Raw genomic sequence first — 144,179 nt, forward strand, 5'->3', positions numbered from 1 at the left:
ATGTCTTTTCAGAGGACAGTTTAAGCCATTCACATTTGAGAGGATTGAAATTTGAGGTAGATTCCCATTCATATTGGGTGAAATCCTGTTGTTTTTGTGTTACTCCGTGAACCATCATGAAGTCTAAGTTCTAGCCTTTAACGCTTGAATGATTTTACTTTGAAGAATGTTCAGTGTGTAATGCAGGTCTGAGTACTTCTTGTAGGGCTGGTCTGGTCTTTGCAAATTCCATCAGTGATTTCTTGTCTGGGAAGGACTTTATTTCCCCCTCATAGATGAAACTTAATTTTTCTGGATAAAGAATTCTAGGTTGGGCTTTATTCTGTTTTAGAAGTTTAAGGATAGGCACCCAATCCCTTCTGACTTGTAAAGTTTCAGTTGAGAAATCTGCAGTTATTCTAATAGGCTTTCCTTTGTAGTTTATTTATTGCTTTCATCTCACTGCTCAGAAAATTGCTTCTTTCATGTTTACTTTGGTCACCCTAATAACTACATGACGTGGTGATTGCCTTTTCACATTAACTGTCCCAGGAGTTCTGTGCACTTCTTGTATATGGATATCAAGATTTCTGGCCAGACCTGGGATATTTTCCTCTCGTATTCCATGAAATAAGTTTTCCAATCTATGTGAATTTTATTTTTTCCTCTGGGATGCCAATGATTCCAATATTTGGCTTCTTTATATAATCCCACATTTCTTGTATGTTTTAGTCTTGTCTCTTGTTTCTGTGTTCTTTTTCTTCATCTGATTTGTTTACCACATAGGTATTATCTTCAAGCTCTGAGATTCTTTCCTCTGCATGATCCATTCTATTCTTGAGGCTTTCCACTGTATTTTGAAGTTTCTTAAATGCCTCCTTCATTGCCAATATTTGTTTGGCTTTTCCTTAGTATTTCAATTTTGTTGGAGAATTTTTCTTTCATTTCCTGAATTGTTCCTGTGGTTTCTTTATGTTGGGATTCTATTTTCTCTTCAATTCCATCGAGTTTTCTCACAATCTATATTTGGAATTCTTCCTCTGTCAGTTTAATCATATCGTGTAAGTTGGTACTAATTGATGGAGATCGAATATTTTGGGGAGGAGGTATCTTTTCTCTCTGATCTTTCATGTTTCTTGTGTTCTTTTGCTGATTCTTTCTCACCAGGCTACTTTGTCAAGAACTGGAGGTGCTGGGACTGGTTTATGTACTTAATTCTGGGACTCCAAAGGGACATTCCTTGGCAGTGCTGGGGAGATGTGCTCTGGTCCTGTATTGTCTTAGAGGAGTTTTACCCTGTTGGTTATCTCTGACCTCTTGTCTTCACCTTCTGCTTATAGAAATTATTAAGTCTGGATCCCTTGCTTATACTCCCAGGAGTTGGATCACTCTTGTGTGTGACTCCACTAGCAACCACTAGTTTGAGGTGGAAGGCACTGTGTTGGGCTATGAGGTTACTCTCTCTCTTGTTGCTTGTAGTTTGCGTGGAGGAGTAGGTTATCAAGGTATTCCAATACCTTTGTATTGAGCTCTAAACCCCCAAATGGGATACACAGGTGCCTCAGTCTTTGGGGAATGTCATGCCACTCCCAAGCATTACTTGAGCCCTGTTACCACTTTAGGTGGGGTGAGAAGAGCAACAGGTATTGGTGAGCCTAAGAGAGTATACTTCAGAGGTTGCTTGATCTGCAGCTAGGGGAGAGCTGCTGACATGTTATTCAGGGCTCTTTCACCACTCTTGTGGAACAGCTCCTGATGGAGGGTGTCAATTGGTGCAATTGCTAAGGACTCTGGTCAAGATTTTCCTTCCCAGACCACAAGCCCTTCAGTTGTCGACAGCCTGGGCGCCAAGGGCAAGCCCAGGCTTGTTATGGTCTTATCAGATGATCAAAACAAACCTGCTGTACCAAGTCAACAATCTGTCCCCTTTTGCTTAGTTCCAAGGTCCTACAGACTCGCTAGTCATACAGGGAAAGAAACATTTCTCCTTTCTCCCAGGCTGGGGGAGGGACTTTGGCTGAGACTGCCACAAGTCCCAAGCCCCAAAATGTCTTTTCTCCTTTCTTCCCTCCTCCAAGGGTGTGGTCTGCCCTGCCAAAGGGAAAGATAACCCACCGGACTGGGGGAAGGGCACTTCCCGGGGCTACTAGGCATCTCAGCCCAGGAAGTGGCTACCCTCATTACTCCACCCCTCCAAGGGCGGGGTTTGTCTAGTTGATATGAAGTACACGGCTCAGGGCTACTGGGGAAGCCCTGCCCAAGGCCACTGAGGTTCACAGACCAGAAAATGGCCTGCCTTGCTACTCTGCCCCTGCAGAGGAGGGGTCAGTCCCTTTCGTATGAAACACTAGTGGTCTGGTCACAGCCAAGGGCCATCTGCAACTCCAGTGGGTCTCAGCCCACAAAGCAGCCTCCCTTCCAAGGATGGGGTCTGTCCCTTTGGCAGGAGGCACCCCCGACCAAGTTACAGCAAAGAGGCACCGCGGGTCTCACCTCAAAAAGCAGCCTTCTTCACTACTCCGCCCTTCCAGGGGTGGAGTTTGTCCTTTGGTGCAAAGCACCCAGGCGGTTGAGTCACAGCAAGGTGACAGTGCCACAGTGGGTCTCAGCTCGAAAAGTAGCCTCCTTCACTAGTACAGCCTTCCAGGGCAGGGTCTGTCCCTTTGGTGCAAAGCAGCCCAGGGGCGGAGATGAAGCAAAGGGGTGGTAGCAGACCTGCCGCCAGTTTCAGCTGGAAAAGAGGCCTCTTTCACTACTCCGCCCAGGGGTGGAGTCTGTCCCTTTGGCGCAAAGCAGCCTGCGGTCAGGTTGCAGGAAAGTGGGGTTGGGGGTGCAGCTCAAAAAGTGGCCTCCTTCGCTACTCCACCTTTCTAAGGCAGAGTTTGTTCTTTTGGTGCAAAACGCAGGCATCTGGGGGGATAGGGGTCCGCCCTAGACCACTTGGAGACTCACCCAAGATAGTGACCTCTCCCCCTTTTCCGCCCCTTCAAAGGCAGAGCTTGAGTCGCCAGCACAAAAAGACCAGCGCAGGGTTGGGAGGGAAAGCGGCTTCTCTCCTTACTCCCCTCCTCCAAGGGCGGGACCTGCTATGCCAGGCAGGAGCAGGGGCATTGCCTGAGTCCATTGCCTGGGCAACACGCCTCAGTGATCTTAGGCTACAGACACCCAAAATGGTGGCTGCCTACCCACTGAGAGCGACTGCACAGCCGGTAGCCGGGCTGGGTTTGGCACGCTGTCTCCAAGATCCACCTGATGAGACCACTGCTTCCCTAACACACTGACTTACGACTAATCAGTAGAAAGGATCTGTACTCTGTCCCACCCTACACCAGCCAAATCTTCGGCAAATTCTGAGGGCAGAGCCTCCTTTATGGCGTTCACCTCCTTTGTTCTGGTCCTGGCAGTCTCCTGAAGTGAGAAGCCTGTCTCCAAGCTCTCTCCCGTGGAACCAGGAAGTGTCCACTCGGACCAGTCCCTCCCCCACCCAAAGCAGACCCAGCACAGCGCACTGGAGAGTTCAAAATGTTTCCCACTCCTATCTCTACTCCGCACAGCCTGTTGGCCCATGCTACCACTTCTTACTGACTTCAGGCCCTTCCCTGCCTACGTGGGTGTGGAGGTCAGTCGCCCTCCTGTGGGTCAGACCGCACCGCCCTGGCTGGCTGATGGGCGCAGCCATCCCACACTCTATTCCCTATTGTATATCTCATACTCTCTGGACTTTGTGGTCGATTCTCCAATTCACCTGCTTTTTGTCCCAGCGCTGCTTGTCTCTTGCTGCTTTTCTGCAGAGTCATGAAGCTGATCCTGTGGGAGAGCAATTCCCTCAAGTGTAGTTGTCCACGTTCTTCACCTCCTACTCTGGGAGCAGAGAGCCAGGAGGTCACCCCTAATCTGCCATTTTTCCTACCTCTCCAGTTGTCAGCTTTTGAGGAAAATCAGAGAACGCTAGGAGAAACTATGTGACCTCTCTTTAAAAATATGCAATATGCACACGACTTCACATGCAGTAAGAGGTTCATGCATCCTCCAAAAACTCCAAGATGCCCAAACTAGAACCTTACCCTGGGATATAGCTGCACACGAGTCACATGAAATTCTAGGTTCTTCAATAAATATTTTGGGTTACTCTATACAAACTGTCTTTAATATATATAATGATATGAATTTCCTATAATAATTAGTTGGCATCCACAAAAACTCTGGGCAAGGTCAAGTTAAGAAACATCATCTATCCCAAAAGGCTACTTCCTTACTGTTTAAAAAAGATTTAATTTCTAATCACCAAGACTAAAGTTACTAATATATAAAAACATGAAGAATCTTAGATATACGAAATTATCAAAATAGGGAGGTTCTTAAATGCAAAAATGTTTCCCACAGATTCATACCAAAATTGAAAATATAGATGTTCAACTTAAGATGGGATTATGTCCCAATAAACCCAACATGAAGTGAAAATATCTTAGATCAAAAATGCATTTAATACACCTAATCTACCAACCACCATAGTTTTGCCTAGTCTACCTAAAACGAGCTCTGAACACTACATTAGCCTACAGTTGGGCAAAATCATCTAACACAAAGCGTATTTTATAATAAAATATTGAATTCTCTCATGTAATTTATTGAATGCTATATTGAAAATGAAAAACAGAATAGTTATATGGGTACTCCAAGTATGGTTTCTACTGACTGAGTTGCTTTCACATCATCACAAAGTTGAAAAAGCCCAAGTCAAACCACTTAAGTTGGGGACCGTCTGTACTATTAACATTTAAAATTAGAAACTACCTGAATTTTAACAACTTTAAATATAACATAATATAGCACATATTTTATATAAGGGTGCAAACAGAGCATCTTGTGAAAATTGAAACAAATCTTTTATTAGACTAACAAATTTACCTGAACTATGTATTTCAGCAATCTCAATAGCTAAAGTTTACACAGTATTTGCTAACTGGATTTTGTGGACTGATTAAGACTTTACCTAGCACTGTATCATTTCCATATCAAAAAATATGCTACAGATTCACACAATTTAGTAAAAATTATGTTTTAACAAGTAGTTTTATAATAAAACTTGACAAAAGTTCAACTTACTTAATGTTAAGGTTAAAAAAAATCTGAAGTAGCTATCACATTACGTAGCAGAAAAAAACTCCCAAAAAGCCACTGTCCAGGAAGAACAAGGAGGACATCAAGATGTTCCAAGCAATTTCCTGAATAGCAGGAAATGAAAGGCTAGTGATACTGAGTTTTTGATCAGTTTACTTTCTTTTTCTGAATAGACTTACTCATTATTAACTGATGAAAGATAACAAACATAATATTAAAAACTAAAATCTAATGGCTCTACCGTCATTATTGTCAGTGCTCAACTAGGAAAAAAGTTCATTTGGTTCCCTAACTTTCTTGGCGGGGGGAAATCTACCCACAGGACCATTTTAGAACTGCACAAGTTTTTCTTTACACTAGTATCAATTGTAGTAAGTTGCTTTACTCAGAAAATTTTATCTTCCAAGGCAACACTATGCTCACTTCCACACTGATGAAAAATGCTTTCAGTTATAAAAAGGATCATGCAAAGCAGATAAAAACATAGACTGGGGAAAGAAAGCCCTATTTAACAAATTTTGCTGGGAAAATTGAAGAGCCACATGCAGAAGAATGAAACTTCTCTCCCTAGCTCTCACAATACACAAAACTTAACTCAAGATGGATTAAAGACTTAAATGTAAGACCTGACACTATAAAAATTCTAGAAGAAAACAGGAAAAATTCTTCTGGACGTTGTTTATGACTAAGACCCCAAAAGCAAAAACAACAAAAACAAAAATAAATGGGACTTAATTAAACTAAAAAGTTTCTGAACAAAATAAGAATAGACAACCTACACAACTGGAGAGAATATTAGCAAACTATACATCTGACAAGGACTAATATCCAGCATCTAAAAGGAACTCAAATTCACAAGAAAAAAATAACCCCATTAAAAAGTGGGCAAAAGACATGAACATTTTTCAAAAGATATACACAAGGATGAAACAATGCACAACATCACTAATAATGAGAGAAATGCAAATTAAAACCACAATGAGATACCACCTTTTGGTCATTATTAAAAAGTCAAAAGACAGATGTTGGCACAGATACAGTGAAAAGGGAACACTTATACACTATTGGTGAGAATATAAATTAGTACAACCTCTATAGAAAATAGTACAGAGACTTCTCAAAGAACTAAAAGTAGACCTACCACTTCTGGGTAGTGATACAAAAAGGATAAGTCATTATACCAAAAGGATACATGCACTCATATGCTTATCACAGCACAATTCACAATTGCAAGATATAGAATCAACCTAAGTGTCCATCAACTGACAAGTGGCCATATATACACACGCACACATATAGACAAACATACACCATGGAATACTACTCAGCCACAAAAAAGAATGAAATAATGTCTTTTGCAGTAACTGGGATGGAAGTGGAGGCCGTTACCCTAAGTGAATTATCTCTCGAATGAAAAAACAAATACCACATGTACTTATTTATAAGGGGAGCTAAATGATGGGTATACATAGTCATATAGAGTGGGATAATAAACTTTGGCGACTTAAAAGTGGTGGGTGTGGGACATGGTGAGGAATCAAAATTACCTACTAGGTACAATGTATACTATTTGGAAGATGGGTACACTAAAAGCCCAAACTTCACGACTATATAATTTATCCATGTAAAAAAACAAACAAATAAAAATTTGTACCCCTACCATCTATTCCAATTTAAAAACATAAAAATAAAAAACAGGTCATGTTTCTCATTTCCATAACTCATTCAAATGCTTACTTGATTCACATAAAAATATGAGACGTACTGGGGTTCATGTTGGATTTTTTTCTTCTGATAAAGAACAGACTATTTCTAAGCATAATTTAACTGAAAACACTACTTCAAATTTATTTTAATAATATATACAAGAGTTAACAAATTACAATTAAAATGTAATCAGTTATGTTAATTCTATATAACTTAAAATCATGCAATACTGCATGGTAAAAACAACAGCTTCGTTCATATACAAAAAAATATTGAGACTCCTGATAATATCTTGAAATGTTGACATAAGCTTTTTGCAAAGAGTATTTTATAAAAATTTAAAGACCTGATTAATCAGTTAATGCATTATTAGGAAAGATAATAAACATTATTAATAAAATGAGGATACAAGCAATTAATTGTAAAATTACACCAGGTACAGATCTGAAGGTAGTTCTCATGAAATAAATGCTAAGAAAATAGTTTTGAAAAAGATCTCATATTGAAGCCATGTATTAATTTTGGCAAACCAGGTTATATAAATCAATAGTCAAGTTTATTCAGTTAAAGAAAATATGCCTAACCTTTCTTATACTCATAAATAAGTACTTATCATCTTTATATACAAGTGAAGAAAAGTTCAATGTAAAAAATATACTGCCGATCCACTTAATGGTTGAAATAGTTCTTTATCTACACATTAAATTGCATTGATGAAAATGTCCAATTTAAATCACATTCAACCAGCATAAATATTTAAGCTGAGCATTGCTGTAAACAATAGGAAAAAAACCAATCCTTTTTGAAAATTTCATTACTAGGTAACAATTTCTCAGCTTTGAATGCGATAAAGGCTCAATATTTAATTTAATCAAATTCAAGACCCACTAAACTTAGAGTAAACAAAGTGAATGTTTTTCAAAGTGCATAATTTCCAACTCATCCACTTGTAATATTTATCCAATTCCAGTTCATCATCAAGAAAATAAAATGTACTTGGCTATAAAAATACTAAGGAATGTTATCGAAAAGGAAAGGCTATTTGGTAGAAGTAACTACAAAAATAATTAGTTTAAATCTTTGTAAAGCTTTAATGCAAGAACATCAGTACATTTTCTTTCCATAAACCTTAAAGCATGATCAATACCAAGATTTTAAATTTCCAACTTTCAAGTACTTGAAAAGGAATCGCAACAAAGTGTCTCTTCAAAAAAAAAAAAAAAAAAAAAAAAGCAAGAAAAATGATCATGCAGGTGTTAATCTGCTGACATCTGAGAACACTGATATCTGTGTTGGGCTGTCATCTCTGGCTCCACTGGCAGTAAGTGTAGGCAAAGTGTTACTCTGAAATGCAGATGTAGGATGTGCCAAGCCACAATTTTCATCTTCGCCAGTGTCTGAATCTGGTGTTGTAACTTCACTGTCCTGAAGCCCCAGGATCTCACAGACTGCTTGTGGCAATTCCTGGATATGAAAAAACCAAACACAAAACCATCACCCACTAGAGAAGAAAAATAATCACAAAGTAATACTTCTCTTTAAAACTGCACTGATTCCAGAATCTCAACACTTGTTCTAAGAGTATAAATGTCATGTACCCTTCTCACAACTTTCTTATTCACTCCAAATGAAATTCTAACCACCTTTTCTTTTTTTTTGTAAGTGGTTCCTAGACATCTTCCAAATTAGCTACTCTTCATTTCACCCCAACACTTCCACAAACATGGTTTTCTAATATTTGGCATTTATCTCTTTCTCTTCTTCATAATAATATTATATCTTTTTTTTTCTTGTACACCAGTCTGTAATTTTTAATTAGAATGAGCTATCAGACATTATATCTTATTTATAGTTATCTTTCTCTCTCAGTAAATAAAAGTTCCTTAAAGGTAAAAAGTATCTGGCTGACATATTTTAGAATACAACAGCTATCAAATAAATATTTGTAGAACTGGATCAACTGTTTGGATCCACGAACAAACGATACAAGGACCAAACAAGAATTCTCATAATAATTAATGCAAGAGCCACAAGCAAGGCACAGTGGCAAGTGTCTGTGGTACCAGCTACTCTGGCTGGGAGGCTGAGGTGGGAGAATCACTTGAGCTTAGGAGTCTGATGCCAGCCTGAGCAACATAGTGAGACCCTGTCTCTTTAAAAAAAAAAAAAAAGCAAATGCCAAGCCCCAAACCACCAGAAGTATACTTATCTAGCTTGAATAAAATAAATGTAGTAACATAGACTAAATACTATTCATTTAATTATTTCTGATTAGCATCTGTCTTTATTTGGAGATACTATATATTTAATATGAGAGCCAATTCTGTATTCATTAGTTTGTGTAATATATCATTGCTTGGTTAAATTCTATAGCCTCTTTAATTGTTATGGAAATATTTTCATTACTTTTACATTTTGCTTTATTATTAAATGTTTCCTATCTGGCATAATTAGTCAACTGTTTTCAATTAAGTGCTTTAAATCTATAATGGTAAAGCAAAAGGGCAGCCAATGATTTGTGTCTGCCCTCAACTTGTTAAAACTGCCATTTATTTTACTTCTAAGAAAAATTTTTCTTGATCTCAACCCATCGAAAACAAACAAAAAATCTTGCAGTTATCTGAAACACTTTACCTTGCATTTTACCATCTGTAGAGAAATTGCTTCTGCCTTGCACAGTGTATCTTCCACATCAATTTTCATGGACAATTCATTGATATGCTAAAAAGTATCAACAATATAAAATGATAATTGAAACTGAAAGCATTATTACATTCTACTATACAATTTATTACCAGTTATATTTCACTGCAGATAAAATCCTTAAAATAAAAATACTCATATAGCCGGGCGTGGTGGCTCATGCCTGTAATCCTAGCACTTTGGGAGGCCGAGGCGGGCGGATTGCTCAAGGTCAGGAGTTCGAAACCAGCCTGAGCGAGACCCCGTCTCTACCAAAAATAGAAATAAATTAATTGACCAACTAAAATATATATATACAAAAAATTAGCCGGGCATGGTGGCACATGCCTGTAGTCCCAGCTACTCGGGAGGCTGAGGCAGTAGGATCGCTGAGCCCCGGAGATTGAGGTTGCTGTGAGCTAGGCTGACGCCACGGCACTCACTCTAGCCTGGGCAACAAAGTGAGACTCTGTCTCAAAAAAAAAAAAAAAAAAAAAATACTCATATATTACAAATATGGAGGAAATTCAATATATCTTTCATTACATTATTTCAAGTTTTAAAGCTAAGAATAGTTAATAAGCTCATGGAACATTAAATCCAACAGCTGTCCCAAGTCAGCTATCTCAAAGTTGTAAACAAAAGACAATTCCTTTTTCAAACACTAAAGTACATAAAAGAGCATTTGTTGAATTTCCTTTTCTTCCTAATTAGCCAGGTGAAAATAACTGGCTAATATGTATTTGCTGAACTTTCATTCTCACAGAGTCAGTCCTAGCACTAAGTGTTATTGATGCAATTTAAGTTACTCATGAGATTCAATAATGATCTAAGGAAATGTTCTGTATATCAGGACCACCAAATTGAGGGAAAAGCCAAAATACTAAAATTTAAATTAAAAGAATAACTACCTTAAGTATTTCATTGAAGCCATAATGCTTTTCCATTATTTGTTGCTTCTCTGATTCCAGAATAGCACAACAGACAAGAAGATGGAAATTTTTGCATGGTAGTTCAGTCCACATTACCTATTTAAAAAAATAGAACTATTTAGTAAACTATATCAATTCTACAATATTCTCCTCATAGATACAATGCTGAACACTGAATGACTTCTATGCAAAGCAGAAGTTGCCTATATGGGGTAGTCCACTGTTTTTCTAGCTATGAAATGAGGGGTAGTAGAGTCTTACCTACAAAGTTAACTATCATCAAGTTTAACATTATGTGAAATATACTGTATTCTAAATGAGGTTCTTTAGATAACTACAGTAAGCAAATCACTGAGTCTAACCAATATGATACATGTTATTATAAAGGAGCCACACCCACAAGGTTAAGTTTAAGGTGTAAGGGTTAGAGACATTTTCAGTGTTTTCTGAACCTTCAGTTTCTCACTTGTAAATCTTCAGTCCCTGAAAAAAACAATAAGCCTAAATCCTAGAAATAAAAAAAAGATTCAGTTATACAGTACATGGGCTCAATAACACCCAAAGATAGTTCCACATTCCAAAGATGTAAAACACATATTATATGACTCAGATTATCCCTGAATGTGACAAAAACTGAACCAACTACCCCAAATTTACACTCAAATATATAAAATGTTTAATGAATAGTTACAATTCTTAAATATAGATAATACCCTCAAATTTAGGGCCTTAATTTCCCCCAGGTTAATGTAAATAATAATATCTTTTCTGGAAAGATAAAAAGACCCACACAAACAATAAATATTATTAGAACATACCTCATATGTTTTTAATGTCTTTCAAAAAGAGTAAATCAAGTTGAACAATTCTCAAACTAAATCTAATTGTTGAAAGTTTAAATACAATGCAATTCACTTCAAAGGTTTCAATAAAAGTTTAAATGTATTTAGTAAACACAGATTAAGACATTATTCTAGCTATGTTGTAATAATATTCTTAATTCATCCTTTAAAGAAATTAAAATACTGAAAAACATTTAAGTATGGTTCCAGGTAGAGGGCATGTGGGTTTTACTCCTAATTTCAGAATACAGGAAATGAGCATAAAGCAAAGATCCTTCAATCAGCATATCCCCTTCTCTACTGGAAGCAGTCATCAACTGTATAGGAAGAGATTTCCAGCTGTAAAAGCCTCAGAGGGCACTAGGGTTCCATCGTATATAGGTGTGCTTATTATCCAAATGGACTGTCTCCCCAGTCTTTCCTTGGGAGAATTTCTATTATCCCTTAGTTTTTATAAAGATAAGGCTGCAATCAGTCATTACGCCAATATTCTACTACAAACCACATTGATCTGTTATTGACAGATACTTCAGAAGAAAATACAAAATGATTTTCTGTTTTTCATTAAAAGTTACCCTGGGTTAAAAAAATGGATGTACACCAAAAACATGATAATGAGTTCTCTCCACACCAGATGTGGCAGAGTGCCTCTCATAAAGTCAAGTCTCCCCAAAAAAGAACACAAGCAGCAAATGGTCTAAAGAACTTGTTCTAGAATTCCTCTTGGACCCAAATCTCATAGGGATTGTGATTAGAAAAAGCAACTCCAAAAGACCAGATATTCAGTTTGAGATTTGAGATCACTAATTTTTAAAGATAGGCTACAAATCCATCAAAATTTTGGAACATACTTGCCTTAGAAATTTCAGTTAGGCTATCATAATCCATTTATACTCTACAGAATAAACTGTTTCTTTTCATAATATTATATTTGTATAATAATTTAAGAACTCACCTCCCACAATCGAAGAATATCTAGAAAACTAAATTCCCTTTTAAATCTTATTAAAAGCCATCTGAAGCAAAAATAAAGGTAGCCGGAGTCCTGAGATTCTATACAAAAGAAAAAAAATACAAATAGAGTTTACTTTTATGCTAATTAGGTCAAAATACAGTGACCTTTCTCAAAATCAAATTTTTCTATGCTTCTTAGGCAACTGAAAGTCTAAAAATTTGCTTTGTAATAATTCAAGGAAACATCTGAAATTTGTAGGCTCACTTTTCTTTTCTAGGCTCACCACCAAATAAAAAACACATTTTATGAATCAAATTTTTGAGACAGAATTATAAAAGATAACTATCTTTGTAAAAGTCCCACACTTTCATTCTTCAAAGGAACAGCAGTAGAGTATGCATTTCTTTAAAAGAGTTCTTTACATTTTTTTCCTGTGCATTGCCCTATAATTTGCTTAGTATAGTTTAGACTCATTAAACTTACCTAAGTAACTGCAAAATCCACTGTCCAACAATCGAAGTAACGTACTCAGTTGAATTAGCTGGGTCTTCATGCCTTGCATTTGTTCTTCAAAATTTTGATGCTTTAAAGGGAAATAATTGTTAAAATACAAGTAATATTTAATAAATACTTATCATACATATTCATTGATAACTAAAACATGATGTCGGAGGACAAATGTTAGACTTATACCACATTGGTTATCTTAAAAAATACATAGTTAAAAAGCTAAAACCAACACTAAAAAGGGGGTCTCAAACTAAGGATTATTTTTTTCCCTCTATTCATCTGATTTAAATAAAGAAGAATGCAGGCATAGCAAATGGCTGATACACTTATTTTTTACAAAGCATTAAAAACTTGGTGAAAGGAACAGACATTTTGGAGATAAACATTTATCAAATTATTTCCATCATTAAAATTAACTTTAGTTTCAACATGTACTTCATTTTAAAGAATTACTTCTTATGTTTGATGACATTAGGGAATCTGTAAGTTCAGAAACATTATTTGGATTTCATACTTTAATTCTCTCACAAGTGCAAAGACTATATGACATGTGATATTGCAACAGACTTGACTATAGGAGCAGATAGTGAAATCCAGCTGTCTTCTATTAAACCAAACATTTTTAAAAATGAAAAATGTAAAACAATCCCTCTTCTCAGTACATTTTTTTCATTTGGAAAAGTTACTTTTCATTAAAAAAATGTAATGTATGTTAAGGTGGAATAGGTTTGTTATTTTTTAATGAATAAATATTTATAAATGTCTCAGTATTAATTTTTCATATGATAAATATCAATAGATACAACTCACACAAACAAAAGCTCTTCAGGGTCCTCTATACTATGTCTATAGAGACTATAAAGGCATCCTGAGATCACAGAGTTTGAGAATTGTTGGGGTTTATTTACATGCTCTTAACAATCTTTTTTTTTTTTTTTTTTGAGACAGAGTCTCACTTTGTTGCCCAGGCTAGAGTGAGTGCCGTGGCGTCAGCCTGGCTCACAGCAACCTCAATCTCTGGGGCTCAGCGATCCTACTGCCTCAGCCTCCCGAGTAGCTGGGACTACAGGCATGCGCCACCATGCCCAGCTAATTTTTTGTATATATATTTTTAGCTGGTCAATTAATTTATTTCTATTTTTGGTAGAGACGGGGTCTCGCTCAGGCTGGTTTCGAACTCCTGACCTTGAGCAATCCTCCCGCCTCGGCCTCCCAGAGTGCTAGGATTACAGGCGTGAGCCACCACGCCCGGCCTACATGCTCTTAACAATCTTTAAAGTTGAGTAGTTTCCCTACCAATACTTGAGTCAAAGGACCAAGAGGCACCAAATGCTTTGAAAGGCTGCTTAAATGATTCTGATCCCTCTAACTCATTTGCCCCACACCCCTCCACGGTAACCTATGGCCCTAACCCTTGTGAAAAGTTTTAGACTACAATAGTGCTTTAGAAGAATTAACAGACTAGAAACCTTTTTTTTTTGAGACAGAGTCTCACTCTGTCGCCATGGCTAGAGTGCAGTGGTGCCATCATGGCTCACTGCAACTTCAAACTCCTGGGCTCAAGAGATCCTCTTGCCTCAGCCTCCCAAGTAGCTGTGAATATAGGCACATGCCATGATGCCCGGCTAATTTTTCTATTTTTAGTAGAGATGGGGTCTTACTCTTGCTCAGGCTGGTTTGAACTCCTGAGCTCAAGCAATCCTCCCGCCTAGGCCTCCCAGAGTGCTAGGGTTACAGGCATGAGCCACCACGTGTGGCCTAGAAACAATTACTCTTGATTAAAAAAAAATTAAAGGCTGCTAATTCTCAATAAGCTGCTTCGCTTTAATGAATTAAAAACTAGTTTTTTAATAGACTATCTCAAGGCTTCAGGATATAGTTTCTCCACATTTACCAGCAGGACCTGTAGGGGAAAGGCAGAATTAACTCTCTTAGGATAATTTTTGTTGTGACACATCCAAAGACTAGAATTGGTTTGGAAGTGCCAACATGACAGCCACTGCTATATCCATTCTAATATAAAAAAGAAGCACTCAGGCCGGGCGCGGTGGCTCACGCCTGTAATCCTAGCTCTTGGGAGGCCGAGGCGGGCGGATTGCTCAAGGTCAGGAGTTCAAAACCAGCCTGAGCAAGAGCGAGACCCCGTCTCTACTATAAATAGAAAGAAATTAATTGGCCAACTGATATATATATATAAAAAAAATTAGCCGGGCATGGTGGCGCATGCCTGTAGTCCCAGCTACTCAGGAGGCTGAGGCAGAAGGATCGCTCGAGCCCAGGAGTTTGAGGTTGCTGTGAGCTAGGCTGACGCCAAGGCACTCACTCTAGCCTGGACAACAAAGCGAGACTCAGTCTCAAAAAAAAAAAAAAAGGAGAAGCACTCTCACAATGACAGACACCAACTGCAAAAAAGCAATTATTACTAGAGAAGGTAAAGTGGGATCAACAATGGATATACAAAGGGCTTCAACTGTATATGCAAATAAATATATGCGTACGCACATATATAGAGAGATGTGGAAAAGAAAGAGTGGGACCAAAACTATATGGCAAAATGAATAATGGGCCGAGGGTGGTGGCTTGTGCCTGTAATCCTAGCTCTCTGAGAGGCCGAGGTGGGTGGATCGTTTGAGCTCAGGAGTTTGAAACCAACCTGAGAAAGAGTGAGACCCCATCTCTACTATAAATAGAAAGAAATTAATTGACCAAGTAATATATATAGAAAAAATTAGCCAGGCATAATGGTGCATGCCTGTAGTCCCAGCTACTCGGGAGGCTAAGGCAGGAGGATTGCTTGAGCCTAGGAGTTTGAGGTTGCTGTGAGCTAGGCTGATGCCACGCACTCACTCTAGCCTGGGCAACAAAGCGAGACTGTCTCAAAAAAAAAAAAATGAATAATGGATATAAGTTCATTAGATCATTGTACTTTGTGAATATTTCCATAATAACAAAGTTAATGCCTAGACCTACATTAGATGTAAATATCAACAATAGTAAATTTATGGACATTAGGTTCAGCCATCACAAAAGTAGTAAAAACTAACATGAAGTAAAGCTGTAAAATAAAAAAAAGGAGTTAAGAAGTAGCAGCACAGATTTAAGGATGCCAAAACAATAGCAATGCAGTGAAACATAATCAGATTATTTTGATTGCCCTCAACCAAATATTATTTTAAAAAATATTATTTTTAAAATTAGTAGGCAATATACTAAGAGATCTTTTTAGAATAAAGACTAGAAAGCTCCCCAGAACATACTCAATGGAAAAGGCAAACACAGAACAGTTACTGTGAAAAAGATAGAACAAAGAAATTGAATCTTTTTCACACACAAAAGATGACAAGTAGACTATAAAGTATATATTACACATGTTCAGAAAGTAGTCTTTATATATGAGACCTAAATACATGAACACATATGTATGTATATATGCATATATGCATGCGGCATGCCGACATGTTTGAACATGTCAATATTGGCTTTGTTTTAATGAAAACTATTATTGCAAAAGAAACTAAGTCCAGCATGTTCACGTTAGTTTTTTTTTTTTTTTTTTTTGGAATACCTATTATAAACATTTAAATTAAGCACTGGGGAAAGATTCACGTGTTTATTCTACAAAAATCTGTTGAACAACCTCATGTCAAGCATTAGGAAAATTCTTGTATGCTACCACCAGTGTAACAAAGACAACATCCCTTCATTAAGGAACATACTAGCTCTAGTGAAAAGAGGATAAAAAACAAAAACACAAAGAATGCAGAAAACAGTTTTTATGTAATTAGTATGAGTTGTACAGACCTTTATAAAAATGTCTCAGGTTTCTACAGTACTTGGTAGTAATTGGAACTAAGAAGGTAGGCAAGTCAATCAATCATAAAGGTAAGGAAGACAAACTATGATATTACCAGATTATAGCAATTGATAATCCTTTCAAATAATCCAAAAACATTAATTTAAGGCAAAGGACTAAGTTGAATATTTATGAATTTAACAGTAAAAGAACATTTTAAACTATCAAATCTTACCAAATATACATTTGAAAAAAACTAAAGAGAAGTGAGGACAAGTTGAAACCATGGACAAGAGACTTGAGGAACAAAGTGACTGTAATCAACATAAGTTAGGGTATAATTTAAAATAACTAAAAGAGTGAAATTGGAATGTTCTTAACACAAAGAAATGATAAATGCCTGAGGTGATGGATACCCCAATTATCCTGATTTGATTAATTCACATTGTATTCCTGTTTCAAAATATCACATGTACCCTATAAATATATACAACTGTTATGTACCCATAATATTTAAAAATAAATTTTTTTTAAAAAAAGAGAGACTTGAAGAAATAGACAAAAGTGTGAAAAATTTAAAGAGGAAAGAAAAATAGGCAAGCAAAAGGGGAAGAAGAGAAGTAAAGAAAAAAGAGAAGGGTACCACTTCCAAATTTCACATTAGTATCCCAGAAACCCTGAGTTAAAACCTATTATTACAGAAAAATAGTTTATATGGTTACAGATCCAAAATCTTTATTATCCCCTTGCAAGCAACCCATTTCAATATCTGACATAAAGGCTCAGCATCGTGTATATTAGTTTTATTTTGAAAAAATACAGTGACCTATGTAGTTAGATCTTTGGATTTCATATGCCTTTATCTACTCTTATCCCCAATACTTTTTTTTTTTCTAATAGATTGCTTGAGAAGACTTTTCTTATTCCCTTGTTAATACTCTCTTTGCAATGTTATCCTAGAACTCTGTCTCAAAGATATAGCACCGATAATAGATAAAATGTTACTAATATGTGTATTTAGGCATAGTTCAACTCAAATGATCACACACTTCTGGAAAATAACAATGAATTACTAAGAATGTGTCAAGAGTTACGAATAATTCAAACACATCTGGAGAAAAATCAGTTACTATAATAACAAAATCCAAAACATTCATAAAAGGTAAGGATATTACTTGGCATGACTAAGCTTTATCTCTGAAACAGATAATATGAAAATTCAACTACTTCACAAAACTGAATTCATCTATTTCATCAATGTTCTATAATGACTCATGGCTCTTCTGCAGAATATAGCATTTACCAATATTAAAATCTTGATTATTCCCTGTACTACAGGCACATATCTACTTTTTCTATTAAAAACAATGCCAGTATTTCTAAACCTCTTGAAAAGCTATTTTAAAAAAAAGTAAGTAAGTCAAGAGGCACGGAGTAATTTTTTAAGTTCCATCATAGTTGGCTAAATTTAAAAATCAATCTTATATTAAGACTATACATCCAAAATTGTCAAAATCAGTTTGATTAAAGGAAGGAATCCCTGTTCTTACCATTTGGTCCATGTAAGAAGCAAAACACCAAAAGGCATCCACTTCATTTTCCATCACATATAAAAGAGGAGAAAGTAAGTCACTCATTCCTTGTACATATCCTAAAAAGAATAGGAAAAAGAAGGTCTCTGAAAACCTAACCTTTATGTATCCTTCTTGTGCATATCATCACCATTTCACTTAAAATTATATCTTCCTTAGGATTCAGAAACAGGCAAATATTGATGTTCACCAAGAAAAGAACATAAAGAAGGAGGAAGTCCAGTAATCAGGTGAGAAAGATGAGTTGCTTTAGATTGAGACGTCAAGCAGATATATAGCTTCCACTATGTGTCTTAGTGTAGATACCACTACAAAGAATGGGTAATATAAAAAAATAATGTGCAAGACCATCAGAAGAAAGAAGACAAATGAAGAGAGAACCCAGAGGAAGATAAACTGTAAGAGTACATGCTCAAAAGGAGATTTGAGAAGGAACAGTCAGAGAAGTAAGGAAAAAAATCAAGAGAGAAGAATGTTGCAAGAATCAAGGAGAAGAAAAGCCCAGAGTGGTCAACAGTGCCAAGCTACTATGAATGAGCCAAGGAAAATAAGAACTGAAAAGGGTCCAACTGCCTTAGCAATCAGACCACTGGTAACCCAAACAAAAGGAGTCACAAACAAAATTATGAACCTCTTCTAAATAGTCATAATCTATATCCCTGTCTCCTTTCTTTTCTTGTTACTCTCAACCAATGCTAGCAACTGGGTTTAATCCAATTAATATTTTGTATCTAAAGTGACCACTTTAACTACCTTTCTCTGGATGTTATTATAATTTCTCTACTGTGACACTAATTAGAGCCCTTGATTGAAAGAAAAATTAGAAAGTTAAGGAACCAGACCCCTAACTTAAAAATAAAAAGTGTTAGTTTTTCTTTTCACCTGAACATGTCAAGCTTCTCGAGTTTTTTGTTTTTTTATTATTTCTCTTTTATAAAACCCTCAATTTCCTTGCTTTACAATGTGCTTTCACACTTAAGAACAGATTTTGAATCAACAAAGAGATAAGAGCTTGTATTAAGCCTTTTCACTTACACATTATTATTCAACTTTGTAACTTTTATACATTTATTAAAATTATAGAGATTTTTTAATGGTAGCTTAGGAAGACTGTGAAAATACAGTCTTTCATTTCTAAAGCTTACATTTTTATTCACCCAAATCTCATCTGCATGGAAGCCATTTAAGATATATTTAAAAGGGAGAGGGAATATTTCCATTAGAAATGATACACAGTTATACATCACTCTGCCTGTTTCAGAAGAAAACTTTAAAAAGTTTCTTATCACCAGAACTTTCCTACCTAGAACTGACACAATGAAATCAATGACAAATATAAAGCCTAAGTCAATTAAAACATGAAGGAAATCTAATCTGAATTCAACAAAGTGCAAAAGAGAATTACTTTACTAGGTCTGACTGCGTATGGTCTATGACAACTATTTCAAAGTGTACTATTCAAAAGATTTACAAAGCACCTTTCCTCTGGAAAATGTGCTTTATTATTAAGTTATAACGAATAAAAATTTCTAAGAAGCTAACTTAATACTTTAAGTCTTCAGCTTTCATATGGGATCACTACCACATTTCTTCTGTAAGTCTTAGCTGAAGCAAGTAGTCAAATTAATCTTCATGTTCTAGCTGCCTTTAATCTATTTTATTTTATACATGATGTTCTGTGGAGTATGTCATGGGTTGTGAGGGTGGAATTAATGTACAAATTCCTTTTAATTAAAGAAAGATTAAAGCTGTCTAAATTAGCATTCAGTGACACTCAGATTCTGCACTAGTGCTGACTGGTGCACATCTTAATCAGCATTACTACAATTGCTAAAGTAGTTTCCTAAAATTACTTTCATAGCAAATTTGTTTCAGTGGGAAGGTGTGAAAAATGAACTCCTTATTACCCTAGTGTACATTTTCTTACACTAAAATGAAAAATTTAATCTACATACAGGTCAATTTTCCAGGTAACTGAAGCTTATCCCCCTCTTAGAGTATCATGCATAAAAAATAAGATCTTGGGGGTTGGAAATCATTAAAAAAAAAAAAAAACAAAAACACTCTCTTGCCTTTGTACACACAGCATTTTGAGTATAATTTAACCTTTTTATTGATTATTCAGGATCATCATAATCCATATACACTGTAAAGGAAAAAAAAAAGACACCTCCCAGAGACACTTCCTAAAGTATAGTGCATTTGCATTCACTAAAAATCACTCATCCTTAAGATCTTCTTACTGCTTTTGATAATTTTTGTCTCCTTCCTCACTACTGACAAGATTGTATTCAATGCAAATATACCTGTACCTCATCTATAGGTTAAGAGGCCAAATAACTCAACATGATAGAATCACAGATAAGAAAGAGTAAATTTACAGCCAAGGTTGCTCTGCCATGAGTAAAGGGCAAGAAATGGGGTCTACTGCTTTTATAAAGAGTATCTTAGCTTCACATAAGGCCAGCATTATTAGTGGGAACCTTGACTGTTTCAGATAACAAAAGTGCCTGGGCTGGGCATGGTGGCTCACACCTATAATTCTAGTACTCAGGGATGCTGAGGTGGGAGGATGGCTTGAGCTCAGGAGTTCAAGACCAGCCTGAGCAAGAGCGAGACTCCGTCTCTATTAAAAATAGAAAAAAATTAGCCAGGCAACTAAAAATAGAAACAAAAAATTAGCCAGGCGCAGTAGTGAGCACCTGTGGTCCCAGCTACTCGGGAGGCTGAGGCAGGAGGATCACATGAGCCCAGGAGCTTGAGGTTGCTGTGAGCTAGGCTCGGACAGAGTAGAGTCTCACTCTGTTGCCTGTTATCACAGCACTCTAGCTCAGGCAATAGAGGGGGACTCTGTCTCAAAAAAATAAATAAATAAAATAAAGTGCTTGGATAGAAAGAGCATGGCATTAGTGTAGACAAATGTAAATGGCAAGTTATCTAGTTAGCTGGTTTGAGACAATGCCCTAATAAAACTGAGCATTCAGAAACTCCTGCTATAGAGTATATGTGAATTCCTAACTCAAAATTACCATCTGAGAGAATGGGGCACAACGCCTCCTGTTCCCAAGGCCGATGGTCCTATTCCCTATAGTAGTAACAGAAATTAAAATGGCAACAGATTGGGGTGCTAAAGGTGTAGAGTTAAGAATGCCAGCCTGCAATAAAGACCTGGGTCTCTACTGCCAGACCAATTATTTACTACTTGTGCAACCGTGAGTCACTCTCTGAGTCAATATAACCTTCCTCATAAACTTGGGATTATTTCCCCACTTCTTCAAAAGGCCGATATTAGAATTAAAATAATAATCAAATCAAGTATGACAGCACTCTGTAACCTAAAAAGCACTCTACGAATATTCTTTCAATGATTCAATTTGAAGAAGGATTTGTTCTGTAAATTTGGATTTGGTCAAAAGGGCACACTCAATAATCCAGAAGGCCACACGTGGCCCGAAGGCTGTAGATTCCCCTAAACTTACATATAGAAAGCCAGTAGGAATTTACATAGACAAAAACAGGCAAGATGTATCCATAATTCAAGGTTCATTTGGATTTAATGTGCTGGGTATTCAGTTGCCTTCTCCAAAAGATATCTCAAGCTCTACTAAAGTCATCTGGAAAATATCTATTTCTACTGTCCTCTAGCTGGGAACTACTCGCTTGGCAAGTAACTGAGAAACTTTTCTATTATTCATATTTATTTAAAGGTTGATGGTTAGGGAATTTGTTGGTCCTTTAAAGAACAACTCAGTTCTCTTGCCCCTTAAGATACTGGCCCCTTAAGTTTTCTACCCCTTGGTATTCCTTCCCCATGCAATTTCCTACTTCTACCTCCAGCACTAGTCCTTACAATCCAGTCTTGGTAGAAAGACTTATCAAGAAAAGAGAGTAAGGTCTATATGCCCTATAAAATTTTCTGTAGTGTTTGTCTAAGATTTCAAATCAGTATTTTTCTTCACAAAGGAAAAAGCATATCAAATAATGGTTCCTAAACTTTCTCAATTCACAGCATCCTTACTGTCTCAGTAATTTTTTCTAAGGCATTGCTAGTCTCAAAGAAATAACTAATAGTTCCATTTATTAAGCAGTTAGGTCCAAGCAACGTAAGTATTTATGTCCTATGAACTTAGAGCACTGCACCACTCTTCAAACCTTGAAATTCAACTAGATACCACCATCCTCATTTCCTGTTCCTCATTTATTTTTTCATAGTACATGCTTATCACAGCAAGGCTAATAAAACCCAACTTTGCAAAGATATAACTTCATCAAAAGGTATATCGTGATCTAATGTTAAAACCTTTAACTATTTCAGCAAGTAGTTAGAGCACTGTACTACAGATATCACTATAATTCCCTTAAAAATTTAAAATATTCCACAGTGCCCTGTGACTTTGCTACAGCAACCCAGGGCTCCCTGGTTGGGAACAATAGCCTTAGGTTTCCAGTCCCCTGTAGAACAACCCCTATAAAAATTAGGCCACATGGCTGGGTGTGGTGGCTCACACCTGTAATCCTAGCACTCTGGGAGACTGAGGTGGGCAGATTGCCTGAGGTCAGGAGTTCGAAACTAGCCTGAGCAAGACCCCATCTCTACTATAAATAGAAAGAAATTAATTGGCCAACTAATATAAATAAAAAATTAGCCAGGCATGGTGGCACATGCCTGTAGTCCCAGCTACTTGGGAGGCTGAGGCAGGAGGATTACTTGAGTCCAGGCGTTTGAGGTTACTGTGAGCTAGGCTGACGCCATGGCACTCACTCTAGCCTGGGCAACAAAGTGAGACTCTGTCTCAAAAAAAAAAAAAATTAGGCCACAGAGCTATAACCTATGTCTAACTGGTTAATAAATTTAAATTCTAAAGTAAATATATTTACATTTTTTTAAATTAAGACTTTTCCTAATTTAAATAAAAACAGAACTTACCTAAGTCAAAATCATACATACAGTAGGTCATCAAAATGTCATGAAGCAAAATCAACCCTGGATTATCTTGGCCTTCATAAAACTTGTTTGTTCTATCTGTTCTGTTAACATCTTTTTCTGAAAAAGAAAATCATCACATATTTAAAAGCCTTTCAAAAAACAGATTTTATGAAGCTCACATCTTAAAAGTACAGAATTATTTTTCTTGCCATTAATTTCACTTTCTTGCTAAGTTTTATTTCATGAAAGAAAAATTCATCAAATTCCATTTCAAACATGCAATAAAGTAACATTTTTGAATATTTTTCAAAAATCAGTCTACCTCCTCATGGGCAGATTTTTCAATATTTTTGAATTTTTATCTAAACATAGAAACCTTTTAATTACATAGCAGAAAACATTTTGAATAAATTAAAAGTAATACTAAGTCATAATTCACATTAGTGATAAAAATGCCAGTCATTAACGCACATGACAATAGTACTTGAAAACAATAAAAAAAGATATTATCCAATCAAATGTAATCAAAGATATTTGTTTCATTCACAATGACATCATTCATTATAAGAAGTATTATCAACTTCTTTATCATTCATATTCCATAATCATCTTTAGGACAAATTACTTCCTTATTTTCATATATACAGCATTCAGTTTAGATATCATTATAAGCAGTTGATTTTAACTTTATAAAAATTAAAATCCACATTTTGCTAGAAATGACTTCACAACATTAAAAACACATTTTGAAACATTAGCATCAGTGTGTGCAAGGATGTACTGACAATTCAATTCCCAAATACTAATGTCTATTAAGTGCAGACTTTATAACTAAGAAGGCATTCCCCAAACTTGAAACCCTCAGTAAATTAGGAAGAAATAACTTAAAGAAACTCAAAATGATTAATATGCTCTATAATCAATTCTGTTTAAAAGCTATGACTGCTGTCACCCTTATTAAACTGAGTAATTTGAAAAATTTCACAAAACTCTTTACAAAGAGATGACAATATGGAAGATGATATGAGCTTAGACTCTATAAGAGCATTTAAAAAAATTATTAGAACAATGGTCTAGTTTCCTGTACATTACATCTGATTTTCAAAAAGCATGTCAATATCTATCAAATTGTGGATATGTTTCTCAAATAAGAAAAAGCAATACCACAACCACTCATGCTATAAATATAAAATTTCAATTAAAAATATCAAAATGTTTCAATGTCATTTCATAGCTGATAAAGAGGTAATTAATTTTATTAACTCAAGCACAATTTACATAGTCATAATGCCAATATAGAATATTTGCCTTAACAGGTATTTTAAATATAGTAAAAAGTTATTTGTACCCTCATGAACTATGAATATTTCTTTCTTTTTATATAGAAAGTTAGTAATGACAAGCCAGGCAAAAAACAGAAAAGAGATCAAAAATGATATGTAAAAATGATATTCTATAAGGTATTTCTAGAAAGAAAATGAGTTAACTTTTTTTTTAAAAAAGCCCTAGTTAAATCCAACTCTCCATATAATTGGATGTAGCTCAAAAGGCTGAAGGAAAACACAACCATGCTGACTGACCCCATTTTATATTCACCATCACTAACCTTGAGTGAACCCTTAATGCTGCCTGGCAATCATGCTCTATTTCCCCATCCAATCACACTCCTTATTCATATAACTATTTTACATCTCCTTTCTCCTTAAGCTTGTATCTTCCCCCACATCCCAGCTCTCAGGTAAGAATCTGTTTCTGAGAAAACAGGAATTATCTAAAGAGAACTTCCGTAAGTTCCCACTATCCTAACCAAATAACTGTATTTGAGTCTCTCTTCTCTCCTACAATTATAAATGAGTTTCGATCATCATGGCTAAGACCAGCCCTTCCTCTTGTGCTTGAGATCCATTCCCCAGATCCACCCTATCCAAGGACTCTAGTAATTCTTATTTCCCTCTCCAGTTTTGTTATTTTTTCCTCTCTACTGGACCACTCCTATAGCATTCATACTATTGTTTCTTTCATCATAAAAACCTTTCTAAACCCTACTTTTCCCCCTACCTGATGCCCCCTTTTCTTTCCATCTGTTTAGAGCAAAATTCCTTCAAAGAGCTGTATGTATTGTCTCCAAGTCCTCTTCTTCCACTGTCTCTTGAATTCACGCTAATCAGGCTATCACCCCCACCAATCCATCAAAATTCCTCTTTAATTAAAATCTTCAGTGATCTCCTTACTACTCTAGGCAATAGTCAATTCTTCATTTTACTTGACTTCACAGTCACCCTTTCTTTTTTTTTTTTTTTTTTTGAGACAGAGTCTCACTTTGTTGCCCAGGCTACTAGAGTGAGTGCTGTGGCATCAGCCTAGTTCACGGCAACCTCAATCTGCTGGGCTCAAGTGATCCTACTGCCTCAGCCTCCCGAGTAGCTGGGACTACAGGCATGCGCCACCATGCCCAGCTAATTTTTCATATATATATTTTTAGTTGGTCAATTAATTTCTATTTTTAGTAGAGATGGGGTCTCGCTCAGGCTGGTTTCGAACTCCTGGCCTTAAGCAATCCGCCCATCTCGGCCTCTCAGAGTGCTAAGATTACAAGCATAAGACACCACACCCAGCCCCTTTCTTGAAATATTAATACTTTCTTCACTTGTGTTTTAGGAGATCAAATGTTTATGTTTTCCCTCTTTGTTTCTGGCTCTTTTTTCAGTCACCTTTTCTGATTTTTCTTACTTTTTCCTACTTATAAACTAAAGTGCCTCAAGGCTCAATTCTTGGGTCTCTTTTTTCCTAACTATATTTAACTCCCCTGGCAATTTCACCTAGTTTCATAATTCAGTTTCACATAGTCTCATACCATTTATGTTGATGACCCCAAAATTCATCTCCAGCCCCTACCCTGAATTCCAGCACTATATATCCACCTCTACATATTAACTTGCAGATATCCAACAGGCATCTCAAAATGAATGTCCAAAACCAAACTTCAAATATTCCCTTCTAAACTTCCTTCTCTCATAGTTTTTTCCATCTTAGTAAACAAATTGCAACTCCATTCCTCCAGCTGCTCGCCCTAAAAACGTGGGAGTTATCCTTGAGTTTTGCTTCCCTTAACTGATGTTAAACCTTCAAAATACATGTAAAAACCAACATTAAGATCTCTGGCCCAAATCATTCCACAACCTACCCAGAATAACTCCATTCCAGTCACACTGGTTTCCTGCTCTTCTTCAAACATGCAGAGACCTTGAGGGAGAAACAAGTCTAGACCTTTCCTGCTGTTCATTCAGAATGCCCTTCACCAAGATAGTTGCATAGCATATAACCCCTACTTCTTCAAGTATCTATTCAAATCTCACCCACTCAACTGTTAGCCCCCTGGATCAAGCAACCATCATCTCTCACCTGAATTATAGCAATAGCCCAAATGTTCTTTTTCTTTCCCTCAAGTCTGCCCTCCTACAACAATTCTCCAGAAAGCAGCCAAAGTGATTTTAACATAACTCAGATCAAGCCACTCTTCTGCTCAAAATCCTCCACTAGCTTCCCATCTCACTTCAGAGTAAAGCCTTAAGTCTTTACAAGAACGAAGGCTCTATGTGATCTACATCTAGTTGTCCACCATTCCCTTTCTGACCTTATCAACTCATTCCAGCCACACTCACCTCCACGCTATACTTCAAACGTGGAAAGGTCCTAAAGCAGAAAACAAGCCTAACACTTACTGTTCCTTTCAGCTTGGAATGCCTTTCACCTATGTATCTGCATAGCTCAACCCCCCCCTTTTTCAAGTTTCTACTCAAATATCAATTTCTTGGTAAAAACCTTCCCTGGTTGCCCGAGTTAAAACTGTAACATTGTACACAAACGTCCTAACCATCTTCCTTGCCTTATTTTTCTATTTATCATTTATCACTAACATACCACATGTTACTTACTTATCTTGTTTACTGTCTGTTCTTTCCCACAGAAATGGAAGCTTCTTGAGGGCAAGAATTTTGCCTGTTTTGTTCACTGATGAATCCCCAATGCCTAGAGAAAAGCCTAGTACATAATAGGCACTAAGTAAATATTTATTGAATGACTGAATATATGAATGCTTAAAATAATCAATGTGATTATCAAAAAGATCCCCTGGTGATTCCAATGTGCAGCCAAGGTTAGAAACTACTGCTCTAAAGACTGAGATTCCTGGGCCTTCTTAACTATCTCCTTTTCCCCTGGGTGACATCATCTATTTCCATAATTATTTATACTGATAACACCCAAATTTATATCTCCTACCAGACCACTCCAGACTATTCAACTAGCTACCTGACATTCCATTTGTATAGCTCACCTAATGTATATATAATACCTAATTCAATTTCACCATATCCAATTCTGTTCATCTAAGTGTGCAACTCCTACCAACCACCTAATTTCAAGACACTGAGTCCTATCTTTGATTTCTCTTTCCCCTTCACACCCCACATTTAATACATCAGAAAGTCTTCAATTTCATCATATCCAATTCTGTTCATCTAAGTGTGCAACTCCTACCAACCACCCAATTTCAAGACACTGAGTCCTATCTTTGATTTCTCTTTCCCCTTCACACCCCACATTTAATACATCAGAAAGTCTTATCAATTCTATCACCAAAATATAACTTAAATCCACATACTTCTCTACATCTCCACTACCCCCTCTCTTGCTTGGACTTCTACTAACGCATCTCCCTATTCCTACTCTTATCATGACTCAAAATTCATTATCAGACAGCAGTAAAAAATGATTTCAAAATATAAACAAGATATTCTTATTTTAAAATGCTTCAGTAGTTTCTCATCATACTTAAAGTAAAATCCAACTTCTTGTCATGATCCACAAGACCTACAGTTTACTGTATAGCTTTGTTTTTAATAAAGTAAACTAATATCCCCCCTCAAAAGAGCTTTTAGTAATCATTCCTAAAAAATACTTCTAGAAAAAGGTATTATACAAAAATAATGCTTTAAAACTAATTTATTTTATATATTTCTACTGGTAGAAAGCACAGTATAGTTGAAAGGCCACTTAATTAAGAATTATATCTGAATATGAATGAGTCTGGGCTATGGAACTAACTGGATAGATGCCTTTAAAACAATTTACTTTTCTGCGTTTCAATTTTATCTGCTAAAAATGAGCAAATTAGACTCAATTCAAATGATACTATGGGATTTAAAATACCTAAATCTTTCTATCAGTCTCCAGGAAAGGTTGAGAAGATCACATCATCATTATTGCTTGATATAAAGGGAAGAGGATATGGCACGTGGAAAGAAAATTTTTAAAACACAGAATTATTTGACCTGTAAGTTCCCTTCCAGTTCAAATATTTTATGTTCAAGCAGGATGAAAATAGTCCATTATCATTTTTCCTACTGAAACTGAAAATGCAAGAAATTTCAGTTGGAAACTTTAGATAGAACTCCATGACTCAGGATCCCTAACCTTTTGCCTTAACCAGAGGAAGGATACAATTTATACTGGTATAATTTATTTTTCAGAAAAATTAAGTTCTTTTTCAATCAAAAGTAGTATTGCCAAAAAGATCTTAGCACTTGTCTTTATGTCTACAAAACCTATAAAACTAGTCTATTACATTGGGCTTTCTAAATATAATTTAGAGAAATCCTTCTTCCATGAGAGGGTGGTGGTAGTGATAGTGATCATAACACACGCCAATCTTTATTTATGAAGCTATAGATAAACAAATTCAAATACCACATAAGAAGTGCAAAACTAATTTCCACTACTATCCAAAGATATCCTAAAATCACATAGAGACACAGTAATAAGATAGTTAAGAACACTAAAGCTGGACTCTCAACATTTATTAACCATGTGACCCTGGACAAGTCATTTATGCTCTCAATGCTTCAGTTTTCTCAATTGAAAATGAAGATTATGAACTGAAACTTGTCAGGTAAACATGTATGGCAGCAACTATGCTTCCTTCAATAACTTATACCAACATGGTCTTTATTGTAAGACCTATACAACACAGTACTATTTGGAAATAAGTCTAATGCTTTTAAGATAAAAGTCTATCAAGTATTTTTTTTTTTTTAGAGAATAGTTATCCCCAGGGAAATAGTTATTTTATTTTGAAATGCTAACAAAAATTTACTATGTAGAGTCATTTATTTAACTTAAAAAATAAAGTATATGCATATTTAGGAAAGGTCTAGAGGAATATAAACCAAAGCCTATTAAACATAATTATCTCTGGGTGACAGAAATAAAACTAATCTTTATTTTCTTCTTTTGCTCATCTACAGTACCCCTAATTTTTCTATAATAAACACAAATTAATTAAATTCACATTTTGGAACTGAAAATTAAATATATCAGTACTTATAAATATACTGACTGAATTCATATGCCTACTGGAACAGGAACAATCAAGAACATTAAACACATTCCAATGTACTTTCTAATTATGATGTGTCTTTTGAATGCTAGTGCTATAGTATGTATCTTCACTTCTTTAATCTTATCAACAAGTAAACCCCTCTCTTGCATTTCCAAAGTTGTTAAGAAAAAATTACCAATAAGACTTCTATAATCTCTTAACCTCGAATTTCTCTTCTCTTGTTCCTCGCTGACAGACTTCCACTGTAGTTTCATCCTGAAGTATTCGTCACTATGGAAAACAATATGACACCAAAGAAAGCTATTTGAAAACTTTATTTTTAACATTTAACTGGATTTTTCTATAAATAGTATATCAAAGTATTTATGATACTAGTTGGGATATAAGTTTATAAACATGATAGTGAAATGTTTAAAATTATGACTAATGAGTAAAAACAAAGGGGAAAAATAACCTTATACATGTCACAAAGTTTATGTGATAAACTTAACTACTAGAATAATTCTAGGCATGCTTTAACAAAAACATTTACCTCAATCTTTTAAATTATATCTAAAATTATTCTAATCATATTTTAACCACTAAAGTTTCTGAATAATTATAAATACAAATCTAAATGGCTTCTTTTAAAATGTGACATTATAGTTCCATTTTCCAACCAGTTTATCACAGAAACTTATTAATGTAAAAATACCTTAGAAGGATTGGTAAACTAGTTGAAAAAAAAAAATTGTCAGAGAACAAGCACATAATGATTAAGAGTAGCTTTAAATCAAAGGCCCTAGGCCGGTACGCTGGCTCACGCCTGTAATCCTAGCACTCTGGGAGGCTGAGGCGGGCGGATTGCTCAAGGTCAGGAGTTTGAAACCAACCTGTGCGAGACCCCGTCTCTACCATAAATAGAAAGAAATTAATTGGCCAACTAATATATATATATATATATATATATATATATATATATATATATATATATATATATAGGAAAAATTAGCTGGGCATGGTGGTGCATGCCTGTAGTCCCAGCTACTTGGGAGGCTGAGGCAATAGGATGGATTGCTTGAGCCCAGGAGTTCGAGGTTGCTGTGAGCTAGGCTGATGCCACGGCACTCACTCTAGCCTGGGCACCAAAGCGAGACTCTGTCTCAAAAAAATAATAATAATAAAAATAAAAAATAAATAAATCAAAGGCCCTAGACTGACAACTGGAAATAAGATGTATACCTGGAAAGCTAGTCTGTTTCTTTTCTTTTCAAGTCTGAGAAATAACTTAAAATAGAAATATTCTTCCAATAAAGAATGATCAGTTTGTTATAAGAGCACCAGGAAAATAATTTAAAGGCAATTAATCTAAAGAGCAAATACACCTCTTAAGAGCCAATTTTTATAACTTCATAATAAACTGTAAAAATGCATCAAGATGAATGAGATATACTTAAAAATGTATGTGTAAATATTAGTTATCTTTCAAGCATGCAAAGGCTTGTACAAGAGAACTGGAATTTTTTAAATCTTTTTACAAGGCTGGGCACGGTGGCTCACGCCTAGCACTCTGGGAGGCCGAGGCGGGAGCATCGTTCAAGGTCAGGAGTTTGAAACCAGCCTGAGCAAAAGCAAGACCCTGTCTCTACTAAAAAAAATAGAAAGAAATTAATTGGCCAATTAAAAATATACAGAAAAAAAATTAGCTGGGCATGGTGGTGCATGCCTGTAGTCCCAGCTACTCAGGAGGCTGAGGCAGAAGGATCACTTGATCCCAGGAGTTTGAGGTTGCTGTGAGCTAGGCTGACGTCACGGCACTCTAGCCCAGGCAACAAAGTGACTCTGTCTCATAAATAAATAAATAAATAAATAAAGTCTTTTTACATATTCACCAACATAACTGCAACAAAGTCCTTCTAATAAGTGTTTCTGGTTTGAAATAATTACAACATTCATACTTTTTAAAATGCAATGACGACAATAAAATTACTTTCTCACTCTCTGGTCTATTACAAATGCTCATGTAGAAACTCTATATTAATTCGTATGGGTGGGTTACTTGAATTTCTTTGATGAACACACAAAAGACTATTACTTACGTTTTTTGTTTTTGTAATTGAGTTCTTTCCTCCTTAGTACTGTCCCAAGGAAAATAACCCAGAAGAAATTTCCATGCTTGCTTTCTCAATGCATGACTAAGTCCCTGAAGAAAGTATGCATATTAAACACATTAATAAAAAAGGCAGTAAGTTCACAAAACCTACATATAAACAGGAAAACTAATATTTAAGAGGTAGTTTCATCCATTCAAATAGTTCAATTCAGTGAATACTATCTTGTTCTTACTTCTAGATTCTACAGATGTAAGCACCTGCCAGAAAGCTTAAATAACGCAAAGTATACAGTAGATTGTATAGCAGTTAGCGGGACTGATGAGTCTTTCCAGGCTAGACCTTACTAAACAGTGAATGCCACTAGGGTGTGCACCTCCTTCACATAAACCACAGAACTTCAAGTAAGGAAGAATATCCTCTGCTAGGCCTAAAGGTATACCACTACCTATTCCTCCCAGGAGATCACAAGCACCTCACTCTGTCCCATTCAATCCAGGAATCTTAAGACATCATTCACCAAAGAAATAAAAAAGTTCATTCTTCCCGTTAAAAAAAACCCATAAACTACAACCCTGAATACTAGCAGTTTATGATACAATCCATAGTAAAGTGTTTAAATTACCCCTCTAAATATCATCTGCTTCATATTGTCTACATTTAAAATTCTTCCTTCGGAATCAATGTTCTTAGTCCATTCTTCCAGTGATACTGGCTCTCTCCTTTGAACAACAGGTCTGTCTCCCAAATCAATCTAAAATAAGAAGATAAGCAAAACAAGTACATCTTTAACCAGTGAAATGAAATCAAGTGAATAGAAACTAAATCTAAAATACTATTTTTTAGACATGAGTTCTAATACTCCCACTGAACACACAACTGGGTTACAAATGCAGAAACAGGAAATCCCACAGACTAAAAACATTTGTTGGCCAGGTGCAGTGGTTCACACCTGTAATCCTAGCACTTCAGGAGGCAGAGGTAAGAGGATCACTCGAGGCCACGGGTTCCAGACTAGCCTGAGCAACATAGTGAGACCCCATCTCAAAAACAAAATAAAAACATTTGTTACTTTTAAAAAAAAAAAAAAGGTTCTTTGCTATTTTGGGTTCAATTACATAAATACAGAACATTCAACAGGTAAATTCTATCAGAAACCTTCAAACTGTATTACTGTGGTCCGCACACCCAGGATATGGACCACTACCAGCCCGTGGCCTGTTAGGAAGGTAGAGGTGAATGGTGGGCAAGTAAGCAAAGCTTCATCCGTATTTACAGCTGCTCCCCATCAATTGCATCACCGCCTGAGCTCTGCCTGTCAGATCAACAGTGGCATTAGATTCTCACAGAAGCATGAACCCTACTGTAAACTGGGCGTGGGACAGATCTAGGTTATGCACTTCTTATGAGAATCTAATGCCTGATGATCTCAGGTGGAGCTTAGGCGGTGATGCAAGCACTGGGGAGTGGCTGCAAATACAGATTATCATTAGAAGAGAGGTTTGACTGCACAATAAATGTAATGCCCTTGAATCATGTCAAAACCACACTCCCATCCCCTGGCCTGGTCTGTGGAAAATCGTCTTTCAGGAAACTGGTCCTTCATGCCAAAAAGGTTGGGGATAGTGGCTATATTATTTAAAAAGAAAGAATATGTAAGTATTCCATTAATCATATGCTAAAATTAGCCTTTCTTCCAAACTAAAGTTTATAATTCTCAGAACTGACTCATAACCATTAGCTCCACTTGGCATTTTCTACAGCTTTTAATTCAATTAATAGATGTTCGTAATTTAAAAATATTAGGTCATTAAATATGAAATGTCCAATTTCCTTAAGTGCTAAGTTTGACAGCTGACATCTCTGACATTTCACTTTGACACTTCTAGTTTTATTTTTATTGTGAAGGTATTTAATACAACCTCAGTCTTTCAAACACACGTTTGGTTTGTGATTATCTTTAAAAGTTTTTTTAGAGTAATTTTTGTGAAACCATGGGTAATTCAAAAATTCTCATTATTTTTCAAATAGAAGTACCACTGAAGAACCTACCCAGCACAGATAGTTCAAAATATCAACAAAGTGTTTGGCAAGAATGTAGCTAATGAACACACAGTATGTCAATGGTTTCAGAAGTTCTGTATGGTGATTTTATTCTTGAAAATGAGCCACATGGGTAATCTGAGACTGAGGTGGATAATGATGAGCTGAAAGCTGTAGTGAAAGAAAATACATCTCAACCTGCACATGAATTAGCAGCAAGGGTTTGACGTTACTATTCCAACATTATTGGACCATTTGAAACAAACTGGCAAGGTAAAGAAGCTAGATAGATGGGATCCGCATGAATTAAACGAGCATCAGAAAAGAAACCATCTCAAAGCTTGCTTCTCTTTGCTGTCACAACATTAAAGGAGAACCATTTCTACATCATATTGTTACGTGTGATGAAAACTGGATGCTCTTTGACAATCGCAAGCATTTGGCACAATGGTTGGATAAAAATGAAGTGCCAAAACATGGTCCAAAACTAAATATTCATCAAAAAAAACTAATGGTATCTGTTTGGTGGTCCAGCACCAGCATTATCCATTACAGCTTCATGAAACCTGGTCAATCGATTACAGTGTCTACTGCAACCAATTGGACGAAATGATAAAGATGCTTGCAATTAAGCAGCTGAGGTTCATCAACAGAGATAGGACAATCCTACTACAACACTCAACCACATTTTGCACAAACAATGCTGCTCAAACTATAGAAGCTGGACTTGGAAACTCTCTGTCATCTACCATATTCACCAGACCTTGCTTCAACTGACTATCACTTCTTCCAGGCTTCAGACCTTGCAAGGAAAAATATTCGATTCTCAACAAGCTGTGGAAAATGCCTTTAGCGATTTCATTGCCACTCGCTCTCCAGGCTTCTTTGCTGCTGGCATAAACAAGCTACCGTTAAGGTGGCAAAACTATGTTGACAGTTTAGGCACATACTTTGATTAATTGTACAGCTTCTTGTTTGAGATATAATAAACTACACTTTTGACTCAAAATTGGACATTTCATATTTAACGACCTAATACCATCTGAAAGATAAACCCGTTTACAATTTAGATATTTATGATTTTCTAACTATGTGCAAGCCTAGAATTGTAGCAAATTCAAAAGTCTTGTTGAACATAAAGATTTGCCATAATTGAAAGCCAAAACCCATCTCATTTAAAAATGTAAAGATTCACATGAGAAGGAAAGTCCTAATGTACTATCCTGATTAGCTATCACTGATAACTACTGAGCAAACACACAGAGGAGGAACAGAACTGAGTGGCAATAGGCAAGGCTCACTCTTAGCTCACTGCTACATGCTAAATAAAACAACCTGTTCACTATTATCAAAAGGTTAATCAAAGAAAAGAATCCCAACATTAATAGAGAAAATGTAAGATGGAGAACAAATCAAGAATTTGGTGGCAGGACAAGCATTGATTGTCAGATATATAGCAAAAAGTTGTAAGACTAGATTATGGGAAAGAAGTAGACAGCACCAAAATTGAATTTCTATAGTGTCCAGTACAAATCTTCCTGTTAAAATATCAGAGCTGTATTAATATAAATCTCTACTCACTCTTGTGATGACTTCAAATCCTGGTTCTTCTTGTTGATTTATCTTTAGACCTGGAATAGCATCACTAAGAAAATCTGCCATTTCTGAAGGTGGTCGTTGATGTGTAGAGGGATCATTGCCTCTCAAACTATCAAAAATGTAGTTTGTGACTTTGGAAAATCCTACCATAGTTGCTGTATAAGGATCCTTTTTAATTTTCTATGTAGTAGGAAGAAAAATATTAGCATTATTAATTCAAATAAAGAATAAAAATATTTCATCACAGGAAATAAAGCAAAGTTTTTTAAAAGGGGGGAAATCAGAACTAAAACAGAGTGTTCTAAGATTATCTTAAAATTTTATTTTCTTTCTTGGAAGAAAAATTTAAATTTTCTAAGCCAACCTTTTCATTTGGTTAAAATAGCATAATAAATGGCAAGTTAATGCTACTGATTGAATTGCAGATAAGCAAATGATTGCAGGCTTCAATCTGCATACATCAGAAATATATGCAGTGCTTACTTTCCAGTGGTGAATGGCCCACAACAGCTTTCTTCTGTCTAGCAGTCCTGCCTTCACAAAAAAAAATATTTCTTGAAGTGTGCACTACCACACTAGTCTAATACAAAATATCTGATGGTTAAATTTAAAAGCTCACAATATTTAAATATTGGCTGACATTTTAATCTAATTATATGAAGAGTAAATCTTGCTGACAATAACAATTTGTTCTGAAACACTGGTGTCCTTGAAAACAGCAAATGGTTTTTCTACTGATACATCCTAGGATTACTTCTGAAGTCCAAACTGCTTGCTCATATTTAGCAAAAAGTTATTTATTAAAAATAACTGATTATTTTGACAAGCAGAAAAACTGTACCCTCATTTTCTACTTAGTTTTTTTTTTTTTTTTTTGAGACAGAGTCTCGCTTTGTTGTCCAGGCTAGAGTGAGTGCCGTGGCATCAGCCTAGCTCACAGCAACCTCAAACTCCTGGGCTCGAGCGATCCTTCTGCCTCAGCCTCCCGAGTAGCTGGGACTACAGGCATGAGCTACCATGCCCGGCTAATTTTTTTTTTATATATATATCAGTTGGCCAATTAATTTCTTTCTATTTATAGTAGAGACAGGGTCTCACTCTTGCTCAGGCTGGTTCTGAACTCCTGACCTTGAGCAATCCACCCGCCTCGGCCTCCCAAGAGCTAGGATTACAGGCGTGAGCCACCGCGCCCGGCCTAGTTTTTTTTTTTTTTAACTCTTTTGTCCTTCTTCCTAAAAAGTTCCCTCTTTACCCTGTTAATCTCTACATCTTTAAAACCAAGGAGAGAGCATCTGGGACATAAACACTTAAACACTTGTTAAATGAATAAGTGAATAAAGAAATGAATAAACCATTTCAGTTTGTGTAGTATTCTAAGTAAAAATAAACACATGTTCATTTCTGACTGTGTTATGTGCACATGTTTAGCCAAATACAAGAACATACCCAAATACTTTTAGAGGAATTAGATTATCATGACCCCAAAACAACCTACTTAAAAGTAAAATATTTAATCAGATTTTTGACTGATTTGATCATTAATTAATTCAAAGTGGCTTACCCTGCGACTCTTGGCCTAATCAATGAAATCTATGATAATAAAATCTATGATATGAAAATCAATGAAATCTATGTACATCAGTCGATGTACAAATTTTATTGTACATTGACTGATGTACAATTTCAGTACAATAAAGAGAAAAACTGTCTTCAGAGAGTAACTAAGAACCAAAGAAGCTTCTGAGTCTTGCAAATAATATGAACATATTATTTCTATAAAATTACAGAGAATAATTCCATAAAGATTACACACACACACACCTCATTGTGTACTTTGAGAAGATGAGAGGTAGGGGGTATACAAAATGGAGTTAGATTAATAGATTATTACAGGATAGATTTAAGAAACATACTTGTATTAAACCATATGCAGGTTCATCAAGAAGATTTTCAAATGACTGTGAAAGACTCTTATTCTGACAATTCACAAGAAGTGTTCTTTTATCCTGTGAAGATCTGTAATTAAAAAAGTAGATTTGTAGAAAATACTAGCACCCTGCATCAATTACTACCTGAATAATTACTAATAAATAATTTTTCATACCAAAAAAATTTTAATGTGCAGTTCTAGAAAGTTCCAAGAATACAATATTAGCAAATATTTAGTAACTTTTTAAAATGACCTTTGAAACTATACTATATGAAACATGAAATACAAAATTGATACTAAATTTTTATATAACAAACATAAAACAAAGTATATTTTTATCCCAGATAAAGCCAAGAGGAAGAAATTGTAATGAACCCAAATTCTTGACCAGAATTACAATAGAAAAGCCTTACAATGTATCTAATTTTATTATCATAAAAAGTAAAAGAAACCCAAAACACACTTTAGGATTCATCAGTATATAATATGTACAATATAGAAAAATATATCTTATTTTGAAATGCTTTCCAACTTCATTTCATAGCTTGGTAGTATTGCAATATAAGATGTTAAAAATATAAGATAAAATATATTAGTTATTTGGTAAAGATCATCAATCATGCTAACCATAATTATAAATACAGACATATGAGCATATTTAATAAGATTATTAGGTACATGTCAGATAACAGTATTTTTATAGTTCTTGCTTATTAAGCTCTGGAACCAAGTCTCTCTCTACATTTCTTAATAACTACAGAATAAATAAAATGTTTTCTATATAGACATCTAATTTCAAGTAATCAGATGTATTATCCAGTCTTTTTCTATTCAGTAAGTTTTACGACTTAGTTGTAATATATCTACAACTTTTCTATGTTTAAAATAAAAATCAAATGTGTTATTTTGCTGCTATATACCTCTAGTTTATTATAATGTTTGAGATAAGATCTTTAATAATAGTTATCTCTTCTCAATTCTAACAAAACAGGATGCAACAGTAACAGTAGAGGGGATATGAAATCCAAAACAGATCTCATTCTTACACAGTCAGAAACAGCACTCGATCTCTACGGTGACAACAATAGCTAATAAGCTCCTTGGCTTTTTAAAAGGAGCTGAGGTTGAGTCATTTGATGAAGGAAAAAATACGTTTTAAAACATTTACTTTTCATTAAACACATTTTTCTGAACATTTTGAGGGGTTGTATTTAATATGAAGACCTACATATTCTCTCACAAAGTATTTTTGAAATGATAGCTCAACTTTTAAATGTAGCATCAGAAAAGTAGCTAATATAGGAATAATTTTTTTTCCTAGCACAGTACTGCTGGCACTGTGACTATTAGTTTGTTTCTAACAATAAATTAAGTCAAATTATTTCTTTGAAATACAAATACAAATGATCATGGGCATGAAAATACTGCCTATTCATGTAGAAGGGGAGTCAATATGCAATCTTTAGCTACCTGGGCTCAGAGAATTCTATGACTTCATATCTAAAACAGTGGCCACTAAACAGGAGATGGAAAGAAGAAATGACTGCCTTACCAACAAGCAACTATAAATACTTTACTTAAAAGGAAATATTTTATTTTTTTAAACTAAACTCTGTGATAGAGATTGGGAAGGTCTACCTGGAGAAGAATATGAAGAAATTTAGAACCTGACTCTCCCAAAGGAAATCAACATAACATTAAAAAAAAAAAAGTACAATCTTTCCATCTGTCATGTTACCACACTGATTTAATCTATAAATACGTATTCTGGGAAACTGATGTCTCACGCCAACATTATTCAAAACTTTCAAACTCATTGCAATAGTAAGGTGAACTTTTAATGATGTTAATACCACCATTCTATTAAAACCTACTATACAGTTTAAAAAACATGGTCTAATATCATAACTATAGAAGCATATCTCCTGCAAATTCTGAACTCATTCCCAGGCTTTGGGGTACAGCTCTCCTAAAGACCTCCAAAATAAATTCAGAAATTACAAACTGAACAATGTTTGTGCACTGAGATATACCAGTAACTATTTTATATTGATATTGAGAATGACCAATATGTAAAGTTAAAGAAGTAAATAAAATAGTATTGCAATGGATAATAATAAAAAATGTGAATAGGTTAATGTTTACAATATAGAAATTTTATATCTAAACCTTAATCATTTAAATAGTTGGTGCTGTGTGATAATATAATCAATTTGGCTTTTCAGGAGAAGATATAGATTTTTTTTTTTTTTTTTTGCTGCTTGGATAGCTATATATTAATGTAAAAATAGCCCAATAAACAAAATAATGTAATGGAATCAACAGGCCTCATTCTAAGCCAACATTAAGCCTCATTCTAGCAACCAACTTTGTTCAGAAAGGTAAGAAAAATGTACTTCTTTTACTCAAGTGAATACCACATTTTTAAATCATGACAAATTAAAGAACATTTACAAACATCAATGAATATGACAATTTGTTTCCCTGGTAGATAAGAATATCACCTGAGAAATACTAAGCCTCAAGAAAGTAACCTATTTTGCACTGGCTAGATCCAGTTGGTGAGATTGAAAAATGTTATTATGTTTGACTGGTCTAGCCGAGCCTCTCTTCCTGGCTCTTGTACAGCTACCCAATCAATCCCTAGATCACTGGCAATCTTTGCCCCTCCTTATAGTAAGACTTTGCTCCTGTAAGAGGAAGGTCTGCTTTTTAGGAAGAAAAACTTAATTCATTAGAGAACATATTAGAAAGACAATACAGCAATAGATGCAAGCCATGTTCCTCAATTTAGCATAATCAAAATAAAAAGACAGTTATCTTGGTTTTGAACTCGGAATAAGACATCTTTGACCACAGCCATATGACTCTGGAAACATCATTTTGCTTAGGATAACTGCTCCAGGGACAGGAAACGAAACCCCCATAGTTGACACTCTAGTAGAATTAAAAAATTGGGGATAATATTTGAAAACTTTCATTTCTTTGAACTTAGAAATCTGGGAATTCCATTCACTTGGATCATAACTAACAAGAATAAGGGCCTTTAAAATTCTCCTTAAGAATATGATAGTGGGAGATGACTTACACAAATTTGAGACTTTTTTTTATAGTAAAGTGTCTTTATTCTACTACTTGGACTCATTATATAACCTATGGTGAGCTATAATGGCACAATATAATTGGGCATAATTTGTGACAAACAAAAAATAGGGAGCACTTATTTTCAGCCTAGAGTAGAGGGGCCTTGCACTGTTCTTATGCATTTCAGACCATTCATGGGCCAAAATCAAACTGCTCCCACCCAGTGTCACAGGAGAATACACAAAGGAAAAGTGACTGATATTAGGGGAGTAGTTTTTGAAGTAGTCACTTCAGAAGAATGGCCACATCCTGGATGACCATAAACTTAGTAACTAAGCTCAATGAAAAGAGAATAAAGCATAGGAAGGTCAGTCTCCTCTGCTAGCTTTTTCTCTCTGACTAGATCATTAAAGGTTGCAATTAATCACTTATGCTCACATCTAGCCCAACTTTATCCTTCCCTTAGCTGATTTCATTCTCTCCCAGAATTTCAATTACTACTGCACATGAAAAACTTCCAGATTATCCTTTTATATGCTCTTATATAGTGCCATATGTCTTATTCAGAGCACTTACTACAGCTGAAATTTTACATTTATTTAACTGATGCTTGTCTCTCCCACAAATACTACTAAAGTCCATGAAGGCAGGGGCCATGTTTTATGATTGCTGTATCTTTCCAGCATGTAGCATTGCTGCATCTAAGACATAGTAGGCCTTCAAAAAAAAAAAAAAAAGAAAGAAAAAGAAATACTTGAATAAAAAAAAGAAATGGACAGAGGAACATCATTCCTAGGTTTTCATGTTTCCAAATGGAAATAAGCACTTCTCCTAAAGAACTCTCCTTCCCAGTGACTTATCTGCTGAGACTGGAAAAGAGGAAGGTGCATTTCTGGCATAACTCCTTCTAAGCTCTCTATTTCTCTTAGATCTGTTTCCCAACAGAGAAAGTGCTTTCTGTTCTTATTCACATCCTAAGTGGTCTGTCCTCAGTAGAGAGGCCTGTGGTTACCCAGCACTGACAATAACTGGGTGAGTTTAAAACAAATTTGGGATAAATTATTACGATGTCACATGTCTAAGCCTCACTAAAAAATGGTATTTTTGTCATCTCTGATTCTTATGCTTATTTCATTGTTTGTAAATTCAGAAAAAGAAACAAGGTTGCACTTACTCATGAAAACACCATGAAAACACACTGAAGGTACACAATACCCCTGTAGCTGCTTAAGTGGCTGTCAAGGCTATCCTTGAACCCATCCAGGATAGAAAACTCTTATCTCCTGAGCTAAAACCTGTCTCCTAATTTCAGTTTGGAGTCATATAAAACATAATCCACAACTTATTTTTCACAATAACTTTTTCAAAGTTATTTGTCAAATTGATAATTATGATGCCATTTATTCATTCAACTATTTACTATGCATCTCTTAAGTACCAGGTATGTGGCTAGGAACTAGGAAGAAAATGGAAACAAGGTATCTATCCTTACAAAGTTTACATTCTAGAGTAAAACACCAAAGATGTACACAGACAAAATTATTTATGCTAAGTGCTATTATGCTAAGTGCTAATTAATTATGCTAAGTGCCATGAAGGAAGCAAACAAGGGAATGAGATAGGGAGAAGGAATGGAGGTAGGAACCTACATTAGATGGAAAAGGGGGCAGCCTGGAAAGCCTCTCTTAGCAAATGACATTAAACTGAGATCTCAGGGAGCAGAAGAGTAGGAGAATAATCCAAGCAAAAGAAACAGTATGAACAAAGGACCTTAAGAAAGAATTTAGGGGATTTTAGGAACTGAAAGAAAATCATGTGGCTAGAATGCAAAAGAGAATAGCATGAGATGAAGTTTAAGAGAGAAACAGCTAAAACAGGGCAGGACTTTGCTGACCATAGTAAGAAGTGTCAGTTTTATTTAATGCTGCACTGAAATGTCTCCTCTTTATGGTAAACTCCCATATCCTTAAATATTTTTGTAAGACCATTCTGATCCCTATCTTACACTGGTTATCTCTTCGACACAGTATAGTTAGTCCAGCACATTTAAAATGCAGTGCTTAAATCTAAGCCCACTTCTCCAAAGTATGATCTTAACTGTAAAGAGGGGCTACCACTACCCACATCCTAGATACTATCCTTTAATCAACAAATTCTCAGAACAAATGAGTTCTTCTGTGAGTTACTGATACTGAGCTTATACTAGGGTGCTAAAATCCCCAAGTCTTTAATGCCTACTACTAGAAAGCCATAACTTTCTGTTCTAATCATGACACTGCCTCTCCTGGAATCTACTTAACCTTTGCAAATGGTAGCCTATTCATGGGTTCTCACTTCAAGATCCAAGATCCACACACCACCAACCAGATCTGACTTTCTTACACTTACTGGTACTGAATAGCATGTGTAATGCCAGCCAGAAGCGATCAATATAGTAAGGGAGGACTTCATGCCACAAAATACATAGTCAAAATCTTTCAATTTGTGGATCACTCCTAGCCTTATACAATCTAAATTTGGGCAATTTGACAAGTGAGGACATTATTAATGAAGTTAACAATCATCCCTGCAGTTACCCTAAGCAAAAAACCTCAACTTCTCCCTTCTCACCTCCACATAACCAATCACAAAATCTAATCCTAAGTACTTTTCCAATACTTCTAATCTTTCCTGTCACTCTCCTAGTTCAGGCCATCTTAATCTTATCTGGATGACTGGAACAACCTGATAACAGGACTTACAAAATTCTTTATGCTCTGGCCTTTACTCAGCTCTTTGGCCTCATCTTTAACTTAGTACCCTCCCCTCCCCATAATTTGCAGACCTGAATACTGAACTACTTTGTCCTGTGCTCACATTATGTTTGTGCTCTTTCCTCCATCTAAAACATCCTTTCCTCTAAATATCTTCCCTTGCAAGCTAATGTTCACTCATTTTTCAGGTCTCAACTTACACGCTACCTTTTCCAGAAGGTCTTCCTTGAACCCCCAGTCTGAATTAGGTACTTCTCCTCCCTTCCTGAGAGCTTCCAAAGCACTTTGCACTTCTTCCATCTTAGTTCTTAAATTTTAATTGCTATTCACCTGCCGGAATCCTTCACAAGACCATAAATCCTCAGAGTTCCAGGAACATGCCTGTTTTGTTCACTGCTGAATATCAAGCAATTAGCACAGTGCTTGAGATATAACAGATACTCAAAAAATATTTGCTAAGAGTAAGAACGAGTATGTACAGATGTGCATAGGTAAATAAATGTACATCAAGATTTTTGGAAAGTGAGAAGGCACTGTCTAACTCAGAAATAATATTATAAAGAACTTAGACTTGCCTGACTTAAAGTTGCAACACTACAAATAAAACTGTATATTTAACAGAAAATACATAATAAAGGGTAGACTAGGTAAATATATAATACATAAATATTAATGCATCATTTAAATGTATAAAAAATACTGGACTATTCTTTTATTTATAACAGTTATAAGATGTTAAGTCTCAGATTCAAATTACTAAAATGGTAAAATTTTATTCAGTCATTGATCCAAAGAAGTCAATATCCCAGAAAAAACAAAGTTGCTCATGCCCTCATATGCACATAGGTCACTGATGCCCAATGACAAGTAAAAATAATTTGCCTTGGGATTAATACAACAAACCAATTTCAATAAGTAGAAAATAATTTGATACTTACTCACACAATACCACATATTTTTCAAGAGAGTCAATCAGTAGTTTGCTATCTCCTTGGTGAAAGTGTAGAGCAGGGAGGACGACGTCATCCTTTAGACAGAATACCAAATACGACCAGCCCATACCCTCTTTATTTTGCTTGATTGATTTCAGGTCTGTCAAACTGAACAGGAATGACCATTTGCTTTTCCCATTTCTATGACTTGGAGCATCTTAAAAACAAGAAAGTGGGGCAAAATATTTTTGTTCACCTTTTTAAAAGGTACTGACAGTGCTCTTCATGACTGCCTAACAGAAATTTGTTGAACCTGGAGAATCATTACAGTACTCATATTACTATGGCTTCCACCTATATTAGAAATGGTAACATCCATTTTCTTAAAAAGAATGATTTTTAAAATAATTATCCTATTGCATATAAATTTTAAAAATGTTATCCCTATGTGTAAAACATATGCTGTGTCCAAAAAGTGACCATGGGTTTGGAAAAGCAGGCAGGGTGGGTTCACATTGTAGCACTACCATCTTACCAAATGAATGATCTGGGGCAAATAATTTAATCTCTGAGCTTCATTTACTTCATCTGTAAAATGGAGATAATTATACTTACCTCCCAATATTATTCTAAGAATTAAGAGAAAATACTTGCCAACTAACTAGTATAAGCCAAGTACATAGCAGATGCTTCATAAATGTTAATCTTTCACACTCCTTTCAAATAAGAATAGCATAATTCTCTTGGAGAGTCATTTTTTTAAAAAAACTACTTCTTCACTTCCTTTTGTAATTGTTTTGAGGAGATTACACTGACAATGAAGGTAAACATACTAACATAAAAAATAACACCGAAGTGAATATACAGATATTTTATTTGCAAAAGACCAAAGAACAGTGGAGAATTGAGGATGAAAAGATAACTAAGTTGTGAATATTTCAAAGACAATGAACACATTCAATCTTCTTGCTAAATTAACATTCTATTAAATCAGGACCTCAGTTCAAACTATAGTTATATAAAATACAGCATTTCCTAAGTTTGTGGCCTGTTTATAGAAGCTAAAATCCTAGGTTTGTCAATATTATCATAATTACTAACAAGCAACTTTAAGATTAACTATTTTTTAAAAATTAAAAAAAGGAAAAATGTTATATTTCTTCTCACTAATGACACTAATAATTCACTTCTAATCAAAAATGTCATTTTATTTTAACAATTTAACTCAGATATAGGCACATCATGTCTCTGAAATTTTTTTAAAAACCCCTTTTCTCTAATGATATTTCTTAAGAAGTGTTACACTATCTTGTTACTCAAGCCTTTTATTAATTCCATCCCACACTATCAATTTCACAAAGATAAACTACATATAAGACAGTTGCTTATAAGACTTGATCGATTTGTGAATGGGTAAGAGCTGAAAAAAAAAAAAAGACTTGATCGAATAAATAAATTTATCAATGTTGACCTGAATGTATATCATCTTTCTACATAGTTAGGAACATATAGCTCCATAATCTCCAATAAGATTTCCTAAACTGCAACACAGAAAGCTATAGCTTACAGAAACCTCTCTCTACAAGGAACGCAGGCACCATCAATGTTTCATGGACACTTTAATAAGTATCATTTGAAGAAGTCCAGAAAAGCAAAAGTAACTTATCTATATACAATTACCTGCCTAACTTCCACACCAGTTTAGATGGTGAATTCATATGTAAGACAGATACTAAATAAGTACCATATGTGTACTTGACTACTTTGTATAATGTTTCACTGGTATTTATATTATAGAGCTTATAACACCACTATAAACTGATACCAAGTGAGAACAAGTCTAGAATTCCAACTATCCATGAATCACTTAAGTATGAATATACTTGGATTACACAGAAAGGATATATACTATTAGCTTAGTTGGAAAGATCAAATATATTTTCAAAGAAAAACTGCAATGAAAAACTAGACATAGACAATTTTTAAAATTAAATTTTTCAAATGCACAGAGAACTTAATCTTAAATAAATACAAGAAAATCATGGAGAATAGAGAATATGAAATACTACATGTAGGCTATATAGGTTAGGAGTTTGTGCACATTTAAGAATAAAGATTTTATATAGATTTTCCCTTATTAATGGAAGAGACATATTAACATACAAAAGAAAATGCTTCACATTTCTTCACTTAAAGCCTCTGACAAACGTGAGAAAAATATTACAAATCAATTCTGCAAGTCCCTCCACTAGACTAAGCTTCATGAGAACAGGCAATTTATTTTGTTCACAGCTGTATCTTCAGTGCTAGAAAAGTAGCTAGCATATAGTAGTAGGTATTCAAAGATGTGACTAAATGAATTAACAACCTAGCACTAAGTCAACATAAAAATAGTCTGCAGGCCGGGCGCTGTGGCTCACGCCTGTAATCCTAGCTCTTGGGAGGCCGAGGCGGGCGGATTGCTCAAGGTCAGGAGTTCAAAACCAGCCTGAGCAAGAGCGAGACCCCGTCTCTACTATAAACAGAAAGAAATTAATTGGCCAACTGATATATATATATAAAAAATTAGCCAGGCATAGTGGCACATGCCTGTAGTCCCAGCTACTCGGGAGGCTGAGGCAGAAGGATCACTGGAGCCCAGGAGTTTGAGGTTGCTGTGAGCTAGGCTGACGCCACGGCACTCACTCTAGCCTGGACAACAAAGCGAGACTCTGTCTCAAAAAAAAAAAAAATAGTCTGCAAATTGTTTTGTTGCCAACAGCTAACCACAAAAAATTGGTTACAAAGGAAAATTAACAGAAGTCAGTCAAGAATTAGTTCAAATTTTCCTCCTTTCTACTTAAGGGTAAAGAAAATTAATTAGTTCTAAGGAACTTACTACATCACCAAAAATATGTAAAAAGTATCTCCAACATACTGACAGGAGAACACTGAATATAATAAGTATAATCAGTAAGTATCCATATGTCTTGAATAGAATTAACATCAAGGACATCACATTCTATTTGGATAGGTTTTCAGAACATGACGGCAGCCTGCTGTTTTGGGAAGAAATATTTCTAAAACATTTAAACTGGTATATAAAAACAAAGAATTCAGCAGTAGAAAGTGATGAAGTAATGAAATATAAAGTTAAATGCTTTAAAGAAATACAAAGTTAAATAAGTCTTTGATAGTCAAGTTTTTAAAGGTTTGCCCCAAGCTTCCTTTGTGCCTCACCAAAAAAAAGAAAAAAGTACAAAGTAAAAAATGTGAAGGTTAGAAGACAAGAAAAATAAACGAAAGTTTTTCTTTGAAAAAAAAATTTTTAATATAAAAGAATGCTTCATAATGGCATAAATTTGAAACCTTTGAATATCTAAGCTTGAGAGTTCAAGTTTTCTACTCTGACCACACATTAAAATCACCTGAAGACCTTCTGGAAAACATATATGCCCGGGCTCCAACTCCAAAGTGTGATTTTTGGGATTTTGTTTAAAAACCTAACCTACCCAGTGGGCACCCAAGGCTCAGAACCACTAATCTAAAGAGATCTTTATTGTCAGATTATGCTTTTCTCATCCATGTAATGCTTCCTTATTTTATGAAATTCTGAAAACTCATTCCTTTGCTCATTCCTATAGCCTATTGTCTTTAAGAATTTAACAATATTAAGCAACAAACAACAACAAAAATCAATTCACATAAACCAGTCCTGAGGATCTTTTCTAGAGAAGTCAAATGACCTCACATACCAAATATACTAAAATCCTGTGGTTTCATCTTTCCTTGATATTTTGCATTCTGGTTCTGGTAAGAACCTTCCATTTCAGTAGAAAAGGAATGCTCTAAAAAAAAAAAAAAAGGAAGAGGAAGAGGAAAAGAGAAAGAAACCCATTTGTGAGAAGACTGTTTCCAAAAGATTGTGAATTACTATTTACTTCTCAATTGCCACTCTTTCCTAAAAATGATAAAATACAAAGTACAACTATTATATATGGGAATGATTCCCCAGGCCACACATGAAAATTAACTTCACTTATTAACAATGCTTATACATAAATGTAGCAATACCTACTCCCATAAGTTTTGTCTTTTTGAACAGGAAGATATGGGTAATTCCTAAATTCAGGCCAAAATCACTGAGAGAGAAAATATCCTTTTGTTATAGGACAAAGGATTAAAAAAAAAAAGACATTTTAACTCTATACAAGTATTAAATAATTTAAAAACAGATTACAAATAGGCTGGCCACATCATAGATGGGATAGCTAGATCATATATAGGGTAGTATATGTGTTCTATGGCATATGAGCTATAACTCTTACATGAACTAGCATATACAATAAAGTCAGGCTGTTATCTTGTTTTTTGGGTTTTTTTTGTTTTTTTTTTTACTAACTACATATAGATAGCCATCACATAGCAATATAGATTTAAATACAGTATGCATAGCTTAACAACAGGGATACATTCTGGTAAATGTGTTATGAGAAAATCGGAGTGTACTTAGACAAACCTAGATGATATAGCCTACTACACACCTAGGCTATATGGTATATAACCTATTGCTCCTTGACTACAAATTTGTGTAGCACCTTACTGTACTGAATACTTAGGCAATTATAACACAATGCTAAATATTTGTGTATCTAAACATACAAATGGTAACGCACTGTACTATGATGCCACAACAGCTATAAAGTCACTAGGCAATAGGAATTTTTCAACTCCATTATGATCTTATGGGACCACTGTCATACATGCAGTCCATCATTGATTGAAACGTCATTATGCGGCACATGACTATATATACAGAAAGGGAAATAGACTCTGAACGTATAGAAAGGGAAGACTGCAATGAGCCATCAAGATCCTAGTAAACACTGAAACTAGAATGGCACAGTTTAGTAGTATACTCCATCTTCCCCAGTACTTTAGGATGAAATAATATGAATTTCTTAAATTCTACTACATTAAAAAAAATGTGCATGTAAGACAGCCAAACAATTTTTTAAAGAAATGGAGTCACTATGTTGTCCAGGCTGGACTCAAACTCCTGGGCTCAAGGGATCCTCCAGCCTCAGCCTCCAGAGTAAATTGGAACTACAAATGACTAGCTTGAAACAATTTTAAAAGTGTTTCTATTTTTTGCCATTAATAAATACAGAATACAACAAGTATTTTTAAATGCTTTTTTGAAGCAACAACAAAGAGAGAGATGAAAAAGGAATATAACTAAAATATGAGAGTTATACGTATTAATGTACCAAGTATCTTTTTTCCAACTGCAGAACATTAAAGAATTTTCTTTGCACTTTTGTTTATTAGTATATTAAATCATAGCAAATCAATTTAAGATTTCAAAAGATTTAATTCATACCTCCATTGGTATGTGGTTTCTTTTTAAATGAAACTGTATTAACCATGTCCCACTCTGCTTCGTAACTGTTCAGACGTTCCGATCCTCGAAGAGTTCTTTCTTTTGGGGCCTGGGTCCATTCTACAACTGAACTGGAGTCCTAAAATAATTATAACATATAAAATATTTAAAATCTAAAACTAGAATTTAATTTCAATCCATAACATCTTCTCAGCTTCTATTTAAATTAAGTTTGTAGGTTGTGGAAGAGGACATCACTGGCGAGAAAACCAAACACTATTTCCTATCCTTTTTTACCTTGAGCATTTTTACCATAAAAAGCAAGAAAAGCTTGCCCAGATTCTCTTGCAGTTAGGGTTGCCAATGAAATATAAGAAGAAGTCAACTCAGACCTTTTGGAAATGTTTTTGCTTTCATGATAAAAGTCACATCCCTTTTCCCTTTTTTCCTGCTTTGAATGCAGCCATGATGCTTAAAAATATGGCAGCCATCTTATGACCACAGAGAAAAAGCAAGAGAACCACTGCAAAAAGCTTCAGACTTTTAGTTATTTGAGGAAAACAGCCAATCGCGGCTATTTACTTAAGCCACTATTGGTTACATATTTTCTTACTACCAAAATTAGCTAAAAGCCACCGGGCATGGTGGCTCAGGCCTGTAATCCCAATACTTTGGGAGGCTGAGGTAGGAAGACTGGTTGAGCCCAGGAGTTTGAGGCTGCAGCAAGCTATGATTATGATACTGCCCTTCAGCCTGGACAAGAGAGTGAGACCCTGTTTCTATTTAAAAAAAAAAAAAAAACTTAAAAGCAACACATCTACTGTATAGTTCTACAGAACTTCCAATTTTAAAAGAGAATAAAGGCAAAAGTCTAAAATACAGTATTAATAATTCTGCTAAATCACAAAGTTTAACTTCTATACAATAAAAGATACCATATATAAGTTAAAGACTTGGAGAAAATGTTTCTAAAATATATAACAGATAAAAGAAAAACATCCAAACTACAAAACAACTTCTACCAATTTATTTAGAAATAGACAAATATAAAAACAGAAAAATAAGCAACTGGTATGAGTAGGCAAGTCAAAGAAGAAATGTAAAGTAAAAAACAGAAAGACAGCCAACTTCAGTAACAAAAAAAGCAAGTTAAAATAAGATTTCTATTGTTTTTGCCACATTCAATTGAACAAAGATAATATCAAATATGGAAGACAGTATGAGGAAATAAACTATCTCACACTGTTGATGACAGTGCTCATTACTACTGACTCTACGAGAGCAATTTAGCCATATTTACTAAAATTCAAAATACACATATGTTTAACTACAGCAACTCTTGTTTTCATCATCTACCCTAGAGAAAAACTCACACATGTACACAAAAAGATACTTACAAAAATTTTCATTGCAGCATTGTTTGTAAAATAGCTAAAAACTGGAAATATCCTAATATGTATCAATGGAAGAATGAGTAAATAAGGAGTAGCTATGAAATACTAGGCAGTAATTTAAAGACTGATATATGTTAAAATTTTTATATAACCAATACATAATAGTAAATACAACAAAAAAGTTACAAAACAATATATGTAGTACAATTAAAGGCATCATATGCAATTAGAAACACACAGAGGAAAACAAGGTATTTCTGCACATATAAAACGTACAGATAAAGGTCTGGGAAGATATTCACTAAACAAGGACATGTGAAGGAAAAGGTTCTTGTCAAGTAGGACTATAACTTCACATTACTTGAATTTTTGCAAAAGAAATGTATTCATGTATTCCTAGTCTAATTCTTTTTAAAAAGAGAAAAAGAAAATTAGTAGGAACAGGAAGATATTTAGTATTTTAAAAGCACAGGAAAAATTAAGAAATGGAAACAGACTGAAAAATAAGGGTGAACAGTGAAGGAATGAAATTGTAAAGTGGAGGTTTTTTTCTTCCAGGTCCTTCCTTAAATGTCATTTCTCGGGGAGCCCTCTTCATTTGCCCTTTTTTTTTTTTTTTTTTTTTTTTGAGACAGAGTCTCACTTTGTTGTCCAGGCTAGAGTGAGTGCCGTGGCGTCAGCCTAGCTCACAGCAACCTCTCAATCTCCTGGGCTCGAGCGATACTTCTGCCTCAGCCTCCCAAGTAGCTGGGACTACAGGCATGCGCCACCATGCCCGGCTAATTTTTTAAATATATATCAGTTGGCCAATTAATTTCTTTCTATTTGTAGTAGAGACGGGGTCTCCCTCTTGCTCAGGCTGGTTTTGAACTCCTGACCTTGAGCAATCCGCCCGCCTCGGCCTCCCAGAGAGCTAGGATTACAAGGCGTGAGCCACCGCGCCCGGCCATTTGCCCAATTTTTGAAAAAGCAACCCTCACCACCATCCCTACCATCAGTAGTAAGGAAAGCTAAGAAGCATCTACATAACCATCCCACCTCCCTCCAACCTCTATCATCTTCCCTACTTTGCCACACAAAAGGGCTCAGAATTGGTAGGTCATGTCAGTAAGCAGAGAAATTAGGATAAAGGTCAAGCTGAAAACAGGACAACTAACAAAAGTCTAGAAGGCTGGAGTTTTTATTAATTACAGAAGGTAAAATAGTATCTTCTGAGCATACTGAGCAAAGGAATAATATATTGAAAACAGGAAAATTAAATGAAAGTCTATCTATATAATGAAGTTGGCAAGATTCCAGCTCTTTTCCTCCACTCAGTTGCCAGGAACACTGGCATCCAAGCTTACCCTTTCCAGGATGGAATCTGCAAATCCGTCTCAAATCTGACTTGTCCAAAAACACTTGGATTTTGACATTAGGGATTCCCCAGGGAAACAGCCTAGCCACATACCCTACGTAGAGTCTCACTATTACTAGGCCTATCCATACCTATAGAGAGTAAATCACTTTTGTGTAACTGCTGATAAATTTGTTTAAATCTAAGCACTACACTACAAAAATCACCAAATACCAAAGACAAGCGTCTATACAAAAGACAGAGTCCAAATCAAAGACAAAGGGGAAAAACAGGCCACTTAGAGGAAATGGACTACATAGGGAGATGAAAACATCTAGTACCCTTAAACTCCACAGAAATAAAAAGAGATATTACAACACAAAGAACAGAATGTCATTTTTTTTAAAAAGGGGGAAGGAGACACTCAGAACAAGAAAGATGTCTTAGAAATTTAAAATAGAGCAAAAATGAAAAAGGCACAGAAGATTGGAAGGAAAAGTTGAAAAAATTTCCTAGAAAATAGTACAAAAAAAATAGAAAATAGGAAAGAAAAGATTTAAAAATTTCTAGAAAGTCTGAAGAGTTCAGGAAAGAAAGAAAACAGAAACTAGAGAGGAAGAAATCATTAAAATAATTCAATAATATTTTCCAGAACTAAAAGACATTGTTCAATATTAAAAGAACCCATCAAGTACCCAGCACAATGGATTAAAAAAAGACCACAAAGGCACATTACCAAAACATATAGAACATTAGAAACAAAGAGGCAATCACAAAAGCTTCTGGAGAGGTAACAAACATAAAAAAGATTGGGAATAAGAACGTATTAGAGGCCGGGCGCGGTGGCTCACGCCTGTAATCCTAGCTCTCTGGGAGGCCGAGACGGGCGGATTGCTCAAGGTCAGGAGTTCGAAACCAGCCTGAGCAAGAGCGAGACCTCGTCTCTACTATAAAATAGAAAGAAATTAATTGGCCAACTAATATATATAGAAAAAATTAGCCGGGCATGGTGGCACATGCCTGTAGTCCCAGCTACTCGGGAGGCTGAGGCAGGAGGATCGCTTGAGCCCAGGAGTTTGAGGTTGCTGTGAGCTAGGCTGACGCCACGGCACTCACTCTAGCCTGGGCAGCAAGTGAGACTCTGTCTCAAAAAAAAAAAAAAAAAGAACGTATTAGAGGCCGGGCGTGGTGGCTCACGCCTGTAATCCTAGCTCTCTGGGAGGCTGAGGCGGGCGGATTGCTGAGGTCAGGAGTTCGAAACCAGCCTGAACAAGAGCGAGACCCCGTCTCTACTATAAATAGAAAGAAATTAATTGGCCAACTAATATATATATGTATAAAAAAATTAGCCGGGCATGGTGGCGCGTGCCTGTAGTCCCAGCTACTTGGGAGGCTGAGGCAGAAGGATTGCTTGAGCCAGGAGTTTGAGGTTGCTGTGAGCTAGGCTGACACCACGGCACTCACTCTAGCCTAGGCAACAAAGCGAGACTCTGTCTCAAAAAAAAAAAAAAAAAAAAAAGACCGTATTAGACTTAACATCAATAAACGAAACTAAACAAACCTAGGGCAAAACTTCAAAAAAAAAATCTGTGGGAAATTTACTTTCAAACTATTATATAATTCTTTGCCAGTCAGGCTTAAGCCAAGAAAACTAAAAAAAAAAGATTTTCTTGTTCTAGGAAGCAAAGGAACAAACCAAACAAGAGGTTGGCATAGTATATAGGAAACAGGGATTAAAATATGGGAAAGAAAACCCACCCAGCATAATTGCTGCACAGCAAACCAAGAGAGTAATCATTCCAGAATAAGCTTCTCAGAAGGCTTTGGGAGAAATATTTCTAAGACAATGAAATAGAAGATGATCTATTCCTTTAAATATTTTGAGAAGAAATACAAACAACTGAGTAACAGTTTTAAGGTGATTCAGAGATAAAATAGAGCTAAATCCCTACCACATTTCATGGTAAGAAGTCAATACATAACTTGTAAAAAATAGTAGCATTAGAATAATGTTATTTAGATATAGAACTGTAACTAACAAAAGAAACAGCTACAAGGTTGTTTTTTATTTTTTTATTTTTTTTTTTTTTTTGAGACAGAGTCTCACTCTGTTCCCCAGGCTAGAGTATCCTGGCATCAGCCTAGCTCACAGCAACCTCAAATTCCTGGGCTCAAGCAATCCTCCTGCCTCAGCCTCCCCAGTAGCTGGGAATATAGGGATGTGCTACCACACCTAACTAACTTTTTTTTTTTCCTAATTTTAGTTGCCTGGCTAATTTTTAGTGGAGATGGAGGTCTCACTCTTGCTCAGGCTGGTCTTGAACTCCTGATCCTTTAATGAAAAATCTTTCATTAAAAATGAAGAAAAAGTATTGAACAGAGACATAGGAAAAGAATAAAAGCATAAAAGAATTGAAAGTACAACCATTTAATAAAAATATGTTCCCATTATAAAATGGTATTTCCTGTCTCACACCATATACAAAAATTAACTCAAAATGGATCACAGATCTAAACATAAGAGCTAAAAGTATAAAACCCTTAGAAGAAACAGCAGTAAATCTTCATAATCTTGGATTAGACAATGGTTTCCTGGAAATAACATGAAAAGCACAGGCACCAAAAGGTAAAAAACAAACTGGACTTCATCAAAATTAAAACCATTTGTGCTTCAAAGGACACCACTAAGAAAGTGAAAAGACAGCCTACAGAGTGGGAAAAAAAATGTTTGCAAGTTACACATCTATTAAGAGACTTATATCCAAGAATATATAAAGAATTCTCACAACTCAACAATAAAAAGACAAATAACCAAATGGACAAAGGATTTAGAACAGGCATTTCTCCAAAGGTATAGTCAGCCCTTATATTTGTGGGTTCTGTATCCATGGATTCAACCAACTGTGGATCTAAAATATTTGGAAGAAAAAAATTCCACAAAGTTCTAAAAAGCAAAAATTTGCCATACACCTGGTACTACACTGAATCAAAAGTGAAGTGTAGGCTGGGCGTGGTGGCTCACACCTGTAATCCTAGCACTCTGGGAGGCTGAGGCAGGTGGACTGCTTGAGGTAAGGAGTTCAAAACCAGCCTGAGCGAGACCCCGTCTCTACTAAAAATAGAAAGAAATTAATTGACCAACTAAAAATATATTTAGAAAAAATTAGCCAGACATGGTGGCGCATGCCTGTAGTCCCAGCTACTCTGGAAGCTGAGGCAGTAGGATCGTTTGAGCCCAGGAGATTGAGGTTGCTGTGAGCTAGGCTGATGTCATGGCACTCACTCTAGCCTGGGCAACAAAGTGAGACTCTGTCTTGAAAACAAACAAACAAAAAGTGAAGTGTAGGCAGGCACTGTGGTAGGTATTTAAGTATCCTAGAGATGATTTAAAGTATACAGGAGGATGTCCGTATGTTATATGCAGATACTGTGCCATATTGTACAAGGGACCTGAGCACCCACAAATTCTGGTATCCAAGGGGGGTCCTGGAACCAATCCCCCACTGATACTGAGGGACAACTATACACACATGGACAATAAGCTCATGAAAAGATGTTTAATATCATTAGTCATTAGGAAAATATTATTATAAATCAAAACCAAATGACATTACTTCAGTTATGGATTGAATTGTGCTGTTCTCCCATCCCCAAAAAAGATAAGTTAAAGTGCTAACCTGCAGTATCTCAGAATGTGACCTTACTTAGAAATAGGGTTTTAACAGAGGTAATCAAGTTAAAACGAGGATGGGCCTAATCCAATATGACTAGTGTCCTTATAAAAAAGGGGAAATCAGCCAAGAGCAATAGCTTATGCCTATAATTCTAGCATTTTGGGAGGCTGAGGGAAGATAGCTTGAGGCTAGGAGTTTGAGATGAGCCTAAGCAACATAGCAAGACCCCATCTCTACAAAAATATTTAAAAAAACAATTAGCCAAGTGTGGTGGTATGCATCTATAGTCCAAGTTACTCTGGAGGCTGAGGCAGGAGGATCATTTGAGCTCAGGAGTTTGAGGTCACAGTGAGCTATGATGATGCCACTGCACCCTGGCCTGGGCAACAGAGCGAGATCCCATCTCAAAAAATAAAAATAAAAAATAAAAATAAAAAGGGAAAATCTTAACACAGAGACAGATATGCACAGAAGGAAGATGATGTAAAAACACAAAGTGGTTGCCATCTACAAACCAAGGAACACCTGAAGCTAGTAGAGAGGCAGGAAATAGATTCTCTCTCTCTCTCTCTCTCTCACAGCACTCAGAAGAAACCATTTCTGCTGACACCTCTATTTCTGACTTCTAGCCTCCAGAACAGCGAGACAATAAATTAGTATTATAAGCCATCCAGTTTGTGCTGTTTTCTTACAGCAGCCCTTGGAAACTAATACAACTTCATATCCACTAGGGTTTACTATTAATAAAACTAAAAAGACAATAACAAATGTTGATGAGGATTTGGAGAAATTGGAATTCTCATATATTGCTGGTGGGGATGTAAAATAGTACAGCTGCTTTGGAAAAGTCTGGCAGTTCCCCAAATGTTAAACAGAGTTAAGGGATCAAATAATTTCACTCCTAGGTATATATACTCAAGAGAAATAAAAACATGTCTACACAAACACTTGCACATGAATATTCAGAGCAGCATTATTTATAATAGCCCCAGAGTAAAAACAACCAAAATGTCCATCAATTGATGATAAAATTGTGGTATATCCATAAATGCAGTATTGTTCAGCAAAAAAAAAATTAATTAATTAAGTGCTATAACACAGATAAACTTGAAAACATTATGCAAAGTGAAAGAAGCCCATCACAAAAGACCACATATTACATAATTCCGTTTATATGAAATGTCCAGAATAGGCAAATCCTTAGAGACAGAAAGTAGATAAGTGGCTTCCAGTGACTGAGAGTAGGTGGAAATGAGAGGCAACTGTTAACAGGTAGAATTTCTTTCTTTTGGGGAGTGATGAAAATGTTCTAAAATTAGATACCAGTGATGGTTGAACAACTCTGTAAATATACTAAAAATCACTGAATTATTTACCTTAAGGGATGAGCGTTATGATATATATTTCAATAAAATTGCTGTTTTAAAAAATGGTACTCCCGGCCGGGCGTGGTGGCTCACGCCTGTAATCCTAGCTCTCTGGGAGGCCGAGGCGGGCGGATTGCTCGAGGTCAGGAGTTCGAAACCAGCCTGAGCAAGAGCGAGACCCTGTCTCTATTATAAATAGAAAGAAATTAATTGGCCAACTAATATATATATAAAAAAAAAAATTGGCTGGGCATGGTGGCACATGCCTGTAGTCCCAGCTACTTGGGAGGCTGAGGCAGAAGGATTGCTTGAGCCAGGAGATTGAGGTTGCTATGAGCTAGGCTGATGCCATGGCACTCACTCTAGCCTAGGCAACAAAGTGAGACTCTGTCTCAAAAAAAAAAAAATGGTACTCCCTTAGTCACAGATTTTTTTCCTTAAATACCTTTCCAGCATAGAAAATACTAGAAGAATCCAGTGCATCATCCAATGGTCTCCAGTCCACAAATACTTCAGCATCCTAGAGAGAGAAAACATGAGTTATATTCAATATAGAGCAATATTTACTTTCTCTAACTACTTATTTTTATTCCCTGAGCCCAAAATAAAATTTTAGCCCCCTTAAATACCAGCATTTTAAGTATGCCAATATCATACATAAACCATTATTTGACAACAAATGTTGTGATTTTAAATTCTGTCTAGTTTTCATTATGAAAAATTTTATTACTATACTCTTACATAAGTTTTAAAATATTCTATGTCACTTTACTGGTTTATCTAAAGTACAGACGATCCTCAACTTATGATTGTTCAACTTAAATTTTTTGTAATAGGACAGTGTGAAAGAAATACACAATCAGTAGAAACCATACTTTGAGTACCATATAAACATCTATCACTTTCAGTGAAGTATTCAATAAATTACATGAAACAGTCAACACTTTATTATAAAACAGACTTTGTGTTAGATGATTTTACCCATCTATAGGCTAAGTGCTATGAGTACGTTTAAGTTAGGCTAGGCTAAACTATGTTATGTAGGTTAGATATGTTAAATGCATTTGCGCCTTTCGATATTTTCAATTTACAATAGGTTTATCAGGATGCAATCATAAGTTGAGGAACTCGTGTTTTATTTCGAACATCATTTCCATGTTAAATTTACAACCACTATTCAATGACATAATTGTATCTTACACATAAAATTTAACTTTCTGATAATTCCCCAAAGACGAATCACTACCATAAACCATTATTATAAAAAATCACTTACTAGAAACTTACCTTTTCTAAAACACGTAATATTCCTGATATCAAGCTGTCTTGGTCGTTGGTCTTTCCACAAGATGAGTGAATATATACCCCTTCCTGTTCATATATAACCTGAAACAGCAAAAATAAAATTAATCACACTATTTTTATTCAGTACTATTTCAAATTTGTAAAAAATATTAAGAAGTGTTTTCTTATAATGCCTGGCCAAATTTCTAATTATTTCATATATAAATGCATTATTTTACACCTCAGTGTACATATAGGAATAACATTTATCGGGTGTCGGGCAGGTGGGAGGGTGGATAAGGGGATGGGTATATACAAACACAATGAGCGAGATGTGCAACATTTGGGGGATGGTCACACTTGAGGCTCTGTCTCAAGGGGTGAGGGGGGCATGGGCAATATACGTAACCTTAACACTTATACCCCCATAATACTCTAAAATTAAAAATTAAAAAAAAGTTCAAAAAAAAATACCAGATTTAGGAACACTCAAACAAATATAAACCGAAAGAAAGTTATGCATGAACTTGTTTTTCAGATTAGAGATAATCACAATCTTGATCTTCTCCATAAACAATAATATCAGACTAATTACTAATTGCTATGTGTCTCAATATATAAATTCCACTTACAATTTATATTTTTTGCTGGTGGCACGCACCTACTAGTCCCAGCTACTCAAGAAGCTGGACTTGAGCCCAGAAGTTCAAGGCTATAGTGCACTATGATAGCACCTGTGAATAGCCACTGGACTCCAGCATGGGCAATACTGTGAGACCCCATCTCAAAAGAACAAGAAGAAGAAGAGGAGGAGGAAGAGGAAGAAGAGGAAGAGGAGGAAGAAGAGGAAGAAGAGAAAAAGAAAGAAATTTAACATTTTTAAAAATTTATATTTTTCATGAACATTAAAGAAAATAATAGATTCAAACTGAAAATGGACCAGAAAATATCTAAGAATAAGAACATATGAAAGACAGGAGGAATCAATACTTTCTAACCATTCCTTATCATAGTACATTTTAACTGTAAGATCATTTGGGTGTATTTTTCTAACAGTTACAAAATTCAGGGAATAATAAGGGAATTTTAAAGAGCAGTGATGACAATAAAAAATGTTTTAAAAAAGAAAAGTGATGATGAGGACTTCTAGGAATGACTAGTGTAAGCTAGTTCAATTTCACAAATACTAAATGCTTCTATATTTAAAAGCACATAAAACATTAAAACTATATGAAGATGATTAAGAGTAATCCTTGAACAAAGTCTTATGGGAATATAGGAGAAACTTAGTTCCTAAGTAATTTTAAACATTTAAAACTCAGCTTTATTTTCTATAGGTATGATGTTATAAATTAAGATTCCATTCCTGAGACCAATTTCAAACCATTAAAAAAAGTTTTTAATTATAAAAATAAGAGGAAAATAAAATAGTCACTTCTAGACCTAAGTGCTTTTGATAGGTGAGTTTGGAACACAGTGTATTTTTCTATTTATGTAGACCTTTTATTAATATGATCACATTACTATTCAAAATAGCACAGGCCAACAACACAAGACAAATACCACCAGAACCTATTACTCCCTCATTCATAAATGTAAATGGGCAAGTATCTTCCTGTTTTTAGCTAATATTTATGAAACACTTACACACAATGAAATCTATATGCTATAACAACCCTTACAATAACCCTAAACCATAGATTGTATAACATTGTTGGGATAAGAAGCCCATTTGTGGGAATAAGAAAACTGAAACGAGATTAAATATAACTTGCCCAAGTTCAATGACAAAAACAGTAAGGTGTGGTATTGAGATTGAAACCCAAGGAGTCTGACAACAGAAAACTGTGTTCTTAGCCACTACACTATAAAGCTTCCACATTACCTTTACTGTTTCTCCCATGCGTTTGTAACGTTAATCAAAAATCAAACAGACATGTGAGCTACATATGCTTCACAGGACCCTGGGCTCAAAACTAGTCTGAGTTAGATACAACTCACATGGCAGTTTATCTGTTAAATCCTCTCAGGTATGCTGAATGAGGCAGACCATATCTTATTATCTCCATCTCCATTTTAAGGAAGAATCCAGTAACTTTACTCAAGACCATATACCTATCAAAGGAAGGTGTGGATTTCAGATTTCCTAACACCTCATCCATTAAATCTCAACTATTACTGCTTCAAGAAACTACCAGAAAATTTCCACATGACTTCCCTAGAGAAAAATAGTTTCTGAAATTGCTTAAATGCAGAAAATAATGCTGCTTCAGAACTTAAAACCAATTTTTAAATGTCTTTAAATTTATAAGCCAATGCAGCAGCATTTGGCCTTTAAACAAAAACCAACAATGACTCTCCCATCTGAACTCCTAAACATTCCACACAAGAAGCTTAGTCCCTTTTATATCATCTTGGTTTGAATCATTCAAGTACTAGAGTGCTTCGATCACTTTTTTAAGGGAGTGATTTTACTTAATACAAAAATCACAACTCTACAAGTATCAACTATTTAAGCTCAAAATACAAAAACAGAAGTCCAGAGAGTAACAATAGCAAAATGGCCGATCAGAAGCCCCTCTTACTCGGCCCCCTCACAAAGACAGCCAGAACAAGGAATAAACAACCACATATTAACAACACTAACTGCGAAAGAGCATCAGAGTGCATCACGGTGCATAACAAAAGCCACAGTGAGCACAGACTCTAGAGACAGCTAAGTATAGAACAAAAGGAAACACCCAGGACTCTAGGACCCCATTCCCTAGCAGGGATCAGCTGGGAACCAGGAGGAAATTATCTCAAAAATAAAAAGATAAGCAAGAGAATCCCAGCAACTCCCAGCAACGCCCAGCAACACCTTGGACACCTACAAACCTCAACACTGGGGTTCCCTGCAGTCTTCACAGACCAAGAAAATGCTGCAGGAAGAAAACAGATTTTTTAATGAGGACTGGGAATTGTAGTATTCTCTCGTTTCTGCTAAGGATAAGATGATTTGCTTGCTTTGTGATATTGCAATATCAACATTAAAGAAATTCAGGCAGACCCGGCGCGGTGGCTCACGCCTGTAATCCTAGCACTCTGGGAGGCTGAGGCAGGTGGATTGCTCGAGGTCAGGAGTTCGAAACCAGCCTGAACAACAGCGAGACCCCGTCCCTACTATAAATAGAAAGAAATTAATTGGCCAACTAATATATATATAGAAAAAATTAGACGGGCATGGTGGCGCATGCCTGTAGTCCCAGCTACTCAGGAGGCTGAGGCAGGAGGATTGCTTGAGCCCAAGAGTTTGAGGTTGCTATAAGCTAGGCTGATGCCATGGCACTCACTCTAGCCTGGGCAACAAAGTGAGACTCTGTCTCAAAAAAAAAAAAAAAAAAAAAGAAAAGAAAAGAAAAAGAAATTCAGGATGTGTACAGTGACTCACGCCTATAATCCTAGCACTTTGGGAGGATCACTTGAGGTCAGGAGTTCCAGACCAGCCTGAGCAAGAGTGAGACCCTGTCTTTATTTAAAAAATTAAAAAATTAGCCAGGTACACTTGTAGTGCCAGCTACTTGTGAGGTTGAGGCAGAAGGATCACTTTAGTTCAGGAGTTTGACTCTAGTCTCCAGCGTAGGGAAAAGAAAGAAAAGAAAAGAAAGGAAAAGAAAGGAAAAGAAAGGAAAAGAAAAGAAAAGAAAAGAAAAGAAAAGAAAAGAAAAGAAAAGAAAAGAAAAGAAAAGAAAAGAAAAGAAAAGAAAAGAAAAGAAAAGAAAAGAAAAGAAAAAAATAAATTTGATGCCCACCAGCATTATAATGCTCATAAGGACCTCAAATATTTTAAATTAGAGGAAGAGGCACAAAAGGTTGTACTACAGAAATGAAAAGATGAAAAGCAAAAGCAAACACAATTCTTTTAAGTAGCAGTAAGACCTAGAAATAATGCCACTGAAGCAACTTATAAAGAAGTTTGTACACTTAAGGAAAAAGGGAAGCCATTCAGTGATGTAGAAATTGTCAAAGAATGCACTGCCAAAGTTGTAGGATGCTTAGACCCTGATTACATTTCAAAGTACAAACAACTGCCTCTTTCAAGGAGAACCATAACTGATCGGCAACATGAAATTAACCTTCAACGTAACAGAACTTAACCTTCAACTTAACAGAACGACTTCGTGCAATACTTCAAAAGGAAAATATACATTATCCACTCACTTGGATGAATCAACTGATACTACTGACTTGGCAAAGATTTTATACTTGATTTGGGTCATAGCAGAAGATTTTGTTTGCTATAATAGCTCCTCACTTTGAGCACTCTTGCGAACACAGGGAATAGATATCTTCACCAACTTTCAAGATAAACGTGAAGTTGGACTGAATTTGGTAAATTCAGTGAGTGTATGTACAGAAGGTGCACCTTCCATTACAAGAAAACATGAAGGGTTTATTGCACAGATAAAAAAATATTAACAAATCCAGAAGTTCTCACTTCTTTTCATTGTACATTGCACCAACTAAATCTATGTGCTAAAGCTATGATTGTTTAAAGTGACACTATGCAATAAATTATAAGTATTGTTAACCATATTCATGCAAATGCAACACAGCATTGTCAGTTTCATAACATGCTAAAGTTGAACCATGAAGTATTCAGTGTGGATTTACCATATTATTCTAAAGTGAGTTGGCTATGGCAGGGATAAGTGTTAGCTTGTCTCTTTATCCCTGTGAGCAGATAAAATTTTATGAGTAACAGAATCAGCAATGTGAATTACTGAAAGATTTCTATAGGGATGCAGCATTTCTGTGTGATAGCATGTCAAATCAAAACGACATGAATACTTCTTTGTAAGGTAAAACCAACTCTATATATGACATACGGCAAAAAAAATCTGGGCATTTTGAAAAAAGCTTTTTTCAAAACACTTCTTCAAAAGAAAATTTTGGATAAGCATTTTCCCCAGTTCATAAAAGTCACTGATGAGCAGGAAGGTATGTATGAATCACTTGATGAATATGCAGCTGTTATAGACTTATTAATTGAAGAATAAAATGAAAGGTTTACTGACTTTGAGAATCATGACATCACACTCAAATTAGCATTTCAGCCTGACTTAGTTGATATCACCAAGGCAAACTACAGATGGAATGGATAGAGCTCTCAATAGAAGACATAGATAATGTAAATGTGGTATATATACCTAATGGAATACTATTAAGCCATAAGGAAGTCTGTCACTCAATAGAACATGGATGAGCCTGGAGGACATATGTTAAGCAAAAATAAGCCAGACACAGAAAGATAATTCTGCATGTTCTCACTCACATGTGGAAACTAAAAAAGTTGACTTCACTGAAGTAGAGAATAGGCCGGGCACGGTGGCTCACACCTGTAATCCTAGCACTCTGGGAGGCCGAGGCGGGAGGATTACTTGAGGTCAGGAGTTCCAGACCGGCTTGAGCAAAAGCAAGAGCAAGACCCCGTCTCTGCTAAAAATAGAAAAAATTAGCCGGGTCATCTAAAAACAGAAACAAAAAATTGGCGGTGGCTCACGCCTGTAATCCTAGCTCTCTGGGAGGCCGAGGAGGGCAGATTGCTCAAGGTCAGGAGTCCGAAACCAGCCTGAGCAAAGAGCGAGACCCTGTCTCTACTATAAACAGAAAGAAATTAATTGGCCAACTAATATACATGTAGAAAAAATTAGCTGGGCATGGTGGCGCATGCCTGTAGTCCCAGCTACTCAGGAGGCTGAGGCAGGAGGATCACTTGAGCCCAGGAGATTGAGGTTGCTGTGAGCTAGGCTGACGCCATGGCACTCTAGCCAGGGCGACAAAGTGATTTAAAGATATAGTATAAAGTTACATTAATAAAGATAGTGAGATACAGCCAGGTGCGGTGGCTCACGCCTGTAATCCTAGCACTCGGGGAAGCCGAGGCGGGCAGGCTGCTCAAGGTCAGGAGTTTGAAACCAGTCTGAGCAAGAGCGAGACTCTGTCTCTACTATAAATAGAAAGAAATTAATTGGCCAACTAATATATATAGAAAAAATTAGCCGGGCATGGTGGCACATGCCTGTAGTCCCAGCTACTTGGGAGGCTGAGACAATAGGATTGCTTGAGCCCAGGAGACTGAGATTGCTGTGAGCTAGGCTGATGCCACAGCACTCACTCTAGCCTGGGCAACAAAGCGAGACTCTGTCTCAAAAAAAATAAATAAAAATTAGCCAGGTGTGGAGGCGATTGCCTGTAGTCCCACCTACTTGGGACGCTCAGCCAGGAAGGTTGCCTGAGCCCAGGAGTTGGAGGTTGCTGTGAGCTAGGCTGACACCACTGCACGCACTCACTCTAGCCAGGCAACAAAGCCAGACTATGTCTCAAAAAAAAGGTAAAGAACAGAATGTGGTTACTAGAGGTGGGGAAAGGCAGGGGGGTAGGGAGATAGCCAAAGGTTGATTAACAGATACAAAAGTACAGCTAGACAGGAGGAGGAAGTTCTAGCATTCTATAGCACTACAGGATAAACTATAATTAACAATTTATTATATATTTTCAAATAACTACAAGAGCAAATTTTGAATGTTCCCAACACAAAAAATGATATATTAATTATAATTTGATCATTACACCTTGTATAAATGTACTAAAATATCACACTAGACCCCATAAATATTTTAGTTATGTGTGAATAAAATTAAAAAAATTTTTAAATAGAAGTCCAATTAAAACTGATGATATACAATAACATGAAGATACTTCTTCATTAGACTAGCATGAATTGATTCCTGACAAGTATCATTCTGCCATAAGACATTCTGCTTATGTTTATCAATAGTAATTATCAACAATTAAAAACCTATCTCCAAGCTCATTTAATATGCAAAATTATTCTGCTATAGGGTATAATTGTAATGTCAGAAATTTCATTTCAGATAACATTTTTAGTAGAACAGGCTGGTTTTATTCATGATCTCAAAATAAAAGGAAACGTTCAAATGCTATGTGATGTGATGTTTTTATTATGTATTACTTTATAAAACCATTTCTATACTATCACATTTGACCCTCACAACTCAGACATGTATTATCATTCCTCTCTTGTAATTAAGAAAACTGCAAGGAAATTAGTGATTTGTTCAAGGTTCTTCCACTACTCTGGGGTTGAGACTCTGAGGTCTGCCCTGACAAGTTTTATTTGTCCAAAAATACATAATAAAAAAGGCAATCAACTTAAGACTCAGCATGTATAGACACTGACAAAACTGTTCTAACATCCGATGTGCTGTTTGCATTTCAATCTTAAGTATTCTCCAATTACCAGTGCTGTGAACATGAGTACGTCCTCTGTGCTATAGAAAACAAAGAAAGAGCATCAATAATCCCCTTCCTTCTATTGCTTAAGATTTGAGGGAAAATAAAAAGTTCATAAGCACAGTAGCACAGACGTCACAAAGAAAAACATAGAAGTATCACAAAAAATGGAAAAACAAATACTACACGTACTCACCATTAAACTGGAACTAATTGAACAAAACCTATTTGCACATATGGAATAAACTGCAGATTTTTTTTTTAGTAAGGGAACTATGTCAGATATAACTTAGTAAAAAGTTCTGGAGACCAAACCAAACATTTTAGAATTTTTTTACCTCTAGTGTGTCAAAAGTTAGAATTAAAATGCAAAAATAAGGCAGAAAAACAGATAAATTCAACTTTCTAGATAGAGTATACTTTTACACAATCCAACTCAAGACCATGCTTCTGCCAGGTGCCATGGCTTGCACCTGTAAGCCCACTACTTGGGAAGCTGAAACAGGAGATTCGCCTGAGGCCAGGAGTTCAAGACCACCCTGGGCACATGGCAAGACCCTTATCTCTAAAAAGATTAAAAAAAAAAAAGGGCCCATGCTTGTTTCTAACACGAAAAGCTCAAAAAGATATGGAAGTTGTATAATATAGCAGTAAGTAGTTTTTTTGTACTATTCTTATACTTAAGTGAGACTAGATTTTTATTTATGATAGTTATAATCTTTATTTCCAAAAGCCAAAGATAAGTAAAAACATTCAACCCAAATATTCTAAATTTACCAAATCTGGAAACCAAACACCTACCATACATAACACACATTCTTGAACTTTAGCAAATACGTGGATTTTGTAATCTGATCTAACAACCAAAAAAAGTCACAAAAATTCAGTTTCTTTAAAAACCATTTGGCATACAGAAGATAATTTAAGCCTTTGGGTAGAGAAAGTATCCCCAGGAAATGCCAGTGTGAGCTCAGATATTATAATTGGCTCCATGCCCAAATATCCAAGCACCTATTTGATATCTCCACTTCAAAAAGGCAGCTTAAACTCAGTATGTTCTATCTAAACCTGCTTCTCTTCTGGTATTCTCAACTATGTCAAAGACATCCCATCAACCCAATAATCCTAAATGCCTCTTTCATCATCCAGACCCTATAATCTAAGTCCTCCAAACCCTCTCCTCTGACACAGATCCCTCATTTCTAGCTTAGGTCGCTAAAATAACATTCTGGTCTCTCTTCTCCAAATCTAGTCACCTTCCAATAATCTGTGTAAGGTGTGTCAAAACTGATCTTAATAAAATGCACATCTGGGCACAAGACACCTGAGCTTAAAATCCTTCTGACTCCACCCTTTACCTCTATAGTGACACTATACCTTCTGACACTCCCCAACATACAAAACCTTCCTGCCTTGGGCCACTCTGAACTCATCCATTTCCTAAAAGCCTTGTGCCTTTTTCTGTGTGTATTCTGTTCCATCTATTTGGAGTACTCTTTTTACCCTTTCTCTCTGCAAATGACTTCTAACAAATCCTTCAAAATGGCATAAGCAATAGCTGTTTCAAACTCTTCCAAACATCCTCCATTCCACCTAATCTAATTTAGAAGTTTCTTAACTCATATACTCAGCACATGTACTGAGCACCAACTAGATGCTGGGACTGAAAGGTGTCAGTGGAAAAAGCACTCACACATTGAAAAGTGTCTGACTAAACTAAGCAGTATCACATAAACCAGTAAATCAATGGCAGAGTATGATGGAGTTATGCATAGAATCCTGAATGAGATGTCCATTTTATTAATTTTTTCAATAGTATATAGTTAATACCCACAATATGCCAAGAAGAGAGCAAGCTACAAGGTATAAGCAAAATTCACTCATTGCTTTTCATAGCAGTTACAGTCTAACTGGGGATTAGGACAAGAAAACAATTACAACATATAAGTACCAAAAGGCTGCCACAGCAGGCCCTAACAAACAGTATCTTACCTAGACTCAGGAGGCTCAGGCAAGCTGAGCTAAAGTGACATTATAAGCTGAGACCTGAAGAATGACAATTTTAACTAGTAGAGTGCATGAGGAGGCAGAGGATGTATGTTGTTGGCAGAGGGTATATATTTTATACAGAGAGCAAGAGTTCCATGCATGGTTGAAACTCAAATATAGTTTACAGACAAAAACAGATCGGTTCTGATCATAAAGGGTTTTATAAGCCATGCTAAAGAATTTAAGAGTTTAAAATTTATCCTGAAGACAAAGAAAAGCCACTAGAGTTGTAGCTGGGGAATGCCATGCTCAAATTTGCATTTTCTAGGCCAACACACTGGCTACAGAGCCAAGAATGAACAGCTGCAGTAGTCCAGGAAGGGAGAGTCATTCATGGTGGCTTGAACTAAGGCAGTGGAGATGAGGAAAGGCAGATGGTTTAGAAAGTTATTTACAAGGTCAAAATGACAGGACTTCATGACTGATTAGATGTGGGAAGTGAGGGGGGAGGAGTCAAGGACAAAACTGAGTAGATGAAGTTATTTACTGAGATAGGGAGCACAGAAGGAAGAAAGTAAACAATTAGTTTTATTTGGGATGTGTTAATCAGTAATGACTGTGGAACTAAAAAAATATAGAATACAGGTGCTCCTAAGGGTAACACACCATGGAAATTCTGAGAGTTAAGAGTGAGCCTTTGAGATACAGAGGATGGTACAAATCTCAATGAAGGACAGATGGCAGAAACTATTATTGAAGGATATGAGTTGTGCCACAAAATTTCAGACCAGAGACAAATAATTTAGCAGTCTGAGGAGACACACAACTAAATGAATGATTTCTCTTATGCAAGCAAGTACATACAGTATTTCCTTCCTCCAAAAAGTGAAAATAAAAAGGCTGAATTATAATATTTCATCTAGTCCTAGTACCAATTTCTAATCAAAGTCTTAATATTTTCATTCTTCAAAAAAGCCATGTTTTTATTAATTCACAAATTCAAATGAATTAAATTGCAAACTACAGAAGAAAGAATTGCAAACTACAGAATAACAACCAATTTGTATCCAAAGAACTCAGCACACAGCAGGTATTCACATATTTGTTAAAGAATGCCAGAAAAGAAAAATTACATACTCCTATTATATCCTAGGTAACTACCATGGTACAAGATCTAGTCTAGGAAAAGAAAAACTCTACAGGAAAGTCTAGGTACTAACAATATTATTTATCTTTCTAAAGCACAAAAATTTCAAAGGACTATAAACATATCTAAATTTGACTAGATAGAGTCAATTTTAAGCTACAAAATAAATTCTTACTTTTTAGTAAGAATCTGCCATTGAAACAAATTCTGACTAAGAAAAAGTAATAGCTGATTTCTCAATTGTTTCAAGTTGCTTGCAATGGAACAAAATTCTAATACAATTATGGAGAAACGTAAAATGAATGGAAGTGTACTACAATTGTATTTCACAATTCTGAAACAAGCAAACTATATTAGTGGACCCATCTCTCACTTTAATCCCTTCATTTTCTCTAACTTTTTGTTTTTTTCTCTTCACTGACTACCTACTGTGTGCCAAGATCTATGCTAAGAGCAGGTGCAACATTTCAAGATCTGACCTCACGATGATTATTAGTCTGTAGGTCTTCAGAATATAAACACTGACTAAAATAGTACCCACATCAAGGTCTTGAAATTCATATTGTATTTCTTATTCAGACAGGTAAGGGTGTGATTGTTAGTTAATGTTTTTCTTCTGAAGAACTGAAGTAAATTCCAAAGGCAGGGGCTATCTGATGCCTCCTCAATGCCTAATATAGTATGGAACAAATTAGGTGCTAAATAGGTATTTGTTGAATAAATGAATGAAAGTAACTGTAACCATCAGGGACACTAGAAAAATGCCAAAAACTATTTCACATTATCTCCCTTTTCCTCCTTCTCTGTGATAGGTAAATTCAACTCATTCCATTAATTCAATTCTGATCTCCTGTTAGAACAAAAGCAGGATGGCCTTACAGTCAGTGTCCCTACTTCTCCCAAAAATATTCATATGAAGTCAACCCTTCGCCCCATTTGGTTGACTTTTAATGCATATGGTTCTAAACTTTTCAGAATAGCTGTACTCCAAGAACTAATCAAGGTTATTAATCAAACTCAAATCCATTTTCAAATGCACAACTAAGAAAAACAATATATATGTAGGACTGAATCCATTCACACATGCTGACAAACACTAACTCCTGAATTTAGCCAATCATCAGGGAACTGAATACATCATATTGGTACCCCGTACTTACTGAACTACCCATTGGCATGAAACCTAGCAAACTATTTACAGGTCCTTGTTTTTCTTTTACCAAAAGGATATAATATGCTGTATAATCATATTCATTATCTTATACAGGTGAAAGAACCCACAGAAAACTATACATCTTGGTCTAATTTCCAGAAACTCGTGTTTTGGGGGATTTTGCTTTTTATTTTATCATGGATCTTGCAATTCTTATAGCTTATCATGTTTCTCTCTTTACTTTGGTTGTTGGAAAACTTATAGCCAAATTGTAGCTCACTAAAGCATACAGTTTATTTAATAATCATATTTCCAGTTCCATCTATCTTTCCTAACTTTCCTTTTGCTTCCTTCTAACTTATAAATAACTGTATTCCTTTTATATTTGTGAGCAGCCTTAATTTCTTTGTGGAAAACTGCCAGCATAAATAACCATTCAACTGATTTTGAACCAACACTAACCTTACAATCATAAGACTGAAAAATCTTCCCATGCAATAGTAATTACAGCAACTAATATTTATTGAACACTAACTTGATGCCAAGCACTATTCTAAATGCTTTGCAAATATTAACTCATTTAATCCTCCCTACAACTCCATGATGGAAGTATAATTATTATCCCCACTTTACAAATGAAGAAATTGGAGCACAGGGAAGTTAAGAAATTTTCCCAGTCACAAAGCTATAAAGCAACCGGGCTAGGATTTAATAAGCAATCGGGATCCATCTCCTAACCACTGTCCTATTTTGAAGACCTTTCATCCACCACCATCATCATCATCATCATCATCAAAACTACTATATGACTTCTAAAACAAAATAGTTTTCAATTCCTAAAACAAGAATTGGAAAGACTCTGTGAAAACAAAGTTCACAGCCATATCAAAACCATATTCTAAATCTCTAGATTCTGCCATATCCAACCAATGATTTGCAGAGAAATTGGGATAACACCTACACAGCATCCACCATGTGCCAGGCTTTGTTCTAATATATTTAATAATATTACTCATTAATCCAGTAAAGTAGGTACTGTATGTTATAGATGAGAATACTGAGGCACAGAGAGGTTAAATAATTTGACTGCAGTCACTTGTATATGGTGAAGTTCGTTTCTGAAACCAGTTTGGCCCTTACACTGCTTCTCTACATGACAGAAATTAACTTCCTTCATCACTTCTTCAAACACCAAGTTCAAAGCAAGTAAAAGTTACATCCTAGATCTCAACACTGAGAGACTGTAATTCAACAGAGCTGATAGCCCGCATCTGTATTCTTTTTTTAAATTATCACAAGTAATTCTTGTTAGCCTTGGTTAACATCTACTCTGGACTTCTAAACTAGCAGTCTTAGCTGAACCTTGGTGGAGGGAGGGAGGAGATAAATAAAAGAATAAATACACAAACACAATTTCTCCCCTATCCTCTTTCCCAAAGATAAAAGATTAGGAAGTAGAGAAGCATAACGGTATCATGTCTTTTTATGCCATGTTAATCAGCTTTGATTATTATTTTAATGCAGATGGTAAAAAAAGTAAAGGGTTTTCATTTGTCTCTTAAAGCAAGAAACAGTCAGATTTGTGCATTAGAAAAACAACTCCATTGGTGGTATAGAGAAGGGACTGGAGACAGAGTCTGTAGACAAGGAGAAAAACAGCCAAGAACTCAAGGCAGACCAAAGGCCTAAACTGTGCATTGAGAGTAAAGATGATGCAGCAAATTTAAGAAACCTTTAAGATAAAATTGATAGGACTTGGTTATTGATTAAACACTATTACAGAAATGAACCCTCTAAGTGTGTTTAAAATGCAACTGGGTGAATGATGATGTCATTAAACCAGATCTGAACTTGCTGAGAGAAGAATAAATGAGTTTTGTTGGTCATGATAGTATTATTTGGGAGAGAAGTGGCTTCTGGCATGAAAAAACTAGTTTTAGTGGAGTAATGGAAATAGGTGTGAATTTGCAATAAAAATAAATGAGGTTATAAAATGGAGTTATGAAATATTAATATATGACTAATTTTAGTAAGTCAGACTATAAAAGCTGGTGGCTACAAAGAAAGAGTGAAAAAGTCTTCTATTTCACAACTCCGCTTCATAGCCTCAAGAGTTCTTCAACATTAACCCAAATCTGAAAAGGAGAGATGTAGTTTAAATGGAAAGCTTCCCCCTTGGGAAGTCCCAGATTGGATCAGCCAAGATGTAAAATCAAATAGGAAAACCTTTTAATATGTACTGAGTCAAGCAGAAGATCACCATTCCCCGTGAATATAAAAAGACAAAAACAAACAAGACAACCACAGAGCATGAATAACCCCAAGAAAGGAGCCCTCCAACCATTTAAGATAGCCAGTACATACAAATATGTACTATATTTTTTTTCATGTAAACCTAACGACTCCAATACAAGAAATAATGATTGGCATCTCCTCCATTCTGCAGATAAAGAATATAAAGGAGAAGTCAAAATTGCCCAATTTCCCAAGGTCACTTCAGATTAACAGCAAAATCAAGCCCATATTTGTTATTCTGCCATCTAGTGTAGTACTCCACACACCAAATCACAAATGTTGTCAAATAATTCAAAACGGAGTAGGGAAGGCAACAGGGAGAACATGAGTGAAACTCAAGGAGCAGAAAAAGCAATCTACAACGAATAAATAGTCGTTAGTGTTCGATGAGTCATTACCAGTCAGTCCCAGCTCTTTATGAAATATCCCTGCAGGCCGGGCGCTGTGGCTCACGCCTGTAATCCTAGCTCTTGGGAGGCCGAGGCGGGCGGATTGCTCAAGGTCAGGAGTTCAAAACCAGCCTGAGCAAGAGCGAGACCCCGTCTCTACTATAAATAGAAAGAATTTAATTGGCCAACTGATATATATATAAAAAATTAGCCGGGCATGGTGGCGCATGCCTGTAGTCCCAGCTACTCGGGAGGCTGAGGCAGAAGGATCACTCAAGCCCAGGAGTTTGAGGTTGCTGTGAGCTAGGCTGACGCCACGGCACTCACTCTAGCCTGGACAACAAAGTGAGACTCTGTCTCAAAAAAAAAAAAAAAAAAAAGAAATATCTCTGCACTGGGAAATGCTGCCAGTGGCATGTCATAAAGCTGACAGCCATAATTATGCATAAAATGTGACTTTGGAACATGAATAGGCAGTATACAAAGAAATCTCTACACCTAATCCTAACTCCTAACGAACTAGGAGGGTTCGTTAGGAAACACCTCCATAAATGAAATAGCCATCACGGAAATATCAAGGAAACGCCTAGGAAATAAATACTTGACTAATCGCCTTCCTGAAGAAGCTTAGGATGGTGTAAATTTCCAGCTCTCTCAGTAGAAATATGCCTTGCTGCTGACAACCACCAACCAACTGTTTCGTAAAACAGACCCAATTCATTCTTTTCTTCTATGCACACAGCTATGTAGCACCTGTTCAGCTCCTCCCAAAGGGAGCAAAGACGTCTTCACCATACTGAAGCAAAAGAAGATAGAGCCAAGTCAGGGTAACGCATCAAAGACAGAAAGAAAAGACGCTGGAGTCACCAGTAGACATAAATAACTAGAGTCAAGAAACAGAGTCAGAGAAAAGAAGGAACTAGGGAACCACCTAGTAAAGACTATACAAATAAAAGCTTCCCAGCTCCGGGGGCGGGGCAGAGGAGCACCAAGGCCTAGCTGGCCTTGGAGCAGAAGCTGGGTCTGTAACTCCTCGGCTGAACTGGCATTCTTGGGAAAACAGCTGACACCATCAAGTCCTCTTCTCCTACATGAGCCACGAGCTGTTCCTGAAGCGGAAAGGCCCTCGTGTCCCTCCCCTGTTTGGCCCCTGGAGAGCAAAAGCACACCAGTCCCGGAGAAAAGCAAGGGTCTTTCCCGGGGCCGTTACTTACCTTCCCGCTCACAACACCCGCCGCCGCCATGTTTCCTGAGCTTGCCTGGTGATGACGTAGCAGCGCCTCACGTGGCTCTCGGACTCACAACAACATCCGGCAAAACTAAAATAACATCCGGGCGGGAAAGGGGCGGGTAGTGGCTGGAAAGGCACTGTGGAAAGGGGCGGGGCGAAGAAAAAAAAAAAAAAGCCGCCTGACTCTTGTGCGCCGCTGGGGTGGAGTCTCAGGCGCAGGACTGCGCATGCGCCCCCCCCCTTTTTTTTTTTTTTTTTTTTTTTTTTTTTCTTTTTTAGTTGTGTAGCTGAATTGGGTTGTGTTGGGGTTTTCCTGCGACGAAAGTCTGACCCTAAGGCAGGCAACAGCAGTTTGGTGTGATGGAAGGAACACCATAATGGGAGCCAGTAAACATAGTCCTGGCTTTGTGGTAAGCAAGTAAGTCATCAACGGGCCCGAAACCCAGTTTCTTCATTTTAAAATCTATACTGTAGCATTGTAGTGAGTATTAAAGAAATCCCAGCCCTCTATATGAGGCACACACACGGAGAATTTTCCCTTCTATGCGAGGTATCTGAATTTGTTTCTCGTCACTGACACACATGACCTCGAGCAAAGTATTTTGATGGGAACTGTGAAAATACCATGCCCTCATTGCTCCAAAGTCTAATGCGCATAGTTTATAGCTCCTACAGTTATTTAATAGCTGTGTGGCGTGAAACAAGTTTCTAAATTCAAGCTTCGGGACGTAAAGTGGGAATTACCCAATGATTATAGGGAGGACAATGCATATGTAGTAAGATTTGTACAGGTACTAAGATAAGAATTTGATTTGTTCTCAGTGCTATAAAAGAATGCAGGGAGGATTCTTTTCCCCACCCTTCATCCCCTTTGACGACTGAGGCACAAGATCTGGGACTTTCCTGGCCCCAGAGTAAAATAAAAAGCCCCTTTGCACCAAAAACAACTGTGCCGGTTAAAGTTAGAGAAGTTAGAGGCTTTTGAGTTTGAGGTAAGTAGCAACCAAAGGGAACAACGGAAAGGGACAGTTGCAGGTTCTATGAATATCAGAAACTTAAATAGGAATGGATGTGTAGCACCATTAGGAAGACTACACACTAGGCATCAGAGATTCCAACCACGATCAAGACCCCTGTGGCCACCCTTGGCATTGAATCAGGAAAGCTGCTCGAGTGGAATGGATGAATGAGGTGGAAAGATGAGCATAGGTAACCAGCATTGAGTGAAGACTAGAGGGTCTTTTCCAAATGTACTGGACTGAGGCCCCTAGAATCTTCCAGTAATCTTGGGTGTGGAGAGGAGAGTCCTAATAATGACCCAAATTAAATTTTCTATCAGCTCAGAGCAATGAGGTGTGGTTAGACTAAACTTTTTTTTTTTTTTTTTTTTGAGACAGAGTCTCGCTTTGTTGCCCAGGCTAGAGTGAGTGCCATGGTGTCAGCCTAGCTCACAGCAACCTCAAACTCCTGGGCTCAAGCAATCCTCCTGCCTCAGCCTCCCGAGTAGCTGGGACTACAGGTATGCGCCACCATGCCCGGCTAATTTTTTCTATATATATTAGTTGGCCAATTAATTTCTTTCTATTTATAGTAGAGACGGGTCTCGCTCTTGCTCAGGGTGGTTTTGAACTCCTGACCTTGAGCAATCCGCCCGCCTCGGCCTCCCAGAGTGCTAGGATTACAGGCGTGAGCCACCTCGCCCGGCCTAGAGTAAACTTTTAATGTGACATTTCTTATACCCTGTGTTTTGGAGAAAAGTTGAAGCCCCCAGCACTGTGCCAGGAATAGAATGTTCAGTACACAGGTAGCATTAATGCTTGGGAGCTATAGTCTATATAAGCAGCTTGGGAGCTAAAGTCTTCTCATTGAAAAGCCTCATTAGCATTCCAGGTTCATCTACTTCTTGAACTTCTTAAGCCTCAGCCTCTGTGCTGGAGTTAGCCATGGGCTCTCCTTGAACCTCTTTTGCTTTTTCTCCACACACTATTCCTGGGCCATTATCCTCATAATTCTGGCATCATCAGCTCCTATGTGCTGATCTTTCCCAAATATCTCCAGCCCAAGTTTCTCTTTATTTCCTAAACTCTAGACCCTACATCTGCTGCCTGTTGGACTTTTTACTTGAATAAACTGTGCATGCCTCAAAAAATTTTACACCTTTGATACTCAGAGTATAGTATGCAGACCAAACGTACCTGGGAACTTATTAGAAATGCAGAATCTTGAAGAATCCCACCCCAGAAATACTGAACAAAAATTTGCATTTTAACAAGATCCCCAAGTGATTTGTATGCATATTAAACTTTGAGAAGCACAATCTTAAATGAAACTTTATTTTGCTTTTGTTACCTGAAAATTAGTACACTTTGCTGAATTAGAAATGTAGCCAGCACACAATTTCTCAAGGAAAGTTTTGCTATCATGGTACTTCTTTCAGATGTGTCTTCTGGAGAGCTGCTGGGAAGCACTCTCACTATGTCTTTCTTCCCTCTCCCCACTGGCACTCCCATGGTTCAGGTCCCTTTATCTCTGGTTTGGACAATTACTGTGGTATCTTCATTCATTCCCTTGCTTTCTACTTCGTCTTCCCCCAGCCCATCATTCATACTTTTACCAGATTAATCTTTCTAAAGCATAAATGTAATCATGTAAATTTCCTGCTTAAAATCACTTAATGGCTCCCCATTTCTTCAGGAAAAAGTCAAATTCTCCAGAATAGCATACAAGGGCCTTCATAAACTTTTCCTGCCTACTATTTTAGTTTTGTGTCTTAACTCTCCCCATTCAGACCCAATTTTCCACTCATAGCCAAATATCTGCCTTTCCCTGAATGTACTGTATTGTGTCTCAAGATTGCTTCTGACTGTAGCAGACTGGCTTGGCTTGGCTCATGGGACAGCCCCTGCACCAATCACTATGGCCCAAAGTATATGATGTTCTCAATTTCAGCAAAACAAAACAAAACAAAATCCTCATTAATAGCCTAACCTACATTTGTCCCTTTTTTCTCCATATAATCAATGTTTATTTAGATTTTACTGTTTACCATTTTCTTTGCTTACTTGTCTTTGTCCCCTCCGCTTTATTGACTATACATATAATTGACAACTAAAAAATTATATATATTTACAGTGTACAAAAATACCCCCAAAGTATATGATGTTCTAATTGGCTAGGTTTGAATCTGACCAATTAGGTTTGAATATGTCCATAGCCCCACTGAAATAATATGGAATGGCAGAGAAGTAATTCCCAGTGAAAACTCAGGAACCACTCCAGAAAAAGGGGGAGTGGTGCTGGCCAAGCCAAAACAGACATCAATTACAAAGGTTCTGTTTCTGTGCTGCAGTATTATTTTACAGTAGTATCACACTGTAAAATACTTGGTGGTTTACTGAACTGCCTTACCTACTAGGCCATGAACTAGGCAAGGACTGTGCTTTTCGTTTCTGTGACCACCACACCTGGCACAAATACCTGACATATACTAGATGTGAAGTGTTTGTATAACAAATTAATTTGAATCAATTCTCCTATTCAGAAATGGCACAGTTATAAGTTAATACAGAAAAGATACCTATTTTCCTTTTCCTTTTTTTGAGACAAAGTCTTGCTCTGACACCCTGGGAGTGCTGTGGCATCATCACAGCTCACTGAAACCTCAAACTCCTGGGCCCAAGCGATCCTTCTGCTTCACTCTCCCATGTAGCAGGAACTACAGCCACATGCCACCATGCCTGGTTAATTTTTTCTATTTTTGGTAGCTATTTTGTTTTTTCAATGCTATCCTTTGTCTATAAGCAAAGAGAGGAAACAAGGTCAGGATTTCAGAATGGTTTGTTTCAGGTTTAGTTTTCTGTTATACTAGAGGGGAAAAAAATCATAGTGCACTTACATATAGCAAGTGAACAGATTTTTTTAAAGCCACATGCATATAAATTTAATGTAAATAAAGTCATTAAGTTCCCTATAACTCTAAATAATTACTGTTTTCATAAGAGTAATTTCAAAGCTCTGGATTCATCTCCACGAACTATATAATCATTCACTAATTATAATTTATCATTCAAAAAGTCATATGTTGCAAAAGAATCTTAGTAGTAAATACCTTAAAGAAACTTTAGATCCAGGAGGGACTTTAGAGATAATCTCCTCAAGTTATTCAAGTGAAGAGATGAAATCTCTTAGTGATTAATGACTTGCCAAAGTCACAAGCTGCTTGAAGGCTGAATAGAGACTTCATTCCATATGCATGTCTCAGTCAGCTGTGCTACATTATCAGCTGGAAGTGATCATTCCCATCCCTGAACTACAGCATTTAATTACCATTCAATTTGATTCTCTCTCACCTCAGTTTCTGGCTGGCCTACTCATCTTTCCAGCTTATCTCATGTCATTTATTTATGATTCCGCCAACTTTTCCACTAATTGATCTCTACCTAGTCTGAACCCTTATAACAGTCAATACTACAAATTTTGTTTAATGCTTAATTAATCAAGGTATTGTCGTAGAGAGAGCATGAAGTTTGCTGACATCAAGGGGATTACAGGATTCCTCCCTGGAGAAATTGACTAGCTGAAGAAATCAGACCTTTAGGTACTAACAGCTGGGGTCCACATTGGTATGACACAACCACATCATCCTACAGTGAAGACCAAAGTTCAACCAGCCCCTCCTTTATACCCAGAACTTCCAACCAGCTCTTAAATATGAACATATAACCATAGATCATCCCACCTTTGAAGAAAACATTTAATTTGAAAGGCAGAATTCAAAACAAATGAACAAAAAAGCAATTCAGGGAAAATAATGCAGGGAAGAGAAGAAAAAAATTTAATTACAATAAATGCCCTATAAGAGATTTTGCATCCATGAAATAAGAATATTCAGAGAATAAAAAGAAGCTCTTAGAAATTAAAAATATATCATAAATGAAAAAACTTCATAAATGGGTTGGAAGATAAACTGAGGAAATGACCCAGAAATTAGAGGAAAAAGACAAAGATATGGAAATAAGAAAAGTTAAAAAAAATCAGTGAATTAAATCTTAACTTTTCTCCGTATCAAGGACAATGGCAAAAGGAAATCCCTAGGTGACAGCTGTCCTGCAGGCATAGAGAGAAGCCAGTTCAGATGAGATCAGAAATGTGAAGGGCTCCAAGAAGTATGTTACCAAAGGAAGAAGAAAGAAGGAGTTACTTGAATTTGAGTGTGTGGAGATATTTACACTTTTGGCAAAAACTGTGGAGATGATTTGGTGATGTGTACACTGAAAACTGAGCAAGTTAAACCAACATAACTTTAACAAAACTATGACTAGAAGAAAACTACCTCAACATAATAAAGGCCATATATGAAAAACCCATAGTTAACATACTCAGTAGTGAAAGACTGTAAGCTTTTCCACTGAGATCAGGAACAAGACAAGGATACCTGCTTTTGCCACTTCTATTCAAAATCGTATTGGAAGTTCTAGTCAGAGAAATTAGGCAAAAAATGACATAAAATGTATCCAGATTGAAAAGGAATAAGTAAAATTATCTCTGTTTTCAGAAGTCATGATCTTATCTGTAGAAAATCCTAACAACTCCACATACACACCTGTTAGAACCAGAAAAGAAAATATTTAGCAAGATTGCAGGATATAAAATCAACACACAAAAATCAGTTGCATTTCTATATACTAGCAATAAACAATCTGAAAAGAAAATTAAGAAAATAACTCCATTTACAATACCATCAAAAAATAAAATAGTTAGAAATAAAATTAACTAAAGAGGCAAAAGACTTATATACACTGAAAACTACAATGTTGCTGAAATAAATTAAATAAATAAATGGAAAGATATTCCATGTTCATGGATTTTTGTAGTCATCAAAGACCCAGCTTTTCACCATATTTCTGCTCTTTTATTTCTAAAATGTTGCCTTTTGTCTAAAAGTGTTCACTCTTGGTTTCAAAATGGCTGCAGAAGCCCCTTTCATTACATACTTTTAAAAAAATGCCCAAAAGCCAGAAGAAGAGACAGTTCCTTTCTTGAGTTCCTTTTTAAGACTAATGAAAATCCCTCAGGAGCCTTTCACTCAAATCCTTATTAACCAGAATTGCATCTCATTCTCAGTCTTAAATTTTGATAAATCTCTGGAAAAGGAAACACTATGATTTGCTTCAACTAATCAAGATTTACCACCCTGTGACTGGAGAAGATGTCCAGTCTCTCCTGAAGCAGATGGTCACTCAATACCAGGGAACAGTTAGCAAAAAAAGAAGGGGAGGGAGGGATTATTGGGTAGACAACCTATATGTCTGAAGCACCATATGAGTAGCTGGGATTCAAAGTTTACTTAATCCTTAATGCAACTTAAAAGTAATAACTACAGTTAATCTATTATATCTAAGGCTACTATCATCTCTCCCATGAGTGACTACAACAGCTCCCTTGTACTCCCTGCCCAAAATATTGTCCTTTTCTAATTTTTTCTCCACAATGAAGCATAGTAATTTTTAAAAAAAAATTTTTAATTTCAGCATATTATGGGGGTACAAATGTTTAGGTTACATATATTCCCTTTGCCCCAGTCTGCTGGGGGTACTCTGAACCCAACTCACATATGTTTGTTATCTGTGAGGGCAGATGCCCTGGAGAATTCATTTACTTTCCATGTGACAGTACCTCAAAGGGTATGCTTTATTCAGAGTCTAGTTGTGAAGTGAAAGATCTCTAATCTTTCATGATGTTATGAGTGAACATTCCCAGTTAGTTCTAAAAATAACCAATGATATACACATAAATGTGAAAATTAGCCCATTTTAAGAGCTTAAGAGAGGTAGAACTAAACCCAAAGATAATTATTAATATATATAATTTTTGTATAAATGTTTATAAAAATTATTTCAAATTTAATTTTAAAGTATAATGAAATTCCTACTATTTCTTTGTGTCCTAATCATAACTGTGTAAGGTCTAGGGAAACCTGATGAAAAGTAAAACTATTTATACCCTTGTTCATATTTTTAGAAATATAGCTGAATGGCCCTTTTTTGAGCCTGGTAATTTCATACCTAGTTCTAGGCCTTGTGAGTCCTTCATTAATTTTTCTCTTCAAATTCACACTTGTAATCATGGTCAAAATTGAATTAGCTCAAGTAGCAGGGAAATAGTTATTACATAAACAGGATTATGTTGAGCGTTAAGTGTTAGATAAAAAGTGCTTGACTTAGAAATTGAATCTTTATCTGGAGTTTAGAAGAACACATTTTCACATAATATATTTCACTAACACTAGTATTTGGTGGTCAAATAAATTTGGGGAATTCTTATTACATTATTATTCTCCTAGAGATTTACTGTGCAAATCAGCACAGTACTGTCCTGAGAAATCCTACTACAAAACCCTTTGTTTATGGAATATGAGGGCTGTCTGGAAAGTATCCAGCCATTGTTAATATAACAAGAACATATTACATGGCTGGATACTTTCCAGAGAGCCCTCGTATTGCTCATATCCTTCAGTGTCCCATAGAACAGGAGTTTCATAAATACAATTTGTGAAATGCCAGTGTAAATGATTAATAAAAAATACATACTATATTGCTGATAAAATGTGTGACCCCCTAGGCCAGATGTGTAAGGAAGTTGATATTTCTTTATTTTTTGAGACAGAGTCTCTCTTTGTTGCCCCGGTTAGAGTGCCGTGGCATCAGCCTAGCTCACAGCAACCTCAAACTCCTGGGCTCAAGCAATCCTACTGCCTCAGCCTCCTGAGTAGCTGGGACTACAGGCATGTGCCACTATGCCCGGCTAATTTTTTCTATATATTTTTAGTTGGCCAATTAATTTCTTTCTATTTATAGTAGAGACGGGTCTTGCTCTTACTGAGGCTGGTTTTGAACTCCTGACCTTGAGCAATCGGCCTGCCTCGGCCTCCCAGAGTGCTAGGATTAAAGGGGTGAGCCACCGCACCAGCCAGGAAGTTGATATTTCTTGACAACTCTTTTAGTGTAAGGTAAGTAGTACTAATAGAACAAATGAGGAAAAAGCATCATGAGGATGCTTTTTAAAAGTCTTCTTTTAAAAGACTGAAAAGATCTTTTAGCCATCTGGCCTTATTATTCCATAAAAACATTTTTTAAAACCTTATAAGGTGTGCTTCCTTCTGTTGGTAGAATACAGATAAAAACCAAATATTTTAAAACATTTGACATGAAAGATTCTTATCCAAAAGAAGTCTTGTTTTCTATAATTTGTTCTTATTTCTCTTCTTCCATCCTTATAATAGCCCAAGGGAAAAGTCATAATTTGGTTTTATTTATTTTAATTTATTTACTTGTTTATTTGTACCTGTCCTAATATTTTTAAAATATATTTTTGCATACTATATTTGGTAATGACAGTGATGAGAAAGACAAAAAAAGGAGATACATTATCTTCAGTTTTTCAAGGTAATTTCTTCTGTACTCAGTTATCTAAATGTCTTCAGAGTTAAAATATGTAACCACTCTGTTAGAACGTATACTTGCAACAGGAAAAGAAATGAATCTTTGTAAAATTTTGTGAACAAATCAACTAGGGAAAGAAATAGAAATTTCCTATGGTTAACTTTTCTTTCTTTTTTTTTTTTTTTTTTGAGACAGAGTCTCGCTTTGTTGCCCAGGCTAGAGTGAGTGCTGTGGCATCAGCCTAGCTTAGAGCAACCTCAAACTTCTGGGCTCAAGCAATCCTTCTGCCTCAGCTTCCTGAGTAGCTGGGACTACAGGCATGCACCACCATGCCCAGCTAATTTTTCCTATTTATATTAGTTGGCCAATTAATTGCTTTCTATTTATAGTAGAGACAGGGTCTCACTCTTGCTCAGGCTGTTTTCAAACTCCTGACCTCAAGCTAACCACCCGCCTCGGCCTCCCAGAGTGCTAGGATTACAGGCGTGAGCCACTGTGCCTGGCCTGGTTAACTTTTTTATTCCCAAAGTAATACATATTTATTGTAGAAAATTTGAAAATTATAGAAAAGGACATAAATAAAAATCACCAGGAATAAACAGAATTTAGGTGGTGATCATCAGAGTCAGAGTTTAGTTATGTATAGTGATTTGTAAACTTAACCTATTTTTCATGTTTAATATGAGAATTCATCTCCCACCCCTCTTTCTTTTATTTTATTTATTTATTTTTTTCTTTTTTTTTTCTTTTTTTTTATATAAACTCTACTCGTGTGGATATTTTATTTATTTTTTTATTTCAGCATATTATGGGGGTACAAATTTTAAGGTTTCAATAAATGCCCATTGCCCTCCCTCCCCCCACAAGTCTGAGTCTCCATCATGACCATCCCCCAGATGGTGCATATCTCACTCATTATATATGTATATACCCACCACCTGTCCCCCTCCCCCCTGCCCAATACCCTATTACTGTAGTACCTATGTGTCCACTTAGGTGCTGCTCAGTTAATACCAATTTGCTGGTGAGTATATGTGGTGCTTGTTTTTCCATTCTTGGGAAACTTCACTTAATAGTATGGGTTCCAGCTCTAACCAGGAAAATATAAGATGTGCTATATCACCATTGTTTCTTAGAGCTGAATAGTACTCCATGGTATACATACACCACATTTTATTAATCCATTCTTGGATTGATGGGCACTTGGGCTGTTTCCACAGCCTTGCAATTATGAATTGTGCTGCTATAAACATTCGAGTGCAGGTGTCTTTTTTGTAGAGTGTCATTGAATCATTTGGGTAGAAGCCCAGCAATGGGATTGCTGGATCGAATGGTAGATTCACTTGTATCGCTTTAAAGTATCTCCATATTGCTTTCCACAGAGGTTGAACTAGTTTGCAGTCCCACCAGCAGTGTAGGAGTATAGAATTTTTTAATTTCCATCTTGATTTCTTCATTTATGAAGTAATCATGTAGTAGGAGGTTGTTTAATTTCCACGTTTTTGTGTAGAAATGTGAGTTTCTGTTAGGGTGGATTCTACTTTTATTCCACTGTGATCTGAGAAGGTACATGGTATGATTTCTATTTTTTTAAATTTCTTGAGATTTTCTTTGTGTCCTAGGATATGGTCAATCTTAGAGAATGTCCCGTGAGCTGATGAGAAGAACGTATATTCAGTGGATTTTGGGTAGAATGTTCTGTAGATGTCAGTCAGACCCAATTGTTCCAGGGTTTTGTTTAAGTCCATTATTTCTTTATTAATTTTCTGGTTGGAGGATCTGTCTCGTGCCGTCAGTGGGGTGTTGAAATCTCCGGTGATTATGGAGTTGCTATTAATCCATCTGCTTAGATCCAGTAAGGTTTGCTTTATGAAACTAGGTGCACCTAAGTTGGGTGCATATATATTTAAAATTGTTATCTCTTCTTGTTGAAATGTGCCCTTCACCATTATATAATGACCCTCTTTGTCTTTCACTACTTTTGTTGCTTTAAAAACTAAATCGTCTGAAATTAGAACTGCCACCCAGCCTTCTTTTGGCTTCCACTTGCCTGGAATACTGATCTCCACCCTTTTACTTTTAGTCTATATGCATCCTTGCAGGTTAGATGTGTTTCCTGAAGACAGCGTATACTTGGCCTGTATTTTCTTATCCATTCAGCAAGCCTATGTCTCTTGAGTGGAGAGTTTAAGTCATTCACATTTATTGAGAGAACTGATAGGTAAGTAGATTACTGTTCATTCTGTTGGGTTAGATGTTGTTGCTTTGATTTCTCTCTTGAGCCATTGTATTATCTGGCCTTTAATCTTTGGGTTTTGGTTGTTTTTATATTCATGAGTTTTTATTATGTTGTTCCATGCGTAATACTGTTTTTAGTACTTCTTGTAGGGCTGGTCTTGTCTTGGTGAATTCTCTGAGACTTTGCTTGTCTGAGAATGTTTTTATTTCTCCTTCATATATGAAGCTTAGTTTTGCAGGGAATAAGATTCTAGGGTGGGCATTGTTTTGTTTCAGAAGAGTGAGAATGGGGCCCCAGTCTCTCCTTGCTTGTAAAGTCTCATTAGAGAAGTCTGGTGTTATTCGAATTGGCTTTCTCTTGTATGTCACTTGCTTCTTTCGTCTTACAGCTCTTAGAAGGGCCTGTTTAGTTGATACTTTGGTCAGTCTGATGACTGCATGTCATGATGTCTTCCTGTTTGCATTGAATCTTCCAGGGGTCCTCTGAGCTTCTTGAACTTGTATATCGAGATTTTGAGCAAGGCCTGGGAAATTTTCCTCTATTATATCTTCAAATAGCTTGTCTAACCTTTGAGTGTTGTCTTCTTCCCCTTCTGGTAACCCTATGACCCTCACATTAGGTTTCTTCACATAATCCCACATCTCTTGTAGGCCTTGCTCTTTTCTCTTGTTTCTCTGCTCTATCTCTGTGACGGTTTTATTTAGTTGGAGGGTGTTATCTTCAAGCTCTGAGATTCTTTCTTCTGTTTGATCTACCCTGTTCTTGAGACTTTCCACTGTATTTTGTAGTTCCCTGAATTGATTCTTCATTTCCAGGAGTTCGGTTAAACTTTTCTTCATTGTGTCTATTTCTTTAGTGAACTTTTGTTCTAGGTCCTGGAGGCTTTTTGTGGTTTATTTGTGTTGGTTATTGAGTTGTTGTTGCAGGTCGGTGAGTGTTGTTATGATCCACATACGAAATTCCTCTTCTGTCACTTTGGTTGCCTGATTTGGGTTGGTGTCTGTTTCTAGGGGGCTGGTGCTCCTCTTTGGGGGTGTGTTTTCCATTTGATTCTTCATATTTCCTGAGTTCCTTCGCTAATTTCTTCCCATGTCGATCAGTTGTTGTTTCTTTCCTTTAGGTTTTTGTTTGGGTATTAACACGCCTTGTTTAGTTTCTGAGCCGTTAGGTGGTGTCTGTGGGTGAGATTTGACCACTCCCTGTATAATGAGTCAGTGGGTGCCATGAAAAGGCTGTGCAGGATGCCATCCCTGTCAGTATGTGGCGCTTGCTTGGAGGAACAGGCTATGCTGTTGTTTTTGTGTCCTGTTATTAGCTCTTGTTCTGGGCTGAGCTGGGTTGGGTAAGCCTGCCCTCAGGCACCACCAATGCTGTTAGCAGGGGTCAAAGTTCTGTTCTCTGCTTCCAGGAAAAGCTGTCAGGGCGGGGCTGGAATGGTTCTGCTCAGCCAGAAAGTCTGCTTGTGGGGGTGGGGCTGTCTGAGACCCGCAGTCTGGAGGGGGCCTCGCTTCTTTCCACCCTCCCCAACTCCGCAGCTACTCCTTGGCCTCTGCCAGCAGGCCAGACCACACGCCACCAGGCCTCCCCATATTGTGGTGCCGGCAGGGAGGTTCCCTGTGCAGAAACGCCACCTGGGCTGGGCGTACGGCCTCCTTTTGGGAGGAGGGTTGCCCTCTAGGATGCTGATCTGCCCCTGAAGGCACACACACCTCAGTAGGCTGTTCACATATATCCCTTCTGTGCCCTGGGCAACGCTAGACCTTGGTGCACGGGATCTGGTCTGCAGGTCCGACCTCTGGGTCCCAGAGTTCAAACTGTATCCCCACCAGGGAGAGGAGTTCCTGTCCCAGTTTACCCACAGGGAGCCCAAGCTGGGTCTATGTCTCTCAGCCTCTGAGTCTGCACCGTTCTCCTGGGAACACCGTGCCAGCAGCACCTGGGAGGCCTGGCGGGTAGGGAGCTCACAGTCTGAGTTACCCTTAGTCAGCTTTGGGTCCCAAAAGGGAAGGTCCCGTTCCCTGGAGGTGCTGTTAGGGACTGACCTTCCACAGCCCCACCGGACAGAAAAGCAGAGACATCGAGGATGCAATCACACAAGAGGAGGTTTATTTTCTGGCTAGCCAGGGTCCAAGCCCCAGAGCACACGCAGTGGCCACTCTCACAGGCAAGGACCCCGACCGGAACAACGGCATGCCTTTTATCCCCATGGTGCACAAGCTGCGCACAAGCCGACTACAAGTGGATCATACGTTGACCTTTAAAATGATTGGTTGCCCACTATTGCCTTTTGAAATAATTGGCGGGTTGGTTGCCCTCTATTGCCTGATGGGCCAGTCGCCCATGCTTCAATGACCTCATCCCATAATTCCCCCTACAGCGGTGTAGCAAGCAAGCAATGACCAGAAGCAAAGGTTTGCGGTTAGCTCATTGCCCCACCCAAGTAAATTCCCGACAATTGGAAGAATTCTTCTGCCCTTCCTCTGTCCTAAAAATTCCTCTGCCCTTCCTCTGCCCTACAGTGCCTCTGGCTGGTGGCTGTATTGTCTCTCTGGGCAGCCACGGGTAGGGTCGGTGGAGGCGAGAAGGAGGCCATATGGCGCCTGCCTCGCGGCTCGGGTCTGTGCACACGGAGGTGCCCGGAGGGAGTTGGGAGCCTGGTGCCGCGTCCACTACAGGCTCACCGATAGCTGGCGTAGGCCATCTCTGGGCTGGTGTCCGCAGGTCTCTCCACCTGCTGGGGAGCCCACCAGCAGTCCCAAATGCAGGGGAGGGGAAAGGTGATTTATCCACCTACCCTTCCCGCTGGTCTCCGGGCTGCTCCAGGGGTCTCAGCTTCCAGTTCTCCTCCGCAGCCTCCTCCCGTGGAGTCTCCTGGGGTCTCAGGTACCCCTCCTTCCGGCCCTCGTCTGCTGTATGCTTGTCTTCTTTTTTCTAATTTCTGCTAAAATCTGTCTTTTCTGCAGAGACACTCTGGCGGTGTTTCTCGTCCGCCATCTTGATCCTCCCCCTACCCCTCTTTCTTTATTTTTTAACTATTTCTGAAAAAAGGAATCTACCCTTTTTATGATGGGGTCTAATACACGTCTACACACACACACTCCCCAAAATGAAAGCATTTCTTCTCTCCAAGAAGACCTGAAGCCTCAACAAGCCCTTTCTTGGGACAATAGATTGCTCAATTGGGCAAACCTCTCATTTATCAAACCACTGAAAATCCTTTTCAAGATTCCCTTCAAGACCTTTGCCTTGCTGTGCCCACTTATATTAAACTATTGTAACACGAATTTTGTCCAATCCCAGTTAAGACTCTGCTAGACCCCCAAAACATGTCCACCTTCAACCTCTACCTTCCAAGACCATGCAATGATACGGTCAAGGTGGTAGCCTCCCTTACTGCAGTACATAATAAACTTGGCTTTACTTAATCAACAAGTCATTTTCTGCAATTTTGGGAAACTTGACAGTTGTCAAGGGCTCTTATTTTAATGGACCTTCAAGGGCTATAATAAAATAAAAGAAGAGATTATGAATTTCATGATGTAGGTTAAAAACATGAAATTTTGAGGCAAGAACTCAGGTGAATACTGCCATATGGGTGAGTGGAGGTATGAGTGGGGATAGTTAGATCTGGAAACAGATCCTACAGAATTACCCAAGACAGAGGGTTTACATTGCCTAGAAAAGTGCCAGGTGAAGTATGATATTTAGTTGAAATTCTGGCCAATGGATGAGCCTTCACTTGAGTAAAAGTCTTCTATTGCAGCATCTAGAGCCTCAGGCAGTTGGTCTTCATTCTGCGCATTATAGAGAATTAGAGAAGCACTGGCTGATTGTTGAGTGAGATGACAGGCTCTTGCTTCGTCTATGTTAATCCATCCCATGTGAGGACCTCTCTTATGATACAGGATACCTAAGAAAGTGGTGAGGAGTATAGGAGGCTTTAACTGAGCAACTTCAAGACCCCAGATTGGAACAGTGGTTCATAATATGCCTTTTACATGCCCATATAGAAAAAAGCTCCTTGACACACTCACCAGAACTCAAGAATCTATTTGATAAGCACGAGAATTTGGAGAACTGAGACAAGAGCCTGGAAGAAAGGCTAAAACTATAAAGAAAAGAAACAAAAAAGCATCTATTCTGTGGCCAAGTGCCTAGGGTAATAACTTGAAGGAGATGAGGTACATTCAAATGGATATTTAGGGAAAGAGTATACCCACACACCTGTTAGGATAGCTATTGTGAAAAATACAAAGATAACAAGTCTTGGTGAGGGCATGGAGAAGAGGGAAGGAACCCTTACATGCTGTTGTTGAGAGTGTAAATTAATACAACCATTATGGAAAGCATTATGAAGATTCTTCAAAACATTAAAAGTAGAGCTACCATATATCCAGCAATCCTACTTCTGGCTATGTATCCAAAGGAAATAAAATCAGTACCTCCAAGAGATATCTGTACCCCTATGACTGTTGCAGCATTATTCACAATAACCAAGATACGGAAACAACCTAAGAGTCTGTCAACAGATGAATGGATAAAGAAAATATGATACATATATACAACAAAGTATTATTCAGACATAAAAAGAAAGGAAATCCTGCCATTTTAAACATGGATAAAGCTGGAGGACATTGTGCTAAGTGAAATAAGCCAGACACAGAAATACAAATACAGTATGAGCTCATTTATATATGAAATTGAAAAAAGTCAAACTCATAGAAGCAAAGAGTAGAACGGTGATTGCTAGAGGCTGGCAGCAGTTGGGGTGGGGTTAGAGAATTGTTGGTCAATGGGTATAAGCTCTTATTTATGAGAGGAATAAGTTCTGGGGATCCAATGTACAGCATGGTGACTATAGCTAATAATACTGTATTATCTACCTGAGATTTGCTGAGTAGATCGGAAATGTCTTCACCCCCCCACACACACAAATAGTAACTGTGTGAGGTGATAAATGTGTTAATTAACTTGATTGTGGTAATCTTTTTTTTTCTTTTTTTCAACACCCTTATCCTTAGAAAATCTCATTTGTTGATATATGTATCTAATCATCACTTTGTACACCTTGAATATATACAATTTTTATTTGTCAATTATATCTCAATAAAGCTGGGGGAAAAATTCACAAGTGTTCCCAGGACATCTGATGAGAGTACATTAGCTCCCTCTTGTCCTTGTGGATGACACCACTATTTTGCTTGCGGATCTCTTATGTATGCAGGAATTCTTTGTTTTCTGATTAAAATAAATGTGCTTGGATGGATTTTGTTTTTTTTTAAAAAAAGCATATACCACACAGAACAATCAGTGAAAAAGCCCTAAAGTGGGAGTCAGTCTGTTATGTTCAAGTGATAGTAAGGAATCAAATGTGACTGAGTAGAATGAGCAAGAAAGAGAATAAGTAGGAAGTGAGTTAAAAGAATATTGCAGGACCAGATTGTGTTGGACCTTATGGGCCACTATAGGGATTTTGGTTTTTGTTCCCAGGAAGAAAGGAGCTAATGAAGGATTTTGACTAGGGGAATGACACATCATAACCAATTTTGCCCTGTCAGAGGGAAATTGGGACTTGGTTTAAGAGAAGCTGAGAAGACCCATCACCTTTTCTGTTGTATTTGATTCTGGTGCAGTATTGGGTTGGAACTGCTAGCTTCCCCCTTGCTACTGAGTCCAAGAATAAGGTCAAATGGTAGACAGGAGCAAGATCATATGGAACAAGGTCCTGAGAACATTGTTTGGACTTCTTAGCCAAATACCTATAAATTATCTTTTTGTTTGTTTGTTTAAGTGAAGTTGAGATTTTTTTTTCCATTTGGAACCAAGGAGTTTTAAGTAATATAGCAAGGAAATTATAAAAAAAACTCCAATTACTTATGCTTCAGCTATGTTATTTCTTGACCATGGAAATTCTCTACTCACATATTATTGTATTAATAATACAGCAGGAACATCTACAGAAGATTTCATTATTGATGTGTGGTTCTTTACCTTTAGGGTATTGGAGTTTTAACAGCCAGAGTGGCTTTTCTGTAATGTTACAGAAAGAGACTTACTCTTAAAACTAGAAGATCTAAATTCTTTTTCCAGTTCTGCTACGTCCTAGAAGGGTGGCTATTCACAGATTCTATGTTTCATTCCCAAAAAAAAAAAAAAAAAAAAAAATTTGAACCAAAGCTAAGAAGTCTTAACTAAAGTTGAGCTTGATTTCTCTAAATCTTTGTTTTTTATTTAGTAAAATGAGAACACTGATCTACATAGTTCTATGATTTCCTTCATAAATTTCCTTTCATCATCTTTTGTGGTGTCCAGAGTTTAGTGACACTTAAACAGAAATAAGTGGCAGTTATTATTCACTTGCCAAATGCTCTAAAAGTTTTGCTACTTGGAGCACTTTGTATCATTAGGATTTTCCCATAAAACCCATAGCAAAATCTCATTTTATAGAATGGTATTTGAACTGATATGCCAGTTTTATAGAACAGAACTGATTGCAGCATTCTATAGATTTAGATCTGTCAGATGCCCAGGAGGTGACAGTAATGTATACCTCAGCCACTTTATGGCAGCTCATATGCCCCTTATACACCAGTGCACATTGTAAACTTTCAAGTCCCTGTTTAACAACTTTGCTGGTTTAATAGTGCTCTACTAGCTTTCCCTGATATAAAAGGTTGCTGAGAAATATGTTCAATCTTTTTCCTTCTATCAGTTTTCTTGTCCTCCTTACTCTTGCAGGCAATTAGAACACCCACTCTCTGATCTCTGAAAGTCAAGATGATATAAAGGAAGGTAAGACAGGATGTGGGAAAACTAAGGGAGTAGAATACACATTTTTTTAAAAAATGGTTTCTCCTCACAAGACAGCAAAGCTTTCTCTTCTAAGGAGTGTGTTCTGGGTTTCTTGAAAGAATACTATTGGCTTTGTCGACAGTGTTGAGAATGATTATAGGAAGTAAAATATCTGCAGTGGATATCAAGCAAAGGGCAATGAGAAGGGCAGATGAGGAGCAAGGATGGGTTCTTTCCTTTTTCTCTTCATAGTTGGTCTGGCTCCCACTGGAAGGAATGTCTTCAATATCTGTGAACTTCTTTGTGGCTCGTGCTATACGTTGGTAGAGTAAATCAATAGTTATCATTAAAATAAAATTTCCTTTTTATGAAAGAAACTTCATAACAATTTGTTCTGTAGGCATAAATCTAAAGAACTATGAAGGGGTAGATCATATTAATAAAATTCCATCTATAGGGATATTGCTATACATCAACTTAGTAAAACCTAGCAGTTCCTTAGGAAATAGAGGATCCATTTCCCTCCCATTGCTCCAATCAAATCCATCATCATGTCACGTCACTTCTCTCTCTGAAATATATCTTGATTCTATCTACTTCTCTATCTCCACTGCTAATATACTAGTTGAAGCTATTCGCATCTCTTGCTAGAAAGACTGCAATAGCCTCCCATCTCCAAAATGCATTCTTGTTCCCATTTAATCCATTCTCCACACAACTGCAAAGCTGGTTTTTTAAAAATGTAAACAAGATTTTGATTTCCCCTAGTTAAAACCCCCTAGTGGCTTTATATTGCATTTAGAATAAATTGAAATTTCTCAGCATTGCTTTGCTTGATTGGGGTTCTTCTTATCTCTTATCACTTTTATCTTTGCTCAAGATTCTCCAGACACCAACATTCTTTCAATTGACTTTTTTTTTAGAGACAGGGTATTGCTCTGTCCCCCCAGCTAAAGTGCAGTGGCATCTTCATAGCTCATTGCAACCTCCAGTTCCTGGGCTCAAATGATCCTCCTGCCTCAGCCTCCCAAGTAGCTGAGACTACAGGTGTGCACCACCACAGCTGGCTAATTTTTCTACTTTTTGCGGTGATAGGTTCTCACTCTTGCTCAGGCTGGTCTCCAACTCCTGACCTCAAGCGATCCTCCTGCCTTGGCCTCCCAAAGTGCCAGGATTACAGGCATGAGCCGCCATGCCCAGCCTTGGACTTCTTCAGTAAAAAACTTTTTTTCACTAACTATTAATATTTAGATCCTTTGAAGTACAGCTTGTTCAAGAAAGGCTTGAATCTTTTACTCTATTAATCAATTTTCAGAATAATGAGTTATTTCCCTAGTATCTTAAAAAGATAATGAATTTTTTCTTGTTGTCTATTGTTATTAACTCATGAACTTTAACTGATTTGATGTGTTTAAATTCACTGCAGTTGTTCTTCTAAAGCTCAGATTGCCCCATCTTAGGCCTGTCAGTCCCTCCAAGTTTGTTCCTAAATCCTTCTAACATAACCTTAACTTGTCATTGATAGCTTTCTTGCTGTCAAGATGTTGAAGGCTCATCTCGTACATTCTGTAACCTAAACCTGGAATCAGGTTTTTCTCTAGTGATCCTAGGTTCATTTTTGAGAGGAATAGTATTTAAAGACCACAGTCTGGTATGCATTGCTATTTAGTTGATCGTTATCTTCTTGTCCTTTTCAATGGACAGAGCTAGGAATTTTTTTTATTCATATTATGGGGGTACAGATATTGTTAGGGTTACATATCTTGCCCCTGCCCCCCTCCCCCACCCCGCTATGCCAGAGCTTCTAGCGTGTCCAGTCTCCAGGTGGTGCGCACAGAACCCACCGTGTAAGTACATACCCTTCCCTCCTCCTCCCTTCCACCCACCCACTTCTCAATTACAGATTTTTTCCCCAGACATTTTGATTACAATGTATATCTTTGCCTCTCCCTAAAAAGGGATAGAGGTAATCCCTCTCTCCCACACACAATGCTTGCCACTTCCTTAAGATGTGGGTCTCCCCCCCAAATCCCTGTTGAACACTACCATTTTTTGAGCACCATAGTTTTAGTCAGTCGGTACCAATTTGATGGCGAGTACCTGTGTAGCCCATTTTCCAGATCTTGTGTAATCTCGCTTTGTATTATGGGCTTAAGCTTCATCCAGTATAGCATAAACGGTGCTAGCTCACTGTCGTTGGAATTTTTTTTAAGAAAAAAATTTTATGAGTTCACACTGACATTTCCCATTCATATTTAAAATTATAAAGTTTCTACTTATTTGATTTTATATTTATATCTTTCATCTCTAATAAAAATCTTGTCTCCTAATACCATTACTGTAATTACTTATATTTTTTATCTTCAGAAAATAGTATTATTACTTCCGAGAAGCACTTAAGATTTCTTTGAATTAGGCAGGGTGTGGTGGCTCATGCCTGTAATCCTAGCCCTCTGGGAGGCCAAGGTGGGAGGATCGCTGAAGGTCAGGAGTTTGAGACCAGCCAGAGCAAGAGCAAGACCCTGTCTCTACTAAAAATAGAAAGAAATTAATTGGCCAACTAAAAATATATAGAAAAAATTATCTGGGCATGGTGGCACATGCCTGTAGTCCCAGCTACTTGGGCAGCTGAGGCAGGATTGATTGAGCCCAAGAGTTTGAAGTTGCTGTGAGCTAGGCTGACAACACAGCACTCTAGCCTGGGCAACAGAGTGAGACTCTTGTCTCAAAAAAAAAAAAAAAAAATTTTATTTGAATTATTTCACTAGGGAGGTACATCAAATTACTATGTTTAAGTCTTCTTTTAATTTGTCTCATTTTGCTTTCACTGTGGGTATACAAAAAAATTTCTATCTTCATCCTGCTCTCTTCTTCCTTTTATAGATAAATATTTTTTTTTAATTTTGAGTTATGCTTATGTTTTTTAAAATGAGAAAATATTATATGCTATATGTACAACTCTGAAACTTGCTTTTTTTCACTTAATAATATATCCTGGAGATGATGCCATAGCAGTAGGTAGAGATAATTCTCATAGAAATTCTATTAAGCATTAGTTCAATTCTTATAGATTGATGCAGAAATCTTCTTTCCTGTTAGTGGAGGTGACAATTTTGTTAGGTTGCTATTTCAGTATCACAGGTAGAGCAAACAATATCACTTCTCTTAAGTTTATTTCAAAACTCATAACTACCTTTTTAATTAAGTGAAAAAGATATATTAATAACTACTTCTTTCAAACTTCATTTACATTTTATTGTACTTACCAAATGAAATACATGTCTAGAATGTTTAAATTTTATTCAATCTATAAACCATTCGAGAGTAGAAAAACAGGCCGGGCCCAGTGGCTCACGCCTGTAATCCTAGCACTCTGGGAGGCCTAAGTGGGTGTACTGCTCGAGGTCAGGAGTTCGAAACCAGCCTGAGCAAGAGCGAGACCCTGTCTCTACTATAAATAGAAATTAATCGGCCAACTAATATATATAGAAAAAAATTAGCCAGGCATGGTGGCACATGCCTGTAGTCCCAGCTACTTGGGAGGCTGAGACAATAGGATCACTTAAGCCCAGGAGATTGAGGTTACTGTGAGCTAGGCTGACATCACGGCACTCACTCTAGCCTGGGCAACAAAGCAACAAAGTGAGACTCTGTCTCAAAGAAAAAAAAAGAGTACAAAAACAATTTAATACCATCGGTGCCTAGCATCATGTTCACATAGAACTCAATAAATGTTTATCATGAAATTATAAATATTTCTTCCACTGGGACCTTCAATAAGCCATATATTTTTGTTTATTTCAACTCTGATAAGTGATGTAGTTAGTTTAGTTTTTTAAACTTGTCTTCTTAGGTCCTTAATGCCTAATTGTCGTTGCTATTGTTATTATTTCTTATTGATCTATTGTTGCTCACAGAAAGGGACTTTACACAAATTTTCTTTTTTTGTTGTGTTTTAGAGTTCAAATAAATGATACTAATGTAAAACACATAATCTATTAATCTTCAACTATTTTTATTCTTTTTTCTGTAGTTGTGGTAATATTTTTCATAAGACTGATTAAAAATACAGTTAAAAATGATCTAAATGTTTTCATAATTTCAGTCATAATGATGAATAAGGAAATTGGAGCTTTTGCATATGGAATTAGAGTTAGTAACCTTAGTCTGATATCCTTTTTTTTTTTCACTAGATGTTTTTGTTTTTTTTTTTTTTTTTTCGAGACAGAGTCTCGCTTTCTTGCCTAGGCTAGAGTGAGTGCCATGGTGTCAGCCTAGCTCACAGCAACCTCAAACTCCTGGGCTCAAGCGATCCTCCTGCCTCAGCCTCCCGAGTAGCTGGGACTACAGGCATGCGCCACCATGCCCGGCTGATTTTTATATATATTAGTTGGCCAATTAATTTCTTTCTATTATTATGGTAGAGACGGGGTCTCGCTCAGGCTGGTTTTGAACTCCTGACCTTGAGCAATCTGCCCGCCTCAGCCTCCCAGAGTGCTAGGATTACAGGCGTGAGCCACCGCGCCCGGCTTTCACTAGATCTTATACATTCCATCTAACTGTATTTTTGTACCCATTCACCATCCCCTCTTTATCCCTCGCCTCCCTGTTACTCTATCCAGCCTCTGGTAATCATCATTCTACTCTCTGCCTCCATGTGTTCAATTTTTTTAATTTTTAGCTCCCACATTTGAGTGAGAACATGTGAAATTGATATCCTTTTTATGTATCATTCATCTACCAAAAGGAAGCTTTGTCATTCAGTTAATATGCCACTTAAAAAATTATATCCTTTTATTTTCTTCTGTACATCGGTAGCAATTTCCTTGGATTCTAGGCATAATATTCTAGCACCAGGATGCAGCTGATAAAGCTGTCTTGATGAAAGTGACTCATAGAGGCAATCGTCAAGATAACATAACACAATTATGAAACCTCAAAATGTTAAAACCTCTTTACCTCCATTTTGACTATTTTAAAAAGAGGAAAAAACCTGCCGTGGCTTTTCAAATATCTTCAGTTTTACTTAGAATAATTTCCATCCCTACATTTTATGTACTCTGAATGTAAAGAACAGGGATCTTTTTGCTACAGCATTTTCATTTACTTGGTGTTTCCTTTTATTTACCAATATTATCCTTGCATTGTCCTAAACATTAAAATGAATCAGGCCAGACACATTTTTCAGATTGTCTAAATCAATAATATGAGTGTCACATCTCTAAAGAGCTCTACTGAATAGTCATTGTGAGCAGCAGCGGACCCAGCAAAAGCCCTGCAGCTGGTTGGATTCAGAGCAAATCAAATTTTCCAGACCAATTCAGAGATGGACAAACAAAGGTTATGATCTCTGGGGACCTTTTCAACCTTAAGAGATTTTGATTAATAAAATTTGAAAGTTGTAAGTCCAGAAGATCTGATTTCTCAGATATATAAATCTTGAATTTGCCATATTTCCTCCCAACCCATAGCCTTTGTATCACTCTTGTCAAATTCATCAATAATTTCCATATTACCACATTAAATGGCCAATTCTCAATCCTCATATTACTCAAACTATCAATAGTATTTGGTATAGTTGATCATTCCTTTCTCTTTGAAACAATGTCTTCTCTTAACTTTCCAGGGTACCATATTCTCTTGCTTTTCCTCCTACCACACTACCCATTTCTTTAGTGTCTTCACTGGATTCTCTCTTTTTCCCAACATCCAAATGCCAGAGTTACCCAGTTCTCAATCTCTGGACATCGTCTTTAATTACGTTCATTTTTTAGGGAATCTCATCCAGCCCTATGACTTTACCTACTATCTATGTACTCTGATAACTTCTTAAATGGACTATATCTTATATAAAATATAAGAAATTATTAGTTGTTAAGCCCCACTATTATTTTACTTGAAACTGGAAATGGAAAAAAATGCCACAAATTAAGTTATAACTCAGTGCCTTAATGATAATTCTGTATGTCATGTAAATCACTTTCACCAGCCTTTTGTTTTGACATTGCTTTCATCTTTGCTAGGCAATTTGTCAGTTTCTCCCACCTTCAGCTGTATGTGACAGGCAACTGTTGTGCACATATCTCAGTAATAAAACATAACACAGCTGCATCCATTTTGTGAGTATCTTTGTCTCTTAGATCCCTGAAAAGTCTTTAGTTGTTGCTTTATGAAAAACTATAGAATTATGGTCAATCCTCTAAGAGTAAATATTAGTATCTATTTAATAATATCAAATTTTTGTTTCATTGATTTGTTTTAGCCTTTCTAGATAACAAATGAATTTTAGTTTCAATGACAAACCATGGTGTATTTTTAAAAAGCCAGCTAATGGCAATTAAAAATCAACCTGTGTAATACCAACAATATACATAGTTCAGTTGAAACAATGACAATATAGCAACTATGAAATTTATGCATGCATGCAAATGTATGCATGCATAGTCAATGAAACTACATTACTATATGACTGACGGTGATTGTAAGTCACCATCATTTGTAAGATGCCTCCTAATTTCAAAGAACACATGTGTGTCTTTGAATTGATGAAATACGGTATATTTCCAGGGCTAACATTCACTCAACTGCTTAGGTCAGAACCCATAAGGGTCATCCTAGATTTCTGTTTCTCTCACACCCTAATTCTAATTCTCTGATCAGAAAAGCTTATCTCTGCTGCAAAATACATTCTGTTTTTTTTTTTTTTTTTTTTTTTTTTATATTTTTTTTTTTTTTTTTTTTTTGAGACAGAGTCTCGCTTTGTTGCCCAGGCTAGAATGAGTGCCATGGCATCAGCCTAGCTCACAGCAACCTCAAACTCCTGGGCTCAAGCCATCCTTCTGCCTCAGCCTCCCAAGTGGCTGGGACTACAGGCATGCGCCACCATGCCCGGCTAATTTTTTCTATATATATTATTTGGCCAATTAATTTCTTTCTATTTATAGTAGAGACGGGGTCTCACTCTTGCTCAGGCTGGTTTCGAACTCCTGACCTCGAGCAATCCGCCCGCCTCGGCCTCCCAGAGAGCTAGGATTACAGGCGTGAGCCACCGCGCCCGGCCTGCAAAATACATTCTGAATTAACCACTTCTTATCACTTCCATCACCACTTTTAGGATATATGACAAATCTTGTCACTCCTCTGTTCAAAAATCTCCAAGGACTTCCCATGCCACTTAAATAAAGTCTGAAGTCCTTACTATGGCCTTATGTAATCTTTCTCTAAATTAATTTCTTTTTACTTTTACTTTTGTTTACTGGTTGAGAGCCATGCTGACCTTCTGTTTCTAGAATATGTCAAATACAGTCCCAACTCTTGCTATGAAACTTGGTATTCCTTCTGCCTCTGAGCCTCTTCCCTCAGATAGAATAGCTAATTCTCTCACTGGATTCAGGTCTCTACACAAATGTCACCTCAGGGGGAACTTTCGGTGATTGTAAGTCACCATCATTTGTAAGATGCCTCCTAATTTCAAAGAACACATGTGTGTCTTTGAATTGATGAAATACGGTATATTTCCAGGGCTAACATTCACTCAACTGCTTAGGTCAGAACCCATAAGGGTCATCCTAGATTTCTGTTTCTCTCACACCCTAATTCTAATTTCCTGCTTACTCCACCACTTGCAATTGCCTTTAACATGGTTGAGTTTTCTTCATACCATTTATCCATCGAACATATTATATTTCTATTTGCTCATGTCTGCCACTCCAACTAGATTGTCAACTGCATACAGGCAGGGATTTTGTCTATTTGTTCACTTTATGTTAATTGCTGTGTCCCCAGTATGTAATTCAGTGCCCAGCAGATAGTAGCACAATAAATGACTTGAATGAATGGATGTATAATGGAAATATACATAACCAACAAAGAACTAGTACCCAGAATTTATAAAGAACTGTCACAAATTAAAAAGATAGACAAACAATTCACCAGAATAATGGAAAAACAAATAGGCAATTCACAGAAGAGAAGATCTAAATGGCCAATAAATGTGTGAAAATATGTTCAAATTCAGTAACTCAAAGGAAAAGTAAACTCAAAATGATATGTCATTTCACATCCATCAAATAGGCAAAAACTTTAAATCTGACTAAAGCAAGGATTTAGAGAAATGAATTATACTTCTGATGGGAGTATAATTTGGCATAACCATTTTGAGGAGCAAGTTAGCAATATGAAGTAAAATAGAGGATGTGCATATCTAAAACCCAGAAATCCCACTCTATGTATTTTCCCTAGTGAATCTTCTACACCTATGAAGAGTCATGTACAAGAATGTTCCCTGCAACATTATTTGTAATAGTAAAAACTTAGAAACAATCTTAGTGACCACCAGGGAGAGACTAGATACAGAAGCTACAGAATATCATATGGCTGTCAAATGAATAAACTAGAGCAATTTGTATGAATATGGATAGATTTCAGAAATAATGTTAATTTTAAAATAATTTATGATGTCTCATTTAAAAATGTTTTCACAAAATCTATGGCTCATTTGTTTTTATGCAATGCTAGAAAATGGAAATCTTTCTGTGTCTTTTTCATTCTAAAATGAATCCTCTTTACCATCTTATCATCTCCTTCTCTTTTCATTTGTTAGGAAATAATTTTCTTGCAGTTATAATAGGAAGAACAATACTTGTTTCCTGGCTTGTTACAAGATTGTATTTCCATTCACAAATTCGTCACGGTATATTAAAACACAAATGAGGTAGCTATAATCAATGGCAGTAGAACTCTAAAATACAATTACAGTGCTTCACAATTTGACTGGAAATGACAGATTGTAATTTGGATTACAGCATATTACAATTAATGCTAAATTGCCAACAGCGAATACATTTAACCCCCCTTCACACTTATAATCAGTCAAGCATGAGATAAAGTATATCAGAGAACATAAATCATTACAAAATAAAAAGTACAGGCACTTGTGGAAGAAATAATGCAACATCTATTTCTGTTAAAGTCAACTTGTGTGTAATGCTTTTATTTTGGAATTTAAAAGGCAATTCTTGGCCGGGCGCGGTGGCTTACACCTGTAATCCTAGCACTCTGGGAAGCCGAGGTGGGTGGATAGCTCGAAGTCAGGAGTTCGAAACCAGCCTGAGCAAGAGCGAGACCCCAGCTCTACTATAAATAGAAAGAAATTAATTGGCCAACTAACATATATAGAAAAAATTAGCCGGGCATGGTGATGCATGCCTGTAGTCCCAGCTACTCAGGAGGCTGAGGCAGTAGGATTGCTTGAGCCCAAGCCCAGGAGTTTGAGGTTGCTGTGAGCTAGGCTGATGCCACACACTCACTCTAGCCTGGGAAACAAAGCAAGACTCTGTCTCAAAAATAAATAAATAATAAAATAAATAAAAGGCAATTCTTGTGTAAACCATTTTATCAAATTTACTCACAAGAACCAGTTAATTTGAAGGGGAAAAAATATGAAAATAGCTTTATTCTTTACAGAGAATTGGATTATAACATGTCCTTTATATGGAGAGTTTTTGTAATAGAAATGTATTCTTCATAAAGAGAATATTAATAAAAATAAGGTACTTGTGACCAAAATTATATAGCCTTTGAGTAACCATACTCATCTCCAAATAGGTTGAATGTGGCTAAGTTGTTAGCCTGCTTTAGGTAGTGCCAGTAGAATATATTTATCCTGACTCTATATTGAATCACAGAATATTGGAAATTTCCCTTAGGAATAATAATACTACACCATGAAACTCATATACTCTCTTTCCAAGATATTAAGTTTCACTTTATGAATTTGAAATTGCATTCAAAGAACGAATTTTTCTCTATATTGAATTGTGCCTATTATAAAGGTTATCATTCTACATGCAATTATCTAGAATTGCCCAATATGCAAGCTCAGAACAAGGATTAAGTTAGCCTCTTTGTAGTGAAAAATGAACAACAGGGTACCGTTTAATAAGAAGAATTAATCTACAGTGGTACTACAATCTCCTAATAGAATTTATGCCTCTCTTTCTAATTCTCTCTCAGAAAGTAATTTAAGGCTTGAAAGAACTAGTTTATAATTAACCTTTTAGAAAGCTTTAAGGAAGAAGAATTTTTTTTATATATTTTGTAGTTGTTATTAGTGTCCCATAAACTAACCATTAAGTACTTGGTTTTGCTCTTCTGTCCCCTCAAGTGGCTGGATCTAATTTCTAGTTGTGGCTATAGAAAACCAATAAGAGGGACTGTCTATGAGCCAGTATTACTATAGAGTACCTTAAGTAATTGTTGAGGACATTCTGCCTCTCTCATCAGATTTGCTTTCATCTTTGTAGCCTGCCTCATTTTTCAAGGATCACCTATTCCAATGGTTCCCACCCGTGGTTGCACATGAGAATCATCTGAAGAGTTAAAACATATAGCTCTGCTCAGTCCTTAGCCCTGACCAATATTTCTGGGAGTCATGTCCTAGTGTCAGTAGGGAAACTGTCCAAATGATCCTAATGTGATTCAGGGTTGAGAACTATGCCCTCTGCTCTTTCTTTGTACTTCTTTCCTTCTCTGTCTTTGGTTTAAACTTATCATTTCAAACTTACCTTAGCCATAGAACTCTTTTGAAGGAACTTCAACAAACAATAGAATTTAAAGGGATAAACAGTTACTTTAGGCAACTTAAATCACCATTAATTGCAAAGTCCTATTACTACCTTTTCAGAGCTTTAGGGTTGTACAGTAAAATTTTAAAAACCACACTCTCAGGCCTTCGAATATCATCCAGAAGCATTTATATAAAATACTGGTACCATAGTGACTCCCCATGCTCTCATCACAGTCATATTCACCTACAGACCAACAGGGCTAATAAAGAGAAAAGAACAAAATAGTTACAGCCTTCAAAGGAGTTCCTGGTCTAATGTAGAAGACAGGAAAACAGATAATCACAGTATAATGTTCATTCATTTAAAATATCTTTCGAGTGCCTATGATGTGCCAGTCATTATTCTAGATGCTTGGGATACAGCAGTGAATGTAAAAGACAAAATCACTCTCCTTCCTGATTTTATATTCTAACCAGGAAAAACAGACATAAACAAAATAAATGATTAAAAATTGCATTATGTTAGAAGGAATAGGAAGTCTTGAGGAAGTTTTAACAGTTATAATTTTAGGAAGGGTGAAATGAAGTCATGGGGTTCAATGGGAGGACACAGGAGAGGCATCTTGAAAAAAGTGGTAATCAACCTAGGCAAAAGTGATTTAGAGGATGGGGTTAGGTCAAAAATTGCAGTAGGTTAAGGAGTGAAGGGGACAGTAGAACATGGTGTTACCAATGTGGACTCTGAATAAATTTGACTATAAAACAGGAAAGAAGAAAAGACGCTCATAGTTAAGGATGGATTTTGTTTTTAGTGGGAGACACTAATCATGTTTATAATTCTGGGAAAAGGGCCAGTAGAGAGACTGTTGTTCAATATGCTGTGAAAAAAATAGGATCACTGATAAAAAGACAACCAAGCAGAAGGAAGGGGGATGCAAGTAGTGGAGAGTGTTAGCCTTGGGGAAAAGAATGACACAAGCTAGATTTCTGCCAATGGTAACAATTGCTATTTACTAAAAACTTAACCATGCATGTGTCAGGGCATTCTAAGCACTTTTTTGTAATAACTCATTTATATTCTCAGTAATTTTATGAGGTACATTATAATCTCTATTTTCTAGGTGAAGAAACCAAGGCACAGGAAGTTAATTGCTCAAGTCACTTGGAAAAATGCAGAGTAAAATTTCAAACCCAGGCATCTGTCTTCAGGACTGTCCTCAGTCTCAACCACTATCCTATATTCATGAGAGAAAAGAGACAATGAGAGAGTTCAAGGAGTTTGAAGAATGGCTTGAATTTTATATGGATAAAGGTGTCTAAGGATGGACAAAGGGTTACGGATTTTTAAAGAGAGTGTCAGTACGCATACATAGCCAGAATTCTGAAACAAAAGGGAATGTGGAGGTTGCTCATTTTGTTGAGGCTCAGAGGTATCCACTAGACTAATGGCTTTATCAGGACAGGGATTATGTCTTTTGGTTCATCAATATAAACACATATAGCACCTAGCACTGGACCTGGTGAATAACAGGCACTCATTAAATTATGTTGGCTAAATTAAGAAAATTGAAGGTAAATATATGCCTGAGGTATTGGGTTGAACCATATGAAATTGCCATTTAAGTTAGTCTTGATTCTTCTGCAAAGCATTCATCTATTTTATTTTTCCTTTTTATTTCTCGTCCCAGGCCCAATGCCCCAGCCAAATAATTTGCTTGCTAAAGTTTTCTGTTTCCCATTTTCATATCTTTGTATATATCTTCCTTTTAAAATACCTACTTCATCCTTTATTCATGTCTCTCTTCTTTCGAAGTCCATTGAAAATTCCAAGCATTCTTAAATGATTAAATCTTTGTTAATTTTTTACTTTGTGATTTCTTGGGTCCCATTCTTATTGTTTTCTTTGCAAAAATCTTTGGTTTTTTAGTATATGCTAAGCTTTCTTTTTATTTTTATTTATTTTTGTGCAATAGTAAATAACTGCATGGCTCCTACTTCACAAAATACAAAAAGGTATCCAGTGAGAAGTTACTTCCCCTACTTCCCCATCACACCCTATTTTTCTCCTCAGAGGCAACCAATATCATCAGTTTCTTATGTATCTTTCTTGTGTAGGTCTGAAAAAGTAAATATGTACATATGGTTACTCTCTTTTTCTTTTTAAACAAAAAAGATCAGGAATAAGATAAAGATGCCAATTCTCACTACTTCTATTCAACATTGTACTTGAGTTTATAACCAGTGCAATAAGGCAAGCAAAATAGGTAAAACACATCCAAATTAGAAAGAAGGAAATCATATTGTCTTTATTCACTGATGACATAATTGCCTATGTAGAAAACCCTATGAAATCTAAAGAAGTTACTAGAACTAATAAGTGAGTGTAGCAAAGTTGTAGGATGCAAAATCAATATAAATTGCATTCATATATGCTAGCAATGAACAGTGGAAATTGAAATTAAAAAAACATTTATAATAACATCAAAACATGAAATACTTGGAAATACATCTGGGACAAGATGTGTAAGACCTGCTGCTAAAAAACTATAAAACATTGCTAAAAGAAATTTAGAGGGCCGGGCGCTGTGGCTCACGCCTGTAATCCTAGCTCTTGGGAGGCCGAGGTGGGCGGATTGCTCAAGGTCAGGAGTTCAAAACCAGCCTGAGCAAGAGCGAGACCCCATCTCTACTATAAATAGAAAGAAATTAATTGGCCAACTGATATATATATAAAAAATTAGCCGGGCATGGTGGCGCATGCCTGTAGTCCCAGCTACCCGGGAGGCTGAGGCAGAAGGATCACTCGAGCCCAGGAGTTTGAGGTTGCTGTGAGCTAGGCTGATGCCACGGCACTCACTCTAGCCTGGGCAACAAAGCGAGACTCTGTCTCAAAAAAAAAAAAAAGAAATTTAGAAAGACCAGAATAAATGGAGAGCTATACTATCTTCATAAATCAAAAGATACAATATTATTAGATGTCAACTCTTCCCAAATTGATCTATAGATTCAATGCCATCCCAATCAAAATGCTAATAGGCTTTTTATTTTACAGAAATTAATGAGCTGATTCTAAAATTCATATGGAAATGCAAGGAACCTGTGATCCATTTTATACCCAATGACTTTATTCGTTTTAAGAGACTTTCAGTTGACTGTCAAGCTTTGCATTATCATCTACAAATACTAATTTTACTTCCTCCTCAATTTTTAATGCATCTAAATTTTCTTTTCTTTTTTTGAGACAGAGTTTCACTTTGTCACCCAGGCTAGAGTGAGTGCCATGGCATCAGCCTAGCTCACAGCAACCTCAAACTCCTGGGTTCAAGCAATCCTACTGCCTCAACCTCCCAAGTAGCTGGGACTACAGGCATGCATCACCATGCCCGGCTAATTTTTTCTATATATATTAGTTGGCCAATTAATTTCTATTTTTAGTAGAGACGGGGTCTTGCTCCTGCTCAGGCTGGTTTCGAACTCCTGACCTCAAGCAATCCGCCCGACTCAGCCTCCCAGATTGCTAGGATTATAGGCATGATCCACCACGCCCGGCCCTAAATTTTCTTATATGTGTTAAATAATTCTTCCCTGGGGTTTTAAGTTCCTTGAGGACATGAATTATACTAGTATATTTTGTATACCTTTTAGACCACCAGCAAAATGCTCTGCATATGAGGGTTTATGACTAACCCATTATAAAAATGGAAACACAAAGTACCTGCTAAATTCTGAATCTGCCCTATTCATTAATTTATACTTTTATTAGTACCACCCACAAATGAAACCAAAACAGATTTTCTTCTAAAAAGAGATTAATCAATTCTGTCCCTTTATAGCATCTAACTCTCTTTTCCTCTCATAATAAAATCTTTTAAAGTGTCACATATTTTCTGCAACAAAACAGGACTTTTAGCTTTTATGTTTTTTCTTGGATTTACATATGAGATTGTAGGCAAAGACTAAAGTTTTTAGTCTTCACATTTGCTTGTACATTCTTGGTAATATTCATAAATTGTCCATAGCAGTTTTTCTGAAATTATCCATGATTTCATTTAAAAACTATACATATTAGGTATAATTTCAGGGTTATAGGTAAATGACCAGTAATTCTTAAAATTGAATAGATTCAAACCAAACATTAAAATAGAAGATTAAGTGCTATAAACTATATAAGAAAACCAGTCTTCATACTTGAGATTTAGGGATCTTATGTTAAAATATTTCCAAACTACACGAGTTACCTAGATAGAAAGGACAAACCAGTTAGGTGTCCATCTTAAAAATACTACAGAAAACCAGAAGTTCCACTGTGATAAAGCATACATTTCTTCCCTAGGTCATTTTCAAATGTAAAAATTCTAACCTATAGCCTTTCATAAGATAAAGTAAAAGTTAAAAAGTGAAAATGTCAAGAAAATACAGACAAAAAGCAGCTCTTACTGCCCAGCAAAATGAATAAATATTTGTAGATATTTCCCACAGGGCCATGAGACACACTCCAGAATAACTCTAAAGATCTTCTCAAACCTCATGATGAAGTTCTTTCACAATTTCAATAACTAATTATTCCTTGGATTTTATATTGACTATGTGCATACCACACTCCTAACTCTCAAAAACAGAGGCATAAATTTCCAAATGTGCTATTATTTTAAAATTACCATTAATCCATCAAAGGCAAATAACTGAGATAAAGAAGTTTAACCAATGAATTCATAATATCAGAATATAATTCCTGACCACAGTACTCAAATGAAATAAGTGGAACTTTATTTATTTGAATAAATAAATGACAACCTACAAGGATAATCAGTATGAGAACCTGAGATTATGGCTTAAAAGTTATTTTATGCTTTGCCTCTTTTCCTGTCCATTCTGTTTAATTCTCAGAGTGCTCCATCAGGCACTTGCAGAGGTTCCTTTTAGCTTTTTTTGGTATGTGCATTGAAATGTCATAAGAATACATTTGAGTTTATATGGTATGATTTGCTTTGAATATTCCATTAAATATATTGAATTAATTAAAGCAACTGGTATGTGCAATTTCTAATTGCAAAGAAACCAGAAAAAAAAAAAAACAGCAAAATTATCTTGAAAAACCAAAGAAGCTAAAAACTTTATGTACATCTATGGCCATACCACCCTGAATGTGTCTGATCTCATCTGATCTTGGAAGCTAAGCAGGGTCGAGCCTGGTTAGTACTTGGATTCTGCCTGGGAATACCAGGTGCTGTAGCTTTTTTTTTTTTTTTTTGAAAAAAAAAAATCAAAAACTTTATGTACATTTAAATATATTTCTATCAGAGATTAAGAATTTTGGGACACTAAATTCTACTTAGTTTCAACACCATGGTAAAAATGGTGGTCAACAGCTCCACTTCTCTAGTTCTAGTGTTTCCAAAGGTAACAGACATCACCCTAATGAGCTTCAAAAAACCTCCCCAAAACAGAGATGGTAAGGGAATTCTAGGACAGCATTAGCAAAATATATGCATATGAAAATATGAAAATATATGCATATGAAAAATTTAGAATTCTTCATACAAATGTCAGGTAGCTGGAAGCTTCTGGATCATTTACTGATCACAGAAAAGGGCTTTTTTGTTTTTTCTTTTTCTTTTTGTTGACCTTGAAAGAGATATTAGTTAGCCTTAGGTGACTACAGGTCATAGAACTGGTCTTAACTTTCCCTAACAATGTTTAAGCTGATTTAAATAATGTCACTGTACATCATTATTAGGCTAGAGACAGCCCCAAATTTCTCCATTTTCATTAAATACAACTTATTTTTAGCTCCACAACAAATAGTTATCCTTTAATGATTTTCTAAATGGCAACTTTTTGATTCTTAGGTTTTAATATTCTGAATCACAAATTGTGCCCATTTTTATTTCTCTAATTAAACCCACCCATATTCTTAGGATTCATTACTAACAAAAAAAGGACAAATAAAAGTCACCAGATTGGTACTCTCAAGCTTTAGCTGTTAGTTCTGCATTTAAGGAAATGCTTCCCAATTTTTTAGTCTTATCCCTGTCAAACACTTCATAGATGAGAACTGCTTACATATGGTGATTACTTTGCAAATAATTCTACATCCAGTTAACTTTTCAAATTTTTGATTAGAAGAGCAGCAAACCAAATATTGAACAATAAGAACTATCAAATGTCAACCTCAAGGCAACATACCAAAGGTAAGTATGTAGTAAATTGTTAGCCTAGAACCAAAAACCCAGAATCTACCATCTCCCTCCCTTAACAATGCTCTGACTGCCTTCAATAAAGTTCACCCCAAATTATGTCCTTCATAAATAAATTTCTTGTGCTACTACTATCAGTTAAAATCTTTTGATGGGAACAAATTACTCATGACAATTCTTCAGCTAAAATACACTTTCAGGTTTTAAAAGGTCAATATGGGGGGGGCAAGTTTATATTGTACAGCTTTTGGACAAGATGATTAATTTTGTCACCCAGCAGATAGCCAAAAGTCCTTAAAGGATCTTGTTCTTGATAGTTTTTCCTTTACCGGACTTTTACATTTTGAAGAACTGTCATTAGATCACTAATTTATTTGCTTTTCATGAATTAACTGACTCATTAAATAGTTTTTTGGGTTTTTTTTTTTTTTTTTTTTGAGACATAGTCCTGCTCTGTCACCCTGGGTAGAGTACAGTGGCATCATCAAAGTTCACTGCAACCTCCAACTCCTGAGTCCATGCAATCCTTTTGCCTCAGCCTCCTGAGTAGCTGGGACTATAGGTGCATGCCATGATGCCCAGCTCATTTTTCTTTCTTTCTTTCTTTCTTTCTTTTTTTTTTTTTTTTTTTGAGACAGAGTCTCCCTTGTTGACCAGGCTAGAGTGCCGTGGCGTCAGCCTAGCTCACAGCAACTTCAAACTCCTGGGCTCAAGCGATCCTGCTGCCTCAGCCTCCCGAGTAGCTGGGACTACAGGCATGCGCCACCATGCCCAGCTAATTTTATATATATATTAGTTGGCCAATTAATTTCTTTCTATTTATAGTGGAGACGGGATCTTGCTCTTGCTCAGGCTGGTTTCGAACTCCTGACCTCAAGCAATCCGCCCGCCTCAACCTCCCAGAGTGCTAGGATTACAGATGTGAGCCACTGCGCCTGGCTTCATTTTTCTATTTTTAGTAGAAGCAGGGTCTCATTCTTGCTCAGGCTGGTCTCGACCTCCTGAGATCAAGCAATCAATCCTCCCACCTCAGCCTCCCAGAGTGCTAGGATTACAGGCCTCGTGAACCACTGCGCCCGGCTCCTGGAATAGTTTTTTTAAAAACAGATAATTTCACTGTTTGGACCCAAAAGGTCCAAAAGGAGACCTAGACGATTTAACTTTATTATACCATAATATCAAATATATACTCTTAAAAAGCACTGAAAAGATGATCAGAAAATTCCAGTGTTCAGTAAGCTATCTTTTTGATCTATATCTTCAATTTTAGGTAGGAAAATAATGACCCACATTGCCAAATTGAAGAGCGCATTTAGAATCACACTATATTACACTCTCCAAAAGGGCCTAGTATGACTCAGGTATGGACTGTGTCCTGGGTTACTGGGTGGCAACAAAGCAACATCTGTCAAAGGCAAAGAAAACAATATGATTGCTTTTTATATTGTATTTTTTCCAGGTCAAAAACAAAAACAATACCCCACAGACAAAACAAAACAAGGCAGATGTTTAAACAAAAGGCATCTGTTTCTCCACTGTTAACACAAAATTTGGAAAAGCAATTTGGGCTAGAGGATCACTTAATTGCTACCGTAAAGCTAGAAAATAAGTTATTCAAGCTAGAAAATAAATTATTCCTAATCTAGCTTGCAAATGTATTATTTGCAAGACTCAAAAACATCCTGCCCAGCTTTACATCAAGTTCACTGTCAACTTCAACTGCTGTCACTCTAATTATCTCACCCCAGAAGTCCAACTGGCACATAGTTAATCAAACACAGAATGTGAACATGTGTGCATGGGTGACCTCATATCCACAGATAAACTACTTCTACCTTGGACTACGGACAATGGTCATCAGTTCCCTATCTCTAAACTCCAACTATAAAGGAAGGCATTTTGGCTATCTGGTTCCCCTGCTGTATGTGCATATAGCAGGCACTCAACAAATCAGTGAAACTAATAAAACAGTCATTATGAGCTGCATGTGTTTTGAATTATTTAAAAGACCATATGGAAACAATTATTAAACTCACATAAACTTGTGCTTAACCTACCCTCTGAATTTTCATTAAAAGTCCAATATGAATAAATTTGTTTAATCTGGGGCACACACACTTAATTTGCATCATGGCACTTGGATGCTAAGTTATAGCCTTCATAGTGTAGAGAAGATCCTGTAGACACAGCAATGCTCCCCAAGCAGGAAAATATGCCAAGAGAATAAGCCCAACCCAGAGTTATGGGTATTAAGGAGACTAGACTTGCACACTCCTCTTTCCTAACACTATTTCCACAGGGAATAGAAACGAAGAGGTTGATTTGACTTTCCTAGAATGTTACTCTTTATACTTGATTTATGATAAGCATAAAATATCTCAAGAGTCAGGCAAGTAGTTAAGTTCTAGTTACAGAACTGTTAACACTGATTAAAATTTCTTTCTAGTTTGTTCTTGGTAACCAGGTCAGCTGAGGATAGAGGATGGATGGTACATAGGGTAAAAGTCACATTTAGGGAACTTTATATTTAGCCATTTATAATGGCTAAATATAAAAATTTATACATAATAGTGATACAGACACAGGCCAAATTGTTAACAACGGTTACCTCTAAAGAGGGATGTAGCATAGAGGGAGAAGGGAGATTTAAAAAGGAATTTGTGTTTATTATTCTATATTAAAGGCACAGATCAAACAGAAAGTTCAAATTTTTGGTAGCATGAAGTCCTATGTTACAGGAGTTACTACTCCAAGTTGTATAAAGACTTGTTTTAGTTAATTTTGTACTCTTTCCCCATCAACTATCCCTTTCCTCCTTACCCTTTTTCCCTTAAACAAAAACGTATTCTGAGTAAAGAAACTGCTAAAGTTAACTCCTAGATTTTTATATTAATCAGTCAACTATGGGGCAAAAGTAATGAACTTCAAATGAACTATAGTTTCTTCATTCACATGCTTAAGGAAGACCCTGATTCTGGCTTGCATTTAAATTGTATGTTACTAATGAGATCCACCTAATTGACCAGATTCCTTTTTGGAAGGTTTTGTGGAAGTCAGAGGCTACTTACAAAAAGGCAAAACACATCCAAAGAGACATGGGGGAAAATAAAATGAAAAGGTCTGTATTTACTGAAGAGCTCCTAGATAGTTTGGTATGAGAAAAAGCAAGCTGCAAAACATATATGCAGTAATAGTAATACACAGTTTATGCAAAACTTTAAAATTCACAAGACTATGTATTTCTATATGTAAATATATAGGTACATTAATGCATAGCAAAAAGGTATTTGAGGAATATATTCTAGAGAGCAATTGTTACCATTTGGGAGGGGGCACCAAGGGCACTTTGACAATATCTGTGTTTTTTATTCTTTTTCCTAGAATGTATCCTTACTTACATAATTAAATATAAAATAAAGAACTTATACATTTCTAGGAAGTACTACATGATAGTTTCCTTAAAATAGCTTGCTACCAAGGATAGTTTAGCAAATACTGTTGTCTATTTTTCAACATTATCATATTTTCTATCCTTGTAACCCCTCACCTTTTTCTCACTTTTCTACACATGCTAAAATTTAAGAAAATCATACTAGCTTTTTCTTAAGTATTTGATAATGAAGAGATGATACAGTTGCCAGGAAGTACTAAAATCAAGGGTAAGAATTGGTATAGTGGGAATAAAGGCCATTGAAGTAAGCAACCCCATTGCTTAACTGTGGCTTTAATATGATACATTTGGAAATACATGGAGACTTCCAAAGAGGACAAGATACTTTAAGAATAAGAGTCTTACTGGGTGTGCTAACATTAACTTGCCATGTTTAAGAGAAAATGTTGCAGTAGAAAAGTTAACACTCAAAAGCATAGTTTTTTAGAAAAGAGATGATACATAAATCCTGGATGGCACAAAAAGTGCTAAAGGTTTATCAAATAAAGTGGTATTTATTTAGAAGAGAAGCATTTCAGCTTGAAATTGGAAACTCATAAGAGTATTTCTAGGTTCTTTTCAATACATATGAGACTACTAAAGTACTTACAATTCGGAAGATTTTGCTCAGCATTGTAATTGTTTTCTTGAAAAAGGAAAGGCCAAAGTCAGACATATGTGTAGCATGAATTTTGGTCCACAATGCCAAATATATTTCTCCGTTATAGTTGATTACAAATAACAGAACAGCAACATACTAAAATCAATGCCTATTATGAAATCAAGTAAATGTAATTCAATGAATCCCAGTTTTTAATTATTAAAATCTAGGTGATGCACTTTGTAACTCAGAAAAGAGTACTTAAGGATCTATTCAGTCTCTTTATCATTAGACATTATCATGAGGCTCCTGCTGGTCACTACTATACACCCTGTTCTAGAAAATCTCAACATCTTAAATGGTCACAAATTACATATTCCCTCTTTGTCACACTGTATCTACAAAGAAAACTGTGAACTCTACCATGGCAAACAGAAGTCAAATGATAAATTCTAAAAGTTAAAGGCACAGATCGAACTACTTTTGGAGATAATACAGTGATAACTATAATGAGCAAACTATACTACTGGAAGATATAAGATCAATGATCTAGATTCCTGGTAGCACTTATAATATAGAAAATTGCAAACTATGTATTAAAAGAAATAAATAGTATCACAATCCACTTTTTAAAAATGTTCTAAATATTTGGCACAATGCATCGTTTGCCTTATTTAGAAACTCTTTGATTAATGTATTTTTCAAAGTGATTTAAAAAATTATCAGGTTGTAGAGTTTTGTATCTACTTGACTTCCATTCTACTCTTTAATTCATCTTTCCCTATTTCCCCAATTTTATCTTTTATTACTAAAAATCTAAAAATGAAGTATCATTCTTTTCCTTACGTTAATGCCAAAAAAAAGTATTCCACTAGTAATATATGGCTACTATTAAAAAAAAAGATTTCAATGCTGTAACAGCCATAGCTTTAGGGTAGTCTCAGGAGATACCCTGGACAAAACAAATTCAAATACTCATATTTCATACAATAGCATGATGCTTTTTTCTTTTCAGATTATCGTTTACCTCAAAATCATTGCAGTATACATTTAAAAAAAACAATAATCTTCCCTTGTAATCACACAGCAAAACAAGAAGCAGAATACCCATCATCATCATAAACAATGATTGCATACTTTTAACATAACAATATTCAGGTATTTTTAAATGACTATCTTAAACCAATTTTTAATTATATATGTTAAGTTATAATATGTTAATATTTTACTAGTTGAAAAAAATATTGGATCTATCTACCTACTACTTTTAATACACAACACTATAACTTGTATCTTCCTCCTACTAGCACAATTATCAGAACAGGAACATAAAAGATATATTAGAGAGATGAAAAAAGTATCAGAAAAATTTCCTCAGTCTTGGTTTATCATCTCTTTATCTTTCCTTTGCATACTATACATACTGCAGTTGATTGGTCTTTTTTCATTACCCTTTCACCCTCTTCCTACCTAAAGACCTTTTGGGCTTTAAAACAACAGGCATACCATATTATCTATTGTTGCTATTGAAGTAGCCTGAATAACAAGTTTAAAAAGAAAACGGAGAATGAAATGCTTGCAGTTAAGAATGATACACATAAACCAAAAGAGAATAAAGAAAAAAAATTACGGAGAATAGTTATACTCGACCAGTAATTACCTGGCAACTCTGGAGCAGAGGTTCCTATCTGAATTATATACCATTAAGATAGGGTCAAAAGCTCTCTAATTATCAGGCTTTATAACTTATTTTTTGGAATAAAGCTCAATTCCATCTCTAATTAGCTTAAAAAACATTATTTCACTTCAATGAGAAGAGCTTATTTCCCCTCCATCTATAACAGCAGGAATGGCAAAGCTTTCTTCATTCCATCTGAAAGATAGCCAGGAGGGTATAAACAAATTTTCCTGGGATACTCATGATTCCTGCTTCCTCCCATACTCACACAAAAATACTAACTTCACAGGAAATCAAGAGAGTACACAGAGCACAATCATCCCATAAAAGACAACAATTTTAGCTTATCACCCTGACTCTTCCCACCCCATCCTCCTCAAACACACATTAACAGAGAGGTCAGTGTGGTGAGTTTGGCAAAGACGGAAATTAAAGAAGGTCAAGCAAGGGGTCACAGAACACTTAATACTAAGTTAAAATTCTATGTCAATTCATTCAACTTTTAACCCACTTGGGAAGGTTTAAGCTATTAACTTAAAAATATGGTAGTATTTCTTCAGTAACTATAACCTCTTCATATCTTCTTAATTGCTCATATTAATTGCTTTATTGCATTCTACTGCTTCTTCTAAGAAGTAAATCCAGGGACCATTGCATTTTAATCTTAGACATAACATTTACTAGTTTTCCAAGCATGACAGAAATGGAAAAATATATATATTTGAACAAGAACAATTTAAGTTAATGTCCACAATCTGTGTTCCTTCTGTGAGCAGAGCCTGATTCTATTAAAATTAAAAAACTGGAGCTCAGTCCTATGCTTAAGAAAAATCTAATGAGGGACTAATTAATAAAGTATACAAGAATATTATTCTATAATAAATCTTTCCAGTGTTCACTATAACTGCATTATACATAAATGTTTCCCTCCACAGTAACTCAGAAGGATAGTTCTTATAAATGAAAGAGAACATTCCATATTCATCTCTGGCAAGCAATGAACAAACACAACTTGCTCACAAAGGATCTGAAAGTGCTGCCCCAGGAGCATAAACTACCACTAAGATGCTATATGAATGAGTCTTGGTGAGTGGCTATTATCTAGGATCTCTTTCTCTCTTCTCACACCAGTGAACCTATCTCATATAAAGCCTAAGAGAAAACTAAAGCTGTTGCAGAAGTGAAACACAGCATGCTCCACTCAAATTCTTCTAAGGTAACCATTTTAAAGGAAAACCAACAGAAGTCATCTCTTTTATAAAAACAAATACATTAAAAAAAAAACCCAAACCAAAAGGCAAATGCTGCTGCTCAATCATTAGAAGGACTTACAGAGGCAAAATATGTGACAACAGCATAATTCAAGTAAAGTATGTGTGAAAATTTAAACACGCCACATTCAAGTTAAGACAGAAGTGAAGGGGAGCTATGATCTTTATATCAGAGTCAAAAAGCTTAGGCATTATCACCAAATGTTAATTCACCTTACAGTCATCAATGAAACTACTGTATATATTTTTGCACTTTGCGCTTGTAAAAGCAGATAAAATATTTAATATGTAATTTACAATCTATTTTACCAGCTCAGCATACAAGATGTATACAGATTATATCAAAGTAGTAGACAGTTAGGGGCCTGTGCAAACCCTGCAAAAATAGTACTTCAGGTATCTGCTAATTAAAAACAAAAACAAAAACAGTTTGCTGTTTAGAAGTGATACAATTCAAACAAAATACAAAGGGCTGCAAAAATGTATACCATTCCCACAACATATATAAGTTATTAAATAAAGATTTGATTTAAAAGAATATAAATGAAGCCTTTAAGTAGGTCTTTTCTACATGCATATTATTCCTCATTAAAGAAAAAAAATATGTAAAAAGGCCATTGGTAATTGCTTTGTTAACATTTGTAGAAAATGCCAATTCTCTGGTCACAAACTCCACTAAGTTTAGCACTTAAGGTCTCTGCAGTGTTATAAACGTAATTTAAAATACTGTTAATTCTATAACTCCGTTGGTAAAATAATGTGACTTGGAATATGGCAGTCTTCATGTTGAGGGCAATGATCCACAGTTTTGTTTTAATTTCTTAGGTGTGAACAGTTATCCAGAAGAACAGCACCCTCCACCTCCACTCTGCATCTGAGGTTCATCATCGATAATTTGTACACCTCGTCTTGCAGTTCCTGGTTGACTAGAGCCATTGCCTTTTGCTCTCTCGTCCACTTGTGCTGTTTCTATCATCCCTAAAACAGGGAGAAAGTAAAAATTATTAGGATCACAAGTGTTGAGTTTTTTCTTTCTATAATTTCTGTATAACACAATGATAGCTATTTATGACTTTTAACCAACAAGGTAACTAAATACAATGAAGATTGTGTCAGCCCACTAAAATAGCTTTACCTGCAAGTTTTAAAAACCTAGGATCAAGTTGCAAGCATATTTATCCAGTGGTATAATGGCCACAATGATATCAATAAAGAAAATTTTGTTTTGTTTTGAACAAATGACTGTGTGTAAGATTTATCCTTAAGATTTTCCCAACATACTTACATATATGTCCAAAAAAATCAAATTGTTCCAAGTATAAGTGATATTTAGGTAGGGTATAGGATTTATTCTTCAACTAGAAATGTAATACATTTAAGCAAATAACATTTGAAAGAATAAAAGAGTTTAAGATGAGGGAACTTTGAAGAACAAAGCTAGAAGACTCACACTATCTAATTTAAAGATATAGTATAAAGTTACACTAATAAAGATAATGAGATACAGCCAGGCGTGGTGGCTCACGCCTGTAATCCTAGCACTCTGGGAGGCTGAGGAGGGCGGATTGCTCGAGGTCGGGAGTTCGAAACCAGCCGGAGCCAGACCGAGACCCATCTCTACTATAAATAGAAAGAAATTAATTGGCCAACTATTATATATAAAAAATTAGCCAGGCATGGCGGCGCATGCCTATAGTCCCAGCTACTTGGGAGGCTGAGGCAGGAGGATGGCTTGAGCCCAGGAGTTTGAGGTTGCTGTGAGCTAGGCTGACACCACGGTACTCACTCTAGCCTGGGCAACAAAGCGAGACTCTGTCTCAAAAAAAGGATAGTGAGATACTGATAAAAAGAGAAACAGAAATCCAGAGTCCAGAAATAGATCCCATATATATGGTCTCTTGATTTTTGACATATGTGTCAAGGGTTACTCAATGAAGAAAGGATAATATTTTCAAGAAAAGTCCTAGAACTGGATATCTAAATGTAAAAAATAACCACACTGGCCGGGCGCGGTGGCTCACGCCTATAATCCTAGCTCTTGGGAGGCCGAGGCGGGCGGATTGCTCAAGGTCAGGAGTTCAAAACCAGCCTGAGCAAGAGCGAGACCCCGTCTCTACCATAAATAGAAAGAAATTAATTGGCCAACTGATATATATATAAAAAAAAAAATTAGCCGGGCGTGGTGGCGCATGCCTGTAGTCCCAGCTACTCGGGAGGCTGAGGCAGAAGGATGGCTCGAGCCCAGGAGATTGACGTTGCTGTGAGCTAGGCTGACGCCACGGCACTCACTCTAGCCTGGACAACAAAGCGAGACTCTGTCTCAAAAAAAAATAACCGCACTATATACAAAATCAACAAAAATGAATAATATACTTAAGTGTAAACTATAAAATAAAATTTCTAGAAGAAAACAGGAAAAAAATCTTTGTAGTAGAAAATTTTTGTGACTTTGGCTTAGACAAAGATTTCACATATAAGATTAAAAAAACATGAATCATAAAAGAAAAACTGGCTGGGCGAGGTGGCTCACGCCTGTAATCCTAGCACTCTGGGAGGCCGAGGCAAGCGGATTGCTCAAGCTCAGGAGTTTGAGGTTGCTGTGAGCTAGGCTGATGCCAAGGCATTCACTCTAGCCTGGGCAACAAAGCGAGACTCTGTCTCAAAAAAAAAAAAAAAAGAAAAGAAAAGAAAAACTGACAAATTGGACCTAAAACTTCTATTCTTTGAGAGACATGGTTAAGAAAAATGAAAATACAGGACACACTGGGAGAAAGTTATTTGCAAAATACATATTTGACAAGATAATGGAAGAAAAGAGGGAGATCTTAAAACACAACAAGGGAGCCAGGTGTGGTGGCTCACGCCTGTAATCCTAGCACTGTGGGAGGCTGAGGCGGGTGGATCATTTGAGCTCAGGAGTTCCACACCAGCCTGAGCAAGAGCAAGACCCTGTTTCTACCAAAAAGTTAATTGGACAGCTAAAAATATATATATTTTGTTGTTGTTGTTGTTGTTGTCCAGCTAATTTGGGGTCTCACTCTTGCTCAGCCTGGTCTTGAACTCCTGACCTCAAGCGATCCTCCCAGAATGCTAGGCTTACAGGTGTGAGCCACTGCACCTGGCCCACCATTATTTTTAATCAAATCCCAGACCCGTAATTTTATCTACAAGTTATTTTAATATGTGTCTCTAAAAAAATTCCTTTTTTAAAGCCTAACCACAATACCATATTCATAATTATTGTTAAAAAATTAACAATATCTTAGTATCATCAAATATCCAGCATATATTCAAATATCCATTGTTTCACAAATGCTCTTTTTCACTTGTTTGTCAAATCAGTACCCAAATAAGGTCCATCCACTGCAACAGGCTGTTATAAGTGTTAAATCCATAAATTCCCCTTTCATTTTTACTTTTAATAGTTATACATATATTTTAATATGCATTAAGCCTGAACCACAAATATGATTTCATAATCATTATTTACTGCCTGAAACAGGACTAAAGTAGGTATTTAAGCTTTAAAAAATGAGTTAAAGAGAAAATATTAAGTAAATAACAGTATTGGTAGATGTGACAAATTATCAATGTGGTTATTAAAAGAGATTGGTTAAACATCATATTAGAAATATTATCAAGAGTTTAAAAGGAGCCATCTCTAAACATACTAAAGCTGAATATACCTACTTTTACAAAGGTCAAGAAAGAGTTCCTCAATTCCTTTGTTCTGTTTGGCTGAAGTATGATAATGTTTTGCTCCCACAGATTCTGCATACCTTAAAAAAAAGAGTAACATCAGTGATTGATGTAAAACATTTTTCATAATTTTGTCATAACTGCTATTTGAGATTTTGTTACAGTAGCAATTTTAGTGACTTTTTAACTCAAATTTAGTGAAATTAAGTTTATATAGCTGTATAACCTCTCTATACATTGAGCCAAATTTTAAATGAATTATAAGAATTGAAATTTTTATAGATTAATTTAGAACCCAAATACTTTAAATATTTTTGTGAGCCATTGCCTATTTGATCATGATACTTTTCTTTTACATCAATCTTGTTTTTTTTACTGAAATAAAAAAGGGAAATGAGAGTGGAATATCTTTAAATATCACCAAAAGTCTAGAAATTACCAAGTAAACATGCGTCACTGAATCCAACAGTTTAATCTACATAAAGAGGTTTGAGTAATATCTAAATGGTAAAGCACACAGTACAAAGAGAGAGACTTCTATTTGGGAGTGATGGGGGTAGGGGGAAATGACACTTACGATTCTGCTTCTTGAATAGAAACATGTCTCTCCTTTTCCAAGTCTATTTTATTACCTAATTTGAAAAAAGTAAATACTAATGTTTAATATTGATTCATTTTTATAATAAAATTAAGCCAATTCTAAATATATAACTGCCATTTCAATTACCTGTAAAAAATAATACAAATCCCCATCAGACTTGTGAATATCTTGAAACCATAAAGTTAACCCCTATTATGTGACTGTTGATCATGCCTCATCTTCCCTCACATGGCTCAATACATATCCTTCCTGAAGCTGCAGTTTCGGTCCAAGAAAACTTTTCCAAAGAGATGGGCACTCTTGGATTTAGGGTATGCCAGGAACTAAGATTCCCTACAGAATCTAGGGATAAACCTATGATTCTTAGCCAAGTATAAATGGTCAAAAGTTAGAGCAAAATTCTCTATAGTCCCCAATCAACTTAAAGCCAGTCAATAATCAAGTATGGCTATCTTAGTGTTTACTAAAATATATTAGGCTAGCCTCTTGGACCCTAAGAGAATTTTGGTTTCCCAGATGATATAAACTGGTTAAAGTAAGAATTAAAATGTATGGGTTTTTAAGTACTCCACCACCACAGGGGACAAAACTGTACTATTTGTTTAAAAAACAATTTTAGTGACTTATTATTAGAACTTAATATATACATATCATACAGATTTAAAATTATTAAAAATAAGGTTAGCTCTCCTTAAACAACGGAACCAAGCTGAGATCACGCTAAAGAGTCATCAAAACAAAAATGAGGAAACTGCAAAATGCAGATATTTTCCTTGAATACAGGACAGAAGTCAAGATGAGTTGGCTGGACACAGAGTGCTACAGGTAATGGAAACAACAGATAGGAACAGGAAAAAATACCCTACGGAAATACATTTCCAACAAATACTTTCATTTATTCTGTTACGACTTTTGGGGCGGGGGGAGGGGGAAAGAAACCTTATAAATAAGGTCATGTTTTTCCTGGGATCTTATATAGTCTAGAAGACAATTTCAGATAAAGCACTGAAGTAAGTACCCAATGAAAGATACAATGTTCAGCACTGAGAAGTACAAGTCTACAGGTTCTGCATATGGAGGATCTCAAGTAATCTGACCACCTAATTGCTGGCAGCTGCAAAAAACTATTTGCCACTATAATCTAAGGATGAGAGGGAGGGAGGTAGACGACAGTAAAGCTCAGTGGGTACCAACAAATTCAGTAACAAACTCTTCCTTCTTTGAACAATTCTCTGTCCCCCTCAGCAAGAAGTTTCATATTAGTTCTAATTTCCTACATTATATTTGTCACTAAAATTTTTAATTTGCTAAATATTATAAACAATATACCTGACAGTAACCAGAGGAACAAGCTATTTTATTTTGCAAAGAATGCAAAAAGCACCACCTGGTGGCCAGAGGCTCCAACAGACAAGCACAAAATTCTGCCTCTAAAAAGGAAAAACTGGGTATCTGTCTCCTACAGATAGCAATTAATTGGTTCCAATTAACTAAAATCCTATGAAATTTTTCTTCTAAATTTTTAATGCCTGTTTTCCAAATTACACCATAATCATCAATAAACATCTTTTTACATCACCTGTAAAAAGAGTGAGGATAGGAAAAGTAGGTAACTACCTTACTGTAGTCTCAAATGAACATTTAGGAAAAATTATTCAGACATTGCTTTATTACTTAAAGTATTTTAAACCTGACTAATTTTAATAAATCAAGTCATTAAAATAGCTATTTAAAAACATAATTAGTATTTTAAATTTTAAAAATTGTAAATCCCTCTACCAAATAACTACTACTTTGAAGAATCAAGTGTTCACAATGGCTTGACAATACAAAAATGTTGCAGAAAACTGACCTGTTAGTGACTGTTATCTTTCCAAGCTCAAGAACCTTTTAGGACCTATATTTTTTTCAAAAGCAACACAGCTAAGGGAGGCTCATATCTGCTTCAATACTATTGTGCAGCTACACAGGGAACTTTCTGATAGGCTTAAAACATCTGAAACAAGGACAAGCACCAAAGTAAGCACCTGCTTGAGAGTATAGTACTATAAAGGATTAAAAAAAAAACAACAACACACAAATAGGTTGAGGATATCAGAGAGGGAAGGGGAAAGCTTACCCTTTAAGAACAGTAAAAACTTTATCATCTTTAATAGACATTTGAATTAAGAACACAGAAGGGAATTTGCCCACTGCTAAGGATAGATGACCTAACATGATACAGAGCTAGAATCATATTTTGCTTAAACTGGATGGTTGTGAGGCATAGTGGAAAGAAGCTCTCAAAAAGCTTTTAAATCTAATAAATTTTGTTTTTAAGACCTGGCTCATTTCATAAGATTTTGGGCAAATTACTGAACTCTTACTCTCACCTCATGCAAATGTAGCTAACAAACCTTGCAGGGTTGCTGTGAAAATAAGATATATGTAAAAGGCCTAGTATATAATTCATGCTCAATAAAGAGCAGTTATTAACATCAGCCATATTCATTATAGTGAAGGATCAAATAGAAAACAAAGATTGTTATAAAAGAATTAAAGTCCATGATAGGTAATACACTTTCTACCACCACCCACTGGCTTCACCTAGTTAACTTAGTTTATCCAACATTCATTCTAAGAAATCTCCCCCAACTCCCCCAACCTATTAATAGTTAGGTTGGTTTTTGAGCTCTCACAGCACTCCACTCCACACTTCCCCTTTCATTACATTTATCGTAATATAAGTAGTAGCTTGTTTTTCTCTTTGTCTCTACACAAGCAGCTCTGGAAGCACAAGGACCATATCTATTTTATTTATTCATTATACCAGTCCCAAAGCCTGGTACTTAGTAATATATAGTGCTTATTAAGGATATGGGCTTGACGTGGCAGGCAGACATGAGTTAAAATCCCAGGTCTACCTCTAACTAGCTATGTGACTTTGAGAAGTATCAAGCTCTCTAAGCCCATTTCCTCATCTGTAAAATGGAAATGGTCTTCCTCTCAGCATTGCTAGGAGGCTTAAATGAAATAACAAATGTGTAGTTCCTAGAACAGTGCCTGGCACTCAATAAATGGTAACTATGATTAATAATAAATATTTGTTTAATAAACATATAATTGTTGAGGACAGGCTAGATGGAGAACACTAGCAAGTAAAGCAGCCATAGGCAAGACTGTGTTACTGGGTAACACATGGTTATCAGTGGCTTACATAAGGACCCAGAAGGTTAAGTATTCAATTTACATATGAAAAAGCTAGTAGACTGTAAGATTTGAGAACATATGACAAGTTGAAATTTCTACATCTAGGTTTAAATAACTTAATTATAATACACAAAAACAGGCTGGGAAAAACCTGACCGAGCAGCAATACTTATAAAAAAGACTTCCAATTTTTGTTAACTATAATCTATGTAAAAGAGACTATGAGTTGACATGTCTACTAAAAAGTTTATGCAATCTTGATCAAAGGACAGTGCAAGGATTAAAAAGAGGGAGGGGGAAACTCTAAGCATATATACTCAACAACATTTGGACTCTGGTGTTTATTTCCAAGTGTAGGAGACACAGTAATACACTGGAATAAATCTAGGAGAAAATGATCAGAATGATGAAAACATCTGGAAGGCAGGCCGCATGAAAATTGGTTTAACAACCAGAGAATGTAAGACTTCAGGAGAACTGTTCAAATAGGCTTCAAATGCTTGAAGGGTTACCTTATGTAAAGAGAATGGGATAAATAAATACTTATCAAATGCCTTTCTCTATGCCAAGTGTTTTTCAAATCATTATATAATCTTCATCACAATCCTGTGAGGTAATAGTATTATTTCAAAGTTATTAATAAAACAGAAGACAGAATAAACACTGAACTGCTACAGAGTATAAAATAAAAATCAAGTGGAAAAAAATAATGCAAATGTCCATCAATAGCAAAATGGATAAACTGTGGAATATTCATAAAGTATTAGACAGCAAAAGAGAATAAAATGTGAACTACAACTATATACAACAACATAAAGGAATCTTGTAAACACAATGTAAAGCCAAAAAAGCCAGACACAAAAGAGTTTATACCATATGATTCCATCTATGTAAAATTCAAAACAAAACTAATTCGTGCAGTTAAAAGTCAGGATAGTGATTGGGGGTAGGGAATGGTGAGGGGAAGGCAACCATGATAGTGTTGGGATGAGAAAGAATGGCAAGTGGCCTTCTAGGGTACTCCTTACATTACACTCTGTGAAATTTTCATTTTGTGAAAATAATGTTGTTATTAAAGATTTATTTATATAGTTTCCTGTACATATTTCAATAAAAAGTTCACTTTCAAAAATCAGTAATAGTTACAGGGAATATTATTTTAGATAAATGTGAAGTGAAAACTGTCAAAATGAGTTAAAAAAAAAAAGTAGTGTCCTGATAACAAGAGTCACAACAACTCTTCATACAATAGTAACATGATGATCTGAATGAGAATCTTGAATTGTGCCAGAATAAAGTTGTTCCCAAACACCATCATGAATATAGACTAAATCAGAATTAAAAGCACAGTACCTAGCACAAAGGAGCCACTCAAAAATATTTGTGTGAAGGTGTATTGTTGCCAAAAAAAAAAAAAAAAATTTGTGGAAGGAATGAAGGTAGGGTGAAAAGAGAGAATTAATTCCTAGCCCCAACCATAAAGATTCTGATTTAATCTATTTGGAATGAGGCCTGAGAAAATATTTTAAAATATTTTAAAGTTTTCCAGGTTATCTTAATAATAGCCAAGTTTAGGAACAATGGTAAATGGACTGTCAAAATTATGAAATATTCCTGCTATCTAGCCTACCATCTAGCACCTAGACCAAACAGCAGGGGAAATCATCTCCTTGGCCTCTTTTCTCAGACTTACACCATAATCTGGGGCTATAAAGTTATCAGTCTAATGGTGACAAGATATAAGAAATGTTAACCCAAGTTAAAAAAAAAAAAATCTTAAGGCTAAAAGCAGGATTTCCCCATGGTAACCATTCTGTTCTTTCATTTCTGCAAATACTATCTTTGTCCTCCACTAAAACTATCTTGGCTTCTCCCAGGTCGTTCTTACTATTATCAGCCATGTAGAAAGGAAGAGGGAAAACAACATGAGGTTACACATCATGAAGATTAATATCATAAGCATAGGAGTCAGTATGACTTCAATTCAAATCTAGTCTCTCATAGCTGCCTGATATTGGGCAAGTTATTAAGTATCTCCAGGACTCAGCTTCCTCTATAAAGCCCTCAGAAGGTTATGAGGATTACATGAGATAATGTCTATGGAGTGTACAAGGACAGTGTTTATTATACTTTTATTGCTCAATAATTATAGAAATAATAATCTATTTTTCCTTTTTTCCCCCCAAACTGAGATATGTTCATGAAGAAATTATAATCTACAGAAAAAGGGAACCAAACAGAAATTCCAGAAGTCCGAGAGTGAGTTCTAGAGTTCCTTTATCTCACTAAGAATATTCCTCTACCCTAGGATCATGATCTACTTGTATCATTGCAGAAAAATCTGTCCTTTACATTAATGTGTATAGTTAAATGTATAGAACAACAACACTGGCTTTAATTTTATTTTAAAATAGTTTCTAAACTCTTTTTTTTCTAAACAAAATTTTACAGTGAAAAAATAAATGTCGGATTGAAGCAAGGCTGGCGAACTTGAGGCCTCAAGCAGTTAGTTCCCCACTTGCTCCCCAAAGCATGCCTTCAAGTATAGAGTTTGAATCTCCTGGAAAATTGCTGCCAAATCCTAAATTAATCTAAAATATTTAAATATTTCTTCTTCCTTTCTCATATAAATTTACAACAAAAATTACTTGTTTATTACATCTTTGCTAAAACATTAAGGAAACAAAGGACCTTTTCAAAAAGAGTAATGATGCTTACCAACTATACATAAACAGATTTCATTTCCCAACATTTTCCGTAATTCTTTGACCCAGTTTTTTACCTGTGTGTACAAAAGAGCAAATATTAAAATAAATCCTGTTAGAATTACTACTATAACACTCAAAAAAGCAACATTGTCAAAAATAACTCAGAATTTTGTCTAACAGCCCATATATTTAGTTATCACTAGAAATTAATCACTGAAAGATCATTTATTGCTATGGTGCCCAACCCCTAGACCACAGACTATCTGTGGCCTGTCAGGGACCAGGCTGCGGAGCTCTGCCCACCCCTGACCCCGTGGAAAAATTGTCTTCCATGAAACTTGGGGGTTGGGGAGAGGCAGGTGCACAGCAGGAGGCAAGTAAGCAAAGTGTCATCTGTATTTACAGCTGCTCCCTATTGCTCACATCACTGCCTGAGCTCTGCCTCCACCCACCCCCTGGTCCATGGAAAAATTGTCTTCCATGAAATTAGTCCCTGATGCCAAAAAGGTTGGGGACTGCTAATACTGCCATATATTGCAAACCACATACATATAAACACATGAAAGAATCTCTCTATATATCTACATATGGGTATACACAGAAGCACCTCTAATACAAATTTTCATCAATCTTCCACAGATCCAAGCAAAGCTATGCACCAGAGCAAAAACATGTCAACCCCAGCCTCTGATAATAGATGCTTATATAGTATCACTCTGCAGTCAAGAACAAATGGACTAAAAATAGTCTTTTTGTACCCGATTTGTATCCTATTTGGTTCCTACACAGAGGATACAGGGGTTTCTGTGCCATACGCTTAACAACAACAACAAAAAAGATGCATGGGCACCAAAAACAAGAGTGGCAAAACAAATTTTCATTATTTAGTATATGACTGAGTTTTTCAATCTTGGCAGTACTGACATCATGGCTCAAATAATTCTCCGTGTGGAAGACTATCCTGTGCAATGTATGATGTTTAGCAGTATCCCTGGCCTCCGACCCATTAGATACCAGTAGCCCCCTCCAGTTGTGACAAAATCTGGGACAAGATCTCCCCAGACACTGCTATCCCTTCATGGAGAATCACTGGTGTACAATGGTTTCTGTTACAAACGGATTCTCCACTATGAATGAAGCATATCAGTAGGCACAGTTGAAGTAAACTAAAATTAAGTAAATTAATCTTTTAAACTCATGATTTTAAATATGTTGATTATAATAATATAACATAAAAAATTGGGACACCTGCTTTCATTTTTTTGCAATGGAAGTCAATCTGTATGTAAGCAAATTACCTAGAACTTAAATACCTTCCAAAAAAAATACACACACATCTATAAATTACAAGAACTACATTAGATATGTGGTATGCACTTACTGTGTCCTATGATACAAATGTGACAGCTCCACATTCCTATCCTCTGCAAGAATGCAGAGGAACTGTCTTTAGTAAATCTCAAATCCTTATAAAAGCAAAGGTAATTATTATCACCACCTTATCTTTGTAACAGCACTGAACTACATTTTTCTTGGTACAGCCCCATCTTTTTGTTTCATTAACATACATGTATAAAGTTTTCAAAGCATTTAACTTCCACCCTTGATTTCACATAAGAAAAATTTGACAGTACTGACATAGTATGTACATCCTCATCGCCTCAAAAGAAACACACCGGAATTCAGTCATGTATTATTCCTGTACATGTAATAATATAACAACCTACTAATCTAACCAATATTTTTAAAAATGTTATTCATCTCCAATTAGGTATCTCTCCATAGGTATCTTATTCCTTACTCTCATAGATTTTGTGGTAAATTAAAGATGGTGACATATTCTTTGTCAATCCTCCCATCAAGTGGTAGAGCTGAATTCCCCAACCTTTGAATTGAGCTGGCCTTGTAACTTGCTTTGACCAAGAAAATGTGGCAGAAGTAATGCTGTGCATGTCCCAGACTTCAGCTGTAAAAAGGTCTGGTAGCTTCTGCTTTTAACTCTTGGGATTCAGGCTGGCATACAGAATAATGAGAGAACAAATGGAGAGAGTAATGGAGAATAAGACACCAGTAGTGAGGGGCCATATGGAGGAGAACCAGGCCTTCTTAGACATTCTAGCCCCAGTCAAACTCCCATTTCACTGCAACTGCACGAATAACTCCACTGACACCACATAGAGCAGAGGACCTGCCAGGCCAACCCACAGAATCATAAGAAATAATAAATTGTTGTTTTAATCCACCAAGTTTTGTGTGTTTCATTATGTAGCAATAGATAACTGGCCACTTTCCAATCTAAAAGACCTAATTCTCTTAATCAATAAAATACTTAAACTATTTCTTTTTATGCAAAAAGCCAAGAGGAGATAGCAAATAACACCAAACAGCAGCCTCAAAATAACTTTTAATTATTATTGTATCTGCAATCTACCTAATGCTTCATTTTTTTACTCCTTGGACATCATTAATAGTCCAAGGGCTAACTTGTATATCTGCTCCATCAGATTTACATGGGGGTTGGGCGGGGGGGGGGGTAGGGAATTAAGAGAAAAACAAAAACTAAACTAAAATGGCAAGTAATTTATACAAGAAGACACCCCGTAACTAAAGGCAAGAAAAGCTTTGGTTACACATTACTAACAAATTTATTCCAAGAAAGGTTTTAGGAGGAAAGGTCAAATAAGTAACCCATCCTAATTACAAAGAGAATTCAAAGTTAAGTTAAATGGTAACTCATTTTTGGTCCCAAGCAATTTAAAAAACCCTGTATTTGTGATGTATGTTTGAAGATGAATAAACAATGAAGGAACTCTATCTAAAATATGACATAACCTAGATTGTCCTTCTAAAATTTATATTATATCTTCCAGGATAAAGAGCTTAAAATTGATTTTTTTGAGACAGAGTCTTGCTCTGTCACCTTGGCTAGAGTACTGTGGCATCAGCTTAGCTCACAGCAACCTCAAACTCTTGGGCTCAAGCAATCCTCCTGGCCTCAGCCTCCCGAGTAGCTGTGACTAAAGGTGCACACCACCATGCCCGGCTAATTTTTTTTTTTTTTTCCTATTTTTAGGTGCCCAGATAAATTTTTGTATGTTTATTAGAAACAAGGTCTCACTCTTGCTCAGGCTAGGATCGAACTCCTGAGCTCAAGCAATCCTCCCGCCTCGTTAACTTGATCTTGCTCTCCCATTTTTCTGTTCATAAAAAGGGAGCCTGTGCAACCACACCAAGGTTTCAGGTATCCAATATATGGAATCAAAGAAATGTGGGTGGTTTTTCTTTAAGAGGGAGAAACAAAGCCCTATATTTTTCTGAAGCTTAACTCTAATTAATTCCCTTTCTTAATATTTGAGAAAGCCATGCAATAACCCAATTACTCTAACATGAATATGAGTTAAATACTATATTAAAAAATGAAAAAAAAAAAATGAGTGACCCATATATGTACAAACCGCATACTTTACTTTTAAAAACAAATCACATTAGTGAACAAAGGTATATTAATGAAAACTTGGAAAATCAGTGTTTTTCTGATTAAATCATCTACCCATAAAGTAAACGGAATACCTTCTGAAAAGAATCTTCATCTGTTATGTCATAAACTAAAATAGCTCCATTTGAATCTCTGTAGTAAATTGGGCCCAACGCATGGAATCTCTCTTGACCTGCTGTATCCTAAATAAAGTAACAAATGCTTATTAGATTAGAAGAAAAATATGCATCTGCTACTGCAATTACAATGAATTTTTGATTAATTGGAAAGTAGGGCATAAGGTCACAGATAACCCCAAAACACTGTTAAAAGAAACAAAACAAGTTACCTAAAAAAAAAATTCAAATCAAGTTATAACCAATAGGTAATGTTTTGCTGATATACAAAAGCTATTTTCTCCCTCCCAACCCTCCTCTTCTCATCAACCTCCTCACTCCCACTAAAAAACCAGTAAGTTAGCAGAGGGTCAGAATGGCCAACACCACATTATAAGCCAGGAACAGATCCTGCCCTAAATTTTAGGTTCCCCACACAAGGAGAAGAGACAGGGAAACAGAGCACACACTAGAACCATCTGCAAATCACCCTATCCTCTCTCTGAAGTGGAATCCCTTTGAATTGACCCTTCTCTAGTTGAAAAGTTATAACAACAATATTCAAATATACAATTGTATTCCAAATTTACCAAATTTTAGGAAATTATTTTTATTTATTTATTTTTGAGACAGAGTCTCACTCTGCTGCCCAGGCTAGAGTGCCATGGCGTCAGCCTAGCTCACAGCAACCTCAAACTCCTGGGCTCAAGCCATCCTCCTGCCTCATCCTCCTGAGTAGCTGTGACTACAGGCATGCGCCACCATGCCCAACTAATTTTTTAATATATATTTTTAGTTGGCTAATTAATTTCTCTATTTTTAGTAGAGATAGGGTCTCACTCTTGGTCAGGCTGGTTTTGAACTCCTGACCTTGAGCAATCCTCCCGGCTTGGCCTGAGTGCTAGGATTATAGGTGTGAGCCACCAGGCCCGGCCAGAAATTCTTTTTATTAAAAAAAAATTTTGAATAGCCTTCAGTTAACTTAAAAAAATTAGAAATTCAATTCCTATTCCTTGAGTCAATTTGTTATTACAACATCAAGAACAGGTAAAGGCCTCTACTTATTTAGTTGAAAAGATTAACTTACCCATATGGCAAGGTTTACTCTTTTCCCGCCAATATTTAACTTCTTTGTTAAGAATGATGCCTAAGAAGAGAAATATACATTAAACAATGTTTCATATAAAATGTTCCTTATCCTAACAAATATAGATCAGTGAAACATCTAAAGGTAAAACTTATCTGAAAAAGTAATTATTTAGTTTTAAATTAATGATCAAACATTTTCATTAAAGACAGAACATTATTTACATTTTCATCTTAAAAAACCTTGTTTTATGAACACAAGTTATAAAAAATAAACAGGAAATACTAAGTACTTTTTCTTAGTTTTTCCCCTACACATGTGGGAAAAAATAGAGTTTAACAGATTTCTAAGATAAAGGAAGTGTTTACTTACTGTAATGAATATCAGTATTATTCAAAATGGTTCTGCAATTATTTTTTTTTCTTAGAGATGGGACCTTACACTGTTACTCAGGCTGGAGTACAGTGGAGAGATCACAGCTCACTGAAACCTTGAATTCCTGGGCTTAATCAATCCTTCTGCCCCAGCCTCCCAAGCAACTAGGACCACCATGCCCAGCTAATTATGTAAAAAAATTGTTTTAGAGGTCTTGCTATGTTGCTCAGGCTGGTCTTGAACTCCTAGCCTCAAGTGATCCTGCCGCCTTGGCCACTCAAGTTGCTGAGCTTACAGGCGTGAGCCATTGCACCCGGCTTGAAATTATTTTATAACTCAATTGTTTAAAATATATTTAATAACTGTGATAAGTACTAATGTCACAGATATGAAAGGATGTGGTTCCAGCTTTCAAGGAGCTTATACTCTATATTAGAGAAATAAAATGTAAAGAGAATTACAATTCCATATGATAATTGCTAAAATGGAGAGTCTTGTCACACTGTAAAAAGAGTGCTGAGAAAGGCAATGTAATGATTGTCTGGATGAGTCAAAGGTGGCTTCAGAGAAAAGGTAATGATTTCCCCTTTAGGAATAGTAGGGTTTTTTTCTGACAGATGGGTGAAGCCACTGAAGCATAAAATATATGACCCCACCCAATGGGGAACTCCAAGTTGGTATGGTCAATGCCAGAGATGAGACTACATAGACAGGCGAAGGGTGAATCAAAAAGGTCCTAGAATTCCATGTCTAAAAGTATACACTTTACCTTGTGGGTCTTAATAAAACCTATTCAGAGACATGTATATAATACACAAGACATGTATTGAAAAACATATATACATACTACGATCAAGTATATTTGGGAAATGCTATATATTGCTCTTTGTACATTCACAATGCACATTAGCACATCAAAATTCTGCCCAAAGGAAGGCTGGCTAACAGCTTGTATACAAGCATTTCTCAAACTCATTTGACCTCTTTTTCCCTAGAGAAATACCTAATTCATCCTAAGGAATGGCTGTCAAGAAATAGTAATACTGACAATGGAGTATCACTGAAGGGTTTTAAGCAATGGGGAAAAATAGAAGATACATATTTTCAGGAAAATGACTCTGGGATAGGAGGGGAGGCTGAACTAGAAAGGACAGGACTAGACCTGGGAGAAAGCAGGCTGTTGGAAAGAAACAAAAACTAAGACAATGAAGATAGGAAAGAGAAAACAGAATCAAGAGTTACTGAAGAGCGAGGTCGGAGGACTGACTGCTTGAGGTCAGGAGTTCGAGACTAGCCTGAGCAAGAGTGAGATTCCATCTCTGCAAAAATAGGAAAATTAGCCAGGTGTGGTGGTGCCCACCTACTTGAGAGGCTGAGGCAGGAGGATCACTTGAGCCCAGGAGTTTAGGGTTGCAGTAAACTAAACTATAGATGACACTACTGCACTCTAGCTGGGGTGACAGAGACTGTCTCAAAAAAAAAAAAAGTTATTGAGAGGACATATACTCAGAATCCAGAGTTACCTGACATGCTTAAAAAAGGAATCGAGGCCGGGCGCTGTGGCTCACGCCTGTAATCCTAGCTCTTGGGAGGCCGAGGCGGGCGGATTGCTCAAGGTCAGGAGTTCAAAACCAGCCTGAGCAAGAGCAAGACCCCGTCTCTACTATAAATAGAAAGAAATTAATTGGCCAACTGATATATATATAAAAAATTAGCCGGGCATGGTGGCGCATGCCTGTAGTCCCAGCTACTCGGGAGGCTGAGGCAGAAGGATCACTCAAGCCCAGGAGTTTGAGGTTGCTGTGAGCTAGGCTGACGCCACGGCACTCACTGTAGCCTGGACAACAAAGTGAGACTCTGTCGCAAAAAAAAAAAAAAAAAAAAAAAGGAATCGAAAGCTGAATTCAGAGATATATATAGAGATAGTCATAGGTAGGTATATCTTTGTAGAAGAAAGTACAAAGAAGGAAGGTAAAAATGAGAAAAGGCTACAAGAGTGAATTACTGAAGAAGAAACCTAGATTTCAGGAAGCACTTTTTGCTGTGGGCACACCAAGGAAAACTGGAACTAAGAAAAGGCACTGGATGCAGTAATTAACTAAGGAGGTCACAGGTAGATATAAATGGCAGAGCTAGGATCAAATACAGAATGTTTGCCTTCAAGGCCCAAGCCATATTCAAGATATTTTATTAAATAAAAATTGTAAAGAAAAGGGTAAAAAATAAATTAAATGACAAAACAGCAACAGAAACAATTTGGAAAATGAGAAAATCAAAAATACATTATGACAACAATCTCATTATAGTATAGGAGCTAAAAACATCAACTTTGGAGCAGAACTTCGGATTTGAATCTCAGCTTTGCCAATTACTAACCGTGTAATTTATTTGAACCCAATCATTTTCATGGTTTCAGTATCAATGCCATATTGAAGAAAATCAAAATCTGAATCTTATTCAGCTATGTAATGGATAGGTCAACTTTAATGCCTCTCGTTTCAAACATATTTAAAATTGAACTCATCTCCCTCCAGAATTGGTTTTCCATTCCAACATTAACATTTTGATCACATTCTCCCAGTCACTAAAATTTAGAACCTTAGAAATATCTTCTTCCTCCCTTGTCAGTACATATTCCTTCAAAACCTACAAAGCCTAATCTTCATATTTCCTCTGGAATTCTACTACTACTGGTCCTACATTATGTTGTAATGTAAACACCTCTGGTCTTACCTCACACTCTGCTCTGCATGCCAAATTATCTTCCTAAAGCTTCCCTGTTAGAAAAAAAATCTTGCCAGGCGTGGTGGCTCACGCCTGTAATCCTTGTTTTTTTTTTTTTTTTTTTTTTTTTTTTTTTTTTTATGGACGAGGTTCTGGGGCCCCAAGAGCGGGGGCCCCGGAAGTCGCCCACGCCTGTAATCCTAACACTCTGGGAGGCTGAGGCAGGTGGTTAGCTCGAGGTCAGGAGTTCGAAACAGCCTAAGCAAGAGTGAGACCCACGTCTCTACTATACAGAGAAAGAAATTAATTGGCAACTAATACATATAGAAAAAATTGGCCAGGCATGGTGGTACATGCCTGTAGTCTCAGCTACTTGAGAGGCTGAGGCAGCAGGATTGCTTGAGCCCAGGAGTTTGAGGTTACTGTGAGCTAGGCTGACGCCACAGCACTCACTCTAGCTTGGGCAACAAAGTGAGACTCTGTCTCAAAAAAAAAGAAAAAAAAATCTTACAACTCATAGGAAGGTTCCACAATAAGTTATCATTTTTAATAAATGTGCTTGAACAAGATCCCTGCTGGCAGCTAATACCATAACCTTTTTGTCACAAGCAATGTGGGAATTTTTCAGCAGAAGGGAATACATTAGAGCTGGTAAAGCTTCCTAATTTCCTTTCTACCATCCCATCTGAAACTTACCACCACCCCCGTATGGTAAGTTTAAAGGACAATATTAAGCCTCTCCTTGGGAATCATGGATATACAAAACAATTTTATGGAAAGAGTGCTTATCATAGCATTGATTATAAGGAAAAAAAATGAAATAACCTAAGTGTTCATCAATAGGTAATTACTTAAAAATACACAAATATGGTTCATCCATGTAGTAAAATACTGCACAACCATTTCTACTACTGCTGCTAATACTAGCTAGCATTTACTGAATGCCTATTTTCTGCCAATTATTGTGCTAAGCACTTTTTACAAAATCATTCAAAAGTTCTCCTTTATAAAAGTTGGGGAGCCCTCATCTACAAATGTGAGTCCCAAAGCCTTATTTATCTTTGTGTCCAAAGACCTCCATAATTTGTCCACATCTGTCTTCCTTAGATAGCTTACAATATTTCTTTACTTATACTCTAACATATTAATATATGGCCTATTTACATTCCCTCCAATTTTTCTGTTCATAAAATTCTCCTCTAATTTGGGTCTATATTTTATTTTCTATCTGAATTCCACCTACCCAAATCCAGCTTATGACCTATATTCTTCTTCCTTGAATTTTCAACTTTTCTTATACTACATATACAATCCACATTAAATTTCTCTATCCTGAACAATTTGGGGGAAGCTAATCTGCATGTCCCTCTTGTAGTTTAAGTTATCTTTTCATGGGTATAAGTATTCTGTTAACTAGATTACATACTTTTACTTAATACTTTCACAGTGCTTACAATTAAACAGGCTATGTTCTAAAAACTTTTCAAATATTAACTCATTTAGTCGTGTGTAATAATGTTGCAAAAAAAAAAAAAATACAAAACGCCAAAACCTCATTTAATTCACAGATGTCAGTAGCACCCTACTGAATCAGCTATAATTATTACCCAAGTATTACAGATGTAAAAACTGAGACACAAGGAGGGTAAGTATCTTGCCCAAGGTTACAAAGTAAGTGACAGAGTGAGATTTGAAACCTAGTAAGTCTGGCTCCAGACATGAATCATAACCATTATGGTATGGTACCTCCTTGACTGAGATCTGAGCTCTCCAACACTTCTCCAGTAGAAGCAGTGGGGAAAATCATAGTATCCCTGTCCATAACAGACACTAAAATATTGTTATTGTACACTTACAGTGTACCCAGGTAAAACAATATAGGTATAACTCAATTTATGTGAGATGTGCTTCTAAAAGTTTCCTTATAAACCAAATTATTTTAACTCAAATATGTGATACACCAGTAAAGTATATATATGATCAAGGGATCCCTCCTAAATCTTTTTTCCTTTCATAATGAAAAACTTAAGCCCTACTCACTTAAGTATTATAAATCATCTCATTTTCTATATATCCTAAGTTTTTAACATTTACATTTCATCAACAGCAAAAATTGTTTTTAAAAAATACAATCATATTTGAGGATAAAGTTGAAAAACTTAACATAAGTAACATCAAGATAGCAGCAAAAAATCAAAAGGCTGAAATTTTTCTTCTTTTTTAATAATCTCTATCAGGCTCACTTAATTTGGCCAGACTACTGAGATACCATTAGTGGTGATAATACTTACTCTGAGGCAGTGGTTTTTAATTCTGACACATGGTAGTGAGGATGGGAGAAGGAAGTAATCATGAATTTCTTTAAGAATCTGAAAAAAGTCATGACCTACTCACTCTCAAAAAATAAAAACTACTCACATGCACATACCCAAAACAATTTCCACATACTTACAAGAGATTTATAAGTGTCTGGCAACATCTCAGTAAAGAACCAATACAAAAGGAGGGTTCGGGGGAGACATTAAACAATAGCAATTCAAAAGTTCAAGGACTATAGGAAGAGAGGAAAAAAGTACAAACTATGTGTCAAGCACTGTGCTTAGGCTATCTCATATAATGTTTGCAACAACTTTGTGAAGCAGGTCATTAGCCCCCTATTTTATAGTTGAGAATGTGAGATTCTTTAAATCCGACAACTCAGCCAGGTGCTGCAGTGGGTTGAAGCCTGTCTGACTCGACAATGCTTTTGCCATTGCACAAAGCTGCTATTCTAGAACATACACACATTTCTTAATCTGGCACTCCTCCCCTTGGGCAGTAAGTGTTCCTAGACACCAGCTCACCTCCCAGAATATTCTCACGGTAGGCATGAAGTAACAAGGACCAAATTAATGGCACATTTTCCAGCCTACTCCTCCAAATCCTAAAATACAGCACCACTACTTTTAATTTCAATGACTTCATTCCAAACTTTAGGAGTATTAAAAAAATTAATGATCTTATTAACTCAGCTATCATTTGTCATTTGTATCTGATGCTTATTTACACATCCTATCCAAAAACATAGTGCAAAACAAAAAATTTTGTTTAAAAAATAAGAATGAGAGAAATAATAAGATAAATTATATCTGCCAAATGAAAGTCTTTTTTTAATGTATCAATTTTTTTGTTCATTGTTAGCCAGATCATTTGCTGTGCTTGTTAACTATCACACTAGCAAAGCAAAAATACCTAAAGCAGCATTTTATAACTACAACACATTAGTTGAAAACAACATAGTAACTGAACTGTAAACAAATACTTCTTGTCTTTAGTATCTATTAAATTCCAACAGACTTTCCTTAATAGAAGTGTATGTCTGTGTGTGCACATATGCATGTTTGCACATATACATATATATAACTAGTTATATTATTTTTGCTAGTCACTAACACCAGTGCAGACTTAAGTATTTAAAGTACCTATTACCACTTCCAGATATGATAGGATTCAAGAAAATAATTTATAAAATTAGCCCTCTGTAGCAAGGCAATAAAAATCAGCTATCAGAAAATCAAGCTGAGTGCTTGAATATTTCTACATTTCCTGTTCTTAGTTTCTAAAACTAAGAAACTAAGGTATTATAATCAGTTTAGAGTCTAAATCAGTTTAGATTCCAAATAAAGTTTCAAAAGGAAAGGCAAAAAGTCACTTCTAAGAAGTACCTCAAAGCACAAAGCAGAAAATGGCAGTCAGATATGGAATGCTTATATATTAGAAATTCGTGGCCACAATTCAGAAAAACTCTTCAGAAAATAAAATCACTCAGCCTTCTAAAGTCTATGTGTATCCAGTAAAATACTAAGGGGAAAAACAGATTTAAAAAAAGATTAACTACTGAACTGTATAAAAATATTGTAATAAATTGCCTAAATCAACAGTGATTTGGCTTTCAGAGCTAGTTAGAAGATACTTCAGACACTCAAAATATTAATCTTACAAACAAACCAAGATTCCCAGACAAGAGACTATGACAAAAATTGTATAATCACTGCTAGAATCTGAATGCCAAGTCTTACTCAGGAGATGTATTAAAAAAAACAAAAAGTAGTAGTAGACTTGGCTGAAGAAAAAAAATGGTAAACCATTTCTATTTGTGAGACCTGGGAAATTTAATCCATGTCTTAGTTTCCTTCAGTTTATCAAACTATCAGGATACTACCTGCCCAGCCAACCTTACACCACTACTTTGCTAATCACATCATGCATCTATCATAAACTTCAGGAGGCAGGTAGAGTTCTACAATTTAGAACTTTGAAAGAGAAGAGGGCTGTTGGTTCTAATTATAAAAGTTATTTTTTTCAGAGGAAATTAGTCAAAAGTGATAGAAGGTACCTAAATTACAGTGCATAATCATCAATAAGCACCTCCAACAAAAAAAAACAGATACCTCACCCAGAGGCACAAATATAAAGACATACCAAAGAAGTGGTTATGACCAAAATGGCACAATCCTTTAAGAATAAAGGTAACTGATAGTTAAAGTACCTTACTCATCTTTATATTCCTCAGCTAGTATAATGTTTGACATATAACAGGTATAAAATAAACATTTCCCTTTTTTTTTAATTTTTATTTTTTTGAGACAGAGTCTCACTCTCTTGTCTGGGCTAGAGTGCTGTGGCATCAGCCTAGCTCACAGCAACCTCCAACTTCTGGGCTCAAGTGATCCTCCTGTCTCAGCCTCCAGGGTAGCTAGAACTATGGGCACATGCTACCATGCCTGGCTAATTTTTTCTATTTTAGTTGTTTAGCTAATTTCTTTCTTTCTTTTTTTTTTTTTTTTTTTTTTTGTAGAGACTGGATCTCACTCTTACTCAGGCTGGTCTCAAACTCCTGAGCTCAAACAATCCTCCTGCCTTGGCCTCCCAGAGTGCTAGGATTACAGGCATGAGCCACCGCAACCGGCCTAAAATAAACATTTCTTGAATTGAATTGTTTAGATTCAACATTATTGCCTTAATAAATTTCAGAGAATAGCAGTAACTCCCTCACTGCAATTGTCCTTCTTGTTTCTGTCAAAGGCTCAAATCAGTGAAGAAATCACACAAGAGAGCTTGGCAACTCTATAAAGTTCAGAGACTTTACCTACAAGATTACTCCATAATTATCAGTAAACTTGGAGAAGCTCTGGAAAAAAAGAACAATTTAGTATGGCAAACATCACAATTTTCAACAAAGTAAAAAGTGAATTCCAGAAATGTCAATCCCAGTTAAATAAAACTCTAGAGTGAATTCTTTTTATTTTTAAAATATACATCTCAATTATAAGCAATTCTAAAATATAGTGACCTCTCAGATAGCATGGGTTCTCAAAATAATTCATGTTAAATTAATACTATTACCTTTTGTAACTGTTACTATGAAAGAAATAAACAGACATAAATCAAGCACCATCTATTCATTCAAGAGCAAACATTTATTAAACAAATATGTACCAGGCACTAGGCTAGGAGCTTTACATATGATGGCTGTTTATGTAATCCTCGTAACAGTCCTATGAGTGAGATAACCACATTTTATAGATAAGGAGACCACTTGCAGACATATCCTGCAAGATCATGATGGCTATGAAGTGAGAGTCAATTCAAAACCAACTCTAGGACAGTCATGTGGTTCACATCTATAATCTCAGCACTTTGGGAGGCTGAGGGGAGGGTCACTTGAGGCCCTGTGTTCGAGACTAGTCTGGACAATAGAGAGACCCTATCTCTACAAAAAGTTTAAAAAAAAAAAACAGCTGGGCATGGTGGCATGCTCCTGTGGTCCTAGCTAATTGGGAGACTGAGGTGGCAGGATCACTTGAGTTAGGATCACACCACTGCACTCCAGCCTAGGCGACAGTGAGCCCTGTCTCCTAAAAACAAAACAAAACAAAACAAAACAAAAAACCCAAGCCTAACTTCAAAGTCCTGTCTCTTTCCACCACATCATATGGTTTCCTAATAGATCTGAGTACTGCAGAAACAGTGTATCTTGTCTTCTGCAAGCATTTGACAAAGCATCTCATGCCAACTTTTCAGGCATGACGGATGTAGCCATGGTGAAAAGAATTGCAAAACTGGAAAAATTATTTAAATTTTATTAAAAGATTTGTGTCTAATAGGTAGGAGCCCATAGAGATCAGTCTTATGCTTATCTACTTCCATTATCATGAATATGCACAACACTCCATTAATAACTGTGTTTCTCACTCAAGGGGAAAGAGAAGGGGATGGCCTCAGGCTCATACATAATCTGAAAAAGTTCCAGGCTAAGATTCTGCATATCCTTGTGTCACTGGACTATAGCAAAACTTGCTGCAGAGCTTCGTACATGGCCATCTCTCTCTCTCCTTTCTCTTAGTCTTTATCAATGATCTGATGAGAACATTGAAAGTATTCTTACCAAATCTTCAGATGACAAAAGTTTAAAAGTAGCTAATACAGGCCGGGCGCTGTGGCTCACGCCTGTAATCCTAGCTCTTGGGAGGCCGAGGCGGGCGGATTGCTCAAGGTCAGGAGTTCAAAACCAGCCTGAGCAAGAGCGAGACCCCGTCTCTACTATAAATAGAAAGAAATTATTTGGCCAACTGATATATATATAAAAAATTAGCCGGGCATGGTGGCGCATGCCTGTAGTCCCAGCTACCTGGGAGGCTGAGGCAGAAGGATTGCTCGAGCCCAGGAGTTTGAGGTTGCTGTGAGCTAGGCTGACGCCACGGCACTCACTCTAGCCTGGGCAACAAAGGGAGACACTGTCTCAAAAAAAAAAAAAAAAAAAAAGTAGCTAATACAGACCATAGGTTCCATACCTTATTCTTCATTCCATGTCCAGGACACAACCCAGTGTCTCACCTACAGAAGCCCAATGAATGTTTTGTGAATTACAGAATCAAGATTTAAAAAGACAGTAACAGGCTTTAACCACTGGAGCAAATCTATCAAGACTAACTTTAACAGGTCAAGTACACTGGGAACAAAAAAAAACCTTAACTACAAAATCAAAGAAAAGAGAATTTGAAGGATATAATGCCTTTTCTGGAAGCAATTAAGACTAAGATGTTTAAGTTGACAGCAAACTCAGTATTAACCACTGTGACAACTACCCAAAAAGCTCATAGAATTTCTTCAACTTCAGTGTTAGAAAAGGATTCTCAGTAGGGGAGGTGACAGTCTGCTCTTCTCTCCTCAGTTTAAACTACATCTGCAATCATTTGTAAAGCACAAGGCATCACACTTTAAGGAAAGGAGGATAATGATTAAACAGTATTTAGAAGAGATGTTGAAATAATGAAAGGATTTAAAATGATGCCACAGGAGATCCAGTTAAAGGAACTAGATGGAGCTGTTCACCCAAGAGAAGACAAGACTCAAGGGAATATGACAGCAATCTTCAACTATCAGAAGGGATGTCACATGACACCAAGATTCACAGGGCAGAATTAGGTAGGGCTGGAAACTACAGGGAAACAGATTTTGGCATTATACACCGAAAAACTTATTGGAAATTTGACCTGTTTAAAAATGATATGGGCGACCTCAGGACATCGTGAGCTTTCCATTTTTTCTATTAGTTCATCTTACCTCCAAGATGTTAAAAAAAAAAAAGTGGACAATCATTTGACTGAAATGTTAAACAAAAGACTGAAACAGGGAACCATAAACTAACTTAGGTTCCTATCAGTCCTACAATTTTTTGAAATATAAATGCATGAGAGTGTACTTTGCAAAACACAAAGTAGTTTACAAAGAGAGGTACTTTGTTAACAAGAAAAAAAGTGAACTCTTCCTCTCTTATCTTCTGACGCATGATCTATTTGGAAATTAAAATTACATATAGTTATGTCTTAAAAGCATATAAATCAAATTTCTCTGAAAAAATTAAGAAAGATGAGATAAACTGATACCTAAGAGAAAGAATTAGATATAGTGCTGTTACCATTCACTGGTATACAACAAAACCTTTAATTCTGTAATATAATCCAGATACCGATTGTGTGAAAGCTACCTATATAGTTAAAATTAGAATGCTATGTTCTTAATACTGGAGAGCTACCATAACTTTATCCTTTCCTGTGTAGGACTGCAGTGGCTTCTCTCATATATTCAAAAATCTTTAGCCTGCTTTTAGCTTTGAGGATGTTTTAGAAATGTATAATGATAGTGTAATTTTTAAGTTGAAGGGGTAAATAATCTTTTAAAAATAATAATAATCTTTTAAAAAAACATTAAGATCTCAATTACAATAGTTTTCTCTTTTAGATCGTTGCATAAAGGAAACCACCAGAGAGGTTGTTTACCAATATCCAGAGGAAATGTTACTTAATTGCTCAAAATTTTAAGTCAGAAGGGGATTCAATGGGCACCACCATACCAATGACTTATGACAATGACTGTCAGCAAATTACTCCACTTAACTAAGCCTGTTTCCTCACCTGTAAAATGGGGCTAACTACACTTTAGAGGCTGTTATAAAAATCAAGTGACAGAAGGCAAGTAAAATATTCACCACAGTAAGAATTCACTAAATGCTAGCTACTATTATTACTTTACCTAAATGATTTTCTAAATTTCCAAATGATCATAGATATTTAGCCTATGAATTTCCTTGATCTAAATAAAATACAAGGCTCTCACTAGTGACACTCAATAACAAAAACTCATTATTAAATATTGTAACTATTCTTGTTCAAGGATTTTTTTTAATGCAGTTTCCCAACATTCACTTTTTCAGATACGTTTTTCATTGGAGTAAAAACAGAGGAGTAAAAATAGAACATGAAATCAGAACCAGAGCATCTTTGTAAATTCTAGACTCAGTAGTTTAATAATAGCATCAAACATCAAATGTCACAATTAGGAGATTATGCATTCTATTAAATAGCGTCCATGGCCTTGCACACTACACGATCACTAATTAAGATCTATTGTGCAAACTGGGGCAGTAATAATAAAAATAGAGAGCTTACACCCGGCCAGGTTCGAAGTGCTTTTAAGTATAGTTATCCTAACAACCGTATAAGCTAGATACTACTATTATGGCCATTTTAACAGAAGAAACTTAGGCATAGGCAGGTTAAAGTAACTTAACCGAAGATCACACAGCTAGCTAAATGGATGGAGGTGGGACATGAACCTAGACAATTAGGCTCAAAAGTCTAGTAGGTTTTACTGCCTCTGACCAAATTGATAAACTCAGATTAGTAGTATAAATTTCTTCTAACCTATGCAAAACGATTTATTTGGGACAGCAGGGAGACTACAACTCCCTCAGAGGTCTAGCTTCACTCTCAGTCAATGATTACATTTTAACACCGTTCCAATGTAACTGCAGAAGCAAGCCGGCCTTTTATTATATGTAAATAAATAGCAACAGCAGCAGCTAAGTTTTTAGTTTGGGGGCCAATTGTTGGCCGGTATTCACATGACGTTTCACCGTGGGTCGACTGACCTAGCAGAATATGAGTGACCCACAAGTCGACACACGCAGGCTGCGATGAAACTGCGTAACCAGCACCGGTAAGCGGTCATTTCAAAAAACCTCCAGAGATGGCTATTTTGCCATTCCAGTTATTCGAAGACAGGACAAAATGGAACTTGCATAATACTTAGTCATCAGTAAGTGCTGAAGTTACATATCAACTAGTTCGCAAATTCAAATCCTCAGCTAAGTTCCTAATTCCGAAAGAAAGAAAAGGGGTAACACTCAGAGACAGTAGGGTTGATGACACCTAAGGCCCAAGCGGAAGCGCATCAAAGGGGAAAAACTAGCCCACGGATAGGGACTCCACGACGTGCGCAGCCACCACAGGGAACACTAGGGACTGCTCAGGGCCCATCCACTTCCCTCCCAACAGCCTGTCCTTACGTCTACAGGCTGCCTCGACTCAGCTGAGTCTCCTGGGCGGATCTAGAAAGACAATCCGAAGGCGGAGGTGGGAGACCTGAGATCTGCCAGCCCAGATCCAGGGGACTGGGGCGGCAAAGTCCTCACAGCCCCGGAGGAGTAGGGGCTCTGAGACTCCCGCTCCCCCGGGTCCGCACCTGCAGAGTGGTGATGTGCTTGTCGTTAAACTTGTTCTCGCAGTAGCGCAGCACCAGCGACGTCTTCCCCACGCAGCCTTCCCCCAGCAATACCACCTTGAACGAGTAGGCTCGGCCCGCCGCCGCCGCCCCGCCGCCGCCGCCGGCCGCAGCCATCCCGTCGCTTCCCTGCCGCTCGCGCCCAAGAGTCGCGCCAAGCTCCCCACAGCCGCGACGGGCTCAGCCCCCTCCGGCACCGGCCGCGCCGACCCGGGCGCCGTCTCCACTCCTTCCTCCGGGCGAGGCCTGGAAGGGCCGAGGGAATGTCCGAGAATGAAGGGCCCGAGACACCACGTCAGGCACGGGAGGAAAGACGAAGAGCGCTCCCTCTCCGCCTCCCCTCTAATGGCGTCTCCTTCCTCCTACGTCACACTTCGGGTCACGTGACTGCCGGGCCCGGCCCGGACAGCCCCTGAGACTCGGCCCAGAAGAACGAGCCTGGACGTGGGCGGGGCTTCTGAGACCTCTTCCCGGGGTGGAGTTGGGTGTGAGCGTGGTGCCAATGGGCAGTCTGGGGCAGGGTCGGGCTGCCTGTGGGCCACCGCTGCCATACAGTTGGTGGGAGCCTGAGGGAATAAGGAACCAGTAATTTGTGGCAAATCTAGCTCAGATGAAATGAAGTGCGGAATGTTATCGTTCTTGCCCAGGGGATGTTCACAAGGCCAACGACCTCTCACACCGGGGGTCCCTGTAAGCCAAATCTGCCAACGTGCTTTTGAATCTCTTTCCCTGTGAGGTCCCAAATTATAGCTACTGAACTCTTTTCAGTTCCTGGTCTCCTGCTCTTTCAGGTCTCACTTTAAACCGGAAAGGCTTCTATGACCACCCAATCCTCCCCCACATCCCTCCCCACTAAGTTAGGTATTTTGTGACACCAGTAAACTTTCTTTATCAGCAGTTACCACTCTTCATGGAAATTACTTTGCTAAGTATTTCTGTCTCCTCATTAGGCTGTAGATTTGTTTGGACTGTTTAAGACCTGGCCACCTTTGATTGCCTAACCTCAACTGCCAGGCACATAATAGACACTCTATAAATATTTGAGAAAGAATGGATGGATAATACATCTTAAGCCATTATGCCCTGGCTCCCAGTTT

At 36.5% G+C, this 144,179-nt stretch overlaps 2 protein-coding genes and 1 pseudogene across 4 annotated transcripts; 1 reads left to right on the forward strand and 2 right to left on the reverse strand.

Annotated features, from left to right (window-relative positions):
• Positions 1-6,922: 6,922 nt before the first annotated feature.
• Positions 6,923-73,848, reverse strand: TBC1D15 (TBC1 domain family member 15). 3 transcript variants are annotated; one of them, XM_012738839.2, is made up of 18 exons: positions 73,772-73,848; positions 58,292-58,390; positions 57,450-57,524; positions 49,234-49,372; positions 43,878-44,088; positions 37,086-37,188; positions 35,656-35,706; positions 35,155-35,352; positions 32,156-32,284; positions 31,519-31,622; positions 29,616-29,710; positions 23,041-23,157; positions 18,072-18,172; positions 12,702-12,801; positions 12,219-12,316; positions 10,401-10,517; positions 9,442-9,528; positions 6,923-8,271 (listed from the first exon to the last, which is right to left on the reverse strand). In XM_012738839.2, the coding sequence occupies exons 1-18, from the start codon at positions 73,799-73,801 to the stop codon at positions 8,053-8,055; spliced, it is 2,073 nt and encodes a 690-aa protein (XP_012594293.1). In that variant the 5' UTR covers positions 73,802-73,848; the 3' UTR covers positions 6,923-8,052. The 3 variants fall into 3 exon arrangements, with proteins under 3 accessions (XP_012594293.1, XP_075863279.1, XP_012594294.1); XM_076007164.1 differs by lacking the exon at positions 35,656-35,706 and adding an exon at positions 61,166-61,209 and having other exon boundaries at positions 73,772-73,836; XM_012738840.2 differs by lacking the exon at positions 35,656-35,706.
• Positions 73,849-106,949: 33,101 nt separating this feature from the next.
• On the forward strand, positions 106,950-107,063 carry LOC142873682 (uncharacterized; annotated as a pseudogene).
• An 8,086-nt stretch (positions 107,064-115,149) lies between these two features.
• On the reverse strand, positions 115,150-143,476 carry RAB21 (RAB21, member RAS oncogene family). The gene is made up of 7 exons (XM_012738844.3): positions 143,044-143,476; positions 129,880-129,939; positions 128,772-128,879; positions 125,212-125,275; positions 119,281-119,335; positions 118,695-118,783; positions 115,150-115,982 (listed from the first exon to the last, which is right to left on the reverse strand). Exons 1-7 carry the CDS (start codon positions 143,197-143,199, stop codon positions 115,840-115,842), a joined length of 675 nt encoding a protein of 224 aa, XP_012594298.2. The 5' UTR covers positions 143,200-143,476; the 3' UTR covers positions 115,150-115,839.
• Positions 143,477-144,179: the final 703 nt, after the last annotated feature.

The sequence above is a fragment of the Microcebus murinus genome, chromosome 10 (assembly GCF_040939455.1).
Source record: "Microcebus murinus isolate Inina chromosome 10, M.murinus_Inina_mat1.0, whole genome shotgun sequence".
Classification (NCBI taxonomy): Eukaryota; Metazoa; Chordata; class Mammalia; order Primates; family Cheirogaleidae; genus Microcebus; species Microcebus murinus.

Excerpts from the sequence above, each read along its gene's own strand:
- TBC1D15 (XM_012738839.2), bottom strand. The coding sequence starts at position 73,801 with ATGGCGGCGGCGGGTGTTGTGAGCGGGAAG. Across the intron at positions 49,373-57,449 it reads GTATTTTCTATGCTGGAAAG|GACTCCAGTTCAGTTGTAGA; the intron begins GTATTTAAGGAA and ends TAATTATTTTAG. Across the intron at positions 23,158-29,615 it reads AGATTATAGAAGTCTTATTG|AAAAAGATGTTAACAGAACA; the intron begins GTAATTTTTTCT and ends TTTCTTTTTCAG.
- RAB21 (XM_012738844.3), bottom strand. The coding sequence starts at position 143,199 with ATGGCTGCGGCCGGCGGCGGCGGCGGGGCGGCGGCGGCGGGCCGAGCC. Across the intron at positions 129,940-143,043 it reads AGCACATCACCACTCTGCAG|GCATCATTCTTAACAAAGAA; the intron begins GTGCGGACCCGG and ends TTCTCTTCTTAG. Across the intron at positions 119,336-125,211 it reads AATCTGTTTATGTATAGTTG|GTAATAAAATAGACTTGGAA; the intron begins GTAAGCATCATT and ends TTTTCAAATTAG.